This window comes from Pangasianodon hypophthalmus, chromosome 21, assembly GCF_027358585.1.
Source record: "Pangasianodon hypophthalmus isolate fPanHyp1 chromosome 21, fPanHyp1.pri, whole genome shotgun sequence".
In the NCBI taxonomy this organism is placed as follows: Eukaryota; Metazoa; Chordata; class Actinopteri; order Siluriformes; family Pangasiidae; genus Pangasianodon; species Pangasianodon hypophthalmus.
Genome location: NC_069730.1, coordinates 18,795,507 through 18,938,693, shown reverse-complemented (window position 1 = coordinate 18,938,693; position 143,187 = coordinate 18,795,507). Strand labels below are relative to the sequence as shown.

At 38.6% G+C, this 143,187-nt stretch overlaps 9 protein-coding genes and 1 non-coding gene across 15 annotated transcripts in view; 4 read left to right on the top strand and 6 right to left on the bottom strand.

Annotated features, from left to right (window-relative positions):
• Positions 1-3,680, bottom strand: part of penka (proenkephalin a) — a 6,138-nt gene extending 2,458 nt beyond the window's left edge. Inside the window, exons 1-2 of the mRNA XM_026946330.3 lie at positions 3,423-3,680; positions 1,453-1,596 (exon numbers count right to left, since the gene is read on the bottom strand). Of these exons, the coding sequence (XP_026802131.1) occupies positions 1,453-1,593 (141 nt within the window). The 5' untranslated portion in view covers positions 1,594-1,596; positions 3,423-3,680. The remainder of the gene's footprint in view (positions 1-1,452; positions 1,597-3,422) is intronic.
• A 28,014-nt stretch (positions 3,681-31,694) lies between these two features.
• bpnt2 (3'(2'), 5'-bisphosphate nucleotidase 2) lies at positions 31,695-38,284 on the bottom strand. Its single transcript, XM_026946325.3, has 5 exons — positions 37,597-38,284; positions 35,973-36,132; positions 35,503-35,598; positions 35,227-35,388; positions 31,695-34,556 (listed from the first exon to the last, which is right to left on the bottom strand). The coding sequence occupies exons 1-5, from the start codon at positions 37,933-37,935 to the stop codon at positions 34,288-34,290; spliced, it is 1,026 nt and encodes a 341-aa protein (XP_026802126.3). The 5' UTR covers positions 37,936-38,284; the 3' UTR covers positions 31,695-34,287.
• A 1,123-nt stretch (positions 38,285-39,407) lies between these two features.
• On the bottom strand, positions 39,408-47,675 carry mffb (mitochondrial fission factor b). 2 transcript variants are annotated; one of them, XM_026946146.3, is made up of 7 exons: positions 47,159-47,671; positions 45,448-45,669; positions 44,657-44,829; positions 43,602-43,690; positions 42,437-42,601; positions 41,769-41,853; positions 39,408-41,209 (listed from the first exon to the last, which is right to left on the bottom strand). In XM_026946146.3, the coding sequence occupies exons 2-7, from the start codon at positions 45,656-45,658 to the stop codon at positions 41,078-41,080; spliced, it is 855 nt and encodes a 284-aa protein (XP_026801947.1). In that variant the 5' UTR covers positions 45,659-45,669; positions 47,159-47,671; the 3' UTR covers positions 39,408-41,077. The 2 variants fall into 2 exon arrangements, with proteins under 2 accessions (XP_026801947.1, XP_026801948.1); XM_026946147.3 differs by lacking the exon at positions 42,437-42,601 and having other exon boundaries at positions 47,159-47,675.
• Positions 47,676-47,679: 4 nt separating this feature from the next.
• trnav-aac (transfer RNA valine (anticodon AAC)) lies at positions 47,680-47,752 on the top strand. The gene has a single exon. It is a non-coding gene; the product is annotated as a tRNA-Val (tRNA).
• A 5,266-nt stretch (positions 47,753-53,018) lies between these two features.
• nyap2b (neuronal tyrosine-phosphorylated phosphoinositide-3-kinase adaptor 2b) lies at positions 53,019-77,766 on the top strand. Its single transcript, XM_026946252.3, has 7 exons — positions 53,019-53,829; positions 58,483-58,678; positions 65,519-65,778; positions 68,750-69,778; positions 72,952-73,971; positions 74,668-74,765; positions 74,886-77,766. Exons 2-7 carry the CDS (start codon positions 58,497-58,499, stop codon positions 75,102-75,104), a joined length of 2,808 nt encoding a protein of 935 aa, XP_026802053.1. The 5' UTR covers positions 53,019-53,829; positions 58,483-58,496; the 3' UTR covers positions 75,105-77,766.
• Positions 77,767-78,513: 747 nt separating this feature from the next.
• Positions 78,514-102,781, bottom strand: LOC113546386 (collagen alpha-5(IV) chain). Of its 4 annotated transcripts, none has more exons than XM_053227473.1 (47): positions 102,666-102,781; positions 102,354-102,485; positions 101,205-101,247; positions 99,211-99,282; positions 98,001-98,135; positions 97,450-97,494; positions 97,163-97,279; positions 96,993-97,049; positions 96,477-96,512; positions 96,210-96,272; positions 95,555-95,581; positions 94,796-94,828; positions 91,970-92,053; positions 91,843-91,887; positions 91,672-91,734; positions 91,545-91,589; positions 91,323-91,376; positions 91,192-91,249; positions 91,007-91,111; positions 90,735-90,902; positions 89,406-89,492; positions 89,161-89,315; positions 88,698-88,770; positions 88,487-88,593; positions 88,098-88,281; positions 87,931-87,993; positions 87,724-87,828; positions 87,417-87,635; positions 87,165-87,332; positions 86,732-86,890; positions 86,463-86,606; positions 86,261-86,362; positions 85,851-86,032; positions 85,688-85,751; positions 85,006-85,080; positions 84,305-84,412; positions 84,123-84,221; positions 83,925-83,996; positions 83,716-83,844; positions 83,390-83,506; positions 81,893-82,033; positions 81,712-81,819; positions 81,345-81,482; positions 81,131-81,247; positions 80,831-81,019; positions 80,209-80,492; positions 78,514-79,149 (listed from the first exon to the last, which is right to left on the bottom strand). In XM_053227473.1, the coding sequence occupies exons 2-47, from the start codon at positions 102,398-102,400 to the stop codon at positions 78,889-78,891; spliced, it is 4,947 nt and encodes a 1,648-aa protein (XP_053083448.1). In that variant the 5' UTR covers positions 102,401-102,485; positions 102,666-102,781; the 3' UTR covers positions 78,514-78,888. The 4 variants fall into 4 exon arrangements, with proteins under 4 accessions (XP_053083448.1, XP_053083449.1, XP_053083450.1 ...); XM_053227474.1 differs by having other exon boundaries at positions 97,207-97,279; XM_053227476.1 differs by lacking the exons at positions 78,514-79,149; positions 80,209-80,492; positions 80,831-81,019; positions 81,131-81,247 and having other exon boundaries at positions 81,349-81,482; positions 81,712-81,814.
• An 82-nt stretch (positions 102,782-102,863) lies between these two features.
• On the top strand, positions 102,864-123,264 carry LOC113546387 (collagen alpha-5(IV) chain). Its single transcript, XM_026946212.3, has 52 exons — positions 102,864-103,075; positions 104,564-104,620; positions 107,119-107,208; positions 107,390-107,434; positions 107,584-107,628; positions 107,742-107,804; positions 108,151-108,204; positions 108,291-108,317; positions 109,245-109,295; positions 109,411-109,473; positions 110,169-110,204; positions 110,322-110,366; positions 110,556-110,633; positions 110,804-110,848; positions 110,997-111,059; positions 111,603-111,638; positions 111,877-111,933; positions 112,080-112,130; positions 112,309-112,384; positions 112,920-112,955; positions 113,301-113,474; positions 113,625-113,699; positions 114,471-114,551; positions 114,666-114,736; positions 115,034-115,222; positions 115,424-115,595; positions 115,676-115,762; positions 115,838-115,942; positions 116,047-116,141; positions 116,222-116,372; positions 116,461-116,571; positions 116,701-116,865; positions 116,952-117,041; positions 117,137-117,265; positions 117,669-117,767; positions 117,875-117,967; positions 118,063-118,202; positions 118,288-118,414; positions 118,518-118,598; positions 118,866-118,964; positions 119,138-119,185; positions 119,313-119,495; positions 119,590-119,714; positions 119,891-119,963; positions 120,366-120,440; positions 120,557-120,682; positions 120,806-120,901; positions 120,995-121,204; positions 121,810-121,987; positions 122,066-122,180; positions 122,451-122,623; positions 122,711-123,264. Exons 1-52 carry the CDS (start codon positions 103,007-103,009, stop codon positions 122,790-122,792), a joined length of 4,905 nt encoding a protein of 1,634 aa, XP_026802013.3. The 5' UTR covers positions 102,864-103,006; the 3' UTR covers positions 122,793-123,264.
• Positions 123,265-124,293: 1,029 nt separating this feature from the next.
• On the top strand, positions 124,294-125,892 carry sst2 (somatostatin 2). Its single transcript, XM_026946317.3, has 2 exons — positions 124,294-124,511; positions 125,453-125,892. Exons 1-2 carry the CDS (start codon positions 124,374-124,376, stop codon positions 125,630-125,632), a joined length of 318 nt encoding a protein of 105 aa, XP_026802118.1. The 5' UTR covers positions 124,294-124,373; the 3' UTR covers positions 125,633-125,892.
• A 1,192-nt stretch (positions 125,893-127,084) lies between these two features.
• On the bottom strand, positions 127,085-131,758 carry cwc25 (CWC25 spliceosome associated protein homolog). The gene is made up of 10 exons (XM_034314528.2): positions 131,609-131,758; positions 130,490-130,662; positions 129,969-130,205; positions 129,645-129,714; positions 129,432-129,571; positions 128,465-128,528; positions 128,191-128,384; positions 127,619-127,786; positions 127,375-127,519; positions 127,085-127,335 (listed from the first exon to the last, which is right to left on the bottom strand). Exons 1-9 carry the CDS (start codon positions 131,624-131,626, stop codon positions 127,405-127,407), a joined length of 1,179 nt encoding a protein of 392 aa, XP_034170419.2. The 5' UTR covers positions 131,627-131,758; the 3' UTR covers positions 127,085-127,335; positions 127,375-127,404.
• A 2,319-nt stretch (positions 131,759-134,077) lies between these two features.
• Positions 134,078-138,018, bottom strand: LOC128317130 (uncharacterized). 2 transcript variants are annotated; one of them, XM_053227496.1, is made up of 4 exons: positions 137,863-138,018; positions 137,684-137,767; positions 135,575-135,768; positions 134,078-134,639 (listed from the first exon to the last, which is right to left on the bottom strand). In XM_053227496.1, the coding sequence occupies exons 1-4, from the start codon at positions 137,980-137,982 to the stop codon at positions 134,342-134,344; spliced, it is 696 nt and encodes a 231-aa protein (XP_053083471.1). In that variant the 5' UTR covers positions 137,983-138,018; the 3' UTR covers positions 134,078-134,341. The 2 variants fall into 2 exon arrangements, with proteins under 2 accessions (XP_053083471.1, XP_053083470.1); XM_053227495.1 differs by having other exon boundaries at positions 134,078-134,642; positions 137,863-138,017.
• Positions 138,019-143,187: the final 5,169 nt, after the last annotated feature.

The following is a 143,187-nucleotide window of genomic DNA, read 5'->3' as shown; positions in this document are numbered from 1 at the left end:
AATTGTTCAAACATCATCAGATTAAGATGCGCTTCATATCATCTTGCAGTGAGACCCACACACACTGAACACACACCGTCGCTGATGAAAGCCGGAGTCCCCACTAGGTGGCACACGGAGCCTGGAAGCCCAACCTGCTGCTTCACTTTGTTCCATTCATTACTCCTAACTATGAAGCTTTATTATATTAAGGTCAATAAACTTTGCACCATCATGTAGCACATATCTCACCAAAGGCCTATCATAAAGATAATCACCTTCTGCTCCTGACACGGCACTTTAATCCGACAGGAAAACAAACATGGAGAGGTGCATAAAGATAAAACAATACTGCAAGCAAGAGCATCTGTACAAACAGCTGGAATAATCGGGAGAAAGTGCAGGACTCGGAGCCAGTGGCACACCGAGGAGAGAACAGCTGCCTAATCCTCTCCTGTACACAAACCCATCTAACGTTAAAGAGCTTTCACAGCAGTCTGTTTGCTCCAATCAGGCTTCAGTGCTGATGCACTTAAAATCCCCAGCCTGCCATAACGAGGCAAATAGATGCAGAATGTCTTATTAACTCACGTCTAAATTAAAGAGTCAAGTCTTTCATTGGGGTAAAACATTGATTCCTTTATATATTCCTTTCCTGAACAATTCATAGCTGTGAATCTGATTGGTCAGAAGGGCTCGGATTGTCCTTCCACCTACAAGGCAAATCAGGGGTTTATATTAATGCGCTCGCTCTAATATGTTATCATTTCTAGAGTAACAACTAAACAGCTAATTCTCTAAGGAGACTTTTTAACGTTTATGGAAGGAGTCTCCAGTGTCAGAGGTAATGCTGTAACCTTAAGTTTTCTGACATCTTCAGGACAGAGGAGTTTATGTTTTTTTCTTGTTTTACACAGTTTTCAACAAACACAACAAGCTGCATTTTTATTCACTTCAGGAGAGAGAGAAAAAGAGAGGCTGGTGAGGGAATGACTGTGTATAGCTGCTGTAACGTAAGTGAGAACAGGAACTCACTTGGTTCACAGACACGCGACAAAAAATGTAACTATAAATGGAAAAAAGTACATCATACTCTTTTAATCAATAAAAAATGTAATCATTGGCAAATTGCTTTGGTATAAGAGGAGTGAAACACTTCAGGATGTGCACATGTAACTCAGCTGATTATTGATTATTTTCCTATAACAGCATGACACAAGCGTGTTTTATTCTTACGTAATTACTGTAACTGAACAGTAAGAAATGACACTGTTGATGTATTTCGTACAATGATTAACACCTACTGATCATTTTTATATTGTAAGTAATATTAACTGTATAGTGCTGATGTAAATGAAGAGTTAAATCAACAGTGTGGCTCTTTGCTGTATATTGTGTGTATATTTTATCTGCCTTTGCCATTTTTCTCAGATAAAAATGCATCATTGGGAAGTTGTATGATTGAGTTCGTACCCCGGTGCTGCTGTCTGCTTGCTGCGCCGCTAATGAGCCGTACAGACAGAGTGCGCACTCCCTAGTGCACTCCGCTTGCACCTTCAGCACCAAGCACGCACTCAGTGCCAACATCCAGCACACGTTCACCATCACCGCCATGAGCTGCAGGACACACAGGGACGAAAACAGATAGAGGGATAGAGCATATAATTATAACGCTTGCAGAAATGATAATAATAATAATAATAATAATAATAATAACGACATTACATGACAAAAGAAATGGAAAGGAAAAATAGGTATTGAATATATAATGTTACAGAATAAATCAGATTATTAAATAAAACTATATATAATTTTTAAGTTCTGTATGAAATTACATCTGTGACCCAATGAAATATACAAACATGGGATTATTAAAATAATTATATAAACTTTTAAATGAATATATGAATTATATAATTACTAAATTATTAAAATGTTCATAAATGAGGCAGTGAACTGTAAAATAATTGAGCAAATTTCAGCAAACTCATTAGGAAATATTATTTCATCATTCTACTTTTCTCACCATTATTATTTTATTATTATTATAATTTTTATTTTCATATGCAGTTTTTAACATCTCTGATTTCTTACTGTTCTTTATGAGACACAGAGGAGAACCAGATAATGTCTGAGTTTCCCCAAAACATCGCAGAACTGAGATCATCATTAAATGGTAGAGCGAGCATCACACTGAACTCTCTCTCTCTCTCTCGCTCTCTCTCTCTCTTTCTCTTACACACTCTCTCACTCTGTCTGTCTCTCTCTCTCTCCCTCTCTCTCTCTCTCCCTCTCTGTGTGTCTTTCTTAGAGTTTCAGAATATTCCTAAAATCTTACACTGATTTCTGATGTCCAGTCTCTCACAATAAGCCAGCGCTCGGATATTTACTCTGAAATAAATCTGATTTTTTTAAAAAAGGAAATGTCCAAAAAAAAAAAGGTTCTACCTAATAGAAGAATCATTTTCTTTAACCGTAATTATTTCTGCCAAAATGAGCAGAATAATTATTTCAAGACGATAATTCTGGCACATAATGTATAAATTTACAGGACATACATACATACATACATACATACATAAATAAATAAATAAATAAATAAAAAAATAAAATGCATATTCCAAAATGTACAAATTTACAGGCAAACCAAAAAAAAAATTAAATGACTAGATGGATAAAAAATATGTAAAAAAAAAAATACTGAAACCATTTTTTTTTTTTAATTTATAGTGAAACTAACAAAACTGTAGAATAATAATCAGACCAAAGAAATGTAATAAATGGTGAACCATAGGAATTCATAGTTGGACAAAAAATATAGTGGGACTAAAAAATATTAAAAATTAGTAATGGGACTAAAAAAATTAATAGCTCAAACTAAAAAATGTAAAAACAAAAAACCCCAAATAGCTAAAAATGACAAATTAATTAATTAATTGTAATTAGTTACAAATTAATAGTTGGAATAAAAACTTTTATACAGGGACCAAAAAACTATATAAAAGTTATTAGTAGGACATAAAATATTTTTTTACATTTACAGTGGAATAAAATAATATATAAAAAAAATTATAGTGGGACCCAAAAAATGTTAAAAAAAAAAAAAAAGTATTAGTGTGTATTTAAAAAAGAAAGAAAATGGGTAAAGAACTGATATTGATTTACACCCCTGATAATACAGCGAATAAAGGAACCAGAAAAGTTCATATAGAACCAATTTTGGTTCCTTGAAGAACCTTTCGGTCTGTTATTCTTTAGCCATTTTTTATTGATTTAAGCCAAAAATAATGATAGAAAGTGATTCTTCAGGTCCTTCTAGCACCAATAATAACTAGTTAAAGAACCATACATCAAAACTGTTTAGGGAACCAGAAATGGTTCCTCTGTGTCCTCTTTCTAGAGTAAAATTTCGGTGATTTTTTCCTCCTTGTCCTGAAAGTTACCTGTGTTTGTGGTGTCAGTCCTCCGGAGCTCTGAGTCGGGGAAGTGCAGGATGAAGATTTTCTCGGCACAGAAGCCTCAGTGGATGTGGGGTTGACTAAAGTCCCTGTGAGAGGACGCAGATCAGAGACCTGCACACACACACTCACTCACTCACACACACACACACGGCAGCAGCAGCACTGTGATGATGAGCAGCGATGGTGTTCAGGCTTTAACTCCACCACTCTGTGTGTGTGTGTGTGTGTGTGCGCACTCCACTGACAGCACAGGCTTTAAGCACTATCTCCGCCCCCTAATTAACATCACACACACACACACCGTTCCAAGTGGGAACGTGATGCCAATTCTCTGGACGCTAAATCAGTCACACAGTAAAGTGTACACACACACACTCACACACAGTGCCTTAATTTTGTTTTTAATGTTATATGTACACAATGTTCCTTTTCACAAAATGTCGCCGATCCTCTGAGACGTGTTCAGAGTCGGAAGATTTGGACCCACGAAGCGAATGTTGCTCACATGTACTGAAGGCTCATGGCTACCAGTTTAGCACGACTGCATGTGTAAGTCAGGTAACACCCTTTCTAATCAAACATATCAGGATAAGTCTGTATGGAAAAATTTAAACGTGCAAATCAAATTGGAACTATGTTTTTGTTTTTTTGCTTGTTTTTCTTAAAAGGGTTCCTCAAAGGTTCTTGAGGCGGTCAACAGTTCCCGGTTTGATCCTGAGTTCGGATTAGTGTCTGTGTGGAGCGTCACATGTTCTCCTCTGGGTTCTCTGGTTTCTTCCAACCTCCCAAAAACATGCTGATAGGTGGATGGGTGACTCTAAGTTGTTTGTGTGTGTGTGTGTGTGTGTGTGGTGCCCTGTGACGAACTGGCACCTCATCTAGGGTGTATTCCTGGCTCACACACGATATTCCTGGGATAGACTCCAGAACCAGGTGCTTCTATTAAAGTCCATGTACTTGTTATATACATTAGCATAATATACACACATATACAAGTGTATGTATACACACACACACACACACACACACATTCTATTCAAGGGCTACTTAGTACACACAGATGTATATACACACACAATACAATTAAAGCACACCTACTTGCTCTAATTCCAGTTATTTCATTTACAGTGACATGTGGCGTGTGTGTGTGTGTGTGTGTGTGTGTGTAGGTTATAATGCTAATGAAATTTCCAGCACTGCTCTTCCTCTTGATGAAGTGTGTGAATTCCCACGTGTTTATGGAACTTCCTCTTGCTGATGAGCTCAATTGCTCCAGCCACCTTTTTTTTCCATGATGAAGAGTTTATGGCGATTTGGAACGCAGCCCGGTTAGGCAACATGAGAGAGAGCGAGTCGTCTGAATGCACATTTATTTTAATTTATTTATTCATGCAGAACACAGTACGATGCGGTTGGGAAAAGTAAGTATGATGCACTGCTTCTGCTCATCCCATCTGTCCTACTTCATCTTGTATCATCATCATCATCATCATCATTCCTGATTCTGATTCCCCTCGCCATCCTCATTTGCATCCCACATGTCCAGCTGGAGTTACAGTACACAACTTCCACCAATGAAGTGTAGGGCAAATTCAGTAAATCCAATAAAACACTCAGTGTCATGCTGTTGTAGGGAAATAATCAACAACTGAGTGGTGTGATGAAGCGGCGTTACTGTTACCACCACGCACGTCCCAGCAAGTTTTTAATTTTTAATTTATTTTTCATATTTATTTATTTACTTTTTATCTGTTTATAGTTACATTTAATGTTGTAGAACGTACACTACGTTGTGGAACATTATCACTTACATTATAGCTGCTATAAACAGTAGTTTGCCAGCAAATATGCATTTTTTTATTCAATATTTGTAGCATAAGATGTGCTGGAAATCTAAGAATATTCCAAAATATTCCAACATGACAATCTGAAGCGGATGAAAACGAGCCGGCAGCTGCAGTGGAGTTCCCGTGCAATGTCAATTCACAGATCTGTTCACTCTGAGTGTATCTCACCACCACAGCTGCAGGCACACACAACTTCCTCTTTGCTATTATGTGTGTGTGTGTGTGTCTCACACAGCTGCCAGCTGTGGAGGCTCCGTGTTTGTTTTGATGTCGCTGTCTCCTAGGAACAGGAAAGTACATGTTTACAGGTGAATTTGGTGAAATCAGTTCAATAACACGTGATCACGTGTGTCCTTATCATCATCATCATCATCATCATCTCTCTAATCTTTACTGTCCCTATCCTTATTACCATCATCATCATAATCATCATCACCATCTTCGTCTTCTTCTTCTTCTTTCCAATCCTCACCATCTTTATCCTCATCACTCTCATCATCCTCATAATGCTTATCCTCATTACCATCATCCTCCTCATCATCATCTCTCTAATCTTTACTGTCCTTATCCTCATTACCATCATCATCATCATCATCTTTCCAATCTTCACCATCTTTATCCTCATCACCACCATCTTTCAATCCTCAGTGTCATTATCTTCATCATCTTCATCCTCATCATTTTTCTAGTTCTCAATGTCCTTATCTGCATCACCATCACTAATCCTCATCATCTTCTTAATCCTCATCATCACCATCAACTTTATAATCCTCACTGTCCTCATCCTCATCACTATCATCACCAAACCACATCCTCACCATTCTTATCCTTGTCACCATCATCATCTTCTTAATCCTCCTCCTCCTCCTCCTTCTCATCATCATCATCTGCATCAGCTTTCTAATTATCATTATCTTTATTACTTTATACTATCATTATCTTTCTACCATCCTGATCCTCATCACCATCACCTTTCTCATCCTTATCTTCATCCTTATCATCATTCTAATCCTGGCCATCCTTATCATCACCGTCTTCCTCGTTCTTTTCTTCATTATCATCCACCTAATCTCTCTCATTAATGTTATCACTATCATCGTCTTTCTAATCCTCACTGTCACCTTCATGCTCATCCTCAACCTCATCATCTTCTTCATTGCCAGTTGGTCATCTACATCACCATCACCCTCATCAGCACCATTTTACTAATCGTCCTCATCATTATGATCATCATCTTTATCATTATTCTCGTCCAGCTTCCTATCTTTATCCTCCTCCTCGTCATTATCCTCCTCTTTCCCCCGTTATCATCATGCTCATTCTCATCCTCCTCCTCAACATTATCATCATCAACAACCTTAATCACATCCATATGTTATCCATCCTTATGCGTCCTTACCCTGATCATCTTCACAGTCATTGTAACCCTCCTCCATCTCCTCCTCCCCCTCCTCCTCCTCTTCATAATCAACACCAATCGCCTCCATCCTTACTCCTCCTCTTCCTCCTTCTCCTAATCACCAGAGCTCCGTGTGGCTGATTATTTTACACATTTCCTCATTTCAATACAATTTATTATGGTGTATATAACTCGATGTTGTCCATGGTATCATCACTTGATCATTTTCACACCGCATCTCAATCCATTTCCAAACATCTCAGATAACAGATGACATCATTAAACCGAGGCTCACACTATTACAGGAAATTGGAGTTGTGTGTTTTGCACCTGATGGGAACTAAAACACATTATCTCCAACAGGAAGTGAGATGTTGACTCATATCGTAGGAATATGAAACGTAGCAGTGATAACACAGATCATGTTTTAATTTAATAAAGAGTTCACGAGGTGAGGAAAGACATAAAAACAAGTTTTTCAACTAATGAGTGTAGTAGTGTGGCTCAGTATGCTAAGTGGCTAAGTCTCAGAAATATCTGAAAGCATGTTCGGCCTCACTTAGTTATTACTAGCAACTGGAGTTCAGCATTTGTATGGCTAGCTTTTTACTCAGCCATGTTAGCTAAAATGTTTATATAATAATATCCAGGGGGATGTCAGCTTGAGAACTAGCTATCAGGGTAATGAGGAAAAGTTAGCTATTAGTAAATATGAATGATTTTTGTTTTTTACTAAGAGTGACAAACAGCTGTGTGGGGAAAAAAGGTACAAAGTAGCTTAGCTAGCACCTTACTAGGTAGCTAGTAACAGATCTTTTTAAGCAGCTAATGCTAGTAGTTAGGGTTAGAGATGGTTAGCCTGTTCAAGCCAAACTACATACAAAAATTTTGAATTAAATGAGTTGACTGCTGAATTAAAGCAGTTAAATTACAGGACTATGTTAGCTAGCTAGCTAAGTCACACAAAGCTTTGCCTGGGTGTTTGACTATAACCCATAACTCATAAAGAAAACGCCTCCTCAGCCACGTGTTAAAAGCATATGACGTCATGCCAACATGGCCGCTCACACAGTCAACAGTAAATAAAATATCATTTCACTTTTTTTTTAAATGAGTTTATAGTAATATTCCCAGTAGCTGGCTAGATTGTTGCTAACAAAACATGCTTTCATGGAGAGAATCCATGTTTTATTTTCCCAATTTGTAGCCAAATTAAGTCAAATGCAGCATTACACTTGGTACAGAAATGGTACAGCCCATTGTAGGTGTCTTTAAAATTTTAATTTATGTGCTTTTTGATGTATGTATAGCTAAGGAAACATATTTTAGGGTCCACTATTAAAATTAGAGCAGGTGTCATTTTGTAAGATGACAAATCTTTTCTCTTTGCTTTACTTGAAAGGGTTAAAATCTTAATAAGGAATGTAAGACACCCCCCCTACCCAGCTAAACAGGCAACAACTGTATCTTGTATGTTGTTAGCGAGCTAACCCTAAGAGGTTTATCACTTTTATTTAGTTTAGGAGTAAATAAAATTGTTCCTATATGTTCTTCTTTATATCACAGACAGAGCTATGTGAATATTGTATTTTTAAATGTATCAGGTGATGTATAAAAAGATGAACCAATAAAAATACAACAAAAAAGAAGAAATGCTGCTATTCATCCTGCTATTCCATTTTGAAAATTGAACAGCGAATAAATAAAAATTGCAAACCTCTGTGGACTGTTTTTTATATTCCAGACATTTTTTTTATAAAGCTGCTAAACTGGGTAGCAGCGAGTGGGTTTGCGATATGACACTATTTCAAATCTCTATGTCAAATTATTTCTAAATTAAAGAGAAATATGTAAATTACTGTAAATTACTGAGAAATATTTAAAATCTTTCATGTTGTGGGCGACATCACACACCTCAGAGGGTTAATAAACGTCACAATATGTTGTTGTGAGCGTTCTATGCTAGCTTTTGAGCATTAGCAATTGCTAGTTAGCTAGCAAACGCTTTCAGCTACAAGGAGGCTAGGATCAGTCACAGGGTTGCCAGATTATATTCACCGTTTTCAAGTCAAATTATCTTTATAATCAACTTGACCATAAACGTAATTTTATTTTTAAAAGAAATTTTCCCATTTAATGAGATTTAAAAAAAAAAGTTTACAGTGTAGGGAAAAACCTCCCAATCTGGCAACAAAGATGAGTCAACACTAGGCCACATTAAATTTAATCATTAAACACAAAGATAGCAAGGCAAATCTTTTGAATATTTCATTTCTTAAATCTAATTAGCAGCCTTTGTAAATGGAAAGCGTCAATTAATTTTAATTGGAAGAAAAAGCAACAATGTCTGAAAGAGGACGGGTTTGACAGAACTCCGCACGTGGTCAAGCACTTTTGTGCCATGTTGAATTCATTAATTTTTATCACTCAGATTAATTTAAGTACGTATGTCTTTTAATGAATTGGAAAAAAACATCCTGAAGTACAAAAGTCTGCTGGCTTAGGTGTGAATTTGTGCAAAGATATCTGCTCAGACAAATTAAACAGGGCTGGAAGCTGGAACAGTGTGTGTATATTCCACATTCTCATTACCATAATTATTTTATCTATTATTTAACTATTATTTATTCCATTATCACAGTAGATTATCACGCAAATATTATTGGTGGCTCTTTTTCTGCACCAAACACTGTTGCATAAGTCTACACAAGTAATAAAAAAAAAAACGATAAATAACGTGGAAAAAAATAATTTCTGCACAAAAAAACCTGTAAGAGGTTTATAGTATTATTATAAAGAATTATTTTTTTCCCCTTTTCCTGAATTTATTTATTACTATGAATTGTTACAAATCTGCAAATGCGAGTTTTTAAATAAAGGTAATAAACTCAGAAAATGAATTCTGCAAAGCTCTGTCCTCCTGAGACCTCACAGGGGAATATATCATATCATATTTCTCCAATCACTACTTCTTGTTTGAAGACGGTTATTAGTTTCTGTAGATATGAGGTGCTAGTAAATAAAAATGAAAATGCACACGGCATCAAGAGGATATGATTAGATCCACAGGATTGAGTTATTTACATTAAAGGAAATCTATATGTGAGCTGGGAAAAAAAAAAATCTCATTATATTCTGTGTACGTGAATTTTAAAACAATTTGCCTCAAAAGCAACAACAAGCAATTGCCTACATGAAACTTTATGATTCTTTACAAAACATTAAAAAAACTATTTAAAATAATTTTCTTATGAGAAGTGAGGGCTGCTGGTGATATTAGACAGGAGGCTAAAATCTAATATCTGTCTAATAACATTAGCTCAATAATGAAACTATTAGTGTTGAGCAATGCATTAGATCATGAGGTCTTATGGGCTAATAAGAATGATATGGAGCACACTCTTTTACACACACACATACACAAACACACTTAAAGACAGATACACAGCTGCATTTGTGATTTTATTTATTTTTTTTTTGGGTCCTACTACCTTCATGCCGTGTTTCTTCCAAAAAAGTTGTAACATTTTCATTCATTCATTCAAAAAACACTAAACCTATGGTTCTGTATGAAACTTATTACAGCCATGTATCAGAAAATATTGCTTGCAATATATTAACTCACGATTATGAGGAAAAAAAGTTGCAATTGTGTGATAATACCTCACAATTACAAGATAAAAAGTCATAATTGTGCAACATAACCTCACAATTGCAAGGAAAAAAGTTGCAGTTATGTGCAAATAACTCGCAATTACGAGATAAACAATATCATAATATTAAACAAACAAATATAATATTAACTCACTTTTACAAGATAAAGTCGCCGTCGCTTGAAATTAACTTGCAATTACAAGAAAAAAGTCACAAGTGCATAATATAAACTTACAATTCTGAGATAAAAAGTTGCAACTGTGTAATATTAACTCACAATTGTGAGGTAATACATTGCACTTGCTTGAAAAAAAACAATTACAAATTACAAAATAAAAGCAACTACAATTGGTCAGCAATTACAAAATAAAAAGGTCTCAACTGCATAATATTATCACACAAGAAAAACGTCTCAGTTGAGTGAAAATAACTCACAACTACAAAATTACAAATAGTCACAACTGCATAAAATAAAGTGGTAATTGTGAGAAAAAAGTCACAATTCCACGAAAATTTCTTGCAATTATGGGATACAAAAGATGCAGTTGAGTGATATTAACTCATAATTACACGAAAAAGTTGTGTTGGATTGAAAGTAACTCATAGTTACAATATTTAAATAGCTACAATTGAGTGATATAAACTCACAGCTGTGAGGTGATAAGTTGCAGTTGTGTGAAAATGACTGCAAGATAAAAAGTCGTAATTTCGTAACATAAACGCACAATTGCAACATAAATTCATGTTTGCATGAAAGTAACTCACAGTTATGAGATATAAAAATCACAGTTGTATAATACAATCTCACACCTGCAGGAAAACGTCGCACATGAAAAACGTCGTTACATGAAAATAACTCGCAATTACAAAATAAAACAGTCACAACTGAGTGATATTATCTCGCAATTGTAAGATAAATAACTTGCAATTAGGAGATTTAAAAAAGTCGCAAATGAGTGTTATAAACTCGTGAGGTAAATCTGCGTAATATTTTCTTAAACGTGATCGAAACAAGCTTCCATTGTTCTGTTGTCTGCTTTTTGCGTAATGTGTGCTTTGATTGGACATTGTGCGCTTAGTCTATCTACTTTTCTCAGTTTCTCCTCCTCAGGTATTTTGAGAGAAGAGAGTAAATAATCCACCTTGTTCACGATCATTATGACGTGTATTTTACGCCTGTCTTCTTTACGTGCTGATGACGTGTAATGGAAATATCAGCGCAAATGGAGATCAAATCTAGGGGCGTGGTCACTCTGTGTAATCACCTGATTACCACGACTGCCACTGATTGGCTGCATGAATTGACAGTCTGGGCTGGAAAGAAATCAGCCCTAGCCTCGCTTCTCGCTTCTTTATACCACTCCGTGTGTTTTTCTAACGATAACTGGTTGCGCAAAATAAACCGCGTTAAGACATTTCAGGAAGTAATCTGATGTGGACGTCAAAAATGAAACCTCATAGTGATGTCTTTTTCTCTTTGAAAGACAGGAAGAGCTTAGCGCTGCTAGCACGTTTGCACCAGCCGAGCCTGTGTGTTACAGAGATTATAATCAGGACATCAGATTTCCACACAAGTGCCAATACGAGGATCCCGAATCACAGGAAGAGATTTCCGGAATCCATTTCCCATCACCGGGAAGAAGCTAGCATGCAGCCGTACAATTTTTACACAAATGCTAAAGTTAAGACCTAGTGGCTCATCACTCCTGCAGCATTTCAGAGAAGTCACATGAACGTCACATGGCAATAATCATGCGTGGTTCTGAGATGCTTTCTTTTTCCACACAATTTCGCATGCAGGGTTTTACGGCGTGGTTTGATTTTCACATGTTGATTTTTCACGCTTAGGACACGTGGTTTTAATTTTTCACATGATTTTATTTTACTTCCAAATTTTTCATGCGTAGGGCATGAAGTGTCATTTTGACACATTTCTTTTTCCGCAAAATTCATTTATTTTCCTATGTTAATTTTTCACATGTGGGACATGTGGCTTTATTTTTCATGTGTTATTTAATTTTTCCACACAATTCATTTACTTTCACATGTTAATTTTTCACAAAGTGTGCATGTGCAAAGTGTCCATTTATTTCACAAAATTTATATCTTTTTGTGTATTAATTTTTTAAGGTAGGGGGCGTGGTTTTATTTTCATGTCATTTTTTTTTTTAAATGTAAGACATGTATGTTTTTTTATTTTCACACATTTACAGACCGAATTTATTTATTTCCACATTCTAATTTTACCACATGAGGGTCGTATGAAAAAAATATTACACATGGTTTCTTTTTAAGGGTTAATTTTTTTTTTCACATTCTTTTTTCACACGTGAGTTTTATATGTGATTTCTCACAGGTTCATTTTTCACATATAATGCATGTATTTTTATTGTCACGTTATTTCTTTTTCACACAATTAATTTCTTTTCCCATGTTTTTTTTTTAAAAAAAGTAAACTTTCTATTTTTACATACATGGCATGTGTTTTTGTTTTATTTTTAATTAAGATTAATTTATTTTGACATATTCCATTTTCAAATTTAGTGAATGTGTTTTTATTTTCCCCACAATTAATTTACTTTCACATGTGAATTTTTCAAATGTCGTCGACTGTGTTTTTATTTTCAAATGTCCACACGATTCATAAATTTTTTTTTTATATGTTTAATTATTCATGTGTAGGACATGTGTTTATTTTTCAGATGTGATTTTTCACACTGTTAATTTATTTTCGCATATTAATTTTTCGCACGTAGGTTTTATTTTCACATGTGATTTTCTCTCTTGAACAATTTTGAAAAAGTCTCATGAAATTTCAGGACATAAGATGGTGAAATGCACTACACAATCCCATGTGGATAAATGGATGTGATGGTTCCGTAACGGAAGGAGTGTCCCGGTGCTCCCTTCTCGTAAACGCTCCCTTCATCATCAATGTTGATATTTTCAGCTCATGAATATTCTACATCCTCTGTTTGCCCAAAACAAACTCTTCAGTTTATAGCCTGTGGGTTTATGAGTGACAACAACAATGACAACAACAGGAACAAATCAATTTATTAAACCCCCCAAACGGTCTTTTTCCGCATTGAAATTGTAGCTATGACAAGTGATGGCTGTCACTTTCCAATCAGATCAGCGTGGCTAGGTCGAAAGTGCAAGAGATAACGCCCATATGTTTGAACTGCAATAATTGGGACACAATTAAATCTGAGCGGAGTCCGCAGTCTGAGTAAGCAGAGCTTTAATCAGCTCTCAGATGCAATTTCCTGCAGGGACGAGGATCAGCGGCGTAATTACAGTGTCACTGAGGCTGCGGCCCAACAGCACCAACAAAGGAGGGTTAATTAAAATTTTTAAACCGCTCTTGAAAGCCTTATTGCATATTATAATAGTAATATAAAAAAAAATCAGCTTAGAAATTTTGTTTAACATTTACACTCTAGCTGCTGGATATTGTTGCACATGAAAATATTATTTTCAACTGAGCCAGGCTTGACCTTCTCAGCGTACTCTTACGGAGAAAAATCACAAAAATTTCACATGATCATGTGTTTTTTTTTGTTTTTTTTTTAAAAATTTGACTATTAGTAACATGTGATCACATGTGAGGTGCATTTCAACATGAACTCAACTAATAACATGTTTACCTGAAAAAAAAATGAAGGCGTGAAAACAAGTAAAAAGTGTAAATCTTGAAAATAAATCACGGGTGAAATGACGAGATGCGTTGTAAAGGTGTACTTTATGTATTTCAGTACATGTGAAAACAAGTGTCATAAAACATCACGTGAAAATCAATGAATCGTGTGGAAAATCATGTGAAAAAACATGTCGAACATAACATGTGAAGTGTCTATCTTTTCTGCATAGCTGAGAGGTGGTGTGACGTTCAAAACTTGACTGTGGAGCAATGGCCACAGCGAAGTCCAGGTGGGGGGTGGGGGGGTGTTTAGGGACGCGACACTGTCCACAGAGCCAGAGGCTGGGGGGAGTAACATCTGCCTTGAGGCCAGAGGGGGGGAGCAATGTCCTCCGTGAGGCCAGAGGGGGGAGCGAAGTCCTCTACAAACCAAGAAGGGGGACGCAACCTCCTCCGCAAAGCAAGAAAGGGGAAGCAACGTTCTCTGCAAAGCAAGAATAGGGAGCGACATACAGTGCAAAGCAGGGGGAGGAGCGACATCTTCAGCGGAGCAGGGAGGCAGAGTGACATCCTCAGCCAAGTAGGAAGGTGGAGTGACATCATCAGTGGAGTAGAGAGGCAGAGCAATGTCCTCAGCGGAGCAAGAAGGTGGAGGAACGTCCTCAGCCGAGTAGGAAGACAGAGCGACGTCCTCAGTGGAGCAAGGAGACAGAGCGACGTCCTCAGTGGAGCAAGGAGGCAGAGCGACGTCCTCAGTTGGGCAGGTAGACTGATCGACGTCTGGAGTGGGGCAGGGAGGGTGGGAGATGATTTTGGTTGGGGTAGGTGTCCCCCAAAAGATTTTCTGAAGGGGCGCATGGCATCGAACCAGTCCTGAGTGGCCTTGACCCAAGCTCCCTTCCCCTGTTGCTCCCACAGCAGGCGGTTCTTGTCTAGGAGGGCTTCTTGGATGGTGATTTGCAGACTTTTATTCAAAAAAGTTCAAAACAAACAACCAAATCTATGAAAACAAGAATCATAAACAAAAACAATGGACGCTAGGCAAAAACATGCAGACTATGGGTGAGGATGTGGCACACATGACAAAACACGAAGAAGACAACAATAAGATGTAGAAAAACAGGATCTTATATAGTGGTGCTAATTACGGTGAAACAAGACACAGGTCAGGCTGATTGACAGATGTGACGTGCTGGGGCTGCTGGGAAATGTAGTCCGGCGCTGATTTCAGCATAACCACGACAACTTCCATAAATGTAACATAAACATCTCCTTACGAACGACACATCACTAGTTGGAAAAGCAAACTTGTTGTGAAATTGACTCTCAGTTCGATTCCTGATGTTACTACATGATTCCACACTTGTTTTGTGGAAATAAAGAACTGTGTACACTGTGGATTAGCAGAAGATATGGTTTGAAACTTCTAATTTCACAGGACTGTTTTAGAGTGTTATAAAAACCCTACAGCTCTCTAGCACAGAGAAAGCTGTAACGTTTAATCCCCCGTTCCAATCATCACTGACGCAGCTGTAAGCAGCCATGCTGAGATAATTACTATGTGCAACATGGATTATAATTATTATTGATTAATCCTATTAGAGGTCCAAGGGGGGGCTTGATGTGTCTTGTACATTCCCATTGCTTTTCCATCATCTTTAGCTTGTTGGCTTGAGATTTGCCTTTAGGAGTGATCACACTCCATCACTTCCCCAAAGTGGACAGAGGTAAAATGAGAAGCTATTCTTCAGAATTATCTTCACAGACGTGAAATGCCTCTGCTCCTCTTAAAATCGTGGCCTTGCTGCTTCTAAAATCATTTCCTCCCTGTGAATGTCACTGTGATTTAATGAAATTTATTTAACAGAAGTCCAACTTGTGGCTCTTTTGGTTAATTTTGCACTTAGCAGGAACAGCGCTTGTTTTTTTCCAAGTCCCTCTGGGACACATTTAAACCATTTTATGTTCCTCATATGAGCCCAATTAGCATACATAATTAAAATTGTATTCGACTAAAATCTTTCCTGCACTTTAAAGATATTCATTCATATTTACATAAAACACGAAGGCCAAGTGGATCTTCGTGCCACTTAACATGCAGTAATAAACACATGGCGACGTTGTAAAAAGATAAATAATTCAAGCTAAGTTTTGGACAAGAAAAAGTGATGGATGTTCTGTTGTTAAACTATTTTATTATAACTATTTTACTCAGTTTATGTGTAGTTGCACTAAATTTTTAATATTGTTTTCCAAAACAGCACATCTCAAAGTGTTTTATTCCCTTTATACTATACTATACCGACAATTAATAATTTTTATTTATTAAAGAACGACACGCCATACTTTTCATCCATTTATAGTTACATCTAATGTTGTGGAATATACACAAAACAAGTTAGTTCCTGTTCTCACTTATGCTATAGCAGCTATAAATAATAAGACAAAAACAAAAAGAAACGCACCTTGAACGTAAACTCCTATGGTGGAAAACTTTCTGATGGTTACCATAGTTCTGACACTGGAGACTCCTTCCAGAAATGTTAAATAAACACAGAAAACTTTGCCATATCCATGACTATATGTTCTAATGTGTTGTGAAAAAGCAACACATTTTTATTTGTTTATTATGAACCTTAGTTTACGTAGAACGTCAGCCATACAAGCACCTGTGTTACTATAGAAACGATGTATTAGAACGAGCGCATTAATATAAACGTCTGATATGCAGCAGCGCTACTGTCAGAGCTGATGTTACAGAAAATGAATCTTCTGAACCAATCAGAATCCAGAATTCAACAGGTATAAATAAAATTAAATAGCATTTTTCCAACCCCCATCCTGCCAGACTGGCATTAACACGTACCCCAGAGTTGCCAAATTCCTCCTACACCCCCGCTGCCAACTCATCCATTACCGTATCAGCTTCAGACTGCTGCATCAGCTTGAAATCACCCCTGCCACCTTTCCTATCTCGGCGCAAACACTTAATGTGGCCATGGCTTTGATGAACGGATGCTTCATAATTGTAATGCGTTGCTCCAATTTTGCCAAGGACCAGTGAGCAGCGGATGGTGTGGCCCCAACCATACCGTCACGGACCCCAGGGGTCGGAAAATGCATTACCAGCCGTGTTTACACAGGGTGAGTAGACAATTGGGATAATTACTATTATTTTTCATCAAAGCTAGTGGACGCTGATGGAGGTAATTCTTCAAAATAGCCATGTACAGACGGATAGATAGCTGTTGATTTAGACAGGGGACGTAGAACAGGGGCCCTGGTTCTCCACGTATCATCACTAACAAGGACAATACGAGGAACAGAAGCTTTCTCTTCTGTTGTTCAGTGACATGCAATAATAAATGAATAATTAGTACATTAAAATTAAAATTTTGACTATTTCCATATTGACCAGGTTTCACTATTCACTAGGCATGTGCTGATATCAACTTTTCATACTAAACCTTTTCAATCCCATTTTCAAAAAGATCATGATTTCTGTTTTTTTAAACATAATTGACACATTATAATTTGGCAACATTAACTAAGCTAGCTAGCCATGTAAACATGACACTGTGCTAAAATAATCAGTTAACTAGTTAAGTAAGTAAGTAGTTAAGTAAGAAGTTAGCTAATTGTTTACTTCCCAGCAGTAGATATTTGACCTTAGTCTAGCTAGTTAAGATTGCTAGCAAGCTAGCTAATTTTAGTATGATCTCATGTAATCAACAACTACTGACTGGTATCATTACAATTAGTCGTCTCTCTTTCTTACCCAGAATTACCTCCAAGGTCCTAACCAGTTTGGTTTTTAAGCAGTACGGTCAATCACAATACTCTCCTTTTCATCCTCATAAACCTCGGACTTAGTGCCCCAGCATGATGAGGGTTTGCTTCTAACCTGGAGAGATATATATGGTGAGGTAAAGGGGATCCACATCTGCTAATAACTACTGGTAAAACCAGTGGACTAACTACATTCCACAAGGCACAGTGCTGGGTCCTCTTCTGTTCTCCTTCCATACTGGCTCCCTCAGTGCGGTCATATCTTTACATGCTATTGATGATGACACTCAACTCATCCTATCCTTTCCTCCCTCAGACAATCATGATTCTGCTTGGATCTCAGCAGACATCTCATAACAGATGGCAAATGAAACACACAATCACAGCAAGACTGAATGGATGGACATCCCTGAAGAGTCATCTCCACGTCAAGATTTCTACACTGGATCACGCCATCTGGCAATGCACACAACCTTGGGGTAGTCCTGGACAATCAACTATCCTTCTTGCCTCACACTACTAACCTGACACTGTCATGTACACTTCTTACAACATCAGGAGGATCTAGCCATTTCTATCCACAGAGGCCACTCAGGTGCTTGTTCAATCCCTTGTTATCTCAAGACTGGACTACGACAACTAGCTTCTGGCAGGTACCACCCAACCCTTGCAAGTGATCCAGAATGGAGCTGCATGACTTGTTTTCAACCTCCCCAAGTTCTCCCAAGCCACCCCATTGCTACGTTACCTTCACCGGCTTCCTGTACCTGCCTGCATCATATTTCCTACCTATCTGAACGTTTTTATCACATCCAGCTCTTCAGTACGCTCCCTCTGAGCCTCTAGCATAACTTGACTTGACCTACCATCCCTCAAGATATAAGGAAGACAAAGATCACGACTCTTCTCTGGCCTGGCTCCCAGGTGATGGAATGAACTTCCTCTGGCTGTCTGAACAGCTGAGTCACTGGCTGTCTTTAAACTAAGATTAAAGACCTATGTCTTCACCAAGCACTTAAATGAGAACTAATTTAAACTTTTATAAACAATCCTTTGACTTGTGTGCTTTCTTGCTGTACTAATCTCGCTCTAACAGGGATTTTTAGCTTTATGGTATTCTTCGACCCTGCTGGCAAGGATGCGTAAGGGATGCACGTAAACCAGTAAGCAAGATTGCTAGCAAGCAACACTGTTTGGATAATTAGTATATCATGTAATTAATGTAATTAATACAGACTGCTAGAGTGCTACTTATCATGATTATATTATGCAACCCTGTAGCCAAGATTACTAGCAAGTTAGCTACTGCTGAATCCAGTAGCCAAGTAAGTTGACAGCAAGCTAGCTAACATTAGGTTAACCATTATATAGCTAGCTGATGTTTAGCTAAATATTATTATTATATTACAAACCAAGTGCTTTAATTTAACTATCATTATTATTAAAATTAAAACCAAGCACTAGCAAACTTTATTAATCTAACTATCATTGTGTGTAAGCAATAGGCAAGGTGACCATCAATATCATGACATAGCTGATTATCAGCACTTTTACATTTATTATAAAGTGGTTTCAAAGTGATTTATTGTTAACTGCATACAAAATCACTTTGTTTAGATGTTTAAGGTCAAGGTAGGCCAACAAACCTTACAAACTTTACTCTTCGCCGTAGCAATCGAGCCTAGCATGACCTTTTTTCCAGTGAAATGGAATTAAGGAGGACAACCTTTAGCTGAGCGCGAACCTTCTCCACCACCAGTCTGACATTTTGGAAGGTTAACTGTCGGCCTGAATGCTGGTGTGTTTCTGTAAACTAGGGCACGTATTATCAAAGCCCGTAATTAGTGATTAAACCAAATCAAATGCGCATTAGTAGCTGTCATGCTACCCAGTAACAGCCATTTCCCTCTCAGAGTTGGTAACACGTCTCTGTCTTTTCTTTTCTGATATTACGCAACGTCTTTTTATACCAAGCGACGAAAGTTCGAATCTCAAACTGAATTAATCTCATCTCCGAGAAGTGGGTGTGAAGAGAAAATGTCAAATTGAGCCATTTGCATATTCTTCTATTAAATCTGATTGCATTAAAGATCTGCTTGGGAAAAAAAGAACTATTCATGGAGAAAAGTGTAATTCCACGTCGTGCTATTGCATGGCCGGAAATGACTAAACCCTTTCTCATCCATGATGGCTCTGTCTTTTTTTTTTTTTTTTTTTTGTCTAAATGAGAAGTGCTGCGTCTGTTCTCTGTCTCTCTCTCCACTGAAGAAGCACTATTACAGAACTGATGGGAAAATCACAGCCATCAAAGTACCAAAGGGGGAAAAAAAACAATGTGGGTTTTGTTACAGCTTCAGTCTTTAAGATTCCTTTTAAAGTAAATCTTTTTAAAGTTTCAGTTTGCTTCCTGGTGGGGTTTATGAAGGTGGTTAAGATCGTTGTCTAAATTAACATGAAGAATCTGGTTGGACGCTAACCTTGTCGACATTGGAAGAGTTTTAGCAAAACACAGTTGCTTAGAAAACTTAAAGAAATGTCATTTAGGAAGTAGATAATGTGACGCAAAGAGGTTTCTCTCTACCAAAAATAAAGATAAACTATAACAACCTGATTAGTAGCTAGCTAATAGGCTAATTAAAGACTAACCAACTTAATTACTCGTAGCCATTTCTCAGTGTTAAAACCAATAACTGTGTACAGTAGAAAATATGTAACGCTCAAAATGGCGGCTGCATTATTAAGTCCTGTCCCTTAGTAAAAAGACGTAATCATCGTGTTGGTAAAGATGTTAGCGAAAATCCCTGACCTATGAGATGCTTATCAAAAATATATCAATTTGATACGTTATTTCCATGATCATTTTTTCTTGTTATTGGAGCCAATGGCCACATTATTTATGCCATTTTTTTCAGATTTTAACAACATTTTCAATCCATTCCCTGCCTGTGAGTGGTGACAAGATGGTGGCCGAGTGGACAGACTTCATGAGGAGGACTTTGATTGCAGTACCTTATGGGAATAGCTGTCTATCTATCTATCTATGTATTTTTCCACTTTTTAAGGGTGTAAGGTTAAAAACATCCTTAGCTTCGGTTGTAATGAAACCAAAGACACTCGATGGACCTGAGCATCTTAAAGAGTGATTGTCTGAAAGACTTATATAGAGCTATCATTTTCACAAACACATCTCTGGATCATAATTGTTTGTATATTACTGTTAAGCTGACTTCCTTCAAAGGAGCTGCCACTTTCTCTCAGACACTTTGTAGTCCATTAAACCCGCAGCACAACCACTCTCAGGGCTCGAAATGCGCTCTTGATTGGCACCATGTACACCATCCGTCTTTTCAGAAAGCACACGAGTGAGTTTCCGGCTTTAGCACCTAAAGCTCTTAGCGAGCTCCGGGTATGGCATTTGAGAATGACTGTAAGAGTTGACAGAGATTTCTCTGTACAAAAGAAATGACTAAATTGTTAATAAATCTATTACAGGGTGACAAGACAATAAAGACAACTAAATGTCAGCTTTATGCTTTGCACATTTCTCAGACCTACTTGAAAGGTGCAGATTGCTTTCCATCCTGCTTGTCTCTGTCCGGTCGATTGTATTGACTGAACGGTTATCATTTTCCAGATTGCTCTGTCTGAATAACTTCTCCAGCTATCAGCGTGCTCCTGTGAATAGAGTGCATAATACATCAGATTGGAGATCTTCAGAATAATGAGACATGAGTCATGAGACCTGTCGTCTGGCGTCCACCTCCTCAGATCCTCTCTGAGAATCATAGAAATTTCTAGAAGGACCAAATGGAGAGAACTATCAATAGCACCCACATGTCTGAGTTTCGTTTAGAACCGTAATCAGATTATGATTTAACGGTAACTGTATTAAAGTTTCTTCTACTCAGGCATCACCCTTCCTTTTCCTTTTGCACATATTGTTAATTCTAGCACTGGAACAATATGACAGTATAATAATAATAGTTCAGTCCAGTACATCAAGGTACAGTCCCTTGCATAAGTATTTACCCCCCTTTGCACTTTTCCATATTTAGTAGTTTTACAACCTGGACCTGAAATGGAAAAAAATTGAGCTTTTATGTCATGAAACCATACAAAATGACCCATAATACTAAAATGGGAGCGGGGGAAATGGTGGTGGTGATGGTGGTGGGGGGGCAGGTGGAGCGGTTGGGGGGGGAGTGACAGTAGTCAGAGAACCAACCAACAGGCCAAGAGTAACTTGTGACTTGTCATGATGAAATGAGAACTAGTTTAGGTGTTTTTGTTGTTGTTTTTTTTAATTTATAATAATAATAATTTTGTGAATTATATTAATTTTGTGAATTATATTGTTTTCCCCCTATTACAAATTCTGGATTATTTTGTGTATATTTATATCATATGATCCCAATTTAATCCATTTCATTTCCAGGTTGTAAACTACAAAATGTGGAAAAGTTCAAGTGGGTGAATATTTATGCAAGACTGTACATGAGTTATCGTTGGGGAGAATAACACAATTTTGAGACACAAAACTAGACACCAATCTTCAATGCTAATAAAACATTAACACAAATTTTGGTCCTGATGGACCTTCCTAACTTAACCTCATAGCTCAGAAGATATAAAAGGATTATAACATATTTCCCCTTATTACGCAGCATCCATTCTTTTCCTTTTCCACCCACTGATTATAATTCATGCAATTTTACAATGATTAAGATGTCTGTCCTCTTCTGATGAGATCAGGAATTCTTTTTGCATACATTTAGAAGTCACCAGCCTTCGGATTAGAAGTTTCTGTCACCAGAAGTCAGAGTGTATCTTGTGTCCTCTTTGGACTGCGTCACACAGCCTGAGGGCCTGAAAACCAACTGCAGAGCCTCCGTCTTTCTCCTTCTCTTTCTCTCTCATCCATCAATAGTCCATTTTCACATTCAGACACAATCGCCACAAGAATCACTCACACCTGCTAAACCCGCTCGGGCTATTTTCAACAGGTTCGTGATTCATGTTGGGTGTTTAAGTGCACGATAATACAAGAGTTGTTGGAGAGTCACTCCACATTTCAGCCTGTATTTTCATCCAGCAGGAGTCTGTGTGTGTGTGAGTGAGGGTGTGTGCGTGTGTTGGTCCTGAAAGATTGAGAGCGGGAAGAATTATTCATACAGTTAAATAATTACACACATTAATGGCCTATTATAATTTATCAGAGAACAAATGGTCTAATCATATATCAAAAAAAGGTCTTATAATAATGCATTACAGTAGGAATTTGGAGTGTGATGGAGAAGCCCAGCTAGTTTAGCACAGTCAGAAACATTTGCCAAAATTAGTATGTTATTATTAGATATATTTTATCTTTTTAAACAATTACCTGTTAAATTGCACTGGATCCACTTAATGACGCAATACTGCTGCTGTAATGGTGTAAATGTGCTTTATATGGCTTGCTTTAGCCTCACAGTAATTGTTTTGCTAACTGCTTCACTGATGTAATGCTAACAGTGTTTTGGACCATGAAAGGCTCTCAAAAGAGCATGAAAAAGGCACTGATTACAGCAAATGATGGACATTTGAGCAAAATATTTCATTTAAAAATCCAGTTTAGTTAATGGTTTAACACAGCTTTCTGAATGTTAGCATACGGCTAGCAACAGCAGCTGCAACAGGATTCTAAAGATTTCTTTCTTTTGCATTAAGAAATGCACTATTTAAAAATAATAATAATATATATATATATATATATATATATATATATATATATATATATATATATATATAAACTAACAATAAAATAAAACAATAAAATACAATAAAACTAAACAGCATCGGCATATGAAAAAACAAAAAAATGTTTTGCCTGTGTTACTTTTTTTATATATTAATTTTAAGGAAGGGTGCCAATAATTTTGGAGTTGACAAAGGATTCTGTCCAGCAAGACACTTGTTCTGTGCATGACTCTGTGTGACCTTCCACACTTAGTGGTGCTGATTATTGACATTTATACACATTTGTAATCCAGGAGAAACATTTTGTACGCTTAAAGAAAAACATGTATTAGGTTTTCACGTCTTTTGCCTCGTCTTTTCTTCAGGTTTTGTTGCTGACCAAAAATGTATATCGATTCAGAGAGACTTTTTGTCTCATGGGCAAAGCACAGGGGTGTCAAGGTCTCTCCATCTGTATCTGAGTTGCTGGCAGATGGTCTGGATAATTATTTGATGCCTGAGGAAGACAGACATGCCGACTACCACATGACGAGACATTACGATGGAATTAAAAGGCCCTGGAGCTGGCCGCAGGGGTGGGACACGCTATGTAGGAGACGAAAACGTACAGATTAGCACATGACTGTCGTCATGAGAGAAAGGACGAAGCGTTTCTTTGACATTGGGCGAAGTTTTTCTGTGGGTCATGCTCAAATGTTGCTTTCAAACACCTCTCAAATCATACCTCGAAACTGTGCCAGTGAGGTGAAAAAAACTTGATCATGAGATCTTAGAAGCTCTAAACATCCTGGAGCTTGGATTCTGCTTTGCAGAAACCTTCATCAGCCCACAGACATCTGATTCGTGAGTCATTCTCTTTAAATGACTCTCTTAAATGAATCGATTTGACAAAATTTTTAATCACAAAAACAATTATGGGTTCTTCAGTTGTCCATTCGATTATTAAGGGTTCTTAGCTTCAAACACTGGTTATACTTTGAACCCTTTCTGATAGTTTTAGGGTTCTACATAGAACCTTTAAAGGTTTCCACAGAGGAACAACTGAAGAACCTTTAAGGGTTCTAAATTTAAAGAATGTACTGTATTTACTACCTAACTTGTTTTCCATGGTGTACTCTTAGGGGTTCTTTAAGGGTTCATTGCATAATTAAGGATTCTTAGCTTCTAAGTAAGATTTTAGTTGGAACACTTTCTGACAGGAAACCACTTTAATCTAGGGTTCTATATAGAACCATTAAGAGTTTCTGAAGTGGAACAACCAAGGAACCCTCAAGGGTTCTTAATTTACTAAGAGCGTAGTGTATTGACTAGCTAACTTGTTTTCCATGGTGCACAATCAGGGGCTCTCTAAAGGTTCATTGGATAACTAAGGGTTCTTAACTTCCTAAAAGGGTTCTACTTGGAACCTTTTCTGTTAGGGAAACACCTTTATGTTGGGTTTTAAATAGACCCTTTGAGGGATTCCCACTTAAGGCTTCTAAATTTACTAAGAGTGTACTGTATTGACTAGCTTACTTGTTTTCCAAGGGGCATCGTTAAGGTTCTTTAAGGGTTCATTGGATAATTAAAGGTTTTCAGCTGCCAAAAAAAGGGGTTCTACTTAGAACCCTTTCTGATGTGGGTCCTACATGGAACTTTTAAGGATTTCTACAACCAGAGAACTTTTAAAGGTTCTACATTTAGTAAGAGTGGACTAGCTAACTTGTTCTCCATGGTGCACCCTTAGGGGTTCTTTAAGGGCTCAGAAAGAGAGTTCTGGTGGGAAACTTTCTGATAGGGAACCACATCATTGTAGGGTTCTATATAGAACATTTAAGAGTTTCCTCAGAGGGATAACTGAAGAACCTTTAAGCGTTGTGTACTGACTAGTTTTCCATGGTGCACTTTTATGGGTTCTTTAAGGGCTCACTGGATAATTAAGGGTTCTTAGCTTCCTAAGAAGTTTCTATTGGAACCTTTTCTAATTTTCAGGGTTCTACATATAATCTTTAAGTGTTTCCATAGAGGGATAACCAAGGAACTGTTAAGGGTTCTAAATTTAATACAAATGTACTAGTTTGTTTTTTTATGTTATACTTTTAGGGGTTCTTTAAGGGTTCAGTGCTTCTAAAACGGTAATGCTCACTTCTTCCTAGTAATTATAATTTAGTATTAAAAAAATTATCACATTATTAAAAGGTCATGCTCGTGTATTATCAGAAATTATAACTTCTTATCACTTGTTATTAGTCAATTCATTCTTTTGAACTATAAACAAATCATTATAGTGAGTCAATTTTCTTTCCTCAGATTTAATTTCCTAACTGAATATAAAACCGTAGATCAGTGACACAACTGAGAGATCAATGATAATAATGATAAAGCTGATATTTTTAAATTAATTATAACATATTAAATGCTACACAAGTCCCAGCTTGTATGTCAGACTGCACACATTGCAGGGACGTGTCCTGTCCTGTCAGCGAGACAGCTTTTATAATTAATTATAGTGGCCTGAGGGTAATATTAGAGCTCATTACTTACTTGCGCCAGTGCACTGGCCTTATCCTGAGCCATATATTAAACAGTGTAGAGCGACTGTTCAGCATCTGATAAATAAAGCTGGTTAATTAAATCCTTCAGTCGTCTGTCCAGGATTTGCATAGATTCGGCCACTATTTTAATTAGGCTCACTGTATTTCACGTAGGTGGGAACCGTGACAAAGTTGACAAAACAGACATTATCATTTTCCGCATTGCCTGTTTGAAGATAATTACACTGCTGCGAGCCCTCCAGTTTTTTATGGAGCCTGTGACTGCATGACCTCCATGTTGTAATTGCTCCCAAACTCCATCTCTGTTTGCACTTCAAAGGAAGCGTCAGTTAAAAAAAAAAAAAAAAAAAAAGCAGTCACGAACGACAGAAAGACGTCAGATCTTTGATTTTCCATGATGGGACGTGGATATATTTCGGACAGTGAAGCTTTATTAACCCTTTAATGCATCAATTAGTAAAACATAGCAATATTTTTAGACAGTTGTAAAATTGTGATGAATATTGACTCTTTCTAAAAACTTTATTGCTGAAAAATACACGCAATGTGTAAAGATATCCATTAACATTTTAAGTCTAAAACATTTTTTAAAACTTTGATGACCAAAATTATAAAAATTTAAAATTTATATACATTTATTACAAGTGTAACAATATGCAAAATGTAAATGTGACATTATTTGGTGCTTGGATATGACATTTTCAATACAGCAAAAATAAGCATTACTGGAGTATGTGCCTCAGGTTTCTATTCTCAGCTGATTAAAGCATTCAGCATTATAAAAGTACTATAATTGAAGCATTATAGAAAAAACAATAATATAAAAGTGTGTGTGTAAGTTCCATTCAGACTCTTAGCAGCATATAATGAAACAAACGCTGTGCTTATTAATGGAAAAGAGTGAAACATAGCTTTCACTGGTGTAATTCACAAGGGAGCGTGTCTGAAGCGTGGGGTGTTTCTTATATAGCTGTTAGCTTGTTGTGCTTTCAGAGTCACGCAGCTCTCTGTAGCGCTAGATGTGTTTTTGAATCCTGTGTTCTCCACCACCCTGTATGAACATCCCAATCGCGGAAAGATGCCTGGATGCAGCCTATGTGAGTGTGTATGTGTGTATATTAGTGTATTAATGTATTAATTTAAGTATATTTGGCAGATTTAGGACATTGTAATGTTTCAGTTTTCCACTCGCTGGTCATCAGCGTCGCAAATTACCGGGAAGCTGAAGTGCTCCCAAACACCAAACCTTAAAGATTTAAGGGAATCTTCCAGCTCGTGCTTGCTGCTCTATGTATGATCTAGCACGCTAATAAGATTTACATTTATGGCATTTGAAAGATGCCCTTATCCAGAGCGGCTTACAGAAGAGCTTTGAAACCACTTTCCATAAATACATCCTGCTACTGGTTCACTAGGTGACGGAATAAGAGTATTAAGAGTATCAGTCTGAAAAAAAAAATCTGTTGGGGAGGTAGTAAAATATGAACAACACAAGCATTATTATTATTATTATTATTATTATTATTATTATTATTATTAAATAACAAAGTGCTAATTTAAGTGCTCCATGACGAGGGAGATCTTTAGTTATGGTTTGAAGACAGCCAGTGACTCAGCTGTTTGGACATCTAGGGGAAGTTCATTCCACCGCCTAGGTGAAGGACAGAGAAGAGTCTTGATGCACACCTTCCTTGTACCCTGAGAGATGATGGGACCAGTCGAGCAGTGCTAGAGGATGGGAGGGAGCGTGGTGCAGTCCGGGGTGTGATAAGAGCTTTGAGGTAAGTGGGAGCTGGTCTGTTTTTGGCTTTGTAGGTGAGCATCTATGTTTTAAATCTGATGCGGGAAGTTCCAGGAAGCCAGTGGAGGGAGCGTAGCAATGGGGTGGTGTGGGAGAACTTGTGGGGAAGGTTGAAAACAAGTCATGCAGCTGCACTCTAGATCAGTTGCAGTGACAGAGGCAGGAGACGTGCCAGGAGAGAGCTGCAGTAGTCCAGATATGACCTACCAAGGGACTGAACAAGCACCTGAGTGACCTGTGTGGATAGAAATGGAGGAATCCTTCTGATGCTGTAAAGGAGAATTCAGCATGAGCGTGTCACGTATTCACTCATGGAAAGAAAACATGCTTAGTAGAAGCATTTTTTAAAATCCCTGAAGCCTCTCCTGATTAAGAGGTAGTTACTTTTTCAGAGGAAGGAATGAGGGCTTGATCAAGGTTACAACTTTCTTACACCTCACATAACATCAGCAGTATTTTATGACGAATAGTTGACTTTATTATGCAGAGTGTGGAATGTTGAGTGTATTCTTGATATGCTTGACATGTCGAATCAAGAGCCTAGTATCAAACAAAATGGCCCTAACGTTTATATATGACTTTAGGCAGTTCATGTTCAGAGGAAGCAATGAAGTTATAAGTTATAAAATAAGCAATATCATAAGCAATATCACTCTAGCAAGAGTGGTGTTATGATGAATACCAGGACAGGTGTTATAATGATTTAGCTGTAGGTAATGACAGGTAACGTTGATATTTCTGTTGATATTCAGTACAACAGCACGATTGTGAGTGTGATATTGCTTTTATACAACTGTGCTATAAACAAGAAACTGATATTGTGTGACATTTCGGACACGACATGGCTAAATATATATATATATTAATTTATTTTTGCTCTGTGAATGAAAGTATGTGTAATATCAGCTGCTGTAAAATCAGATATACAGTAGTTTGCCCATGTTAGGTGTCAGTTTAATACTCCTGCTCTATACAGAATTTTTCATACAGTAATCGAGATGAACATCACACTTGTAATAAAGTCTGGCTAAATGAAGGGCTATTACACTTTCATGCACTTTTTAACAACTTATCCCCAGTACCTACTGTATTGTACTGTACTGTATATATGCTGATTAGCATAACACACACTCAAGCTGTCATTCAGTACGCTTCAGAAGAAGACGTGTAAGTGCTCCGTTCTGCATTTCTTAGAAAAGAAAGAAGATTCTTTCAGGTTTTTTTTCTCTCACTCTCCTTCTCAGCTATCGAATTCTGAAACTTTCCTGAATAAAACTTTTTTTTGTCTTTTGCTTTTTAAGCTTCTGCAGAGCTAAAATCCATCTCGATGATACTTTATCGCAGAAGCTGTCCATAATGCCGAGCGGGTCTGTTCTTTTTTCCTAGCTTACCTTCCACGAAAAAACAAAAAAACAAAAAACAAACAAAAAAAAAACCACTTTCTGATTATTTTAAGGAACCTTTAAGGATTTCAGCAGAAATGTACAGTGAAACTGCTTTTCAAACAACCTCCATCATGCCAGAGAGCTGCTCTTCACAAACATCTGATTCATGAATCATTCTTTTTAAATGACTCTTAACTGAATTGATTTGAAAACTGTGGACGAATCAAATGTTTTTTTTTCCCACAAAAACTACTGTTCCAAAACTTCCAAAAACTGTTCCACTTGCAATCTTTCTGAGAGAAAACACTGTTTTATGGTTCTACATAGACCCTTTATATTTATATAGACTCTTTATGTTTTATATTTGAAGTGTGTACAGCACTGTATTTGCAAACTCACTTGTTTTCCATGGTGCACTCTTAGGGGTTCTTTAAGGGCTTGTTCGAAAATTAAGGGTTCTTAACTTCCTAAAAGGGTTCTACTTGGGTCCCGTTCAAACATTGAAGCACTTTAGTGTAGGGTTCTACATAGAACCTTTACAGGTTTCTTTACCATAGTTCATGGCTTCCAAAAAAAAAAGGTTCTACTTGCAACCTTTTATGGTAGTTTCAGGGGTCTGCATAGAACTTTTAAAAGTTTCTGCAGAGGGACAGCTGGAGAACCTTTAATGGTTCAGATTTTAATCTTGCTGATATTTTATCATATGAGCTATCAATAATGCTGAAAGTTTATTCAGTGCATTTCCTTTTTCCTTTTAATATCATTACATATTAAAAAAGCAATATTTCTGGATCTGGAGCATGAAATGCATTGAGTTGAGTTTATTTATCAGGGGCATCTAGCTTACAGGTCAGGTGACTGTATCCGTATGTTTCTTTGTTCAAAGTATTAGCCCCCTTTAATCAATCCATTAATGAAAATGGACCAGCATCTGACTGCATAGGAGTGAGTGTCTTTCCATCGATGCAGGGTGTAGAGGGGGTCAATACTTTGTGCAAAGCAACAAAAAGCCTGCAGTCTGTAAATGTACACGTTAAGAGTGACCTATATACATGCTAGGTGGATCTCATAAACTGGCAAGTCTAAAAGTTGTAAATCTAACCCTTGCACTGACATCATCGTGAAATGAAATGGGGTGGAGTATAAATCTGAAAATTTTTGAAAACTAGATTTTCTGGAAAAAAAAAAAAAAAAACTTTTAAAGTCCATTTTTCCATTAAATCCATTAAACATGACTAAATGACTATACTAAAATGTCACCGTGGTGCTAATAGGAGGTGGCAGCTTACTGAGCACAAAGTGCAACACATCGTGTCACCTGCAGAGACCGAATTAATGCAAATGAGATCGTCGAGCTCGGGAGCGAATCTGTTCATTTTCTGCTTCAGCATCATTATTACATGCTCCGTTATGAAAGCAAGCTTGGTTTGTTATAATCAGAGATAAAACGTGCTTGTAAAAAGGGAGCCTAAGTGCTTTTCAGGCATTTATAAGAGTCAGGATTTATTCCCAGTTCAGAAAATTGTTAATACTCCTGGGTTTTACGAAAAGGTTTTCTGAAACTGTAATTTTCCTTCTGCTCCAAAGTCAGGAAAAACTGTGGACAAAAACAAAGCCGTCTTAAACAATGAACCATTTGAATATTGTTCCTGATTAAAGATAATCTGAGTATTTATTATTACACAAGCATTTCAGTTAATTTATTAAGCAATTTAATTTCAATTATACATTTTTATAAACAGGAAAGTCGCATACATCATTTATAAACAGTCAGTGCTGTCATTCTGGATTCTGATTGGTCAGAAGGTGATTAATTTTCTATAACCGCAGCTCTGATAAATCACAGGTTTATATTAATGCGCTTGTTCTAATACGTTATCGTTTCTATAATAACAGCTCATTCACAGAGACTCGTACAGCGAACGCTACCTGTAAACGTGTGTAGTTGTTGATGTGCTGAAGTTTTCTGTAAGCAGATGTTTATTTTAGCATTTAACATCGGAAGGAGTCTCCAGTGTCAGCGCTTTACGACGGTCAGAGGTAAAGCTGTAAGTTTTAGTTTTCCAACATCTTTAGAACAGAGGAGTTTATGCTTTGTGGTTTCTTTGTCTCACAGACGTTCCACAATGTATGTAACCATAAATAAAAAGTATGACATGTCATCCTGGTGTGTGTTGTAGTGCACGCAATATATATTTTCATGCACTCAGGCTCACTGGCAGGAAACTCATTTGACACTTGTGCACCATCTAGTGCACAAGTCTGGTACATCTAGTGCATATCTAGTAGGATACAAACTTTTGCACCCTGTATAAAGATTTCACCACCACAGTTACAGTGTACTGCACTTTATTTCATTACTTCCATCACTTTCTCCAAAAATACTTGTGAGACATAGTTCACTTCTTCCGACAAGGCAATCCACCACCTTGGAAAATTCCTTTCGAGGAAAAACACAACAACAAATAAAAGTTGCTATTTATTACAATCCAAAAAAGAAAATTAAATTAAAGGTAGCACGATGACATCACACAACATGCCTCGGTCATATATAACAGAGCGCATGCAGGATTTTAACAGCAAACAACTCTTTAATACCATGTGCCGTATTTACACTCCGTTTTCATGCATGCCACTTCAGGGAGAGCGAGGAGCAACGGACGATGGGCGGGGCACTCACCTGACCGCTAGTCATCACAGTGAGTGTGTGTTACATGTGCTACATTAAAACCTGCTCGTCCGTCTGCTGTTTAGTTTACTATTAAAAAAATGACACACACCTAAAAATATTACACCCTTTTCTCAAAGCTCTCAAAACGAAAAGAAAAGCTCAGCAATGATCCTATTAGAGTAATCCTAATATCAAAGGGGTTAAAGGAAGAGCTCAGTGAAAGAAAAATACGCCATTTTCTTTCTTATTTAGTAGGAAATTACTGGAAGTAATCGATCAGCCGAGTCATGTTCGGTGTCTGATGTTTTGCACTGGAGTGAAGTAAGGAATAACACACTTAGGGGTTGTGCTGTTATAAGAAAATAATCAGCGTCGGGGTGGTGTGATGAAGCGGAGTCACTGTTACCCCTGACAGAAAGCATACTAACCACTACAAAGCGCTGAAACTGGAGACTCCTTCCATAAATGTTAAATAAACCATCATTTCGTTACACTCAGTTTTTAATCCGTTTACATGGCGCGTCTGCTGTACGAGTCCCTGTGAATGAGCTGTTACTATAGAAACGATAACGTTATCAGTACAAGCGCACTACTGTCAGCGCTGTCAGAGCTGCTGGCCAATCAGAATCGAGAATTCAATAGCACTGTGAAGCCTCTCTCACTCAAATTCTTTTGTATAAATATTTACACCATCTCAAAGCACACCCAGTTCTTCAGTGTGACTTTCTGTTATCTATAAACATGAACTAAACTTCACCTTGTAGCTGAACGCTGGAACATTATGGAGGCAGCCATCTAGGAAAACTGGAATCTTAACCAAAGCAGGAAGTGATGTTAATATAATTCCACTGTAAACATAACTTTGTAAACAGCCTATTTTTGCTGTATGAAATGAGATCACGGAGCTTGACGATGTCATTCTGGAGCATGTATATGAAGATCTGTGCATGTATTTATGGAACGTTTCGTGACACAGACATTAAACTTCCAGCTCCTGTGCAAAACCAAAGAAGTAAACTTCAGACGCTAAACATGTCGGCTGATCCACAAAATTGTGTACTTTTGATTTTTTCGCTGAACTAACCTTTTAACTGACTAATTTTGCTGACTAAACTAAGGAGGAGTGATGACATGCACATGGGTGCGATGCTCAAATTATTAACAGAAGGTGTGAAGTGAAATGTTCAGATGATGATTTCGTGCCCTTGCTTCCCTGTTTGAGAGGAGGCTGCCTAAGCAGGTGGAATTTGTGCTCCTGAGATAAAGGCTTCCTTAATTTTGGACATATTTGAAGGAGTGCTGCTGTCTGAGGATTTCATAGTGCCATAATGTTATATTTTTTAAATTTAATATTTTTACACGTCTAACGCCCTGTTCTTTAGAACGCAGGGATACATTGATACCGAAACTGGTTTCGCATATCAGTCCGATACCATGCTCATTTACTCGTACTTGACAAAATACCAACATCCGATATCACGTGAAAGTACGTGATGAAAAAGAATGTTCCTGATCAAAGCAAATCAGACTGCAAACTGTGCTCTGAGGAAAAGGAACTACAGCGTCTTCTTACAATATGAGTAACCTGATAAAACATCTTACAGTGTTTAAACAGCGTCTTTAATGAGCGCTCAGAGCAGTATCGGTGAAGCTGGTTATTAAAAACGGGCGCTGGGTGCCGTGAACTGCGCACACGCAAAGGTAGGAAGTAAAGCGAGTGTGCAAAGAAACCACTGGATGTGAGAGCAGTTCAGTTAAGCGAGCACTGAGCACTAAGACACGTGCTACACTTTGCTCATGACTCAAGGTACAATTCCTGGCACTTAATTTTAATAATCCCACTGTCCGATACTGCTCTGCACACTCAGGTGGGCCGTCGTCACTCTTTCTGATAAAGATACTGTTTAAATGCTGTAACGTCTCTAAACTATGAGTTCATTGCTAGCAGCACATGGCAGCAACAAACATCACCAGAGCTAAAGAAAATGTTTTACTATGCTCCTGATTGATTAACGCTAAATAGGTTACTCACTTTGGTATTGGTATCGACGATTAACAAAAAACACGTACTCATACGCGTCTTTAAAAACGGTATCGATGCATCCCTACTAGCACTGCACTTATAGACAGAATGTATCCGAGGATCATGAAACTAAAGTTTGTGTCCAATGTGGAGATAAATAATGAACGTGGCCATACTGAGAGCCCGTCCCTTAACTGTGTGGCATCGAATGTTACTCCAGAAGAAGCTAACCGCCGTTAAAAGCTAAGCACGCACCCGTCGACACTCGCAGTCGAGCTGAAGCTCCCGTGTCTGCGTGTTGATCACTGGTTCTGTGTTCCGTCTCCAGTCCCCGAGCGTTCAGTCTGTAGTACCCGACCCGGGTATCAGTTTTTGTTCTCGTCCCAGGGCGGCAGCTTTTTCACCACAGCGTCGTGGTCGATGCTGACGGTGGCGAGCACGCCGCCCGGGTTCTTCTCCGAGCCCGAATAATCGATCTCCTCTCCCTTCAGCGTGGTCATGTGACCACCTAGCGCTTTCAAAATGGCGTTTCCGGCGCAGATGTCCCACTTCTTGATGTAGGTCACGTGGATGTACATGTCTACCTTCTCGTATTCTTCATCAGAGGCATCCAGCAGAGCGAGAACTTTATATCCTGAAGGGAGAGAGAGAGAGAGAAAGAGAGAGATTTTACTGAGATTTACTGCTCGTTAAAGAACGACACGTCATACTTTTTATCTGTTTATAGTTACACTTAATGTTGTGGAATGTCCACGAAACAAGTTAGTTCCTGTTAATAAGACAAAAGCACAACATAGCTTGTCATGTCACCGAGAAAAAAGTAGAAAACTCCTCTGTCCTGAAGATGTTGTACATGTTACAGCTTTACCTCTGACTGTTACAAAGCGCTGACACCGGAGACTCCTTCCCTAAGTGCTCATTAAACGTCTCCTTACAGAAAACTTCATCAGACCAACAATTTTTTCTAATACGATAATGTATTAGAACGAGCGCATTAATATAAACCTGCACTACTGTCAGAGCTGCTGTTATAGAAAATTAATCAACACCTCCTCTTCTGACCAATCACAATCCAGAGTCCTACAGCTCCGTAGAAAGGTAGTTAATGTGTAGATATCATTGTCTCATGGAGGCATCCCTGGTTGCCATGACAACCGCTAAATACTGTGAAGTTTAGTTTTTCAGTATAAGTTTCTCTAATAAAATATTTGCGCGTCTCACCCGTGATGAAACACTCGCACCCTTTGATACGGCTCTATAAAGTGCCTCCATAGAGACAGAAAGAAAATGAAAACGTGCAGCACCTGCGCCCCCTGCTGGTATGATCTCTGTGTTGTTCCCAAACGCCTGCTGAATGAAGCCTTTCACTTTGCCTGCGTGTGAGCGTGACACTATGACCTTGGGGGCGTTGGCGTTGTAGGAGTGTCGCGGTGCCACGTTCGCTCCTCCGTCCACCATCGCCCATGCTGACGGAGACAAGGAACCAAGAGGAACAAGAAGAACGAGTTGTAGCAAGGGTTTAAGTGTGACTGATTACATTACTATTCAAACAGCTTAAACACACACACACACACACACACCTGTGAAGCCAGTGAAAGGTTTGTGGATCACACCTACAACAGGTTCCCCGTTCACAGCCACACACACCATGGTCGTGACATACTTCCGCAGGTTTTCTGTAGGAACAATCATGAACAATTAAAAAAATTCCATGAAGAAGGAATCTTCTTTGGTCTTTATGTAAAAAAAAAAATATGTATTTCATAATTTTTAACAGTGGTCCTTTCAAGCACATCACTCCTAACTACTATTTTTAAGGCTACAAGACTTCTAAAACCAAATAATAAAGACTTATAACAACCCAAGAATTCAAGGGGGCGGGGCTTAAACAAGACATTCTACATAATTTATATTACAAGATTTAAATTCATGAGATCGACTTACAGGTTTGTGATTGACCATTTGCATTCAGATATAATTACAGTTTAAACCCAATCAGGAATCCATGCAAACTGGTAACACATGCACACACACACACACACACACTCACCTGTGTACTCCTGCGTGGCGTCGAGCGGGTCGATCCACACCGTCACGCTCTCAGCAGGCACCAGCTTCCCCTCTGGGATCTTGCTCAGGACCTCATCTGGGATGTTACGTGTCCATACAGTGGCCTCACCGTCTGAGTTATCGTGTTCCTCAGAGTTCACCTGACAAACAGCCAGGAAGCATATTAACAATTCAGGACCCTGACTGGTCAGAAGGTGTTGATTAATTTTCTATAACAGCAGCTCTGGCAGTAGTTCTGGCTGTGAGGCGAATCACAAGTTTATAATAATGTGTGTAATCGCTGATAGGGTGATGTTTTCTGTAAGGAGACGTTTAGTGAACATTTATGGAAGGAGTCTCCAGTGTCGGCGCGTTGTAACAGTCAGAGGTAAAGCTGTAACTGTATGTTCCGACATCTTCAGGACAGAGGAGTTTACATTCTGTGGTTTCTCTGTGACACGACAAGCTGCGTTTGATTAAATTTGATTAAATCATATTTAAATGGTGTTGTGTTTTCAGTCAGACTGCTGAAGCTGTGCCTGAGATATCCTGACCTTTTCCAGAAAATATCTGTTTATGCTTTACTGGTGCCGTCTGTCTGTATGCTGCGAACGTCTTCTACGTCATGTATGAATAAGTACACAGTTCAGAAGCACACACACTGTGAGCTTTGTGCTGTTAAAATACATCTCGAGTTACTGAATAAACAAAGGATGCCATTTTGACAGACTGTTTGTGTAGATGTCTTAGAGTTCAGTGTAAGAATGGGCATATTTATTTAAGCTTTAAGCTTTCTTAAACATCAAGTCTAGTAGCCATGTGACTGTCTGCAAGCTTCCGTTGCCAAGTTATTATATTAATACAAATATGTGAATCATGACAGGAATGATGGAGTGACAATGTATCAGAGGTGTTTCGTGCCACGTATGGCAATATGACAAAAGAGAATTCATATCATAAGTTTACTATATATTTAAAAAAACGTGTTGTGTTCTGTTTTAAAATATATGATTCAGTCATACTGTTGTTTAATGTCTTCATAAAAATACATTTTGAAAATATTCTAAAAAATAATAATTAAAAAAAAAATACTGCGAATGGTGTGATGGGATGTGATGCAGTGGAGTTACTGTTACCACCACAATGTTTATATTTTCCTATAACAGCATGTTCCTGAAGTGTTTTATTCCTCTTATACTGCTGCAATTTAACATGATTTTAAGGATTACAAAGCAACACGTCATATTTTTTATCGTGAAGCACGTTCGCTTATGTTATAGCAGCTATAAACAGTCGTTCCCTCACCAGCCTTTCTTATGTCTCTCTTTAGAAGTTAATAAGACAAAAAAACCTAGTTTGTCATGCCACCCGAGACACCGCAAAGCGTAAACTCGTCTGTCCCGAAGATGTGGGAAAACTTACTGACCGGTTCAAAGCGCTGACACTGGAGACTCCTTCCATATAGGCTCAGTTTAAATCAGGTGATGAGGAGCGTAGGCTTTACAAGTGCCTGTGAAAGAGCTGTTACTGTAGGAATGGTAAAGTGTTAATGTATATGATGTTATGTGATGTTATATGATGATGTGAGGATTGGGCTGCTGGTCAGTATTGCTGCTGAATCTCACCTGTATGTAAGGGTATGTGTTTCTGATCAGATAGTACATTTTCCTGTGGGAGTTTAAATCCCCCATGGTGAGCTTCTCCAAGGCTCCTTCTTTGGTTTTGCCCTTGGACTTTTCCTCCAGTGTGTCCTCCATGCGGATGCGCTTCACCTCCCATCCTCCCTGCACCGCAGCCTCCATGGACAAGGCGAGGAGATCCCTCAGATCCACCGTCTTCCTCTGCCTGAAAGCGGCCAGTCTGCTGGACAGGACCCCGGAGTAGAGGTGGTACAGGAGGCCGAGCCCGAGCAGGCAGAACACCGCCACTCCAAGCGGGGACAGCCGGATCCCCATGGGCGCCATGGCAGCGGCTGGGAGCTGGATCTAACCGCCGAGACGCCTGAAGAAGAGCTAATATCGTCGCGCGAGTCTCTGCGTTAGCTCTTCCCCTTCACTTCCATCCCATCTGCAGTGTATAACCGGGCACACAATTCACACTGCTAACGGCTAAACTAGCTCGGAAAATCTTCTCAGGTCCTCTTCAAACGTCCAATAACTTACTCTGTTATTACATATTACAACAATATATTTAACAAATTTCAAATTACTACATAAATCGACACCTGTGCTGCAGCGACAGCTACAAATCTTCTTCCACGTCTACGGTCGGATTGCTACACAGCACTCACTTCCGGGTCAAACCCGGAAGTGAGGTCATTTTCACAGTCACACAGCGACCCCTAGACGACTTTATTTTAAACATGCATTATTCTACTGCTAAACCATTCTTTACCAGTAGAATAATGCATGTGGGATAATATGCTAATTTAATATTCGATTCTGATCGGCTGGAAGGTTTATATTAAGCTTTTATTAATTTGCTCGTTCTAATACGTTATCGTTTCCATGGTAACAACTTACACAAAATGGCGGATACTGAAGTTTTCTGTAAGGAGACGTTTATTTAACGTAGGTAAAGCTGTAACACGGGAAGGCCTTCAGGACAGAGGAGTTAATGCATTGTGGATTCTCGATAACATGACAAGCTGCGTTTATACACTACACTATATGCCCGACCTCACTAATGCTCTTGTAGCTGAATGAACACAAAACCCCACAGCCACGCTCCAACATCTAGTGGAAAGCTTCCCAGAAGAGTGGAGCTCATTATAACAGCAAAGGGGGAATAAATCTGGAATGAGATGCTCAACAAGCACATGGGTGTGATGGTCAGGGGTGCACATACTTTTGGCCGTAGTATAGTGTAGCTGCTATAAGTGAGAATGGGAACTAACTTGTTTCATGGACGTTCCACAACATTAAAAGTAACTATAAATGGATGAAAAGTATGATGTGTCATTCTTTAATAAATAAAAATGATTAGGATTGGCAGGTCACTGTGCTATAAGAGGAATAAGTATTCACCCCCGCAGAACTTTTTAATTTCATGACCACCAGAACTTATTAAGGGCTTTCACAGTAGCAGGGATAAATACTTACACAAACACTTTTGTTAAATTGTAAATACTTCTGCAAACTACACTGATTTACCGCAATCAGTATTGTGGGCTATATGTAGATAAATTTAAATTGATAACACACAGTATAATCCCAAATAAATTGATTTCACTTCCAGACTTTAAGATTACAAAATGAAGAAAAGCAAAAAAAAAAAAAGTGTTAATACTTATGCAAGCAGCTGAAGTATTTTCCAGCAATTTTTAACAAATGTACTATATTATAAATTGATTATGAAACAATGACATATGATTAGAAGAGATTAAGAATTTTAATTCAGCTGCATTTTAATTTGATTCCATCACCACCAGAAAAGATCGAGTAAAGATCCACAATGTTTATTTAAATAAACAATAAAACATCAGATTACAATTATTCACAACATAGTCATGTTTGTGCTTCAGCACGCATGCCTCTTAACACACTTATACAACACAATCTGTTCATGTGCTATGGTACAACACTTACACACTCCTGTTTCACACTCCTGTTCTACACACTCCTGTTTCACACACTCTTGTTCTACACACACTCCTGTTTCATTACTGCTGTTCTACACACTCCTGTTCTACACACACTCCTGTTTCATTACTCCTGTTCTACACACTCCTGTTTCATTACTGCTGTTTCACACACTCCTGTTCTACACACTCCTGTTTCATTACTGCTGTTTCACACACTCCTGTTTCATTACTGCTGTTTGGAATAAATGTGAAAATACACACTTTCTTTCTTTACTTTCCTTTAGCACTAAATTCTTGCTATCTTTCAATACTCCATTCATTCAGCACTTCAATTCTTTCTTTCATATTTTCATTCTTTCTTTCAGCATTCATTCATTCTTTCTGAAGTAAATTCTTTATTTCTTTCTTTCCTTTCTTCCTTCAGCACTCAATTCTTTTTCTTTCTTTCTTTCTTTCTTTCTTTCAGCATTCAATTCATTCATTCTTTCTTTCCTTTTGCTCTCAATTCTTTCTTTCTTTCTTTCAATTCATAAATTAATTCCTTCAGCATAAAAATTCTTTCTTTCAGCACTCAGTATATCCATTCATTCATTCGGATTCTGATTGGTCATCAGGTGTTGATTAATTTTCCAGAACAGCAGCTCTGACAGTAGTGCAGCTGAAAATGACAGTTTCATATTAATGCGCTCGTTCTAATACGTTATGGTTTCTATAGTAACTGCTCACTCACTGGGACTTGTACGGTGGACGCTCCGCATAAACAGATTAAAAACACGTTTGTAATTGTTGATATGGTGAAGTTTTCTGTAAGGAGATGTTCGTTTCACATTTATGGAAGGAGTCTCCAGTGTCAGTGCTTTGTAACAGTCAGAGGTAAAGCTGTAAAGCTGTAATTTTAAGTTTTCTGAGCGAACGACTGTTTATAGCTGCTATAACGTAAGTGAGAACAGGAGGCAACTTGCTTCACGGACGTTCCACAACATTAAATGTAACTATAAATGGATAAAAACTACAGTGTCATTATTTAATAAATTAAGAAATGTAGTAATTGTTAAATTGCTGTAGTAGAAGAGGAATAAAACACACTGATTATTTTCCTCTAACAGCACGTCCTGAAGTCATTTACTCTTTACTTAATGATGTCGTATTCATGAACATGATGCTATTTAACAACCACTGAACACATTATTGGCACTAATCACCTACAGGAAGTGATTTTTTTTTTTTTATTTTTGTACACGAACACAGTTTATATACAGGTTTGAGAAACTGACAGTCATATCAGTACAGCTCCATTTAGTTTAAACTATTGGCACCCTCTCATTTTTTTTTTGTTGCCCAAACTATATTATCTAGCTTTTTTTTTTTTTTTTTTTAGCTAATTTTTGGTATCTGGTCTGAGTTTAGACATTAGGAAGAATATCTGAGTGATAATGAATGTAGATATATACAAAAGGGAGATCTGAGAGTCTGATTAAATGCAGCCTGAGATGATGAGTGGATCGAGGCGATGGCTCCAGCGCTCAGCGGCGTACCCACATCCACGTGTTCACCAGCCAGAAAGCAACGGTGAGGGAGTACATCACCATCTCCCGCCTCACTCGCTCTTTATTCTCATGCTCCAGCACCTGAAGTCTACGGTTCAACTTCACAATCTGAATCAAAACACAAAAATCCAACATTACAGGATCGTTTCTGATTAACGTAGTTACAGGAGACACTTTTCTACAGACACGGTGTAGCTGCTGGTGCTGGAGGCGGAGCTAACGCTCAAACCAATCAGCGCAGATTCCAGATCTCAGCCAGAAAAAAGGAGGCGGGGTCAGAGTTACTCATCTTAATGCTAACAAGAATTCACCTTAACTTTTTATATAAAAATATATACCGATACACAGACAAGTAGACTTCCCAGGGGTTAAGCTAAGGTTTTGTTTTTACTTTCCAACACTCAATTCTTTCTTTCTTTCTTTTTCTTTCAGTACTCAATTCTTCCTTTCTTTCTCTTTTAACACTCAATTCTTTTTCTTTCTGAACTCAATTCTCCATCTTATTTTAATGTTAAGCTAAATAAAACATTTCTTTATTTTTATTTCTCCAAAGACTGTCTCAAAAAGCGTCATCGATCCTGAACTCCATTCCCGACTCCAGCGCCGACTCCAGCCGTGTCTCTGTGGGAAAAGGCGTAACTCTGGTGTTTACAGAGTGGGTTCGTACCTGTCGTCTTAGTGCTGGGGCGTCGGCTAACGCCAGGTCATCAGGAGCCCCTTCCAAACCAGCATCAAGAGTCACAAGTGCAGTCCTGAGACAGAAACGATGAGAACGGGGTTTGTCTTTTTTTAATCATTTGAGGAGCTTTCAGAAATATGTGCATGAATTACCTCACAACTCATCGAGCCTCCCTACAGACCCGAGTTACTACATTTATACTGTCAGCTGTTCATTAACAGATGTGTTTAACCAGCGCAGCCTACCGAACATAAACTGGCTAACTAGCTTGCAAACTACACATAGTTATGATCAACATCATGGAGTAGTTTGCTACATAAAGCCCAGATTGAAAGTTTGCTCAGGCTTGCATGCTGTCGGAACTGGAAATGAAATGCTGTAACACCGCAATGATTTCTGGGTAAGTTCTGCTCCAACTACTCTCAGCGTATGATTTAGGATTGACTTCACACCCCGACTTAAGATCGGACTTATGTTAAGCTGCTGCAGCAGGCGGCTGGATCTTATCTAGTAGTGTTTAACCTGAGAGCTGTCATTCACATTCACTGATTTACAGACGACTGCACGTAGCGTCCCTGAGCAGGATCCGCGTCGGGATCAACCGGATGTCGTAACGATGCGGTGCCATCACTCCGTTGAAGCGTGTGAGAGCTCACCTGCGGTGCGAGTCGTCCAGCATGGCCAGGACGTGCTCGTAGGCCCGGCGTGTGGTGAGCTGGATGTAGGACAGGACTCCGCCCACAGTGCCCACGCTTGGCCAGTCCTCGGGGGACACAAGCGGGGGACAAACACGGACAGGAGCGCTGGGAGACGGGCTCACGCTGACCGCCACACACAGGGGGAGGAATGAGACGTTAGCACTACACACGCTGACGCGAACAAAGCAGGACTGACGCTCATTACAGTGAACATCCCGCATATGTTTAAACGTCTGACTGGTGAGGTTTTGTGTAGTAATGACACTCCAAAGGCTTCAGAGCTTTATCAACATTTCCATAACAACATAGACTTGTGTTTGTACTATGGCCCCTTTTTCATTCTTTCCTTCTTTTGGTTTTTGACATATTTTCCTAACTTTCCATAGTTGGAAAAACTTGGCATAACTGCTGGAAATGCTGAAACATCATAGCCAAAATCCTGGCTAACGACTTGCTGACTTTTTGTCGAGGACACAAACATGACATGCTACATTAGATACTTTGTTAAAAGAGAACAATAATCACATACGTGTTCTTTTACCATAATCTGTATGAATGCGCTTAACTAGCTCGCCATACATTATTATATTAGCTACCAATGTTTAGCCTAGTTCATTAGATTTCTGCTTTTACTGCCTGGGTGCCTAATAAATTTATCATTCATCCACCCTGTATGTATTAAACTATACAATTGAATTCTAGATATTTCATTATTTTTGTCATTCTTCTAAATACTGTTTAGAATGTATTCTATCCTACAAACTCCATGACATCACTTGGTGCTTGGCCCCCTATGTGATCGCTGATTGGAGGTTTATGTGGTATTTACATGATATTGGTGCTAATTAATGGAACTGATATGGCTGTAAACACACCGCTAGCGCTAAAAGCTAGCTTAAACTATTTATTTGTTAGCATTGGCTTTACGTATTTAAACAGAGTCACAGATATACAGAGATCTGGAACATTCCAACAAACTTTACACTCTGTGAGAACTACAAAAACATGCATGGCTAAAACAATAGATGCTAGTATACACACCTTAACCTTGGGTGAACACACACAGCTCAATGTGAGGACAGAGTGTGTGTGTGTGTGTGCGCGCAAGTGTGTTTGTTCTTACGCATCGTATTTGACAATCTGGCCGTTGTGACACGCTCCCAAAGTCTCGCTGACGCAACGTTCACGCCGGGATCTTGTGTGAGAGCGAATCTTTACAGAGAGAGAGAGAGAGAGAGAGAGAGCAAACATTATAAAACTCTTACAGCTTCCGGATTAGTTTCACGCAAGCAACACGCCTTTACACGCTCACCTCAAAGAACGTCATTTAGCTGAGAAATACCGTTTATAGCAAAGTTTACAAAATAGCAATGGAAGTCTGTAAACAAATGTATCTCCTGGATTATTGACAACATTCAGGGTGGAACTCGGGGTGTGTGTACAGTATATTTTCGGCTGAGTTATAATTAAGACAGGATACAAAGCAGGCATGTGGCTAAACCTGAACAGACCTGATCAGGAGCTGTCTAGTAAGCCACGGTGAATAATGATCTACAGTGTGCTGGTGTTTTGCAGATAAGGTGAAGTGAGTATTGTATTTAATAAAGCCTGGAAAGATCTTTAAAGTCTTTAGAGTCTTCTTCCAATTTTTAATAATGATTAATATTAATTTTTATACAGCGCCACTCCTAAGCTTAAGTTTTTTGACTATGTTTCTGGAAAATGCCTTAAACGTCTGTCTAAACACCCAGTTTAGACCACGTCTGCATTTAATGTCTTTACAATAAAAACAAGCAGTTTATTCACCTTCATGAGTTCTATCTGATAATCTCACTGTCCTTCAGTCTCTACAGGTTCTACCTCATCCAGTCTCTATGAGCTGACCTCTCCTCCAAACTCTATTGGTTCTACTTCGTCCAATCTCTGTAGGTTCTCCTTTATCCAGGCTTTAGGCTTCAGGAATAGGCTTTAGCTCATCCAATTTCTATCAATTCTATCCTCATCCGATCTGTATAGGTTCTACTTCATCCAAACTCTATAGCTTCTTCCTCATCATATCATCAGTAATAAATTTTAGGTGAATACCCCTGTCCTAGATGGTCCCTACAGAGTTAGGCCCAAGAACACAGACGAGATCCCATGTTGAGGATGCTGGGTTTATTTAATACATTTCTTCACCTCCTCTTTCAGCTGAGCGGGTCCTGGTTGCTGCACCGGCTCCAGGAAGTCCAGAGCCTGGTCTTGGAGAGTGAGGACCCGTGGAGGAGTCTTCAGCTCCACGCTCTCCACTGGGATGGACTGGATCAGATCCAGCTCTCGTGGCCTGCTGAAGTGAGGATCGACTTCGTGCCCTGGAGTGAAGAAAAAAAAACAAAAACACAAAAGACAATGACACTAATAGATAAATGAACCTACAGACACATGAGAGTGCAGAATTTAATTATATTAGAGGCATCGAAAATGAGATGTTCATCTGTTGCTCGTTAGTCACACAGCTGACATCACAATATCGTCCATAATTTCTTTAACCGAGTCCTGAATCAACAGAGGTGCTAAAATTTTATCCTATATGCATATATGATTTCTGACCCCTTGCTACAGAGATACAGAAAACACCTGAAAACTACTTTTCTGCTTTTTCAGCTAAAAAGAAAAAGTCAATTCACTGAAGGGGAAAGGACGCAGGACGTGAATGATTACTTTCTTTTTAAACTGACTTTATCTTGACCTGTGAATTCAAAATTCTGTCTCAATGTGCAGTAAGTTAGCAATGCTAGCACCTTGGTACGACTTGCTCAATCCGATTTGGTCGACAGCAGTGTGGGTCTCTGATGTCACAACGATTCACTGGAACATGATTCTTCACTACATGATTCGATTCGTCATAACATTTCACATTTGACCACTGTTCGATTCGATGGACTCAAAATGGACTCACGATTTAAAGCCGTGAGCTGATGGTGGAATACCTGCCACTACGATCCTGTCTGGAACCTGCATCAGGGTGCTGTGGGGCTCCTCGGGGAACAGCGGAGGCTGGACCATCGACGAACCCGGTCCGACTTTCAGCCTGTCGGGGATCCTCATCTGCTGGCTGATGCCCTCGGTGTAGTCCAGCTCGTACTGTATGCGGCTTACTTCAGCCATGTCGGCCATGATGGCGAAGTCGCCCTCGCTCATTTCCTGAACGGCTGTGAGATAAATGTCTAAGATCACCTTTTACGAAATAACACACGAGCTGGAAGACATGTCTAAAACAATCAGCATGTTTACTAACCAAGATCCATAAATTTACTCGGCATTAAATTAACACAAGCTAAGAAATGGCTGAATTTCCCAGTAAGAGGCTGGAGCTATAATTCTAGCGTACTGCATCCCATAATGCACTGCAGTCGTGGTACGCAGTAGGGCTGAGCAATACGACGATATATTTCGACATCACGATAATTCATGTTGCAGTACATGTTTCTGAGATGTCACATCACAGCTATCATCGGGATTTTTATTTAAAAAAAAACACAAACTAACATTTTTTTGTATTAAATAAAGATTTTTGCAGACATTAAGAAAGGAATAACACACTTCAGGATGTGCTGTATTAGGAAAATAATCAACAATGTCGTGGTGTGATGAAGCGGAGTTACTGTCACCACCCCGAAGCTGATTATTTTACAACATTTTACAAAATTTTACAACAGCGACATGCCAATGATTACAGATTTTTATTAATTACAGAAACATATGGTGTACTATTTATCCGTTTACAGTTACATTTAATGTAATGTGTGTGAAACAAGTTCTCACTCATGTTGTAGCACTCACGGTGTAAACACGTTCCCTCACCAGCGTTTCTTATTTTAGTTAATAAAACAAAAACTGAGAAACCGCAAAGAAGCGTAAACTCGGAAAACTTAAAGTTACAGCTTTACCTCTGACTGTTACAAAGCGCTGACACTGGAGACTCCTTCCATAAATGTTAGCTAAACATCTCTACAGAAAATGTCACGTTTTTCAACAGGTTTATGTAGAGCGTCCGCTGTGAATGAGGTGTTACTATAAAAACAATAACATACTAAAATTAAATAAAATTAATCAACACCTTCTGACCAATCAGAACAGAGAATTGAACAGCGCTGTAGTTTATATCGCGTATCGCAGAAGTATCGTATTATGTGATATTTTGGTCAGACATTAATGCTTCTTGTCACTTCGTGTGTCAGTAATGATGTGTTTCTATAAAAATGTAAAAAATAAATAAATAAATAAATAAATAAAAATAATAAAATAGTAATATTGACTATAAATAATTATACATAAATCATTAATAAAAAATTAAATAAACAATAAATAAAATCAATATAAATATAAATAATAAATAAATCATTATAAACATTAAATTTATCTAATTATTAAGACAAATTAAGACTAAATAGGATGTTTAATTTAAAAATAAACAAATAAAAATGAGGAAATCCATTCTGCTGATTTGTGGATTGTTTTAGAGCTAGCATCATCAACCTGTTAGCTCTCATTAGCTATCTGGCTAATCACAAAAGCACGTTTAAATATTTTTTAGACTCTTAGATAACATCAGGTCATAATATAATATTATTTTTATGTTTTAATCAGTGACATGTCATTCGTCGCTTACTGTTAAAGGTTAGCTGGATAGCTAATTACCTGCTAGCTTCCCTGATGCTGGCGTTCGTCTCTTGGTTTCGCTTTTACATGTCTGAAGCTTCACTTATCCGAATTATTTTACAAACTAGATCAACAGGTTGCTCGGAATATTTTAACGAGCTCAGTATTTTGTGTAAATCCTGATGATGTGTTTGACTGCACCCTCCATCCATTCATCCATCCATACAGCCACACAACCTGCTGGGGGCCGCGCTCCAATCCGCGCGCCTGCGTTCTAGTTAGGGCTCCTACATAGTGCGCAGAATCCCGCCGCCATTTTTAGTGCGTTCCAGAGGCAACATAAAGGTCGTTTAGTCAAGTTAGCTTAGCTGGCTAGTTAGTTTATGCTAGCTAAAGAAGCTTGTATTCGCTATTTTGTTAAAAATATAAATGTATATGTATGCACGCATCATCTGTACATGTATAAATATTAGCAGTTACAATATTAAAAGTAATATTTAAGCATGTTTAATTGGTTAAATTGTTTAAAAGATTAACGGGAGACTGGTTAAACTAGCTCAGTTCCCGTAGTGTAGTGGTTATCACGTTCGCCTAACACGCGAAAGGTCCTCGGTTCGAAACCGGGCGGGAACAAGCACCTTTTCCTGTCATACAAACATTTTAAAATTTATTTCTAATGTTTTTTTTGTTTTTTTTTTAATAACTATACGAATTAGCACTTGCTCTCGAGGCGTTTTCCCCCAAACTAACTGACTAACTCATTGTGAACAACAGTCAGAAATCAGAAACCTAAATGTGCTGCTGATGGTTTCATTTTTCTGAATAAATATTGTTAAATCTGCTAATTAATGTGAAATATCGCGATTATAAACGGTATCGACTATCAGTCTCACCACTCATTTTGACATTTGTGTCCTTTACACATTTCCCAGAGTGCAACATTGCTTAATACAAGGTTTAGATATAATCTTTTAAAATCTATTATCATTATGTTTTTTTACATTTCTGAACAGCAGAGTGATGGATGATTTGGTTAGTTGCATGATTATGAACAACTTTTATTATTAATCCACTTTTAGCACTTTTTGTATCTGTGTTTTTATAAAGTGATCATATCTTAAAAAGACAGCAGATGGCGCAAAGTCACAAATTATCATAAGTCATACACTATACAGCCAAAAGTATGTGCACCCCTGACCATCACACCCATATGTGCTTGTTGAACATCTCATTCCAGATTTATTCCCCTTTGCTGTTATAATAAGCTCCATTCTTCTGGGAAGCTTTCCACTAGATGTTGGAGCGTGGCTGTGGGGATTTGTGTTCATTCAGCTACAAGAGCATTAGTGAGGTCAGACACTGATGTTGGGATGTCGAGGAGGTCTGGGGTTCAGTCGGTGTTCCAGTTCATCCCAAAGGTGTTCAGTGGGGTTGAGGTCAGGGCTCTGTGCAGGACACTCAAGTTCTTCCCCTTCAACCGTAACACACCATGTCTTCATGGAGCTCGCTTTGTGCACAGGGGCATTGTCATGCTGGAACAGGTTTGGGTCTCTTGGTTCCAGTGAAAGGAAACTATAATTCTACAGCATACAGAGACGTTCCATACAACTGTGTGCTTCAAACTTTGTGGCAACAGTTTTGGAAGAACCGCAGAGGGGTGTGATGGTCAGAGGTGCGCAAACAAGACAGTTGATCACCTATGTAGGCTTCATCGCTTTAGAGTATCATGGACTCCACCATAATATTGTATTTGTAGATCAGATGTGTACCACACCTACTTATAGATTACTACAGGCTTTCCCAATCAGTGTTGTGCTGTAATAGGAAAATAATCAACAACAACATGGTGTGATGAAGCGGAATTACTGTCACTCCAAAGTTGATTATTGTCCTATAACAGGACATCCCGAAGTGTTTTATTTCTCTTATACCACAGCAAATTGCCAAAATTACAATTTTAAATTTATTACACAATGGATGTCACACTTTTATTTTTTTATCCGTTTGTAGTTACATTTAAAGTTCTCAGATTATAGCAGTCACTCCCTTACTCCCTTACTTTCTCTTGAAATTGATAAGAAAGAAAAACTCAGCTTAGGCAAAACATAAACTCCATTAACTTTACCGCTGATACTGGGGACTCTTTCCATAAATGTTAAATAAATGTCACCAAATCAATGATTACACACGTTTTTTTACACATCTGTTTATGTGGAGCGAACACTGTACAAGTCCCTGTGAATGAGCTGTTACTATAGAAACAAAAAATGTATTAGAACAAGCGCATTAATATAAACCTGGGATAATCAACACCAATCAGAATCCAGAATTCAGCAGCACTGTGGTACACGTGTCAATAGCGACACCCTTACAATTACAGCATCATTATTTATTCAACAAGGTCACATAAGCAGGAGTGATATAGTGACAGAGCGATAGAGTGCTTCTGGAGGGCGTGTTCACATTTACACCCAAATTAGCTTTACAGAATATTAGCCAGGCATTCTAAACATTGTGTATTATAAATTTTAATGTATCCAGCACATATTTACACACACACACACACACACACACACACCCTCACTGGCCAACACTTACGTTCGTCTCCACAGTCATTCCGGATCACATCTATCACACTGTCACCTCTGGGTTTGCTGTCAGAGCTGTGTGTCAGGCCGCGGCAGTGTGTGTGCAGTGACATTCACATCACTCTTGCCACTGAAAACTGGGTTTAAGGGCTTAGGGGTTAAACCATCATTTCAGTCAGCTCTCTTTATAGAAGATTATGGTTCACGCTCTCATACTTGCACCTCCCAAGCCCTGGGCACAGCGTGCATGTGTGAACTCACTGCCGTGAGCTGAGGGTATGTTCACGTCTGTGTGTGAATACGTGTGTGTTATGTTATGTTCACGGGTAATTCTCACTCACTCTGAAAGATGCTATTTTGCACAAGAAATCATTTCTGTCACCTAATTAAGGAAAGCTGGAAACCAGTGTACATGTGTTCCTCAGTGGAAGGTGGAATTTTGGTTTTGGGAATTCTGGGAACACGGATGAATGAAAATGGGAGTGTGGCATGAAGCTGGTGTCCCACTTTGGTCAGCAAGTCATGGATGTGGAATTAAGAGGCTGTGAAAGTTTAATGACATCTGAAATATTCAGTTTAGTCACTGAATCACCAGAGATTTTGCATCCAGGAATCCGATCGTGAAAACGTTTTCCTTTGCTATTCACGCTATTTTGCTCACAATTGCAAAACAACAAACTAGCTAGCTAGCTGGGTAATAATCGCTAATTATCGAGAAACCACAGAAGCATAAACTCCCAAAGGTCTTGGAATAGTTAAAGACTTTTATAAAGTGCTGACACTGGAGACTCCTTCCATCAGTGCGACATGTAAGTTGTTATTATAGAAAAAATAATGCATCTAACTCGGAGTCTGTTAGTGATACCATGTAGAATGGCATCATTTGTCGTAAGGAATTACATTTTCACACAAACCAAATGAAAAAAAAATTAGGCTAATATTAGCTACTCAGCTAGTAATAGATCCTGACCCCTTCTGCTCTCCGGACCTGCCTGATCCATCCTGATGCCCTACTTCTGGTTGGAGTTCTCCTCACTTGGAAGCCACTCACTGCTGCTGAGGATGGCCTCCAACACGGACAGCCTAAAGTTACATGAGATCACTGTGGATGGTACCACTTAGAAACCATGAAGATGGCGCTGGACTTCGACTGATACAAACAGTTTCGATATGAAATGGCTTAGGACTGTAATTGCTATGATAGCTTTAGGACTGCAATTCCCATGAAAGGTTTTCTCAAGCTCCATCAGTGAACAGTGGATAACGTCAACAAAACAGACTTCATGTGAAAACTGTAATGAACTTCCTGGTTACACAATTGCACTATTTGACCATGTAGTACACAGTTATAGAAGGGATTTATTTATAATCGCACTATCTGGTGTCACCCAGATGAGGATGGGTTCCTCTTTGAGTCTGGTTCCTCTCAAGGTTTCTTCCTCATGTCGTCTCAGGGAGTTTTTCCTCACCACCATCACCTCTGGCTCGCTCATTAGATTTAGATCTTGAATTTATATATTTCTGTAAAGCTGCTTTGTGACAGTGTCCATTGTTAAAAGCGCTATACAAATAAAACTGAATTGAATAGTAATGCTTGCTAACATGTCTTCCTTTGATTTTTGGAGAGGTTTTGGTCGTTACAGCCAGCACTGTAGTGAGTTCTGCTGTGTAGTAAAAACCCTTTAAAAAACTCTTTTCTCTTTTTAACCTTTGAGTTGTTTCAACTTACAATTGAATTGAAAACATCCACCCAAAGGTCAAAGGTCAGTGTCAGTGTGACCTCTCATGGGCTTTGTGCTGACCGCAAAACGCAGAGTTTTGAGTCAGCAATACGGATCAGTGCTCTGAGTCAATACCACACAGAGCACTCGTTAGTGAGGAAGTGAACCGCAATTCTGGTGAATTTTTAATAACAGCAGCTCTAACACTACATTACCATTTTTATAGTAACAGCCAATTATCATGTTCCAAAAAAAAGTGTGTAATCATTGATATGGAGAAGTTTTCTGTAAGGAGACATTTATTTAATGTTTATGGAAGGAGTCTCCAGTGTCAGTGCTTTGTCAGTGTCAGACTGCAGTAAAGCTGTAACTTTTTTGATATCTTCAGGACAGAGGAGTTTACACTTTTCCGTGGTTTCTCTGTAATATGGCAAGCTGTGTTTATTTGTCTTATTAACTTCAAAAGAGAGAGGAAAAAAGAGACTGGTAAGGAAACGGCTGTATATAGCTGCTATAACATAAGTGAGAAATTGTTTCACAGACAGTAAATGTAACAATAAATGGATACAAATTATGACGTTCTTTAATAAATTAAAAATGGAATCATTGGCAAATTGTTGTGGTGTAAAAGGAATAAAAGTCTTTAGGATGTGTTGGTATATGAAAATAATCCATTTCCTATCCATAATCTATAACCCTTACATTTAATAGAATAGAGTAGTGTAGAGTAGATGGCCTGGGTCAATATGACAGAACAGGAGGTCAAACTGAGCAAACCCTTGCTTTGTGTGTGTGTGTGTGTGTGTGTGCGCGTGTTGCCTCATTCTTTGTGTGTAAACAGATCATTTTAGCTGTTTTTGCAGATGACATCGTCGTCGTCGTCCTCCTCCTCTCTGCTGGATGCTTGTTCAGAAACAAACCCAGAAATGAAGGAGAGAGAGAGAGAGAGAGAGAGAGGGAGGAGGTGAGAGGGGACATGTGAGAGGAAAAACAACAGATCGCTTCCCCTCTTTATCCCTTTGTGTCGATGGTGTTAATCCACCAGACCACGCTCCTGTCCACTCTTGCCTTGTAAACAAATCTCAAACACACACACACACACACACTCTCGCTAACGTTTGTCTTAATTTTTTGTTGTTTTCCTACTTTTTGTTTCACTTCTATCATTTAAACATTGGAATTAAACTTGGAATTGTTGATACTTAACACAATCTTTTGATATGTAAATGTATAAGGTTATTAAATTATTAATCAGAGCCACAAAAAAGGGAAGAAATGCAAACAAGAGCCTCTATTTTGGTGTGTGTGTGTGTGTGTGTGTGTGTGTTTGTGTGTGCGTGTGGGGTCATATTCTTACTGTATATCTTAGTGAGGACCAGCCAAATGTTCCCACAATGAGATTATTTATTTATTTATTTGTTTGTTTAGTTATTTATTTATTAACAAAAAATTGCCACTTAATTTAAAAAATAAAAATTAATTAATAAATTAATAATTATGTCAATAGACCAACATGTGTGTGTACGTGTGTGTTGTTGTTGTCATGTTTACTGGCTGTGAACCCTGGGAGTGGCTCGTCCCGTTGCCACGGTGAGGGCGCTGAACCAAACGAGGTAATCAGGTCACACCCTGGCGGTCATTGCGGCCATCCTGACCCACCCCTCGCTTTTGATTGACATACACTTGACTCCACCCCTTTACTACAGCCCCCGAATGGCTGTGGAGCTGTCCGTGGTGCTGATCGTGAAAACACTGAGTGAGTGGATGAGAGCGAGAGAGAGAGAGAGTGAGAGAGAGAGAGAGAGAGAGAGAGAGGAGGAGGGATGAGGAGGCGTGTTTTTTTGTGTTTTGGTGCCTGAGTTAATCTGCCGTGGCATCCGCTCTCACTCACACACGCACACACTCTTACATTCACACACACACACATGCACACACACACACATGCACATGGGAGCAGAGCAGTGCTGGAGTGAGATGATGCCAGTGTGATGCCCGTGTAATGCCCGCAAGAGGATATCTGCTGGAGGTCCACAGTCTCGGATAAATCTTTGCCGACTTTTGATTTTTGAGACTCGACTCAGATGAAGAAGCTGGAAGACGCTGTCACCTCGTCACTATGACGAGTTCCCGCTCAGCCTGCTGTACTGACGATTTGTTGGACTTGGATTAAGTGTTTTGCAGGTTTAAGGAGTTTTGGAGAACGTCGACCTCAAACCCCTCCTGTTCCTGCACCTTGAGGTAAATCAGGAGTGCTCTGTGACTTGTACGATGGCCAGCGTGCTTCGTCTGGGACTGGAGTCGGATTCTCAGGCTTGTAGCAAGGCTTCGTCCCAGTTTGCACGGCTGCGCAGGATTCACCTGAACAGGTGTGAAGCACGGCCTGCAGGGACTCAGCTGCTCTGTAAGTACTGCAACTCTCTTCCCTTCTCATGCTGTATTAAACAACTTCACCATGCAGAAGTTTCCAAACTTGCGTCCGGTTCTAGGATAGGATCTGCAGTTAGATTCACAAACCTCTTACTAGCTGTTGTGTTTGTTGATAGTTGTTGCTTTATTTATTGCAATTTATTCACACGTCTTATCTATGTAATTGTTTATTTCATTTAATATATGTGTCAGTAAAAAATTGGTTTTAAAGTCACTTTTATTCAGGCATTTTCTTCAGTGTTATGTCATTTTTGTTGAGTTGTAAAATATTGTGAGACAATTTTAAATATTATTTTTAGAATAATTATATATAATATTTTAATTTTAATCATTTTTATTCTCTTACTATGTTTTATTTTAATTATTAAAAACTAATAATTTTTAATATACATTTTTTGTTATTTATTTATTTATTTATTTTTCAGTTGTTGAAAAAATAAGAAGGTGCATTATGATAAAATGCATTATTATTTTATTTTTTAAGTTTTTATTCTTATTTTTTTTAAAGCAATCATGTTTAGCAATGCATATGACACTAAACCTACTTGCACATCTTTTCTTTAAACTCCCAATTCCACAATGCTCTGATCGTTTTTTTAGAAACACACTTTATTTAGAAATGCAAACCATTTTCACCCTTTAGCCGTGTTTAATTTGGGACTTTTCATTTTGAAAAAAAAAAAAAAAAAAAAAGATATTTGGATAAATTTTTTAAGATGCACAAAAAGCAAAAGATTTGCACTACATTTAACCTAAACAAAAAGAAAAAATATGCTTTCAATTACATTTGATGATATTTTAATTTTAATTTAACTCTCTTGCATCTCTCAACAGTGGCTGTAAAAGTCCATAAACATGTAACTTTATATATTGTTGTCCTCGGAAGAAGAGCGAGTGGTGAGTTTATAGAACAAAACTCTACAGAAGCAAGAAGGAATTAAAGAACCGAGTTGTTTAGTGGTATAGAAGTGCTGACGAGAGTGGCGATTCTTATCGTGACGCAATTTATCGCAATATCGACATCACAACATCAGTCTGATTTGGGATCTTGAGCTTTTTTGTCACCTTCATCACCAGCATCATCCTCAATCCAGCTCCCTGTTGCTTAGCTACACGTTGCTTAGCTGCTGGTGACATTCTCCGATTTTAGAAAGTCGGTTGTTGTGTGAGGAGTGAAGCGAGAGCAGGATGTAGAGACGAGGCAGAAGTTTCACAGGGAGCAGGGCGGCCAGGATTAATGAGAGAGAACATCCACGGGGTGTGAAGTCAAACGGGGATCATATCAGTAATGCTGCTGCGCGCACACACACACACACACACACACAAACAAACAAATCTACCTGCCTCTGGTATGACTCATAAGACTGCACCATGTCAGAGTGTTTGACTTTTGGATCATTCACACTCCATGCTGATCTTAAAGCACACAAACACACACACACACACACCTGTTTCACATCAGGATTATTAGGAAATGTAGAAAACATGTGCAATTGTGTGTCAGAGTTTGGCAGCACGATTCCCATCTGGCTGCCCTCATTAACCCCCTCCTCCCGTCTCTTCCAGCCTCTCTATTTCTCTCTCTCTCTCTCTCTCTCTCTCTCACACACACACACACACACACACACACACAGTAATCAAAAGGAAACATATTGGCTGTTTCGTTTTTCTCTTATAACAAAAGTTGAAAAACAACAAAAAAGTATTCCTCGTGTGGACCCCACAAGGTCAAAACTGTCAGATATTATGATCATTGTGGGACCATTTGGTCAAAACTCAACGATATTCCTATCCTTCTGGGGGCATTTAGTCACCACCAAGATATAAAACTCCCCACCCCACACACATAAACAAGCAAGTCTCTGGGCTGCTCTTAAAAGCCTGACCTACATAAAGTATAAAGGCGAGCTCACGCTCTTTTCTCTCAGATGAGCATGACGTATCGCTTCTCTGCACTGCTGCACGTGCATATTTCTGTGCTTGAGTCAACAGAAATACAAATACGTGCACGTCACAGATGCTGTGCACATCACAGATCCGGTGCACGGCACATATCCAGTGCACATCACAGATCCGGTGCTACAAACAGGTCAATCAGGTCATTCAATCTGGCACATGACTGCAGTACTACAAATCCAAGCTGGCAACTAGCAAACTCCTGGAAATGCCCTGCCATCTGAGAAGAAGGATATAAACAAGGCAGTAAAAAAATTGCATTCTTGTCTACTTGCCTGACGTCATCTAAATAAAAGTATGTGAGTAATGAGAGAGGATAAAATACCACAAAATGCACTTGAATTCTGAGGCCGCATCAGTCTGTAACACACCATCAAGAATTAAATGAAAGAAAAACCCAGAATTCATTACGACAACAAGTAGCAGTGGGTGTGGCCTAATATTCTGATGAGCATGTTTGATTGACAGCCTATTTAAAACTCCCAGCCTGCTACACCACACGATGTTCAAACATGAACACGTAGTTTTGATAAAACACTGGGCAACAATAGCCCTGGGATTGGTGAGTGTTAACGCAAAGTTTATACGAGATTAGCCCCGCCCACTTTATATCTACATTACTAACATTAATATAGTTAGAGAGCAATAACTGGTTTAGTTTCCCTGAGACTTTAAGAAGGCAGATTGTTGCCATGGTTGCAGGTAAAGCAAGTACACAGCAAACTCTTATGTCCTTCTTATAACTTCTTTTAATCTGGTGTTACACTGTACGATTTCAGCAGCCTTTTAAGATTATTACTTGTCACACTGTATGAGATGATTTGAATAAAATCTTGTCTGAGTTCTATAACAGACTGTGAGATAATGTGTGCAGAAAACATTTTTCAGAGTGAGCTTGAGGTATTAAGGAGATTTTTCTGTCCATTAGCATGTTTTTTTTTACATTTTGCCATCACTGTAACTGTACTTGTAGCTGTCCTGTAAGTTTGCCATCGTCCTATTGGTGGATTTTAGACGAGTGTCATAGCAGCACTCAGAGTGAGGAAAAAAAATTTCTCACCCTGCCAGAACATTGTTGTTAATTGTCTTTGGTCTTTGGTATTGGCATTAAATAGACACGAACGCATCCCATTATGCGCTCTAAGACCTCACGGCCAAAGAATTCTTTTACAGTGTGTGATTTTTTGCCTACAACAGCAACATCAAGCTGAAAATCGCAGTGTAAAGTCAGCTTTATAAGGTAACAGAAGCAAGAAAATCTGTCCTGCACATGAGCAACGACTCCAGAGCCCACGAGCTAAACCGAGGCGTGAGAACTGACAGCGTGAGAATCTCACTGACCCAGAATTCTAACGTGCTCACGCAACAAATACGCACAGGGACCGGCTAAAATAAGATGCTTCTGTACAACTGGGTTAGTGCGAGTCACTTCTAGGACGGAGAAAGAACCCACGTCTCTGTGGTATCAAATCTGTGCCTGGTTCTTATTTGTTGACTTTCACTTTGGATGGTTTTCACCCCCCTGTGCTTCTGGAAGAGACTCTGTCTGATGTCTGATGCATCAGTACCATCACTGTGGTTGAACATGACCTCCACCTTAGAAGAAATCATATTTTTCTTCGAAATATGTTAAGAGTGTCTCAAACCGTCATGATGATGAGACAAATGAGGACAAAAAGACTCCATACTGTTGCCCATGCAAGCACCGCATTACTTCTGTGAAACAAAATCTCATGAGAAATGTGAGAATTGACCCTACTAATCCAAAAATGTTCTGTATGTTTGTTCTGTATCTTAGGTAATGTTAGCTGTCTAGCCTTAACTTAGCCAAAATGCTGTTGGTATTTCAATAGCTTGCTAGATTCATTAGCTAACTAGCTAGCTCATGTTAATTCATAAATGCTTCTAGCTACAGGTGTATAGTTAGCTATCTAGCAAAGATTTTCCTTACACATTATCTTGAAACTTGCCTATAGGCTGTAGCAGCACTTAGATATGTTTAACACAACTAGAAATCGCTACCGAACATCAAAGTTAGCCGGTTAGCTAGTCTCATCTAGCTGATGAAAAACCTGTACATGTTTCCTGTACAAGTTGGCAGTGAAATGCTGACATCTCCACGAGTTTTGGCTCGCATAAATTGTCAGGGATGCTCATCAGTCTCCACTGGCTCAGACATTGCTACTGCTGACTGAGCTCTCAGCACCTGAAGTGTAGACACTGAGCAGGCTTTATCTGATTGGGCCTTTAAATTGAATTATTTGAAATGTGCACATACTGGTTTTTAATTGGCTGACAGTCTTCCAGGGTTGAACTGATCAAATATAAATGTAGCAAAGTTTAATATTTTATTTAAAAAAACTCAAGTAAAAGTGAACAAGAGAAAAACGCTGTTACAGTGAACCATGTCCTCAAGTACTGTAATGAGATTACGTGTAGTTCAGTATTTTCCACTCCTCTCTGTGTCAGAAGTCAGCGAAAAAAAAATTGGAATTGGTGGCCAGAGTGTTACCACAATGCCCTAGGGACAGTGATGTAACCTCTAATGGCTGCAATGATGCAACCATAATCACCACATCACGCTACTCATATGACTGATAACACACACGCTACAATAAGACAAGAGCAGATCGATAAACCGGAGAACGTTGTTGTGTGTTGTGTGTTACAGGAAGTGCAGTTGGCATGCCCCTGACCATGATGAGCTCCAGAGAGGAAGAAGCATTGCGGTTTTTCCAGTACGTCGAGGACAGCGGCCTGAGGGCGTACAACGGCGTAGTGACTCGTGACCTGGTGTGGAATGAGAAAAGCCGAAGCGTTCCGGAGAAGAACGACAAGAAGAGAAAGCAGGAGGAGGTTGTTAAAAGGTTAGTGAACATCACTCTGAGGCGCTAAGCTGATCATGTGAAGGTTATGAGTTTAAATCCCTGGAGTCCTTTTACACTGACGAGATCTTGGGGGCGGTGCCTAATCTGAAACTGTTTCACAATTTTCCAGTCGGTGTAATGAGCGAAGCAGGTCCATGTCATCTGTTTAGTAAAACTCTCATCCAAGGTACAATATTTCTCAAGCAAACATGTTGTTGAATGCTCAAATCTGATTGGTCAGAAGGTTGAACATTTACAGAAGGAGTCTCCAGCGTCAGCACATTGTAACAGTCAGTGGTAAAGCTGTAACTTTTAGCAACACACAGATGACAACCTAAGGGAAGTGTGGCCTAATGGACCTCCCTACAGTGTTATTGCTTTGGTGTAGCAATGGCACGGTGCCACGGTGTGGAGATGCTGAGTGGGTGTGTGTCCTCTCGCCTCGGAGTGTGATTAATTTTTCAGCAGTGGACATATTTAGGGCTTGTCCCCGTTTGCAGCTCATTTTGTCCTTGGCAACGGAAACCAAGGTGTTGTGTGAAATAGGAGCGTAAGGACAGTTTCAGATTGTGTATTTGGGCGAAATGCGTGCATGTCAGTTCCAGTAAAGAGGGCGTGGCCTTTTATTTCTCAAAGCACTTTTTCATGTATTTACAAAAAAGATTTTGAGTCAGACAAATGTCCATTGTTCTGCTTCAACGCAAAACCAAAAAAAGCCAATGATAAACTGTCTCTGCAAATTTGCTGCATTTTTGTAACTTTGATTTTTTTTATTGCACAAACAATTCATTTAAAATTTTCCATTGCATAAGTATTCACACCCCTTGAACTTTTCCACATTTTATAGTGTTCTAACCTGGAAATAGTCTTAACTGGGATTATTTGCAAATAAAAAAATGTAACAATTGTGATTACGTAAGTATTCACCCCCTTGATATGGAACCAACATAAATCACACTGTTAGTTGAATGGAGTCGACGTGCATCATGCATAATACACCTGTTCCTAGAGAACGTAAACAAAAAGCATCATGAAGACCAATGAGCTTTCAAAAAAATTCCGGGACAAAGTTCTGCAAAAGTATTAATCAGTGGAAAAGCTTAAGGGGGGTGAATACTTATGCAAGGCACTGTATATGACAATCTTTCTTTGTGCTAATTTTAACGTTTCTCTTCTCAGCTGGCTGTGGTGTAAATATTTCATCCATAGTGGATAGAGGAAAAACAAAAAAAATAGATTTTTCATGAGGCATATAAGTGGGTCAGTGAGACGACCCAGATTTTGCAGGGGGAAAGAGAAACAGAGAGAGAGAAAGAGAGAGAGAGAGGAGGGGTGGAGAGAAAGACAGAAAGAGAGAGAGACAGACAGAAAGAGAGAAAACCTGTCAGTAAGAGCTTAAGTGTGAAGAGCGTGCTAGCAGGCGATGTTGTTCTGCCTGGTGACAGCTGGAGCAGCCACGAGCCAATCAGATTCCTCTGTTCATTTGAGAGGAGGAGGGTCTTGCTGCGTGTTCTGTCATTTTATTGGTTTGCTGTGTCTCTGGGACTGAACAGCTGTGCACCAAAACACTGATACTGTAGAAGAATTGAAGACAAAAAAAAAAAAAAAAACTGGTCTCCTGCATTTTTTTTCTTTGTTATTTTATTTCCATTGTAACCCCTCCACCACCACCTCCTCCCCCCACTCGCATGGAGACGTTTGGTTTTGTTTTTTTTATTTTTGTCTGAGTGTCAGGTGTGACGCAGAACCTGACCTGAGGCTGTAATACGGTTATAACAGATCCCGTGATCTCCATTGCACCTGTTCTGAGGCTTCTTGCTGCCAGCAGAAACGGGCAGACATGTTATAAATAAAACGCTCGGCTGTCTCACACACACATTCACACACACACACACACACACATCTGTGCCAAAATGATGCCGCCTGGCAGTTCACAGCCATCCTGATAGGGTCTGTTACTGTCCTGGTGAAAAAAAAATCATGGATGGTATTTAGGTATTTGATATTACAAAATATCTGATCCTAAATGTGTTTTATGGTTTCCCATATGGAAAACTCACATCCATTCCACATGTGATCATAAATTTGTCATTATCAACATGTCATTATGTGATCACATGAAAAACATACAAAGGTGCAATTTACCATGTTATGTCCTGAAATTACGTGACATTATGTGAACAATAAATGAATTAATCATATGAGAAAATCACATGCAAAAAATGAATCATGAAAAAAATGAGACGTGAAAATCACATGTGAAACATGAATCCTGCGAAAAAACACACGTGGCAATAAATGAATCGTGAAAATAAAATAATCACGTAAAAAAAAAAAAATCATTAAAAATCATGTGAAAACAATCATATGAGAAAATCATATGTCAAATCGATCGAGAAAAGACACATGAAAATAAATAAATCGTGAAAATACATCAATCTTGTGGAAAAAATCAGATATGAAAACAAATGAATCATGTGAAATGAACAAACGAATCACATGTAAAATGTGTGAAAAAACACATGAAAAATGAATCATATGAGAAAATCACATTTGAAATGAATTATGTTAGACAAAAATTCACATATGAAAACAAATTAATTATGTGAAATGAACAAATGATTCACGTGAATTGAATCATATGCGAAAAAACATGTGGAAATACATGAATCATATGATAACATCACGTTAAAAATGAGGCATGTGAAAAGAAACGAATCACGTGGAGAAAAGATCACGTGAAAATAAAAAAAAAACATGCACTACATGTGAACAGTGTGTTCAACATGTGAAGTTCATGTGACTTTTCTGTAAGGGTTACTTAATGACATTTAAGGTCTGGTGCTCTCTGATAGGCTGCTTTAATGGTGCTGTAATGGACTCTGTAATGACCTTATACATGGTTATCTAGATCAATGGTTCTCAAAGTGGTGTCTGGAGACCCCCAGGGGTCTGTGAAGCATACTCGCTTTTTTAAAGATTTAGTTACAATGATGGAAATCACAACCCACTATGATCAAAGTTATATTTATTACTGAGATAAATATAGTTATTAGTTATTCATGTGATTGATCCCTTAAACTGAAAACCTCAAAAACAAGCCTATAAACTAAGACATCTTTAATTTAATGCGTTCTGTCAGTGGAAAGTTCAGGAATGAGACATGAAATGAGTGGACTCTAGAACACAAAATCATTACGTTTTGATGGCATAATGAATGATGATGATGCATAATGATGGCATATTTTTTTTTTCATATTTTTCCATTAGGTTGCTCTTTTTTGACTTAAGAAATCAAAAATATAGACAGAATATGGAAAGAAATTTTACAGCATTCTTTATATCACAGAAATCTATCAGCATTAACAATTTGTTATTTATTAAAGAAAATGACCTTGTACATTTTTATTCTTTTATAGTTACATTTAATGTTGTGGAACATCCGCAAAAACTAATTTGTTTCTATTATCTCGTACATTATAGCAGCTACGCTGAAAAAAAAAGAAACTTTGGATCAAAGTAAAAAAAAAAAAAACTGCATCAATTAAATTTGGCAACTGGAAAATATATATAATATTACAACATATAAAAATTATTTCCTTTTCAGTTGAGAACAACTAAAAGAGCCAAGATTAAAGCTGCATTCGACTACAGGTCATAACATGTAATTCCCAACATCCGACCAGGAAAAAAACTAAGAATACGCCCCCTCAACTTGGAATTCCTACTCGGAAACTTGGAATGGTCTCCTCAACTTCAAGTTCCTCCATGTTCAGCAAGCGACATCAAATCAACATGGCCGCTCACAGCATCAACAGTCAACAAAGCAGCACTTCTTACCTTTAAATGAATTACAGTGTAGATACACGTATTTACTTTAGATCAATCAACATATAACACTGGCTCTACAGTTCACTGTCTTGCGGAGGTAAATATACATCATTCCTCACAATTAGCTAGCTAGTTTGTTGCTAACAAAAGACGAAAATTGAGGTATCCATGGTTTTCCCCCCACTTTGTAGCTCTTTGTCATTTCAAGCTTTTTTTTATAAACAGTTGTTCCCTCACATTCCCTCACATGCAGTTAAAAACCAAAGAGCAGCTTGTTGTAGAAAATACATGTGATGGAATACTGTCTGTTACAAAGTGCTGACACTGGAGACTCCTTCCATAAATGTAAAATTCCTTACAGAAAACTTCACCATATCAACAATTTACGCACATTTTTAAAATCTGCTTAATGTGTAATACCTGTGAATTACCCTGACTATAGAAATAATTAGTGAACACCTTCTGATCTTCATTTGAGAATTCAACACTGCTGTGGTATCAAAAATAACAAATACAAATACATAAATAATTAAATAAATATATTTTTTAAATATGTAGGGAGTACTTTCATAAAAAACCTAACAGCCGTATTGTGTATTGTGAAAAATATCTTCCAGGATCATGATACAATATTTTTTACCCTTACGTATGGGTTGAAAAAAATTTAGTAGACAGTTAGAAAAGCGGATCGCGATGGCTGAAGCGGTTCAGGCCGCGCTGAAGAGGCGGAAGTCTTGACAGGGTGAAACTTTGTCAGCTCTGAGGCCGAGCCGAGCACACAGCTGCTCTAACATCGTGCTCCTCCTCCTAATGAGAGCTTAATGCCTGGTCTGTCACGTGTGTGTGGGGGGCCTCGTCAGTGTGTGTGTGTGTGTGTGTGTGTGTGTGGACTGGTTGTGCCGAGCAGCAGTAGCAGATTTGGTGTCTGCTTGTGCGCAGGGACCTTGTTGCCAGGCAAAGTTAAACCCCTGACCAATGAACTCTTCCCTTCCAACTCCTGCTGTTCACCAGCTGTGGGTTTGTCTGTGTGTGTGTGCGTGTGTGTGTGTGTGTGTATGTACATGTGTGTGTATATACAAACATGCTCAGGTCATACAAGGAAACTCACTTGGTGTTCCTTGTGTTTACATGAGCAGGGCTTGAACTGAGAGACAGCAAACTGATTTGCTTCTTTTGTGACTTTTTTGTGGTTCAAATGTCCTACTACTGCTAAAAAAATGAGAGGAATGGTCTGGTGAAAATCGAATTACCTGGCGCTAAAAGGCTAATGTAGCGAACAAACAACAGAAGTCTCACCTAAAATGTTTTCTATGTCGCAGACATTCCACAACTGTAACTATAAATGGATAAAAAGCATGATGTGTTGTTCATTAATTATTAAACAATTTGCTGTGGTATATGAGGAATAAACATATGCTGTTATAGAAAAAGAATCAGTTTTGGTGTGGCATAGTAACTCTGCTTTGTATTGGAGATTCTCTGCATCATACCACGCTGTTGTTGATTATTTTCCTGTAACAGACACCCCCAAGTTTTTGATTCCTTGCTTATCACTGAACGTTCACTGAACCTGTACACTGATGTGTATTGTACTATGAGTTGTGTAGTCTTGTAGATCCTGTATATTTTGTCCCACTATATATATATATATATATATGTGTGTGTGTGTGTGTGTGTGTGTGTGTGCGTATACGACCCTTCCTGATTCCACTTGTAAGAGAAAACCCCACTGTACTGCATCAGCAAGGCCACAGATTCCCCTCTGTTTCAGCCCAGTCATCCTCGTACAGAAATCAATTCCTGCTGTGTTGTGCTTTTCACCAGGTCTTTCTGTGTGTGAGTGCAGACTGCTAGCCAGCACTACAGCGAAATCAATTCCTCTGACTGAGCCATTTACTCACATGAGTGATTCCAGCATGGGATAAATTAGCAACAGAGGTGCTGATGAAAAAAAAAAAAAAACCACACACAGATGTAAATCCATGCATGGATAAACACAGTACACATCAGCGAGCAATCACAAGGACAGAAGTGCAACACGTGGGTTACTGTACAGGATCTACTGAAATCATAATGCAATTAGTGAACTCCAAGACTGCCAAAGCTAAGAGAGAGAAAAGAGTACAATGCCACAAACATCTGTGTGCAAGAGAGCTGAATTTGCCGTGCTTTCTGGGTGAGAGGGGCATACCCTTTCTTCTCTGCCAATCAGAGTGACACTAGCCAATCAGAGGCTCCTGTGAGCTCATGTATGTGGAACATGGTAGCTCTTCTCTAAATGTGTTGTGTTGAAAAAAAAAAAAGTTTAGCTGTGCTCTGTTACACAATATTTACTCAACACAATCTGATTGGACAGTAATTTTACTCAGTGACACAGGACATGAAAGACACACATTTGTTTCTGCTAGTGGATATTTTTACTTTACTTACCATCTAAAAAAGTAACCAAACTGATTTTTGTGGTAAAATTCAGTTTTCTTTTTGTCTTATCTTTTTTATTAGCAAAGTTGCAAAAGCAACTCTGTCTTGTGGGCGGAGCTAATTTCTGGGCCAGAATAATGAAAATAGAAGTCTGAAACTTAGAAATTAGCAAGGCTCACTGTATGGCAAGATTGTAAATCACAAAGATTCTGGGGTATCTTTAGAAACTTATGTTATTTTTAAAGTTCTAGAAACACTCTTAAATAGTATAAATGGCACCTTTAAAACAATATAGTGATGATCTTGCCCAGGTCACCATGGAAATTAATGTGCTCACATTGTACAGTTTTTCCAGCATAATGGTTGTATTTCAGGATGTTCTCTTTATAGACATGAAGATATAAAACATAAAATAATGCAGTTATGCACTTCATAAAATGTCATATATAAACAAATGAAATATTTGCCACTGTATCAAAGAACGAGGTGAAATATAATGAGTCCATATTTATAGGCAATGACTGTCATGGATACCAACTAAACCCAGACTCAGCACCATATCAGAAATCTCTCTCTCTCTCTCTGCAGGACGAGTGAGGAGGTGGCCGTGGAGGGGAAACACCTGCGTATGGGATCTGCTACCATGTCGGAGCAGCAGCAGTTTTCCGTTCGTTCTCAGTCCCTTAACTCTGTAGGAGGTGTAGAGGAGGAAGAGGGCAGCCCGAACTCCCGCAAACAGCCTCCACCCAAACCACGCCGTGACCCCAACACCAAACTCAGCGCCTCCTCTGAGGCCGTGGACCACAGCGCCACCACCTGCAAGGGAGGACACTCCCACAAGTGGGATGGTAAGTTTACAGTCCAGAGCAACAGACAAGAAAAAGTAAAGTCTGTGGAACCAACATGGACAAATTATATCACTGAGTTAGTCTCTGATGCCTGTTTGTATGTTGATGATTTAGTGCTTTTCATGGACGTTAACTCTATTCGTTCTTTCTTTCTGCAATTTTTTTTCATTTCTTTGTTTATTTACATATTTGTTTGTACATAACATATTTATTTGTGTTTATTTGTTTACTTATTTTATATTTATTCTTATTGGAGCTATTATTTATTTATTTATGTATTTATACATACTTAATTGTTTTTCTTAATTACTTAATTATACTTATTCTATTTATTCATTTATCTATTCATTGAATTTTGTTTGTTTAGTTATATGTAATTTGCCTTCATTTATTTATTTATATAATTTACTTACTTACTTACTTATCTATTAATTTTATTTCATTTTATTTATACCCTTTTTAAAATTAATAAATAGCTATTTCGTGTTGAGCTCATTTATTAATTTATACTCTTTTTATGATTTCATTTTATTTTAACCAGTATTTTCTAAACCAGTAATCAGAAACTTCAAGTCGGTTTTACACAAAAGTTATACGAGATCTTCCTCAAATATTTTTATACAAATAAAACTGAAATGAATTGAACTGCCATAAAATGCTCCACCTGCCCAATGTCCATCAAATTAATGCTACTGTACATTGATAAAGGCTCGAATGGTTATTCTGGTCGCATCAGTATTTAAAAAAAAAAATTAAATCGTTGATTGATCTCTCACAGACCATGACCTTGACATTACAGTAACACTGCGCCTCCTCAGTGATCTCCTGCCAGATGTCAGGCTATGAATGAAGGCATCGATGCCTCAGGCGTGAATTGTGCTCTGGTGCATCGTCTTGTGTCGGGCGGTTAGAAACACAGCCGCGGCTAGGAATAAAGGGTTGTTCAAGTTGTTCAGTTTCTCTTTGTCTTGTAATTACACACTCATTGTTCTGCATGGCTCCATTTTTAATACTAGTGTGTTATTTTTACAGCAGACCTCCACTAATCTGGTTACAAGACTGCACCGAGCGAGTTATTGGATTTCAGAGCAAGTTATTGGGTTATAGTTGTTATTTTTGGGGAGGAAAAACCAGAAAACCAGAAAAGGAAAAAAAAAACAATTAGTTTTTATGTGTAATATCGATGGTGTAGTGCTTTTTAATGTGATTAAAATAACATTAAAAGCATTCATGTACACACAAAAAAGATGTTCATGCAGAGTTTAGTCACAGTAATCAGATAAGATTTAGGCAGAGATTTCTGATCTCAGTGCAAAGGCGTTAAGTGTAGTGAGGAGTGTGTTACTGTAGGGATCACAGCATGCACGCAGATCTTCCTCAATGCCACAGCAACCGACCCACAGAAACAGAGAACCCCCCCTCTCGGTGCTCCACCAATCCTGACGTCAGACATCAGCTTCAGCCAATCATCAATGAGCTGACAAGACGTCAGGGTGAGACAGCAACCAATCTGGATCGAGTTTAGAGTGGCCTAATCCAATAGGGTATTGACAGTGGTGGGATGTGTGTTGTTGATAGCTGTGTGTTGCGAGGACGAGGAAAAGAGGGCGGGACAGATGAAAAGGGGAGGAGTGACCAGGTCAGGCGGAATTCATTCAGAATGAGAGATTGACCTAGATTTAGAGGAGATCTGGGAGAGTGGGCGGAGCTAAACAGAGACAGGGGGAGGGGGATGGGCAGAGGAAAGATGAGCGCATACCAAAATGCAGAAATGCAGAAATACCCCCATGCCCCCCTCATCCCCCGTTACACATCATTAGCACATCTATAGCATGTGTAGGGGCTTGAAAAATGACTTTAATCTGGCTGCAGTGCAGTTACACCCCCCTTCTCACTTTTATCTGCATCCTCCATGCCTTTTTTCCAACATAAGAGAGCATAGTTTATCAACCTGGCAAATCACTGCACTTTACCTGATTTAACTTCAGAAGAGCATGGGATAGAGAATGAGAACGAGCAACATATCACATAGTGCATAGTATTAGATATTAAAATAAATAAAATCTCATACCTTATTAATTAAATCAGGTATTATTTAAATAAATAAAAAGAGAAGTTGATTAAACAAACTTGTTCTTACATATAAACAACAGAATATAGAAGTATCTAAATAAAATAACCAATTTAATTTAGTAGCATATAATTCATAAAGTGTTCTTTATTCATAAATCAGAAAGTAATATATCTTATAAAGTACACCTTAGATATTTCAATGAGCTGAATTTCTGCTAAAAGTGAAGTGTGTCCTCTTAACAGCAATTTGCCAATGATTAATTTGTTTTTTGAAGAATGACACATGGTACTTTTATAGTCCTCAAAACAAGTTAGTGCCTTTTATCACTTACATTATAGCACCTATAAACACCAGCTTGTCTTTTTTCTCTCTCTAGGGAACCTTTAAAGGTACTATGTAAAATTCTGTTACAGTGATTTACTCTTTTTGAAGGTGCTGAAAGTGAAGAATGCTGAGGAACCATTTTTTAAGTGTGTACCCAGATAAAATGTGTATCCTTAGTCACACTTTCTTGGACTCAATTATTATGAAATATCTTATTAGTACTTGAAAGCACTTAAAGTACTCAATTAATGTTTTATTGCAATTGCACTCTGGGACTCTGGGCTTTAGGACTCAAAATTAACTTGGATGTGAGTGAGAATGACTTACACAAGTTGGACTTGAGATATGACTCGGTTTTGAGGATATGTGACTTGAGTACTGTAGACATGGGTGCATGTTCTAAGAATTTCTCACATTTACATTCTCACATGCAGATCATGTAACCAACCATTTTTGTTTCAACCCCTTTCTCATTTTACTTATACAAAACAGGTGCTGAAGGTGACTTTACAGCTGATGCTACAATGCTTATGCTAATATCTGCTCCTTATTTTATCCCCCCTGTTCATCCAGCGACTCAGGGCTGCAGCGAGGAGTGTAGACGAGTTCCACCTCCAAAGCCCAAGAGGAATCCTAACACACAGCTGAGCACTTCCTTTGATGAGTCCTACATCCTGAACTCAAAAGACTCACCCCCAATGGCTCCTTCTCCTATTTCTCCTGTTTCTCCTCCACAACCTCAGAGCCCACAGCAGGACTCAGAGTCAGAGGAACCTGTTTATATTGAGATGTCAGGGAATGCAGTGAGAGATCCGCCCTCTCGTGCCGAGCCTGAGGAGCCGGGCGAGGCCGTCTACGAGGAGATGAAGTACCCCGCTTTTGATGACTTTGATTCACGCTGGGATCTTTTGGGGTACCGCTCTCAGTGCATCACGCCATGTCCATCTGATATGGACATCCATGCTGCCATGAACTACACCTCCACCCCTCGGAGTGCATCACATTGCGACATCCCTGCCCCATTCCCCAACCTGCTAACACACCGTCCACCTTTGCTGGTCTTTCCACCAGTGCCTGCACAGTGTTCGCCCAATTCTGATGAATCCCCACTCACGCCGGTGGACGTGACCAAGCTGGCCATGTTAGAGAATGCTGCCTACTCAAAGTCTCCCTCGTCCTCCTCCTCCTCAATGGAGCCCCTTAGTTCTGCCTCGTCCTCTCACCTCAGACGGGCTGAGAGGGAACTTACGGCGACGCCCACTATCACAGTCTCAGGTCGCTCTTCGGCGCCACCGTTGCCATGCGCTCTCTACAGAGGCTCCACAAGCTCTGCAGGGGCTCAGCGGAGCCACTCGGCATGTCCGTCTCCCGTCAGCATGGGCCGCTGCCTCACGCCGCTCAGCCTCATGAGGGCACCACCTTTCGAAGGGTCCTTCAGTGGAGCTGCCCTGCCACGACACCACAGCTCAACACAGAACGTTGCAGCAGGACGTTCACGGACCCCCACCAGCCCTCTGGATGAGCTCACCAACTTGTTCACCAGTGGCAGAAACATGCTGAAGAAGACCTCCAGCGGCCGGAAGAGCAAAGAGCCCACTGAGAGTGAGTTTCACCAATGCCTGACAATCGATGGGTTAATCAATAGGGACTAAATAGAGCAGTCAATGGGATAAATGATTAATGTTTACAGTCAGAATGAATGGCTGGCGATCAAATGAATGCAATGCAATTTTGTGTTAACCAATTAGGGCAGTTGTAGGGAGGATATAGAGTGGTGAGATAAATTTTATGGCTTTAAAATTTTAATCTTATACTTGCCGAGTAATAGAGCTAGAAAACTTGCCTGCTGCATTTACAAGGACTTATAATGAAACATGAAATGTTCTTTAAAATGTAAATGGCAACAGTTTGCAAAAGGTGTCAGGCACTAGGACAGGTATGTTTGCTACCTCCCTAGGACAGTGCCACATTATAAAATGTAGCTAACATTAAAGTGCAAAACATTCATTCTAATCGGCCTTAATAATGTTACCAAACTTGCTAATTTGTTCATGCTTCGTATCTTTTAAGCATTTCAGTTCCAGGTTCTAAAAAAAAAAGTGGAAAGTTTCAAAGGGGTTGGGTGTGAATACTTATGCAAGGCAATGAATCATGTTAAAACAGTGGAGTACCACCACCCTGCACTTTCTGGTGTTTTCCCTACTCCCAATTCGCCTAATTCAACTCATCATCTAATTAGCAAGCCTGAACTGGGTTAAACTGGGTGAGATAGAGGAGGGAAAAGCAGCAAATTGTACAGTTCGGATGACGGCATCCATTTTTCCATCAGTGCTCGGGGGATTTTTGGCCTGCTTGCTCTGTGAGCTGCTTTAATCCAATAGCTGCAAATAGGCTAGTGCAGATCATATGATTTAATCCGAGGAGATTAAGAGCTGGAGCAGTATGTACAACTCCATGGCCTGTTCTGGAAGCATTATGCTACGGCAGCATATTACTTCTACATCTGTGAACCACAGTGCTGCAGAAAACACTGTTCTACAGAAAGATGGATGTCGTATCAGTCAGATTTGCATTGGGCTTGATAGAGAGCATCATGGTGTTTTACATGACACCTGAAATATTCACTTTTCTGCAGTGGTTAGAACAAAAATGATTGAAAGTGGAAAGGACATGGCACATGAAAGAAGCATGTTACTGCTTATTTTCTCTTTGCACAAATTTACTTAGACCTGTGAATTTGCAAAGGCTCTTTGTTTAAAAAAAATGGTGAGGCTGCTAATGGTTAAGTAGCATGACACTGAAACCTTGTCTGGTTGTTTTTTACTGTTGATTGGTGCACATTTTCTTGTTAGCAGTGTTGCTAGGGAGAAACATTTATATTTCTAAAACAGTCTTTAATTAAAGAGAAAAAAACACAATTTTGAAAGGTTCTTGAAGTTGTAAAAATTTAAATGGTCAAAAAATGGTAAGGTCAAGGCTGAGACTTTTTACATTTTATTACACTGGTGAAGGTATTTGTATACAACTGAAAAATGAATTCAGTGCACTAATGGAATAATGACAAACTGTAAGCTGTCGCTTCTGGTGGACTTCATCTCTCGAGCACTGACCTCACTGAAAGCTTTCCTGAAACAAAGCTCATGTCAAAAAATCCTTTTAAATCACCCCATTCATTCTTCATGAGCATTGGTAAATTTGTATAGAAGCAGCACTGATGTGTGTGTCGTTCAATGTGTGTGTATGTGTATGTGTGTGTGTGTGGATAGAGCCACGTGCATGCGGAGCAGCTCTTGTTGGCAAGCTTTTGCTCCTCATGGTAACAGAGGAAGGGAACTCCCTACTGAGTCACTCTCTGAGGAACAGCAGACCAATCATGATGCAGGTCACAGCCACTACGTTTCAGCAAATACAAAGTTCTCAGAGGAGAAAACAAGCTCTGACTGAGATAGTGCTGCAGTACCTGCACAGACATGCACTCTGCTAAAAAAATACTGCTTTTTTCACTACGAGTGCTTTCAGCTCATGCAATTAGTCCAGTGTTAATTAGGGCCATGGCCTGATTTTTTTCCCGGCTGTTCATCATCATGTAAGCTCAATTTCCTCATACTGCTTTTAAAGCATATACATAATGTAGTTTTATTATATTTTTTTGGTGCTGCCATGTGGCATGTGGTCACTTGATTTGACTCTGTTGTCATTTTCATATGGATTAATGTCAATTTGCATTCATTCTCATGGAGTATTTGGACTTGGTTAGGGACTGTGTTTGATCAGAACATCATCTGTCTTGGTTGTAGGTGGAAAACATCATCACTGACTCATTTATCAGGCCACCGATCAATGATGCTCAAATTAAACTGTACTGGCCATGGGCTAAGAAGCCCTCAGAGAGTGAAGAGAATAATGACAGACATTTATCAGCAATTATTAAAAGCTCATTTGAGGAACATTACATGAGACACTCTTTGGTTCATATTACAGGGTTAAGTGATAACAATGGTTTAATATACATTTAACAGTTTGTTGCAATACAGATGTGTAATATGGCCATAAAATGAATATTCCAGAATTTCTTAACATGTAAACACAGCAAAAACACACAAAAAAAACTACCTACACTGAAAACATCACTGATGAACTGCAAAGCAAACTTACATGGAAAAACAAGCTCAAATCATCTTTAGGAGCAAAGTGACACCAAGTGGCCAAATGAATAAAACAAACAAACAACAACATGATAAAAAAGCCAAACTTTCTGATCTAGAGTTGTGCACCTGCCTGTATTTTTAATCCCGCTTCCATATGGCTTCTGAAAGATTTCTGACCAATCCTACCCCTTCCTGCAGTTATTAGTTTTGTTAGTTCCTGCCACAATGTTTTCTAATGATTTTAGTTGGTTCTTGTAGCCAATCCTCACTTTATAGTACTAATTCCCTAATTGAGCCTGCAAGCCTCAATCAAATCACGCACACAAGTACTCACTCAGTCGCACACACATTCACCTCCGCTGCTTTATTTTCCAAAACTTCCTGTTTCTCAATAGCTCTCTCCCATCCTACATCCTGCTTAGGTGATGTATTCCAATATATGAAAGTTCTATTTCCCAAATTATAAACAAATCTGTAATTTAAACTTTTGACACACAAGACCAACATTAATCCAGTTAGAAAACAGTCAATCACAGATTTAGCTTCTCTGTGGTAATAGGAATAACCTATTATTAAACGTTATAACATGAAGGAAGGTCTGTAAGATGATGTTTTTTCCTCCAAAAGGTGAAGCCAAAGGGAAGGGCCATGGTTCTGAATCCAAACACAAGGAGCACAAGGAGAAGAGCCATCACAACAAGGAGTCCAAAAGGGACAAGGAGCGCAGTGGGAAATCCTCGCATCGACGTGAAAGCAAAGATCGAGAGCCGGGCAGCATCGAGGCCTTACAGAGACGTGACAGTAAAGACAGAACTGGCAGCAATGCAGAGCCAATAGTGAGACGTGATAGCAAGGACAGGGGCATCAATGTGGAGCCAGTACCGAGGCGCAACAGCAAGGACAAGGGCAGCAATGTGGAGTCAGTAGCAAGGCGAAACAGCAAGGACAAGGGCAGCAATGTGGAGTCAGTAGCAAGGCGAAACAGCAAGGACAAGGGCAGCAATGTGGAGCCAGTAGTGAGGCGAAACAGCAAAGAAAAGGGCTGTAGTGGTCCAGAGCTTCTTCCCAAACAGGGCAGCAAAGACCGAGGGTGCAGCACCAGTGAGCCCATTGTGAAGCATGACAGCAAAGACTGGATCAGTAACAATATCGAACCTTTACCTAGACGTGACAGCAGGGACAGGATCTGCAATGGCTCAGAGCTCATGCTCCGACAAGACAGCAGAGACTTTTTGAGGAATGGTCTGGAACGACATGATAGCAGAGACCGAGGTGGTTATGGGCCAGACTTGTTAACAAGACACAGTGGTAAGGATCAGGGAAGAACTGGCCTGGAGGGTCGGTGCAACAGCAAAGAAGGAAGAAAGAACAGTTTGGATTTTCTTCAGGGTAACAGCAACATGGCAGACTCTGGATGGGACTGTAAGGAACGGATGAGTAATGGGACAGATGTTGTAAATAGGAGAGACTACAAAGATAAAGGAATTCACTTGACAGAACCCCATCACAAGAGTAAGGACAAGAGCAGCTACAGTACGGAGTCCCCCAAAGCACATGACTGGGATACAAGGTCTGGACCTCCAACCAGTATGTCCAGCCGGAGTAGACGATCACCTGTTAGTCCTACCACAATGATGGGGAATTCTGGTGAGTAGTATACTGCATATAACAGTTCTATGAACCTACATGTACCTTACTGTTTATGAAGCTTCTTGGTCATCTGGGTAATTTTCAGTTTTTGGTCATCCAGGTAAAATAAAGTATCGTAGGAGTAAATCATGGTATGAGATTTATGGTTAATTTCACAAATCATCTGAGAGGCATAATCAATTCTACTGAAGACAAACTAAGGAAACCCCTTGGCAGGGGTCTTGATCTTGTTTGCAAAGGGCTGGATCCACCACAAGTCAGGGATGGCATTATCTGAGAGGCATGAATCCTTCTGAGGAAGAACTAAGGCAGCCCCTAGATGGGCGTCTCAATCTAAGAATGGGTTTTCATTCCACCCAAATAGGAGCCACACTTAAGAGTCAACTGAGAACCAAGTAGCCAACTGATGGTGCTGATCATCAGGTTTTATTGCAACAGCGTTAGCTAATACAAAACCAGTATTGAGATTAAATAAACAAGTGCCTTATAGTGTGGCTTCTGCATGATTGAAATAAAAACCTGCAGCAGCACTAGCTCTTGATGGATAAGATTAAGAACTCTTGCTCTATGATGTGAGGTAAGATTGAGTCAACTTGACAAAAATTATGTTGTGGGGCACTTTTACATGATAAAAGTGTGTTGTTTAACTGACCAATCTAAATGGTTATAATGGATTTCCATCTCTTCTTTCAGAATTGAAGATGGTCCCAAAGGTAGCCCAGTTCCTGTCCACACCACTTGCACCATCTCCATTAGGCACACCTCAGAGACGACCGTCAGAGGCCCAAGAGGTACCAATAAAGTGTCTGAGTAGTTACAGATTTCTTGTACCTTTGCAGCATGAAATTCAATGGCTCCTGCCACAGAATCACATTGATATTAAAGATCTTATTTCTCTTTGTAAAAATTAGCACATGCCACCCTTCCCCTGGCTATGTGGTGACAGCACCATGATGGAGACGATTGAGAGGAAACAGCGATTGTGCCGTGAGATCAGATCCCGTCAACGGCCCCCTGAACGGAGCCAGATGGAAAGCGTGCCTAGCTGCAAGAAAGCCAATGGGCAAAAGAAATATGGCCCACCCCCATATCCCACTCAGACTACCGTCTTTTGGGACACCGCAATCTGATTGGTCGCTTAGCACTTCAGGATTTAGCTTTGCTCCTCCCACTGGCACCAAACGAGGGGAGCACCTAATCATCCCCAGCACTGTTTCTGCTAAAAGACAGGCAGTGGGATTAATTTAGCAATATTTCTGAGCGTGCCGATCGTCAGGTTTTTGTATTAACCTTTATCTAATATTTTTGTATTGTGATTCCTTGTAAATGGAACCTAGTATTAACAGATATTTTATAAACAAAATGGAATATGTTTGCAAAGAATATGTAGAGTTAGCACAATACAGTTTGTTCTTTTGTATTTTTTTTCGCTTTTTTTTTTTACACTACAATGCAAACTATGAAATGGAACCATTAATTTTCACAGGCCTTTATCTTTCAGACCTCTCAAAATTTCTGTGGTATATTGCCATATTAAAAATGAAGTGTATTTTCACATTGGATGTGAAATTGGACTAGGGCTAGCTTTCTTTTCGCTGGCTTGCCACACTACGGAATTGATAGAAATGTGCAATTAATGGGTACTGGTTTTATTTAAGAGTTGATCAGATTTTTTATTATTAATTATGTTTTTATGTGAGCTTTGGCTTTAGTATGCAAGTCAAAATCGAAGGTTTTGTATGCTATGTAAGCATGAATGAATTCAATGTACAAACATGGCACAGCATAAGGGCAACCAGTATAAGTTTATGAAAGGTTAATGGAAGATAAGACTAGGATGTAGACTAGGATCCCTTTTATCCTAGGGAACCTATTTTTATTGGGTGATTTTTCTGTTTGTAAATGGCAGAAGGTGCTGTAGAAGTTACTTTGGGCCTGTGTTTGCCCAGAGATTAATGACAATCTGTAACCTTGAAATATTCTTTAAATCTTTAAACACTATTTAAAATGTTTTGTGCTTGTTTAAGAAGGTTTTTAGAAGGAGGTAATTTATTGGCATGGTCACGCTTACTGTATTAATAAGTTTGGTTTGATGGATTTGTGATGGACACAATCAGCCCTATTTGGGCATTTGAAACCAATGACCAACGGCTCTCAGCTGGAGCCTTAAAGGACGTAGCAACTGTAGCTACTTCACTCAGTAATTGGGAATAATAGAAGAAAAAAATGCACTCCCATAATCTTCCGCATCAGTTGGTTGGATACTTGTCACCCTCCCTCTACCTCAACCATTCAGATTAGTTCAAGTGGTTATTCATCTTCAAAGTATTTTTGGATCTGGATCTGTTTGGAGTCAGGGGTGGACAAATAATAAGTTCATTAGCTAGCCCACTGGGAACATGAAAGCTCCAATGTGCTGCCCAGTCCTGTGTTTTGGTTGCCTGGAAACCTAACTGACAAGGCTAAAATGTGGCAGCTAACATAATGTAATGTATGGTGAGCTAGTTATCTAGTTAAAGGCATTAATCCAGACAAGGAAGGAAAACATCAAGGAAAATAAATGAGTTTATGAATTGCCACAGAGGGGATGAATGTGTAACCATAGTACTCATTCTCTCCTGATGTAGCCTGTTGATGTAGCACATTGTGTTAAGGTGGATGACAAATGGTCACCAAGTTGCTAAAGTCCTTATTTTCTCTCAATATTTTTAACCACAGTGTGACTCTGCGTCGTGCTAGCAAGCGAATTATATGACCGCTTTGTGCTAGATTTGTTTTTCTGCTTGTGTCAGGCTACTAATTTGTCCACCCCTGGAAGTGAAACCCATCCCCTTTCATTCTTGCCATGAACTTCATGTAGGTAAAGGTAATGCTTGTACACTCACTGTAACTGGGACCAAAGGTATCAAACAGTGTAGCCTAGCTAACACTAGCTAATGCATTGTTCGCAATTGTAAAAGTAAGAAATTGTATTTATGCTAAATAGTATTATTACTAAATAAGTATTAACAAACACACATTTTGTCATTTTGGAAAAGAAAAAATGGTGTTTACGTACATAATCGCAGGCTGATGGTCAGTTAGTGATCCTAAGTAGCCCGTCTCTGACTGAAGCCTGTTTTACACTGTGCGATTTCTTTTAAGGGTATTACTTGTCACACTGTATGAGATGATCCCAATAATATCTTGGCTGAATTCTATAACAGACAGAGCGATAATGTTGTCCATGTCAGGTTTCATGATGAAGATCCCTCAGTATAATAGCAGCAGTGTTAAGCCTAGAGAAAAGGTTGTAAAAGAGTCATTCATGGCTCGGTAAAAGGGGACACCATGGAATGCGTATTCTTCAAAGTGAGCTTGAGGTAATAAGGATTTTTTTTCTGTCCATTAGCATGTTTTGCCACTAAATCGTGTAAATCGTGTACAGTGTAAACCTGGCTTGAAATGAAGCAAAAACACAACATCAGAGTAGCCGTGACTATGTGGCCATACTATGGTATGGTTTTTTTATCCTGTGTGTCTACAATGTATGCAGGTCATTTATTACATGATCTTTTGACATTCACTCCGGAGTTCCCCGAGGGTGCTGGTTAAGGAACGCTGTAACGATGTACAATCTCTCTGTATGTAAAATGTGCACTGTGACTGGTAGAAAGACTACGTCCTTTGTCTTATTGCACTGAGTGTTATCTTATCTGTATAGTAATGTTTGAGGAAACAAAAATGAAGTATACTGGTTGTCATGAGGGTCTTTCAGAGAGAAATAAATATGAATTTCAATCTGCTATTAAACATACAGCGAGTCTTTCTGTTTTTAAAATTGTATATGCTGCTCGAATATAGGTCTATGCTAGAAACTCTCAAAATACATAATGCTAAATGCTAGAATTTCTATCTGAATATCTGCAACATATAGTTTATATCTTTATAAGTGAATGTGTTCATGGAAATGTCTGTGGTAAAACATCTATCTTTTACCACAGATATTTCCACAAACACATCTGCTTTAACATGTGCAGTAGCTGCTGGACAAAGCATTCAGTAGCTCACTAGTTTTGTAGCTAATGTTTGAAAACCATTGTCAAAGAGAGATTAGCATTTAGCATTCATTTTCAAAAAGGTGTTTAGATTATCTGCACCATATATATTCATGTTTTACCACAGACATTTAATCTGAGCTGCATGACAAAGCATTCAGTAGCTTGCTAGTTATTTTGCTAAAGTTTGAAAACCACAGCCAAACTTCCACAATGATAACTTGCTTGCTAGCATATCATGAGTTATGATTCATGAGTTTGTTAGCTTGCTAAAAAAAATCCAAGCTCACCTTATCTAACCACCTCTGGAATACTCTATTTAGATAGCTAGCTACCTAATTATAATAGCTAAAAAACAAACAAACAAACAAACAAAAAAAAACTTCCACTCACCTTTCAAATGCTAAACTTGGCAGCTAGCAGCAACTAGCAATTGCACTAGATGAGTGCATTCAAATGTTTCTGGAATGCTCAAAACCTTAATGATGGCTTATACAAGAGCTAAAAACACACATACCAGTTTATTAATAATAATTATATAAAAAAAATCATAATGCAAGCCTGGGTGGACAAAAACCTTTATATTTTCTCTAATATTTCATATTTGGTCCAAATAAAGAAGTCAAATAATGGAGTATTCAGTAGTACATAAATAAATAATAGAATATAAAAAATAAGTAGCTTTAAGTAAACCTGTAGTAAGATATGAATTTTTGTGAATTCACAATGATTAGAATACTAAAGATGTTTTTCTTAGCAATTACTAATAAAGTCAAACAATTACTATTATAGCTCAGTAACCTTATTGCAGCTCATTAAAAGAAAGCCACTGAAGACATTTGGGAATGAACGCCGCTGATCTGGCCACTTCAGTTCATCACTGCTTCATGCAAACATGGCAGCGGCTGATGCACGCTCGCTGCTGCGAGGTGGTCTTCAGAGTGCGAGTCTGTGGTGCTAAGCCTTGCTCCTCCTTATGGCTCACACTGGTCAGCCAGAAGCTGTAGACATTGGCAAAGAAATGGCACGTTCCACGTGGACCCTGGCACTCCACAAACGGCTGAGTCCTGAAGTCCTTCAGACAGCTTCCAGATGAGGTGAGCGACTGACCACCACCTTCATCACCCGAGCCAGTGTGCTGAGATAGAAAATACACGTTAGCACTTACATTATATACAGTATATATATATATATATATATATATATATATATATATATATATATATATATATATATATATATAAGGTGTCCCAATCTAAATGGTTATAATGGATTTCCATCTCTTCTTTCAGAATTGAAGATGGTCCCAAAGGTAGCCCAGTTCCTGTCCACACCACTTGCACCATCTCCATTAGGCACACCTCAGAGACGACCGTCAGAGGCCCATACATAGGGGAAATTAACACTTTAATTTAGCAAAATGTTTCATACTTAGTTTATATTATATATTTTTTTCAGATAGCCTTTAAGAATGCCTTTGACAAAAGAAGAACATATTGAAATCATTCTCATGGCTGGATCAGGAAACTGTTGCAAGGTTGCGATGGACTTTAACAGGAAACATGGCAAGCACATCACACATGACCCTGTTGCTGGGAGCCAAAGTTGGGAGGGACTCTGTGTGTGTTTACAAAGAAATGGCAATCATGTAGAGGATGTTTTCTAAATAAAGTAACATTTTGCTAGAAAGTGTTTTGTGTGTGTATATATATATATATATATATATATATATATATATATATATATGTATATATATATATACACACACACACACACACACACACACATACAGATAGCAGCATTGCGTTACACCCTACTATACAAAGCTAGAAATGAAACATTCATGGCATACAGTAAATAGCAAGAATAACCTGAAAAACAAAACACTATAATACAAACAAGGGTGGTAATGATGTGAATTTAACTGTATTAACAAATTTGACCCACATATCAACCAGTATATTAAAATTACACCATCAGAATAGGAGAACTTAACCATTTTAAAATAAGTGAAGGGCTTTTAAAGGTGACCTGATTAGACATCACTCCACTTGGACCTCATTAGGGGAAAGTCAACCAATAAGCCTTTGTTTGATTGGCCAAAAAGGTCCCTCCACAAGCACTGGATTACATTCTTTCATTTGGAGCTCACAGATATAGCAATACAAGTACACAGTAATAGCAAGGACACACTCACCATGAGAAATGAGTAGCCAATCCATAGACTGCTCCAGCCGATTGGACAGCTGGGCACACTGGTGTTCTGGCTGTGGACTGCCACGGCTGGAGCCGGAGCTTCACACACCACACAGCGGCTGATGTATTGGTAGATCTCTCCACACGATACGGGCATCATGGGCAAAGGGTTATTGGTGCTCAGCCAGTAGGATTTGTCATTGCGACTGGCGTAATGACAGGCGGCAGAGTTACAGTAGGAGAAGGGCATGGTGCTGAAAACACGCAGACAGGATCCAGCTCGGCCTAAACACAGACAGAGGAAACAAAAATGAATGCTAACTGTAGAATTATATACATCGAATGTTCAGCGTTTACTGAAAACAATTACACGCTTTTACTCAGTTGGCACCCATTATTAAAGAATACATTATTAAAAGAGACAAATATTTGTCAGCTGTTCAAGAAATCTTTGTGATTTGGCAGTCCAGGAACCACATAAAAAGCCGCCATTGTATTGCACTTTTCAGCCAAACAGCTCAGCACAGTTTGGTAACAGATCTAAACCTTTGAATAAATTAATATATAAATATGATGAAGATTTGTTCTGACAATGATACATAAATCCTAGCATGAAATTTTACCCAGGTCTTGTGTGTAAGCTCTCTCCTGGCCCTCCAAATAAAGAAGACTATAACCACTCCAGAGTAAAGGCATGCCTGCTGGACACTCCGGCACCACCTCTGACTGACTGTGGATCACCAGGAGAAACCCGGAGCCCACTGGATCCACTGGCCCTGGAAAACCTGGCTCACCCTGGGACCCTGGTGGGCCTAGAAAAGAAAATGCGGAAAATCAGAGTGATCAAAAAATTCTCACTGATTGAGAAAATGTGGTGATAAAAATTAAAGAAAGTTCATGATGGTTCTCTGCTACTTTTATACCTTGTGGCCCCACAAAACCATCTTGTCCATGATCTCCAGCATCTCCGGGTGGGCCTGGAAATCCTGCAGTTCCTGGTTTCCCAGGTAACCCACGAGGGCCTGTCTGACCCTTGGAACCTAAAGAGGTCACAACAATGAAGAATTACATTTCTTTGTAATGTCACCACTCTCCACTGATCATGTGAAGGGTTTAGGTGAAGACATGTGACCTTACCAGTGGCTCCTGGATTTCCAGGGAGTCCATCTACTCCTGAGAATCCTGTAGGTCCTGGCGCCCCAGGTCGTCCTGGTGGCCCACTCTGAGGGCGGTTCAGAGAGGGAGGTACCACTGTACAATTACGACCTTTGGGACCTGGAAAAATGGCCAGGACATGACATACACAAATATTACAAAAGAGAAAATGCAAACTTTTTAAGAATACTCATGTAAGTTTTTTAATGATGTAAATTAAATTTCATTTCCTTCTTCATTTGGTCCTAAGGGTTTGCAAAACTATAGACTACATAAACTTTTATATAACTGTCAATGAAACATGGAGGCTTCACACACGTTTTACCCTAAGATGGTTGTGAAGACTTACCCCTGGCCCCTGCAGTCCCTTTTTCACCTTTGAACCCTGGTGGTCCATCATGTCCTTTGAAACCTCCTGATCCTGGGAAACCTATTAAACCGGGAAGTCCTTTCTGCCCTTTTGGAAGAATTAAAATTAAAGGAACAATTTGAGCAGATTTGAAAGCATATACAGGGTAATACAGCCTGACCTTTGGATCCTGGTTTTCCAGGAAAGCCGATATCTCCAGGGGATCCAGCTGGACCTCTCGCACCATCTCTCCCTGGTAGTCCTGGTGGTCCTTCATCCCCAGGATCTCCAGAAAAAACTAAACCTGGAGGTCCAGGTGGACCTAAGATAATGAATGGTAAATATGGCAGTTACAAATAAAGGGGTGTATTCAAAGTTGAGTTCCATTCATTTAGTGAGGAAGCAATACCAAACTTGTGCACATTGTTATTCAGACCACAGACCTAGGGACTTAAGTGCTACTCAGGCAGTTCCATGTATGTGGTGGAGTTTGGTGAAAACAGAGGCATGTTTCAGATATGACTGATTCTGATCATGATCATCAATATTAAACACATTATGAAAAATTAAATATTAGTTAATTTGTCACTGTAAAGTCCATGGAAGAGGTTGGAGGAGATATTAATTGGACACATTGGGAATCTTTTCAAATGTTCCACAGGCTCAGAGTTAATTGGCTATGAGATACTGCTTCTTTCATACAGATCAATTTATCAATGTTCACAAAGACTATTTGGACCTACACCTGAAGGGCAAGTGTAACGTGCATGACAATGAGGCAGGATGCAAGTGTGCTCGGTGTGAACTTTGTTGAGAGCAAACCAAGAGTCCATTGCTAGCGGCAAATCACAGTCATGCAGAGTTAACACAGAGCAATCCATGATCAACAACAGGAATCAAAAGCAAAATACACAAGAAACTAATACACAATACAATTGGCAAGACTTCACAAGAAGACATAGGTAAGCTAGAGTAAAAGTGGACAAACTAATCAAGGGCTAACCTCAAACAGGTGAACACAATGGGTAACAGACCAGTGACATGACAGGGGCAGAGACGGGACCAAAAACCAAAACAAACACATGGTACCACAAACAAAAGCACATTGTGATCTTTGCTATACGATCTGTGACATGGAGAATGAAACACATTAAAGCAAGTATTTCCATGTTGTTTCTGTCAGCAAATAGTAAACTATGTAAAGTATATTCATATTCTTAAGTTAGTCTTAGTCATTAAAAAACCCCTAAGTTTTGATATATAGAATATATAGTGCATTTTATATTTTGTTGGCTTGCTCCTGTTTGAAAGGTAGTATGGTGTATGTCCCTGAAAACTGTGCAGCTCTGTAACTTGTGTTTTGAGTTGTGTGTGTTCACAGTATTCGGACAGAAAATCAATGGCAAAACAGTACCAGTAGAATCCTTTTTATCATTTTTTTTTATGATGGTAAGTCAACCTTAACTTTTTTTTTATTTTGCAATGTTTATTGCGATTAGGTGTCACAAAAGTGTTTTTTTTTTTTTTTTTTACATAATCTCCATTTTGTTCAATGCAAGTGTTCCAGTGCTTAATGAGTATCCAGATTCCTCTAGAAAAAAAAATTATTCAATTCTATGTCTCACTTTTAAAGTTTTCATTTGACTCACCCTTGTATCTAGTAAACAAAAATATAAACCTGCAAGTCCTGGATGTCCTGGAAAACCTGTTGGTCCTTGGTCCCCAATGAGTCCTTGAATTAATTCTTCACAGCTTGCACCTCGGGCACCAGGTAGACCTGGAATACCCGGGGGACCTGAAAAGACATCCACATCCTCAAAACATGACGTACCATTGACAAAAAAATAAAAAATAAAATGTAGTACAAAACAATTTGCTGCAAACTCAAAAAGAGCATATTCTACAATGATATAAATATTCTAATATTCTAAAACAACAAAGTGCTGCTTTAAACTGTTATTTCATTCAGTCAACCATATGTGATTTTAACAACTTTTTTATGACCTTGGTCTCCAGGACATCCAACATGTCCTTTGGGCCCGAGCTCAAAGTCTCCTGGGATTCCTGGGTCACCAGATAGGCCTTGGTCTCCTGGATCACCTTGTAACCCAGGAGGGCTGACAATATCATTACCTGTGTTTTAAAGATTATAATATAAGATATACACATCTACACAAATGACCTGGATATGTAACTGTCTACATTCATCTCACCACACCAGCCTTTCTCTCCTTTAGGACCAGGGATTCCATTTAGACCATTGAGACCTGGTGGTCCTTGAAATCCTGGGGGGAGGAGGAATACTGTTAATCTTTTTTCCCACAATAACGCCTCAATAAACTTAGACTTCAAGAGAGGAACATAGCCTGTGGATTTGGAAAAGTTTGAGAGGATTTGTTCTGCATCATTACCTTTCTGACCTGGTAGACCTGGATACCCTTTATGTCCAGGAAACCCTGGAATGCCTGGAGGACCCAAAGGACCAGAAAGACCTGGAGGACCTCTATTTCCTAGAGACACAATGAAACACATCTTGAAGTTTAACCCAAACAAGTTAGACAAATTCATTGCCTCTGATGAGGCAGGAGATTACCTTGAGATCCATAAGGACCTGGTGGTCCGGAAGGACCAGAACGACCAGGCTGTCCCTGTGGACCTTGATGTCCTGGCTTTCCTTGGTCTCCTGGATCTCCAAATTCAGCTGTGACAGGAAGATAGTACTTTATATACAGTATTCTACTAAAACTAAGTTCTGATATTTATTCCTGATGAATTCATTCAGCACGAAATCACTCACCAGGACATTCTAGAAAAGGAAACACAGGAAATATAACGAATCAGATTACACAGCACACATAGCCTATAATTTTAGACTATAAATGTAAAGATGGATGACAAATTCAAGGAAAAATGTTGACACTTGTTATGCCAAGGGGGAAACTTATTTATTTTTGCTGGTATACTTGTCACCTTAGAAGGAAGCATCACAGCAAATCAACACAAATTTCTTCTGACTCTCCTCCTGGATGTCTCCCCCATCCTCAGGGCATGAGGGCACTAGGACGGAAATGATGTAAATCATATGCTACGCCCTTCGCAGTCACCAGATCTCAACCCAATTGGAGATTCTGGAGTGACGTGTTATACAGCACTTTTTTACAGGGGAATTGAAGCTGTTGGAATGGCTCATAGTAGCTCAAAACCTTACAAAGATACTTCATTCCAGTTTTTCCTTTAATTTGTCACCTGTCTCTAATAAAAAAAACAGTAAAAACAACAAAAAAAAAATCTGACCTTGGCATCCACTATCGCCCTTATTCCCCTTTGGTCCAGGGGGACCAGAACATCCAGTAGAGTCTCCTCTGTCACCTGGAAAACATGTTGTCAAGTAATATATTGATAAGAAATTTTTAAAGTTCTAAATCTGAGCAATGTATTATGTTGTATGAATAAAGTTTTCACCATGTGAAATGCATGTTTTTGTTGATGTGGTGTAGCTTTCCATGAAGAGACATTTATTTAACATTTATGGAAAGTGTCTCCAGTGTATAGCTTTACAGTTAGAAGTAAAGCTATAACTTTAAGTTTTCCAATAAAGCTCAAGTTGTTTACACTTTGAGGTGTCGCTGTCACATGACAATCGGTATTATCTTTAAAAGATATCAAAAAAGAGGCTGGTGAGGGAATGACTGTTTATAGCTACTGTTTATAGCTGCTTAAGTGATAACAGGAACTAATTTGTTTCACAAGCCAGAACCTATTCAAGAATGGCAAGGTCTTTGAATCGTTTAACTCTTTGATGTGATAGAGAAGCCGGGCAACAAACAGAAGATGTAGGCTGGAGCATACAACACAAACAAAGAAAACTGGAATATGAGTCAGGGCAGCTAATGTGGACAACATAGAAAAGGAAATGAAGCACAGAAGACTGGCACATAACAAGCGTTTCTCTAATAAACCAGGCTGCATATCCTACCTTTGTTGCCTGGCAGCCCCTGGTAGCCTGGGGGACCATTTAGTCCAGGGAAACCTAAATCACCCTGTATAAATAAAAATCTATCTTACAGTCTATTTTTCATCTGCATATCATATTCCAGATAACTATCCAGCTTATAATCATTTGACAAATAGTGAATCACCTGCTCTCCAGTGTATCCTGGTAATCCCCTGTCACCTGAATATCCTCTGGGCCCTCGTGGGCCTGGTGGTCCTTGAGGGCCACTTCTTCCAGGCAAGCCAGGGAAACCTTTCTGAAATCCAGGGGCACCACCAAATCCATCCAGACCCGGTTTACCAGGCAACCCAGATTGACCTTGATGTCCTGATGGGTGTAAATTTGATACAAGAATATTTTTCTTCACCTTTGCTTTCTTTGATTTATGATTTTGTATGTAGGATATTACTTACACAGATAAATTAAGTGAGGCTGGGTTTCAATTTTTTTTTATTCAAACCACAACAAGGCCATTTTTACCAACACAAATAACCCCTGTAAACTCACAAAACCCAACTGTTGTCCAGACTCATATTCTCCTAAGACCCATTTTACCTCTAGGTCCTGGAAATCCTGATATTCCATTGAGTCCAGGTAATCCCCTCTTGCCTTTCAGCATGGTGAAATTGCCTGGAATCCCTAGATCTCCCTTAATACCTGAGTAAGTTAAGTCCAGCACCAGTCAGGAATTTTTTGTAGAACACAGCTCCAAAATTCAAAGGTACATAATTGCCACCCAAACTGTAAGAGTAAGTACCTTTGGGTCCTTTGGATCCAGTGTATCCAGTCAAACCAGTTGGCCCCTGACCACCCCTCTCTCCTTTCCTGCCTGGAGGCCCTGGTAAACCTGGCTTCCCAGGAAACCCTTTTGCTCCATCTAAACCAGGCTCCCCTTTAGTTCCTTTAAAGCAAATGTTTGTACAGGGATTTAAGTTATCTGAGGGCAGTGACATACTTGATTATAGAAAGCTAAGATTTTGATCACGATCAGATTTGTATGAAAAGGGCATGAAAAGGCAACCTTACCTTTTATCCCAGGAAGCCCGGGTAGTCCTGGTTCACCATGTGCTCCTCTTGAACCATATGGACCAGGGGGACCAGGGGGGCCAGGTAGTCCAGGTGTGCCTGAAGTACCATTTGGTCCATATCCCGGAATACCAATCGGTCCTTTTTCTCCCTTGATGCCTGCATGAAAATATAATGTTTGCCTGAAAAGTGGGTTATAATCTGATGTGGTGTTGTGATATGGAAGGCCGACACATCTGCAGCAATGAATAATGATTCCCAGCTCAACAATCATACCATATAGCCCTGGCATGGGTATAGAAGGAGGAGCTAGAGACAAGAAGTCCCAACCTGCATGGGGCCAACATGCATTCTCCTGCTATACTACAAGATGCATCCTGCAATGATTCATGTAAAGATAAATTCAATCAATTCACAGTATTCAACACCTTACCTGGCAGTCCAGGCGGACCCTTGGGTCCTGTGGGTCCTGGGGGACCTGGTAAACCTGAGAAAGCAGCACAAAAATCAGGTGTAGTCCCTGGTATTCCAGGTGGACCTGGGTCCCCATCATTTCCAGCCTGCCCATTACATCCGTGAGGACCAGGGGGCCCATTTTCTCCTAGACAAGACACAGCACATTAATCAACATGACCAATATTTTAACAAGAAATGTTACAAATGTGATTTAACATGCAAAATGTACCTGTTACGCCAGGAGGACCCAATAGACCACGAAAACCCTTTGGACCAGGGCTTCCAGGTAATCCGACTAGTCCAGGAATTCCAGGACTACCAGAAAGACCATTACCTTGAGACCCCTTAAGCCCTGGTGGTCCTTGTGGCCCAGGTGAGCCTGGTGTGCCAACATAGCTGCTTCCATTGGGACCTGGATCACCTGGATCTCCAGGCAGTCCTGGAAGACCTAAAAAGTAAAGCTTTTAAACTTACAACACTGAAGCAAAGCTTGATGAATACAATCTCTTGTCATACAAATACATAAGGAACTTTACCTTGAGGCCCATACCCTCCAGAGGCATCATCTCCTTGTTCTCCTTTTGGGCCTGGTATTCCATGAGGACCGTCATACCCAGGTAGTCCTGGTGGCCCGGGAGCTCCTGATTATCACAAGAGAAAAGTTGTCATTTGACACCATCATAACATTCTAAAGCAACCCACATTATAGACAATTATATCAATGTGGAAAAACTGAACTCTACCTCGGTTGCCAATGTCACCCTTTGGTCCTGGGGGCCCAGGGTTGTCAGGACAACATGAAGACCCTGAATATGTGAATGCAGACTGCTTCGTTAAGCAATTTGGACACACCACTTTTTAGAGAAAATTACTTCAAATTTGTCTCAGAAAGAAGTGTGTATAATCATACCGGGAAGACCTGGAGGTCCAGAAAATCCAGGCAGGCCATCAGGGCCTTGGTTTCCTGGTTCCCCTGGCAGCCCCTTTTGACCTTGTATGCCTTGGCCTTGAGGACCTCGAGGCCCTGGGTAACCTTTAGGCCCTATGGGTCCTGGGAAACCGTTGTATCCTTTCTGACCTCTATACCCATTTCCCTACCAGAAAGAAATCCTTTGAGAATTAACTGAAGTGACAAAACAAACATTTTCAGGCAACCATTAAGAAATCTGACACAAAGAACAAATAATCTATTAGTGAATCTATAAGTTCATTCTTCTTACAACCTACATTAAAATAGACCATTGCTGACTATCAGATTTTTCGTGTACATGCCAAATAAGTGACTAAGAGTTGACTTACTGGTGGTCCTGGGTCTCCAACCGAACCTTGTGGTCCTGAAACACCTGGGTGGCCATTATCTCCTGGTTGACCAGGGAACCCGGGATCACCCCTATCTCCTTTTATGCCTTTTATGAGGTACATCAAAAATACAAACTAACAACACACCGCTGCAATATAACAAACCTAAAGCAATCAATTGGTATAAAATGTGATCGTAAACAAATCTCACCTTTTACTGCTGAAAAATAAGTGTCTCCTTTCTGACCTTTGTTACCTTGTGGACCACTTGGGCCTCGTCGTCCCTTCATATAATTTATATCATAATCAGCATTGTTGAAATTATAGCAGAACATTACATCATTACATAATGCAATCCTTATTGTTGATCCTGTTTACTTACTAGTTTTGTTTACATTTACATTTATGGCATTTGGCAGATGCCCTTATCCAGAGCGACTTACACAAGTGCTTTGAAGTCTCTATCAATAAATACATCCTGCATGTCTCTATCAATAAATGCATCCTATCAGTAAATACATCCTACTAACTCATTTCACCAGTTGGGCCTCATTTATCAATATTTTATTAAATATTTTCATGGGCAAAGCAAACTTAAAATTACTGCCAGATTTACAAAAAGCTTCAGTATGACTCCATAGTGAGAGCAAATGACACATGTATGATTCACTTACAATAGCACCAGCTAGACCTGGATCTCCTGGGGCTCCTGGATCACCTCGCCCTCCTGCACTTCCAGGAACTCCATCATATCCTGGGGGTCCAGGAGGACCAGCAGGACCAGGTGGCCCTTCCCAATCAGAACTGCAATAATTATCCCCAGGATAACCTGAAGGCATTTATTCATGCAGTAAGCATTTAATTGTGAACTTACTAAGATTATCTTTAATGAGGAGAGATAGAACACAAAGAAATACACCTTTTTGCCCTTTAGCACCTTTTACCCCAGGCAATCCTTTGTCCCCTTTTTCCCCTGGTGATTCCAGATCACAAGGCCAACACTTATCTGTAAAATACAAATTAACACAAAACATCAAGACTTCTCATTATCATCACTGTAGCAATCATAGCTAAACAGTGTATGACATATAAGTACTATATTTACAGAACTTAAGTAGTATTTTTACAGATGCTCAGAACTATATCTGCAGGTGCTAAGCTTTAAAGCAAGTAGGTGGGGAAGCTTCTATACATAATAGTGCCTCCATTTGACTCCCTCTTGGTGGAACAGACCCTTGCTTGTTGTTAAGTTGATTTTGACACTTTAAGTGCATGTAAGTCTCAATATAATGTCTGAAGTACCAGACTCTTTCAAATTTGCCTTGCAAGACTTCCAGTCAAGGTGAGAGGTATGTGATGAGGTATGCAATCTTCAGGAGTGACCATTCTCTATAAAAGTGATCAAACATTGGAGTTGAGGTGTCTGCCATTCTTTTGAGACTTGCTTTAGTCTTAAAAATCAACTTGACTGGCAGGCAAACTGCTCAGGAAAGCAGAAAAACAACAAGCTCATGTGCCTTGCTACCTTTTTCTGTTCTCTAGAAATAAAACATTTGGGGAAATGTGGTTTAGGAAAATCTTACCACCCCAAAGTTGATTATTTTTCTATAGCAGCACTGAAGTTTTATTCCTCTTATACTCCAGTAACTATTATTATTATTTTTATTTATTAAAGAATGACACATTGTACTTTTTTTTTTTTTTGGTCACATTTAATGTTGTGCAACATCTGTGACACAAGTTCCTGTTACCATTTACTTTATAGCAGCTGTAACCAGTGATTCACTCAACTCCTCAAAATGTTGGAAAACCTAACACTACAGCTTTTCCTCTGCCTGGTACAAAGAGATGACACTGGAGACTCCTTCCATACATGTCCAATAAATGTCTCTTTGCAGAAAACTTCACCATAAACTTGTAAACTTGGAGCATTAGTTTCAGGGTCAGAAAGATATAAGCTGAGCAGAAGAAACTTCTTGGGAAGTTTTCTGTATAATTCTACACATGTTGCAAGGCTAGCATGTCCAATTTCAGGGAGTCAGAACAGAAATCATCAGATCTAGCAATCTGAAGTTGACGTCACCATAATTTCCTGGGGTCTCACCCATAAACCCTCTTATATATGGTCTATATGGTTTAATTCCTTAAAAGTAATAAAGAACAAACCTAGTAAGAGCATGCAAAAACTCTTAAAGATAAACTACTTACTAGTCATTTATAATAATGTGAATGCTCAGAGCTGTGTTACCTAATCTAACAGGTGAACCAGGTGGACCTTGGACTCCTTTGATTCCAGGAAGCCCAGGTGGCCCAGGTGGCCCAGGAGGTCCTGGTTCTAATTCAGTAAGTGGACCCGAGTCTCCTTTGAACCCTTTGGGTCCCTCAGAGCCTGGCAGTCCAGGATCGCCAGCTGGTCCTTTAGGAAAGAAAAGAAGTTATATAATAAGGAAAAATTAAGACAAATGAGACAGAGGAACAGTAGATGATTTTGTTAAGATGATGTGGAGAAATGATGCTTACCTGGGAAAGATTCTCCTGGATGGCCAGGGAATCCTGGTTTCCCCATTAATCCATAATCTCCAGGTGGCCCAGGTGGTCCACAGGGCCCTGGATCACCAGGTGGCCCTAAGAGACAAAAATGATGAAATCCTTTTTCAAGGGTCTGTGTGTTCATACAGTTGAGTCAAGTGATGACTTGTCCTCACCTCGCTCTATTTTCAGAACAGTTAGAGGACCTTTCAAACCTGGATCCCCCATTTCACCCTGCAGGGAGGTTCAATGAAACATTCATATCTGACATCATGTGTGGGTCTTAGTATTAATGTTGATGGTTTACCTTCAGACCAGGGTGACCTCGGTGACCAGGTGGACCTGGGTCTCCACTGTGTCCCTGAGCAGGAGAGAAATTAGCTAGCTGACGCTTAATACTTTATATGTGAGATGTTGAAATATTAATAGTACTTTGATTATAGGTGATTAATGTTCTCCATCAGAAAACCTACATAATATAAATTGTGTGCTTGATTTGACTATAGTATAAAATAATGTCATTTATAACCTGTAGACCTGGAGGTCCTGCTGGTCCATCTTTACCTTGGAGACCCTTAAGAAAAAGAAAAAATTAATTAGGTTATTATTATTATTATTATTATTATTATTATTATTATTATTATTGAAAATCTTACTTGTAAACCAGGAAATCCAAGAATTCCTTTTTCCCCTTTCACACCAGGGCCTGTTGTGGGTCCCTAAAGATCGGACAAGAACTTGTCATTGTTGTCATTCAGTCTGCCATACACACCTAATGAATACACACACACACACACACACACACACTTATACATTAATATACTAACATCTGGTCCATCTGGCCCACAGCGTCCCTTTTCTCCCTTTTCTCCCTGTAATAAAAAAACATCCATTGAACAATTCTAATTACTTGTGCTAGGTCATTTTGGGCTGATGACATCAGGACCTTCTTACCTTTTCTCCTTTGGGAAGATCATCAGGTCCGGGTGTAACTGGAGGACCTGGTGGACCGGGTGTGCCAGGTTTTCCAGGGTCTCCCTGCAGGTTAGAACAGAGAATGTGAAGCTCAATATCCATTCATAGTGCTTAATACTGAAGGCAAAGACTTTGCCATTTTTACTGCATTAATAAGAAAGATTAGTTTAAAGATTTCTGCTAATTATCCCTCATTCTGACCTTCTTTTCTGCAATAATGCCTCAACTCTGCCTTTTTACTTAACAACACAACTCGGGCGTCCTTTGTATCATTTTGTGCTTTTTATCAACTATATTGTCTCTGCCATGTCTAATGCCATGTCATGTCAAATCATTATTTATATAGCACCTGTCACAATTAAAATTGTCTCTGGCAGTTTCACTATTAAGAAAAAACATGTATAAATAAAAGACGCTGGCAAGAAAAGGTTTAAGATAAAGTTCCCTAAGAAATAAGATAAGTAATTGTTGACTGACTATGTTGTTGTTCCTCTTTTGGCTACTCCTGTTAGGGGTCGCCACAGTGGATCATTGGTCTGCAGATTTGATTTGGCACAGTTTTTATGCTGGATGCCCTTCCTGACACAACCCTCCCCAGTGTTATCTGGGCTTGGGACTGGCACTGAGAGCACACTGTTGCATGCAACTCCAGTGGCTGGGGTTGGTTTCCTGGCCAGGAATCAAAACCAGGCCGCAGCAGTGAAAGCGCTGTGGCCTAACCACTAGTCCTCCAGGGACTCAACTGTTGACTAACTATAAAACTATAAAAAGAAAATTGAACAATTATTAAAATGTTTTAACAATGATAAAACCATGAATACAAAAATATAAACTTTTAGAAAAATTAAAAATAGAATTAAATGAAATTAAAAATAATAAGAAGAAAGAAAGAAAGAAAGAAAGAAAGGACTGGACCAGGAGACAAAATCACTTTTCAGATTTAACATTCACATTAAAAATGTTGCCAAGCTGTCATTATTCACTTAGCACAAGCTAACAGTATGATTTAGTAAGATAGCTAAGGCTTTAATCTTTTCTCACTTAGACAATTATAATGTTTATTTCCAGGAACAGATGAAAGTGGTTCAGTATCGTGTTCAGGACTTTGCAGTCAGAGCTAGTGAGTGTATCAGAGAATCACTTTAAACCTCTCTGTTATATCTGTTTAAGCATCTCTACACTCTCTGACTGTTTCAATTAGAATTGATTTCAGAATCAGTTTATTGGCTTTTAAAGCTCTTAAAGTTTTTCAGCACCTTCATACATCTCGGAAAGCGAGACACACTGTGCTCCAAATCGAGTTTGAGGATAATTGAGTGCTTATTGAACATCCCGAGAGCATGAGAAAAGCAGAAGACGCCTCTTAGCTATATGCTCCAAAGATCCTCCTCGTAGCCCCAGTGCAAACCTAAAGTAGTAAACGCTGGACACCAAACCTGTCCTGTCTCACTGATTACATTTGGGCTAAGTGGATTTTTCACCAAACTATTCCATTAAGTTTTATTCCAAAGAACTGCAACTCATTCCTCTTCTGTATTTATAAGACTTCCTCTATGCAAGCTGTAGAAAAAACTGTTTATTTTTATTCAGATTTTGAATAATGAATGAATTTTTATTCATAATGTTTTTGATAGTGATGATGATAATGTTATTTTTTGTATTTATATTTTGTAGTCTTATTGTTTTTTTTTTGTATTACATATATGAATATATATATAATAAGCAAATAATCAATTCACACACATTTATTATTATTATTATTATTATTATTATTATTATTAACATTATTATTATTGTTGTTGTTATTTTAATACTTATGATTAATATTTATATTTGTATTATTATTTGCTAGTATTAAAAATGAGCACATTGATTCTTTAATAAAAAAATTTTAAAAAATCAAGAACTTTAAGGCAACAGCGCATTCCTTTTTAATAATTTCACGTCAATTTTATGTTTTGCTGTTGTTTGTTTGTCCTGATTTCAAGCAGTGTATAATGATGATAGTGATTGTTTCCTGAGCTCCACGTGGTGGATTACTCTTAGTTAAGTTTTCTATTATGGGATGTATTAGACCCTAACGCAGGGGTCCTCAATTTTCTGCAGGCTTTCACTCCAGCCGAATAGGAAGTACACTTAATTGCTGATTGCAGACTAAGATGAACCAATTAAACAATCAAGTGTGGCTCCTGTTTGGCTGGAACGAATACCTGCAGTCACACTGGACCTTTGTGGAGAAGATTGAAGACCCCTGTCCTAGAGCGCTTCTCTTTTTTTCCCTGTAGTGCCACCTAGTGGTCACAGTGTGTCTGTACAATTACAGTAGAAATGAGCTGAGCCTGAGAAATGTACTATATAATTATATAGTACTTAAAAGTAATCTCCAAGTTTGTTTTTCTCACTTAACACCAGTCAGTGACCTGATTGGTCAGGAGGTAAAATAAAAAAGAAGCACTTAACACACAGCACATTTCTGGAAAAAGAAGACCCTGTCAGCAGCAGCACTTTATAGAAATGCCCTCGCAGTGATTTTGTCAGAAGTGAAGATTGCACTTTTCAAACTCAAAATTCAAACAAATACTTCAGAGTTCTTTGGAGGCCTTAACGGTTCCCTGAATGAGAAAGGGTTTCACACTAAGCACACTAAGCAAACTTTGACAAATATAACAAAAAATTTTCCTAATTATAATCGCTGAACGCATGAGGTTGGTTTGGAGATGTGATGAAACAGGAAAATCACACAGCTGTGTTTACAGGTATAAAAAAACTAAACAGTTCTGCTCACAAAAAACCAAAAAAACTTACGTCATCTCCTCTCGGACCCGGAAGTGACTTGCCCTGCAAACAAAGAAACACTTCAATATTATTATTTATCCATATTATCTGCAATATACCCAATAATGTATGGTATGTATTCCACACTGCTGTTGATTTATGGATTGGTCAGGTGTTGATTAATTTTCTATAACAGAAGCTCTGACAGTAGTGCAGTTTGTATATTAATGCACTCATTCTAATACATTATCCTTTCTATAGTAACAACTCTTTCGATCCACAGAAACAGATTAAAAAATGTGTTTAATTGTTAATACGGTATAGTTTTCTGTAAGGAGATGTTTATTCAACATTTATGGAAGGAATCTCCAGTGTCAGTTGCGTAGTAACAGTCAGAGATAAAGCTGTAACTTTTCTGACATTTTCAGGACAGAGGAGTTTACACTTTCTATATTTTGACCTTTAAGAGAGAGAATAAAGAGAGGCTGGTGAGGGACTGTTTATAGCTGCTATAAGATAAATGATAACATTAAATGTAACTATGAATGAATAAAAAGTATGATGTGTTGTTCTTTAATTAATATAGAAGTTGTAACCATTGGCAAAGAGGAACAAAACACCTCAGGAAGTGCTATTATTGGAAAATAATCAATTTCGCTGGGGACGGTGTGTGTGTGTGTGTGTGTGTGTGTGTGTGTGTGTGTGGTTGTTTGCTGGATGCTTCAGCAGTATAATGTTTACAGGGTAAAGAATGTAAATACACGTATATATGTTTATATGCAGACATACTGGTAGTCCTCGTATCCCTGGGGGACCCTAATGGAGAAGAGCAGAGAGAATGTCACTGTCCAATAATAACAGAAAAAAACTTCTACAGGTTCGATGGCAAATAAAAAGTAAGAACCTAAAGGAAAAGTTTGTCAAAAAAAATCAAAATTACACAATGTTGTTTAACCCCAAATGAAGTCAGTCAGACAAGACAATTTTGGTGTCACTTTGTACTCGAGCTACACCACCTATTCTGCGCCTTCCAAATAAAGTCCAAATACCTAGCACATGTTAATATATACTGTGAATGTGTGTGATTGTTAGCTACATCAGCCTCGTAGCTCCTGCACAAAATTAAAGAAGCAAACTTCAAACATTTGGCATAAGGAGAATACTGTGTACATTTGAATTTTTTAAAAATATTTAATTTTGATTACCAAAACTATAGACATTTACTAAATTTACATCATTTACAACATTGCAAAATCAGGGGTAAAAAAAATCTTTCTTTAGTGAAAAACTCAGCCAGAGAGTGCAAAAATCTGGTGCAAAAATAATTATTTACTTGAATTGCCCTTTTTTGTGGAGTATGTTTGTAAAGATGGAAGATACTACAGATTTGCTGCATGAAAGAGTTGAATATAAGAATATAAGAAATGTGAAAAATTGATCTTACTCTTAAGCCTTCTGGGCCATATGAGCCTGGAATTCCTGGTACCCCAAGGATGCCAGGGAATCCCTAAAGAATTCCACAATACAAAATAAATACACCATAAAGTGATATAGTAATGAACAATATGTACATATGTGTATATATTGTAATGCATTCCATGTCATTATAATTCTTAAACCATTACACATATCACACATTTTTTTTTTTTTATTTTAGATTTTTGTAAAATGATGACATAACCATCCTAAGACAGGATGAAAATCAACTTACAGGAAGGCCAGGATGGCCAGTTGGACCTGGAGCTCCCTGGTGGAACATTAGCAATGATAAATATTAGCTGCAGTTAACTGATACACAGTATATTGAGCCATATTTTTCATATGACACTGAATAAAACCCGTATCTCAGTGGAATTTGATGAGAATCTGGTCGAAATTAGCCATCATTGCTTTCTAGGTTGACTCACAACAGTGGTGAATTTACAGCACAAAGTATCAAATGAGGAATTACCGAGTGTTAAATGCATGTAGACAACACACAATCCATTCTAAAGTCTTCACTGCAAGGTGTAATACTGCAAGTTAAATGTCGGGTAAAAACGAATAAACTTTAGTCCCATTAGTTAGTTTTCACTTCTTTTGCCTGAAATCAAGATGCGTATAGCAAAATAAAACCACAATACAAAATTTCCAATGCATTTTACTTCCACAATGTGATGTATTTTCAAAAGAAACTGGATACTTGGGCAGGTGGGACTTGATGTAAAATTGTTTGAAGCAAACAAACCAGATATATATTGGCTAATATCGGCTCTCCCTTCACGCCTTTCTGTCCTTTAGGACCCTGAGAACAGAAAAGACAAAGCATCTCATACTTCATCAATTTTCTAATTAAATATTTAATTATTTATTAATTATCCCTATATAGTAAAGAAAATACTAATGTAAAAGACGTACTCGGTGTCCAGGTATTCCATCAAACCCACGTGTCCCAGGGATACCTTTTTCCCCTTGAGTCCCTTGAGTGCCACATGATCCCGGTGGACCCGGAAGTCCTCCATCACCAACATGTCCCTGATATGCACACAAAACACAGGACACTGAGCATGATGCACTAAAATCAGTGATGTAATGAGGTTATACTTAATACAACAAACACCAGAAGGAGCCAGTTAGACACTGATTATTGTAATGATATTTAATTCCATTTCATGAGTATAGTTGAGTACTTTTTGAGTACTTACATCCACACCATTTGCTCCTGGAAAACCTGGAACACCAGTGATCCCCTTGTAAGGAAAAAAAAATCAACAGTTAAAGGAGCCATTTGTAACTTTTATTTCCCTCTCCTGTTTCCTTTGCAATGAAAATACTGACAAGCCTCAGCTGACCAGACTTTGCATTTTGAATTTGATTTTGTGCAAAAGGAGAGATAAGAGAGATGAGCAGACGTGCTTTGTTTGGGGGCAGGGCTTTTTTCTGGGCCGGAAAAACTTAAACAGAAGCCAGAAACTTAGACACTCATTAAATCCATCACAGGGCAACAGTGCATAGCACAGTTTTCTATGGTTGCTTATTAATAATAAAATTAATCATTATTACATGTCTAGAAACATTTAAAACTTATAAGCATCACACATTCATTCCAATCCTTTGTTCCATCATCATGATTTTACAGAAACAAGCATCATCAATCTTACATCTGTATCTTGCAAATGATCAGTCTGCAGTAAAAATATACGAGTTTCAAAGTATAAATGTTTGTTTTATCCTAACAGTTGTCTTTCTGTCTCACCCTGTCCCCTGGAGGTCCATCAGGCCCTTCTTCCCCCTCCGCCCCTCTTCTGCCCTTCTCACCTTGTGGTCCTGGTGGGCCGTGTGGACCGTACTCACCCTGAATCCCCTGTTCACCCAGTCGCCCTGGTGCCCCCTGTACAAAGCAGAGGAGAAATCAGTGTGCTTGTAACTTATGTAGAGCCAGACAAAAATCTACTTATTTCTATCAGGAGAGCTGATCTAGGAACAGACTACAGTCAGATCATAACACTTTTGCTCTACTAGTTCATTTTATGTATAGCAAATTAGTACAGCACATCTGTACTACTACTGCTAGTAGTACTTATACTACTACTATTACGATTAGTTCTACTACTACTACTACTAGTGCTTCTACTAATATTACCATTACTACTACTAGTGCTACTACTAGTAATACTACTAGTGCTGCTACGACTAGTACTACACTACTACTAATAGTAGTACTTCTATTACTACTATTAATACAAGTAGTACCTAATACTAGTACTTCTGCAACTATTACTGTTGCTGCTACATTTAATTTTACCACTACTACTAGTGCTATTAGTAATAGTATTACTACTACTACTGCTACTTCTTCTATTCCTGCCACAATTACTACTACTACTACTACTACAACTACCAACATTACTTACTTACTAGTACCATGACTATTACTACTGCAACTAGTACTACTACCGTGATTACCACTATGACAAAAACTACAAATACTAGTATTACTGGTGCTGCTGCTATTAATTTTCACAGTTTATTACTGTTACTACTACTACTACTACTACTACTGCCATTACTTCTACCATTACTACTACTACTAGTACTAGTACTAGTACTACTACCATTACTTCTACCATTACTACTACTACTACTACTTCAAAGAGGCTGTTCTAGGCATCTTTGCTTTCTTTTCAGTGACTTACACTATTGTTTCAAACATTTTAATATTACTGTTATTTATCACAATAAAACACATTGGTTTGAAACTGTATGATGTTCAATATGACAAGTTGTGGAATTCAGAGATAATTACATGCATGTAGCAATGTGTTATAATTATAATTAATTCTATATTAACTACATTGTAACTACTGTTTAGTTACAAGTTAGTAACATTGTAGTTACACTGTTTCTTACACAGTAATAAGGGCGCTATAAGATAAACAACGTTTATATCCTAAGAAGATTCGTACCCGGGCACCTTTGGCAGGTTGGCACCTGCACGTGGAGCAGTCCCTGCCATTACATGGCTCCATGACTTCTCCCTGAACAAATATACAGGAAGTGAGGTGAGAAACACAAAACACATGACAAAACTCACACAGGTGTGAAATTTAACCAGCTTCATGCCACTAAATCTAATCACTTTTCAATGCAGAAATGGAAATGAATTATTATTGTGAACCTGGTGTAGTTCGTAAATTCTACCATTCTAAGTATAAATGTGTTTTAGCCCTTCCTCTGGTTGTAAAAGTACTTGTGATGGCAAAGATGGTGGGAAAATGCCAAATGGCCTCCCAGCTGTGGTGGAAAAATCTCAGAGAGATAACATGGAGACCCGTACTATCAGTCCTGACTCTTTCCTGAGTCTGGTTTTATAAACATCAGTAGCATTTTCTACACTGTTTCACAAATATTTGCAATTTTGTTCTGAGCACGGAGAAACCTGTGGCACACAGCTGCTGATAAGACCAAAGAGCTTTCGCTTTCAGTAGGTTGCACTCAGTGTTCAAGGCATGCATAACACACATGCTTAATTATTAAATGATTAAAATAAACAAATGCAAAGGAGTTTTATTGATAAAGTAGTTTATGGTAAAAAGGACATGCTTGCTTTTGACACTAATAAACTGAGATACTGAGTGTTTTTTATGATAAATCAGAGGCATTGTGTAAATATTTTTTTCTTTATGTGTTCCGCTAATTCTTCATGGCGATGTCTGCTGCTTGTAGTTTGTCAGAATGTACATTCAAGTCGAAGCGCACTGCTACAAACTTACTATGATGATCTCAGCTCACAGCCATGATGTTATTGTCTGTGAAGCACGATGTGTATGTTTTATGAGACATTATTCATAGAAGTAAATACTATTTCAGCTGTTCAGTTTAGGTGAGTCTATGCCCACTGTAGGCTTAGATTCCTGTTCTTGGCTGACAGGCGTGGAAACCCGATGTGGTCTTCTGCTGTTGAAGGTCATGCACCTCAAGGTTCAATGAGCTGTGCATTCTGAGATGCTTTTCTGCTCACTATGGTTGTAAAGAGTGGTCTTACCGTAGCCTCCCTGTCAGCTCGAACCGGTCTGGCCATTCTCTTCTGAGGAGTCAAGGAGTTTCCGCCCAGAGAACTGACACTCACTGGATGTTTTTTCACCATTCTGTGTAAACTCTACAGACCATTGTGTGTGAAATTACCAGGAGATCAGCAGGTTCTGAAATACTCACACCAGCCCATCTGGCACCAACAACCATGTCACTGAATTCACTGAGGTTATTATTCTCCCTATTCTGATGTTTGATGTGAACTGATGTTGTTGCCCTGTATCTGCATGATTTTATGCACTACATGGCTGCCAGATGATTGGCTGACTGGATATTTGCATAAATGAGCAGGTGTACTAGTGTTCCTAGTAAAGTTGATAAAAGACTTAGAGGTTGCTCTAGAATTAATAAAATGTTCCAATAAAATAAAGTATATGCTAACATTTTTCAATTTACCTATATGTATTTTTTAGGGTTTAGATTTTAGAAATTTAGATTTTTTAATTTTAAACTATTTAAATTGAGGTAATTTAAACAAAAATGCTAAGCTATTGAGCATTCAAAAACTGACAAGAACCCTATGGTAACTCTAATAACCACTCTTTACAACCACGGTGCGCGGAAAAGCATCTCAGAATGCACAACTCATTGAACCTTGAGGTGCATGAGCTACAACAGCAGAAGACCATATCAGGTTCGAATCCTGTCAGCAAAGAACAGGAATCTGAGGCTATAGCGGGCACAGACTCACCCAAACCGAACAGATGAAGATTGGCAAAATGTCACCTGGTCTTTTTCCAATATATATTTTATTTTAGAATGAAATTCTAATTGCATGAATGTTCCTAATAAAGTGGCCAGTGACCTTCAGAGGCCACATTTATTTGGTGGGTTAAATACAGTTATAAATCTACTTATTATCACTTACCGCATCAATATGCTGTTCGGAAAGGTACACCAGTGCGATCCACCTGCAGCAGCAAATAAAACACTCATTTATTTTCCCTTTCTGCTGTCTGACACAAGCTCAGTCCCATTCACTACGCTATTTGCGTTCTCCTTCATCTTAAACGTCAGCTCACGTCATCAGTGCTCATGCAGAAATAAGCAGAGCAGTGATCTGTGATCTGTGATTTAACAATCCTCAAGTAAAAACTTTAACATATTAGCAGTCAGGATCAGGACATTCATGAAACTATGTATGTAGCCACACTTCCACTTCCATCTTAAAGGAGCTTAAAGAAAAAATCAACCCTGAACGATTCATGTATTAATCTTTACAACTATCATAAGATCTTCAGTGAGCGGTGTCCAAGATTTATTTTGTAAAGAAATTCTGAGTATATTTTCTGTAATTTACACTTCTTTCATGGACATGTTGTTCGATTGTCCTACATTACCCACAGTGCCATTCTACATGCAGATAGTGGTGCAGTGGGATTTAGCCCTCGCATCATCTCTACCAAAGAGAGAGCGATGCAGCAGGGCTTTAGTCTTTTAGACTGTCCAGCTCTCTCACCTCCTTATCTGTACACTCTGCTCAAACCAGTCAGCTTCCAAAGCTTCATGATAGATCACTAACTAGCCAAGCAGAGTCTTTGCTGCATTCAGGGACTCCAGCATTTGCACCAATATCTCCACTACTTCTATGCTGGATTTCTCATTAATATGATGTTGATAAAACAGCTGAAAAATGTAAATTGGGAAAAAAGACTTGCTGTTTTGTTTTTAGGAGCTAACAGCAATGCCTGACTGTTATCACAGTGCTAGCAATAACAATATCCACCTGTAACATCAGAGCGACAAACAACTGCCAAACTCTCACGGGAATAACAAAAATACAACACCAACCAACAAATTAGCACCACACTCACTAAACACATGAGAAGTCTTTCTATATAAACATCTTTAATGTGTTTTATTGCGGAGTTTTCCTATAAAGGCTGTTTGTCTGTATAGTACCTTATTTCCTGACACTTCACTTCAGTATTCTTTTCTGTGTTACTTAAGCGTGCTGTTTTTTTTTGGTTTTTTTTTTGTATATTGAAGAAGTCATAAATTAGCGTGTCACACTTACCAGATAATGAGAAGATGCCATGCAGTGCTGCAGATCAATGACCTCATTGCTTTGGCTAAAAGAACAACGTCCTTTTACTCCTGATGCCTTCCTTCACTGCTAATCCAGCTTCTGTTCACGTCAGACATGAATCTGAACAACATGCTTAATGTTTAATCAAGTGTTTAATGATTATAACTGCAATACGCCACTGAATGTCATTTAATAATCACATCAACAATGCACAACTTCTTGTAGAGTCTCCTATCAAGGAGTCAATTGACAATTTTTTTTTTTTTATTTTGGGTTAAAGAAAAATCTTCCCTTACATACCTCAGTGTCTTGTTTCTCCCTCCTGAGCTCCAGTTTATGATCTAATCAAGCCAGACATGAGCCAATAATCATCACAGGTGCCGAAATTCCTCTCTAGTTGATCCTGCATTGCTCTGATCACTCGGTGCACCAGTCCTAGATAATGTGGACTTGTTTTTTAAGAGTGGGTTGTCCCAAAGCACTTTTATTATCTGCAGCAGCCTCAAATCCATGCTGCCAGTATCTCCAGGGAAATGCTAAATGGAGACCTAAATCTGTAAAGAGAAACTAATGTCATGTAAGAAAAAAGCAAGAAAAATACTGTGCATCAGAGACAGATGCACTGTGGCAGGACGTGAAGGATGAGAGCAACATGGACACTGTCTCTCCTCCTCAGCTGGCTTGTGTTCTGGCACGGAAGGGCAAAAGGAGTAAGAATTTTGAAGTTATTTATTGTTTAGGCTCATCATATATCGTTAACTGTAAATTAAATGATCTGTGGTTGCTTTATTGCTTTATCATGTGAAAAATTTGCAATTGGCAGAGTATTATGGGATTTTCAGGAATGAAAATTAACTACACATTGGCTTTTATGTACGTAAAATCACTATTACAATAGCTGTAATTTTAGAATGAGTGTATAAATTTGTAAGTTGATGCTAAATTGTGTCATAATTGTATTTGGCACAATACCGCATTATGAATAAATGTATAAATTTCTCAGTTCGTATGAAACTGTCAAAGATAATTTTCATGCACTATATTTTAAATATAACTGATTATCGTAACATGTCTCTCATACTCTCATTTATCTTATAGATATCTTTTATTAACCAGCATACTCTGCTTCCGTTCATGCATTTCCATTGGGGGAGCCAAAACTTTTGAAATCGATTGCTAGAGGAAAATCTAATTGAACGATTGGACACAGGAAGCACAGAAACTCCACATAAATAGCAACCAGGGGGTAACATTTTAAAATTCCAGCATCTGTAAATAAGGACATGATCTCTTGCAGTTTCTTGAGGTCTCCTGAGGTTAAGTTAAACTACACATAATGTTACAGCAGAGGAGTTTATTATACTGTATCAGTGCTTTTCTGTAAAGCCAAGAAAGAGACAAGTGTTTGTGCACAGTCGTGAATATTTTTTAGACATTGCTCAGCATGTGTACAGTGGGGTTGCTGCAGTCCTGGTGGCCTTTTCTCTGTGTTTGTACACACATGTAAACACTTAAAGAGAGTCGAATAAGGCAAATAGCAGATAGTGTTCTTTCTGGCTGTGCCGGTTTGTGTAGAATTTTAGTCTTTTACAAGTGTACTTATTCAATAGGACCGTATTATATGGCTTCAGTATTTTATAATGGATGTTTGTCTATAAACATTGAACACAGATTCGTCAAAGTCTATATCCTATGGAGATGCAATTTCAGCAACAGACGATGTTTAAATTGAGATTTTCTCAATTCTGTGCAAATTAGGTTTAATAAATAATGTGACAAATCCAAATGACTGGATCCCTCAGAACAAATACGGCAGTAGCCATGGCGAAAAGTAACTAAAACATGCTAAGGAACAGAAAAAAAAATTTTTATTACTTCAAGCTGACTTCAAGTGGATTTCCTTGATTTGCAAATCTGTCGTTAGAAGATCTTCATCGTATAATCTGACATGGAGAACACCACAGTCTGCTATAGGTTAGGGCGAGATTTTATTGGGATCATCTCATACAATAATCTTAAAAACACACAGTCTAAAACAGAGAAGTAAGTAAGTAGCCGTTAAATGTGTCTTAAGACATGTTATGATATTTTTGAAAGTGGGAAAACTATGTAAATTAAATATCGGATGGTGTTAATGAGGTGAACAATTACTTGTTACACATATCACATGTTTTGACTTTAAAATTTTTGTGTTTCAGAAATGTGCATGTAACGGGAAATCCACCTGTCCATGCAGAGGAGTGAAGGGTGAAAAGGTATCTATCGATCTATCTATTTTCTGTAGCCCAAGGATAACACTGTGAAGAAAAAAGGGTCAAAAGACAAATAGGAAAAAAATATCTTTTAATCTATTCATCTTAATGTCTATAAAAATGTGCCAAATACTTTTTTTTAGTTATTTCATAAAATTCATATAATTAAAAAAAAAAACTAATTAACACCACACAGTTCAAGCAGCAAGTCATATTACTCTATACTGTGTACAGTTATGAATCTTAAAAGTACTTCAGAAGTCTTTATCATATAGATAATGTAAAATCACAGTATTTATAATTGCAGGGGATGTAAATTCAGTAAGGTGTGATCTAAAACCTCTGTCTGATTTTGCGTGATGCTTCAAAGAAGCACAGACTGTTAAAGATGTGTGATATTTCACTCTTCCTGGTGTAAACCGTTGCTCAAATTTGGCCTTGAATGTGTCGTTTTGACTTTGTACAGTCTGGGAACATGGAGGCTTGAAATCTACAAACATGTCTGTTTTGGCTGCACAGCATTGTTAAGTAAACCATTGCAAAGAATAAAATATTCAACCTCAGATACCCTGTTGGCTGAGAGGTTACTGTGACAGAGGAGAGAAACATCTTGTTTTTGTAGACATTTGTGTTTTCTGGAGTTTTCTTATTTATTTATTTATTTATTCAGTAGCCATTTGTATTTTCTGTACTCTGGAATGTTTTCTGGCACAATGGAACAGTAAAACTGTAAAAAATTGTCACAAAGTACTGCATTTTTCTTTATTTTTGCCACTAAAATACAGCTATGCTGCTATAAGACATATTTAAGCTCTTCTTTCAGTACAAAAATCCACATATGGTCTAAAAATAAGCAGAAAAGGGCAACGTCATTAAGCAAAAGTCACAAAAACAGGTAGTTTCTGGTGGTGTATTAAAGCTGTTCAAAGTTCACAGTTTGTTCATGTTAACTAATGTATTACATAATGTCACTTAACGGAATGTTAATGTTGAAATGTTACTGATTTATGGATGAGAGTAAAATGGAAACCACTTCTGCCCTTTTTTGGTCCATCAAGGAATTTAAAAATGGTCTTCAAAACAGTTTTGGGTGGAGACATGTTTTGAATATATACCTTTTAACTGATCCTGAATTTGGAGTAGATTCATGGACTTTTATGGATTTTTACAGTATAAATGAGCTCAGTCTGTGTGCATGTTATAGTGCTATAGTGCTTGTAGTGCACTGAAATATATGTAATATAGAGGCGCCATGCTGTGGTTCTTCATGTCCTGAGACCAACACAGGTGATTTTCCTGCTCGTACCACAAATGAGTCACCCTGGCATGTTTTTAATCCTTACCTGGAACCTTAACCTTCTTCCCTTGCTACAATGAAATGTCCCCCCTTCTGGAGTTGATTATTTCAAATGGGAATGGTATGAAATGGTGACATCTAGTGGTCATTTGGCTCTAAATTACAGTACTGATAAATATTTAATGTGTCCAGGAAAATGGTCTCAACAATTTGGAAATTTCATGCCAAACAAAAATTACAGACAGGTGACAGTTTAAAGGAAAAAACAACATAAAGTGTATTAGTAAAGTGTTGGGCCAAACTGAGCTACCAGAACAGCTTCAGTTTTCCTTTTCATAGACTCTACTGGTGCAAAGAACACCATTTTTCCAAAAGATCTTCCCTCAGTTGGTGTTTTAATAAAACATGCTGTCACTATGGCGTATGATTTACGTCATTTCATCTTCAGCAAACTATTCAGTGAGCCCTAAGCGCTCTGTGGATGGGAGCAGAGTCATCCTGAAAGAGAGCATGCCCCACATCAGGATAGAAAAGTTTTATCACAGGATAAAGGTGATCAGTCAGAAGAACATTGTATTGGTTTGCAGTGACCAAGAGTACAAATGGAGCCAAACCATAGCAGAAAAATAAATAAATGCCCCATGGCATAATAGAGCCACATTTTATTTGTCACCTGTATGTTAGGCAGGAGGGAAGTGGGTACTGTAAGAAACTGAGCTAAATAGAAAAATAAACAAGCAGTAGGTAAGTATGTAGGTGAGTAAGTAAGTCAGTTAATTTTATTTATCTATCATTTAGGTACATTTATCCTTCAGTATTGAACCAAAGCTGAGGAAAAAGATTAATTCAACTATTTAGCTTCTGTACATTGAGGTTTTTATATGCTAGCACTAACTGAAGATACGTTTAGAGGTTTGACTTAAGAAAGTAAAGAAAGGTTACACACAGAAAAGGCTGATGAGCAAACCTGAAGTGTCTCATCCGTAGGCTTGGCCGGATTAGTAAAGTACAAGGTATCATGTCCAAAAATGAGAACATTTATGATCACATTTCAAGAAATATTGAAGCTCTCCTGTAGATGAAAATGAATCTGGATTTCCGACTATACAAAAGTACACAACAGTTTCATCAGCTGCAGTTCTCTATACAGCACATTTTAGAAACATATTGTCATTCTCTTTTCTCAGTATGTAATTTCCCACAGGGTGTAAAAGGATATCCGGGCCAACCTGGGCCTCCTGGTTTACCCGGTTATGTAGGAGCCGAGGGTCATCGAGGGCCGCAGGGTGAGAAGGTAACATTACAGCAAAGGATCTGTGTGGTCTTCTTTTCTGGGTATTTTATACCACGACCTATACCTTAACTTTACAGGTGAAAAAGCTCTAGCTACCTTTACCTTGGTAAAGCTACCTTGAAATGTGAGAAATAATGTTGTTCTATGTTGATGATCAGAATGATATTATTTTCTTTTTAAGGGAAACACTGGTCCTATCGGTCTCCAAGGATCGAAAGGAGACAGGGTGAAAGGAGACTTTTATATTTTTATTATTATTATATTATTTTATATTATATTATATCTGTTTATCTGTTTGTGTGGGATTGAAAGTTAAAATATGATTTGTTTAAGTCAGCGCAGTGTGTGTGTGTGTGTGTGTGTGTGTATTTACAGGGAGCTGTTGGAAGCCCGGGTTTCCTTGGAGCTCCAGGTTTGCCGGTAATTTTACTCCAGTCCAACTTTCCTGACATATTCCATGACATGCAACCTGTGTGTATATTTCTTTCTTTCTTTCTTTCTTTTTTTTTTTTTTTTTTTTTACATTTTTTTAGGGTACACCAGGAAAGCAAGGTCCCATTGGTCCACCTGGTGCTCCTGGCTGTGATGGTACAAAGGTATTAAAGCAGTTTTAGTTCGTTAGATTTAACAATGCATTAAATAGGATACATGAAATACATTTCAAGATGTACACTGCAACAATAATATAAAAACTAAATAATATAGATTGAATATAATACATACAATACATTTAAAGATGTATACTGCAGACATTTTAGTAATTTCAGCCTTGAAATGTTCTTGTTTCATTGGTAGATAATTTTATTTCAAACATTTATTTCTAGAAAGAAGCACATTTATTTGACAATTAGAAATAGGCTCAATAATCTTATATTTGTTTTACTGTAATCTCATAATTGAAAATACTGGATACATTTGTCTATATCCATGGTGTTTTCACAGGGAGAAGAAGGCTCCCCTGGTCCACGCGGTGTGCCAGGCTCACAAGGACACGAAGTAAGAACACAGTTTGATTATTAAATAATCTTAACCTGTGGTTTGTAAATGTTAGAGTCAGAAAATGACTTCTCTGTTTTTTTCAGGGGCCACCTGGCTGGCCGGGGCCAAAGGTAGGTTTTTGTTTTTACAAGATTTTTATCAGGGTCGGCTGGTATCACTGTACTAGCAAGGCTAAGCCTCCTCTTCTATCAAAGATAAAAACACACCAATATAAGAAGTGAGGCTGGGGCTGATTTCCTTCAAGCCCAGATTTGTTGATTCATGCAGCCTATCAGTGACAGTAACTAAAATAGACAGACTAAGCACACATTATCCAATGAAAGTATAAATGAAAGTACAAAGAACCAGATGATAGAACCTTCGGTTCGGAGGCATTCAGATGAAACATCTCTTGAAGCCAGGAGAGCATCACAGACTTGAAACACTTGAAAAAATTTAAATCATATATACAGATGCCAGTGTCAGTGAACTAAATGTAATAATTTACACAATTTTCCATTTCATTAGTAAGCTAAGACACGTTGTGTGTTCAAAGTTTTCTGGTTAAGGTTTAAACTGGCTCTACGAAGATAAAATTTCTAACAAGTAATAGAATTTTTTTTCCTCACCCAAAATCTTCAGTGTAAATATCTGCCTCAAATAACATTCATTTGGACTGTAGTCTATAAATGTGCAAAAGAAAAAAGAACAAAACTTCACCACGTAACTGAACACCGAAGCGTCATGGAGCTGACCATCTTGGATAGTCGGAATGACCTCCGATTCCTAAGTAGGGAAAGCAGGTTTTTATCAAAACGTTGGTTATATTGAGTTAAATTTGTGAGTACAGACTCTCAGTGCTATTTTACAAAATCATCTGATTAATAATTTAATTAAAGAGTGATGAACATTTGGGCATGTGCAGCTACATTAGCTTTGCCCATTTTGTCCATTGCAAAAGTAAACTACAAACAGCAAAAGTGTATTTGGGCTAAGTGGGAACCAACATTTCTTTAACTCTTGCTGCTTTCCCACTTCCTCTGTGTGTTTTGTGACAGGGGGACTCTGTATCACCAGGGCTGATTACAGGAGAAAGGCTTGGACCTCCGGTATATCATTCACGTCACTTTCCCAAGACTTTTATTAGAAATCAAGTACAAAAACTTGTTTCCTGAGAGGTGAGCAGTGTTCCTGCTTGCACTTCCAGTGTTTTCCTTCTTACAGGGACCACCTGGACTGCCAGGTCTGGAGGGATTTCCAGGGCCAATGGGTTTAAGAGGCACTGACGTGAGTTTGAAATATTAATATTAGGCTTTTTTCCTTATTTTAAGCAGTTCAGCTTCCCTAAGACTAAACACAAATAAGTCAGAAAAGCCAATTCATGAGTCTCAGTCTTGGGAGCTTATTTCCTTATGCCATTTTCTTAAAGTTCATTGACACATTTGGGGAAAAAATTAAAAATAATAATAAAAAAATAAAATTAGCCATCTTGTCCACTGATATATGCTCGAGGGTTATTATGTTTAATCCTGTTTTGTTTTTTTTTCTCTGCCTGCTAGGATGTTCTTGTAGCAATGTTATAATGAAATATATGGAATATATTGACATATTCCATTTTTAAATCAGCATGAAAAGTATTTTTCTACATATGATGCTCAGTGTTAATTTCAAATTCAAATTCAAATTTTATTGGACACATACAACCATACACAGTACGACGTGCAGTGAAATAAAAAAAGAAAGAAAAAAAGACTGTCCAGTGACATAAAAAACATAAAACAGAATTTATTTGCATAGAAGTAGAAAAAGAAAAATATAAAAATATAAAGGATATAAAAGATAGATGGCAGAAAAATTATGGACTATGTGGAATAAAGTGCATATATGTGCGGTAATATTAAACCTGCTGATTTTTTAAAAATGTTTTATTCATATTTGTGTAGAAATGTGGATACACCTTGTTGATGTGTCTCTTTTTATAGGGACCTTCCGGGCCTTCTGGACCTCCAGGAGTAAAGGTATTTACTATTTAGTTTCTTAGACTAATTTTGAAAAGGTGTCACTATGCCATATGGCCTGTGTGTGTGTTTGTGTGTGTGTGTGTGTGTGTGTGTGTGTGTGTGTGTGTCTTTTAGGGTACCCATGGACGATCTGGTTTTCCAGGGCTTCCAGGTCCGAAGGTATACATTACACATTACTTATCTATTTAATATTAAAACTTTTCATATTAATATTTTTCTTCACAGACAATAACTACACAATTTACCATTATGTTTTTAGTATAATACGATTTGTTACCATATGGACCATTCAGATTGCTGTCGATGTACAATGCAATGATATATCACGGTATACTATAATATGTTCAGGGAAATCAGGGTCCTCCTGGAACGCCTGGTTCACAAGGAAGAGGAATATTCTTTGTGAATAGTGGAAGTGGGATAAAGGTAATGTGTATTTAGATTCAGTTCTGCACCAATTTTTTAAAAATTCAGTTTTTCTGTAAAACTGTAAAAACTCCTTGAGCTTTGAAAAGGTGTTATTGTTTTTTTTATTTATAGCATATCTACCTCAGAAGATGACAAAACTGATCATTTGCTCAAATGTCTCTCCTCAGGGTGAACCTGGAGACGTGGGAGAAAGAGGCTGTGACGGTAGACCTGTGAGTATTTCTACATAAATTTTTCAAACAGAAAATTATGGCTAATTGTTTTTTTCGTGATCAGTTTCCCTGTTGAAATAGGCGTTCATGGGATCCTGGACTTTTCTTTACAGACTATAGAGCTTGTACTCATTTTTCCTCCTTATAGGGACGCCCAGGCGCTTCCTTTCAGAAAGGTGAAAAGGGAGACAAAGGTGACGAAGGGCAGGAGGTAGATTTTAAGGCTGTTTTTTTTTCCCAGACATCACTTTCAATACATCATTCCAAGATTGTTACATGACAGATAGCATTTGCAATGTTCACAGCTGTGGGTTAGATGCAATTAAATTAAATTTAATTATTATGTAGTCCTTACTATAAATGGACAAAAACTATAACATGTTATTTGTTAATAAATAAAAATGGAATCGTAATCGTTGATGAATTAGTGTGGTGTAAGAGAAATAAAATACTGGAATAGAAAAATAATCATCCTAACAGTAACTTCGTTTCCTCACACCACCCTGTTGTTGATTTCCCATAACAAGATGACACCAAGTGGTTTATTCCTTTCAGGGCTACTTTAAAGTAACTTAATGTAGCTCTAGTGCTAGATAAGTTAACTCATTTAGCTGTAGTATCATTCCTGCTACACTATAATTTTACTTATTTCTTTACACATCTGGATGCTTTATTCAGCTAATAATATTACATATTTATAATGTCGTAAAGGTGGTGAATTCACTAAAGTATTGATATCTTGTTTTACATTTAGGGAGAGCCAGGAGCACCTGGATTAAGAGGATTGACAGTAATTTATATATATACATATATATATATATATATATATATATACATTTTTCAATATTTTATGTAAACACTGTGTATTTCTGTTATGCCTCCATTTTTACACTGGCCGATAAAGCCTGTCTTCATATACTGTAGCTATCCTTAAATATGCTTACATTTATTTAGAAGTACATAAATAGCTGTCCTAAAGTATCTTTGTTAGTGTTTGAGCATGGACATGTGTATTTAATCATTTTAAGGGTAAAAAGGGAGCTCGTGGTCCTCCAGGATACTTACCTGGCCCACCAGGACTCAAGGTGAGTGTATGTTTTTGTAAAATTCACTCCGACCTGCTTTCTGTAATTTTAACTAATATGCCAGTCAAGTTTCCTTAAGAAATGTGTATTAAATCTCAGAAAATGCTACAGCTCTGGTGTGAATGTTGTCTTTTCATCTTTACCAGGGAGAGAAAGGTGATCATGGTCCAACAGGTCCCCCCGGAGACATACAAGAAGTAAATTTATTATTTTATTATCAAAATATGGCATAATAAATTAATATGCAGATGTTAATATTTATCATTTTTGTTACAATTCGGATCATTGAGCATATGTATGTTGAATCTCAAATCTCTGAGAATAAAATTCTACAAAAAGGTAACTTCTCCAAGTTTCTTTCCTGTGTATCTGCAGGTTGCTAGATGTCCACTGAAGGGATATGAGGGAGATGCCGGTTGTGAAGGACAGCCCGGGCCACCTGGTATGAAAGGTTAGTACATTTAATGGATTATCCTCTGAATATATGCTAGAATTATATTTACAAATATTTAGTTTTAGGCTTCAAATCTTTGCATCCGAAATTCTATTGCTACTTTTCACTGTTACAATGCTGAAGCTGATTCTTCTCCTAAGTGTTTTATTACCCTTATACCACAGCAATTTGCCAACACTTGTTATTTTTATTTAGTAATAAACAATACATACTTTTTATCTGTTTATAGTTGCATTCAATGTAACTACAAATCTGTTACTCAATGTGGAACTTCCATGAAACAAGTTAGTTCCTGTTATCACTCACATTATAGCAGCAATGAACAGTTTTAACGAGAAAGCACAAATGCCTCTGTCCTGAAAGCTCTCCCATGGCAAAAAATGTTAAATTACCGCTGTATATCTTTTGTATGTTACAACATACTGACACTGAAGACTCATTAGAAAAATGATAAACTCTGTGGTATAAAGTGACATATGACAGAAAATGAAAGATATACATTTTTATTGTTCATATCTTTTATGATTTCTAGGTGTTTCAGGATTTCCAGGACAACCAGGACTTCCAGGTGACTATAAAAATGTGAAGGATATAATTAATTAAACATATTAAACAAAACTACAGAAGATGTAGATAAAATAATATAATAATATGCATTCAAAACCTTCATCTACTGTAGTACTTGCAAAAATGCAAACGAGAATGCTTTAACTGAAAAACTAAATTCTTTTGAAAGACAGACAGATAAAAAGATAATGTTCCTAGCTTCCATTTTTTCAAATATGCCAAATCTAAAAAAAAAAAAAGAAAGAAACTATAACATTTATTTTTAGATTCTTTTTAGAACTTAATAGAAAGATAATCTTCCCTGTGCTGTATGTACCTCGTGTAATTAGCTTGCATATGTTTGTAGGTTCACATGGTCTTGGACCTACAGGTCCACAGGGTCCGCCAGGCCAAATAGGACCCAAAGGGGATAAGGGTGAGGCAGCACCAGATCAGATAGGACCTCCAGGTAGAGATGGTCCTCCAGGAGTACAGGGGCCGCATGGAGACCCAGGACCTCCAGGCCCAGTGTTGCCTCCAGGTAACAAATATTTCTACATAACACTAATAAATAGAATATTTTACTTCAATATTAAATAGAATTAAATATTTTTTTGCATGTCTTTTTTAATCTCCAGTCATCTTTTCTTCTTTTCTATAACATTTATTAATATATTATCTCCATGTGTAGAATATCCTCCACGTATTAAAGAATTCAAGGGTCTTCCCGGTATTCCTGGTAATGATGGCCGTCCAGGACCAAAAGGTACACAAACTGTCATGATGAAATTGTATTATAGGTTGTACATAAAGTAACAGAAGAGTATTGACCTTAACATCATTTTATGAGGTAAAATTCTTAGAAAGTTTTCATACAGTCAGGTCCATAAGTATTTGGACAATGACACAATTTTCATAATTTTGCCTCTGTTCACTGAGGGCCTGGTGGCTTAGCAGTTGGGGGTTCGATTCCTGCCACTACCATGTGTGTGTGAGTGTGTGTGTGTGTGTGTGTGTGTGTGTGTGCGCGTACACAGAGTTTGCATGTTCTCCCCGTGCTTTGGGGGTTCTGGAACTGGAATATTGTGCTGGGTACTCCAGTTTCCTCCCCTAGTCCAAAGACATGCGCTGTAGGCTGATTGGCATTTCCAAATTATGTGTGTGCACGATTGTGCCCTGTGATGGGTTGGCATCCTGCCCTGGGTGTCTCCTACCGTGTTCCCTGGGATAGGCTCCAGGTTGGATAAACAGTACAGAGAATGGATGGATGGGCCTCTGTACACCATCACAATGGATTTGAAATGAAGCAATCAAGATGTGGTTGAAGGGTAGACTTTCCTAAATGGTTAATGCAATATTTTGTTAAACCCCTTTAATTAAAGCTGAAAACCTACACTTCAATTATATCTTGATTGCTTCATTTCAAATCCATTGTGGTGGTGTAGAGAGACAAAATTACAAAAATTATTTCACTGTCCAAATTCTAATGGACCTGACCGTATGTATGTAACTGGTGATTTCTTGTTTTTTATTACAGGTGATAAAGGGGAGCCCTGTTATGAATGTTGCTATGGACTATCAGGTCCTCAAGGCCCACCAGGCCAACGAGGCCTTCCAGGTATATAATATCATCCAGACCACAGTTATAAATGCTTACAATTAGCTAGATTATATTTATTGTGACATTAACTTAAAGCCACTTGAAAATTTGTATACTATTTTATACTTGTAGGTATAAATGTTCCACCTGGCCCAAAGGGAGATACGGGTTTTAAAGGCGTTGCCGGTTCACCAGGTTATGAGGTATAATAATGATGATGATATAATTATTTTTTAATTACATTACAATGCCATCAAGAACTCATTAATTACCCTCACTAACATGAAATACCAATAAACAATTTTGTATCTAGTGCGATGGTGCAGCTCAAACACACAGAGATTTAATTTAAATTAAACTAAATATCATACACATGAAAGCATCCTAACTTGAACCTTTATGCAGATATTTGGCACGAGGTATAGTTACATTAAAAAATAAACATGACGAAACTTTGTCCAAATGTGGTTGATTGTAATAAGCTTCTTAATTGGCTGAAGGGACCTCCAGGGCCACCTGGACTTCAGGGGGTACCAGGAGAGAAGGGAAGTGGAGGAAACTCTTATCACCTAGGAATGAAGGGAGATAAAGGGTTTCCAGGGTTGCCAGGCCTCCCTGGTCTAGATGGTCTCCAAGGTTCACCAGGACACCCTGGATCTAAGGGACCACCTGGGGCCAAGGGTGATTCAGTAAGTGGTACTGCTTCTCAAAGGGAATTATCTTTTGGAATTATTGGATATAGCACTCTTATGCCTAACTACAGAATGATGTTTTGCTTGGTCCATATAATTTGAAGGAAGTGTTCACTCCCCTAGAAACCTAAACTACAAAGCAGGCCTACAACTAAGCACTTCATCAGCAGACAAATATATTGATCATTTTGTGATTAGAATGTGACATTAGGCCCCATGGGAGATGCAGGACCTGCTGGGTTACCAGGGATTCAAGGAAACCCTGGACCAAGTGGGCCACCAGGTCCTTCAGGATTTGGAGTACCTGGATTTTCTGGACAGAAAGGCAACCATGGAGTTCAAGGCATCAGAGGCCCACCTGGACCTCCAGGCAAGCAAGAAAAACATGTGCTATGCTGTAAATACTCACCCTATTGGTGGTAATTTAAAACTTTGATACTTGTTTGGTAGGTGAGAAAGGAGAGTGTAGTAGAAGTGGCACAGGATATCCAGGTTCAAAAGGCCAGAAGGGGCTTCCAGGGCCAGATGGACCACCAGGTAAGTCCTAGGACAGCCATGGGCATTATTGCTGCAACTTATCCTGCTTTACTTACTGGGCCTATGTGTTCATAGGCAGTCCTGGACCCCCAGGTCATCCAGGCATTCCAGGCTTCCGTGGTCCAAAGGGAGACAGAGGCTCTTTAGTGCATACAAATGTTGGACCCCCAGGGATCAAAGGTGTCCATACAATCAATTTATGCATTCATATATTCAATTCAAAAAGCAGCCCTGACAATTACACCTTGAATTTGTTAAACCATGAGTATACAATGTGTATGTAGGTAATAAAGGCCAGCCAGGGCCACCAGGAGTTCCGGGAATTGGCTTAAATGGACTACCTGGACCAATGGGACCACCGGGAATACCAGGGTCAAAGGTACAACAGCACAAATAACACTTATGTACTGTGTAAATATTTTGGATATCAGGTTCACTACTATAATGAACTATCTGTAGGGTGAACCTGGATATGGCCCAGCAGGGCTAGAAGGATTGGCAGGAATTCCAGGTGCTCCAGGTGTTAAAGGTCTTCCAGGAGACCCAGGTGTTCCTGGTTTCCCTGGACCATTTGGAATCACAGGAATTCCAGGGGAGTCAGGCCCAAAAGGTACACACCTCACAAGAAAACAGGCTAACATAGTCTTAGTTATTCACACATTTCTTATAAATCATATGACTGTGTGTTTTCAATACAGGAAATAAAGGTGCAGTGGGTGTTCAGGGACTACCAGGTGAACCAGGTGACTGTCACCTAGCAACTGGTCCACCAGGAATTCCGGGAAGTAGAGGTCAAGTAGGCTCCAGAGGTTAGTCAGCACATGCTCATCACAAATATGGTCATGGAGTTATGTAAACATGAAATACTTAGGAAGGTATACCATGAAAATTTTGGTTGTTTAAAAATATCTGTCTTACAAATACAAATGCATTTTCAGGACCAAGTGGACAGAAGGGCATTAGGGGGAGTCCCGGTGTGCCAGGCTTCGGCACATCTGGTCCGGCTGGACCCCGGGGACCACCTGGGTCGTCGACGCAGGGAGCGCCAGGGCCTCCTGGAATACCAGGTCTCACAGGGGCAAGTGGACTTCCTGGTGTACAAGGTAAAACCTGTGTGAAAAAAAGACCCCTTCATATTTTGAAAAATGTGAAAATGTAATTTTTTGTTGATTCTCTGATGGGTAACCAGGACCCAAAGGTGAATGGGGGCCACCAGGACCATCAGGTGTTGAAGGACCAGATGGCACCTTTGGACCCACTGGATCACCTGGACCCAAAGGTCAGTCACGAAAACAAGCTGCAACACACACTATTGCCATTGATGTTTCAAAGTAAGATCTACAAATAAAGAGTTAAATTTGATTCTGCTGACAGGATCTCAGGGCTTGTCTGGAGAAAGAGGTCAGAAAGGGCTTCCTGGTGTTCATGGAGATCCTGGAGTACCTGGGCCTCAAGGTCTTTCCATGGTGGAGCATGGGGCTCTAGGAGACCCAGGTCCACCAGGTAAGTGTCATCCAACAATGATACACTTTTTATGAAAATGTCATATTTGAATTTTTTATGTTAGTCCACTGTTGTGAATAGCTTCCATATCTTATCATTTTATAATATTTCATAACTTTTACAGCAATCTTAGTTTGTAATTTAGTTTGGAGCCTACCCTGGCAGCGCTGGGTGCGAGGCAAAAATAAACCCATGATGGGATCCAAGTCCATTGAAGGGTACCCTGCACACATACATTCTCAGAATATTTCACACCGAGGGCCAATTTTGAGTCACCAATTCACCTACATACATTTTTCTGGAAGGTGGAAGGAAACAAGAGAACTTGGAAGAGCAACAAGACCCACTCCACGGCAATTCTACCCCACTCAATAAATGTCTATTTTGTATTACACCTTAACAGGCCCACCAGGTTTACCTGGTATAAGGGGAGATCCAGGACTCGCAGGAACTAGAGGAATTAATGGGAACAATGGGCTACCAGGAAGGCCAGGACCACCAGGTGCATGTTTAGGCATATTGTACAAACATTTGTGAGGGAATTATGTTCTTGTATTGAAATCCGTCTTGGTAGTTATGGGGTTATTATTTTGAGTGATTGTTTTCTAGGCCCTGTTGGTGATAGAGGTGTTGACAGCTATGTGCTTGGTGAACCAGGCAACGTTGGGCCTAGAGGTCATCCAGGATTTACAGGTTTTCCTGGTGAGTGCCACAATTTATGGAGCTGTGCAGTTTTTATCCTGTTTTCAGAGTTTCTGTTCTTGCATTTAATTGGTGGCATATACTTGTTTCATAAGGTTCTCGAGGTATGAAAGGAGAGCCAGGTGAACCTGGAACCACAGGGCATAGAGGGGAAGATGGTCCTATTGGACGAAAAGGACACAAGGGCGACCAGGGTATGGGCATCCAGGGGCAACCTGGGCCAAAAGGGCAAAAGGTAGAAAGTGTTCTCCCTACTTTGCGTTCCCTAATACTTCATAACATTAGCTGTGAGTACATACGTATGTGCTGTCATATGACAGGGAGAGCCTGGATTTGGATGTTATGCTGTATGTAAAGGAGAGAAGGGGAATGTTGGATTTCCTGGTCCACCAGGTAACCCCGGGTCAACAGGACCTCCAGGAGACATTGGAGCCCCTGGATTTCCAGGTGAACATTAATTTAGTGAGCACAGTTATTGCTAGTGCTCTTAGAATGATATTTGTTCATGTAGTTCTTTTTTCTTTCTTTTTTTTCTATGTGCCTGTTTCAGGTCCCCCAGGTTCACCTGGTCAACCAGGCTTACATGGTGCCCCTGGACCTCCTGGACCTACAGGTCCAAATGGAGATCGAGGTACATGTATATTTATACTGTAGAATATTCACTTCTTGCCATCAGTTTTGACATGCTTTTTATCTACTTAAAAAGATTTTTTTTTTTTGTAATTTTATACTTTTTTCCCTTAAGGTCCTGATGAACCATAAGCTTTACATAATGTTCTGTCAATGTATATCAAACAATTATTGGTAGAGCATAACTATTTTACCCTGGTGGTATGGATAGGTCAATTTTGTTTTGGTTAGAATGTGTAATAGACATGAACTTTATGTCTGGTTGCAGGGACTGCTGGTCTTTCTGGTCCTCCTGGACTTGTTGGCCAAAAAGGCAACCAGGGTCGGGATGGCTTTCCAGGACCACCAGGTCTAAGGGGCAATAACGGTAGAAGCCTACTTTCATTGCAGTTCATTCAGTGTGATTTAACCTTACAGCGACTAGATATGGTGTTTGCTTTCATTAATGTTATCACAGAAAATCTAAAATTCCACAAGTCCTAGATCATTTGGAATGTAGTGTATAGCATGTAAGCTGCAAGTGTGTTGCATGTTTTACAGATTGTACAAAGAGTATTCCGGGCACAAAGGGACAGAAAGGGCAAGCAGGCAAGTATTTAAATAAACACTGTACCTGCATTCTAACCATAACTTTTTGCATAATTCTAATGTATTTTTGTTCACCAGTTTGTAATAAAAGAATATCAGGTTTAAGTGTAATCGGCCACACTTTCAGGTCCAAAGGGAAACAGGGGACTTAAGGGTAAACCAGGTAATGGGCTTCCTGGTCCTGTGGGAAAAAAGGGACCCCCAGGGCCACCAGGACCTCGTGGTTCTCCTGGACATCCTGGAGCTCCAGGAGAATGTTTATCTGGGGGAAAAGGAGAACTTGGTCTTCCTGGAAGACCTGGAAGTCCTGGTGAGGAGTCATTCTTATGTTCTAGCATCTTTTTCACTATGGGTATAACCCAGTCACCCTCCTAATCTAAATTTGTCAAATGTCTGATTCACAGGGCCCCAAGGCCCCAGAGGCCCATCAGGACATTCCCTACTGAAAGGGGACAAGGGAGACAGGGGACTGCCGGGCAGGCCAGGTCTTGCTGGAGAGAGGGGAACCCAAGGGTACCCTGGTCTTCGGGTGAATTACTCCTCTAAACTCCTGTTGTTGTGTTTTTTTTTACATCCCTGTTCATTAAATTTTATATAGACTATAAGTATGAATGCTGCATGGCTTCTGAACGAGGGTCTGTTTTTTGGACTCTTCATCAATACCTTATAATAACATGTCTAATTTTGATTTATCATTGCTGGCAGGGACCTGCTGGTGCTCCTGGTGCTCATGGGACAAAAGGGGACCCAGGGCTTCCTGGGCTTCCTGGCTCTCCTGGTGAGATGACAGTAATTTGTAAAATGCAGTCAAGTGTATGAGACTACATGAATATGTTTAAATGGATGATTCATTTGGCTGCTAACTTATTAAGTTAAATCTACTATAAATAAGATTTTTTTTTGTTGCAAAAAAAGATTGAAAATTGAAACTGAAAACAACTCTAAAGCATAAAGCTTGTTTGAATCACCCTAGCAGGCCGGTGAAAATCAGGTTTGGCAAAAGTTTTTGGACTTATAAATCATACAATATAATTTACTCACTTTTAATTTTTTGCCTCTGATTGTAAACTTTGCACTTTGTGACAGTTCAATAATTTAGAAAATACAGAAATTAGGGTATGTTGTATGTAATAAAGGAAGAACTTGTTTGTTTCTAACCAGTTATGTATTTCGCATTCAGGTGAACCTGGAGATCAAAACTACAATCATGGACGGAAAGGTGAACCTGGATTTCCAGGAGCTCCTGGACCACCAGGTTTGTCCATTCTGGAGTCAGCTATCTTAGTAGTCACAAGGATCTTTGTAGTCTTTGCATTAGATTATGTGAAAATGCACAGTACCCATCCTTCATGTGTTTGTGGTCTATCTTAGGTTCAGATGGACCTAGTTCTTGTACACCAGTAATTACTGTGCCAGGGGATCCGGGGCCAGGGGGAAACCCTGGAGATCGTGGGCCTTCTGGATTTGCTGGGTCACCTGGAATACCAGGGCCAACAGGTACAGTGTTAAGTTTGCTTATTAGGATTGGTGGTGTCCATATTAATGAAACTGTTGAGTGGTTTGTGTTATGGAAACTCTTATGTTATGGAAACTCTTTTGTACAAATCTCTTTTTGCACAGGCTTACAAGGCCCCAGGGGACCTCCAGGCCAGGCTGTTCCAGGACACCCTGGCTTCCCTGGACAAAAAGGAGATAAAGGAGCACCTGGACAACCAGGTTGTTGCCAAATTGATAAATGTTGTGCATGTCAATGCATAAATGAATGAATGAATGCATGAATGAATGTAAATGCAAATGGTGTCTCTTTAGGGCCAGATGGCTATGTGGGGCAGCCAGGAAGGAAGGGTGCTCAAGGACCTCCAGGAAAGGCAGCCCGAGGAGCTCTTGATAGCTTCCTTCTGACCAGACACAGCCAGAGCATCCAAATTCCCAGCTGCCCACAAGGAACTACCTTCATTTATTCAGGATACTCACTGCTGTTCATCCATGGGAATGAGAGGGCACATGGACAAGACCTGGGTAACATACATGCTCACACAGGATTGGTGTGTTGATATAGGTGACGTAGCTATAGAACCCTACAACAGAGTGTTTCCCTATCAGAAAGGGTTCCAACCCTGTTACAAAGCTTATTTATAAAAAAAAAAACACAGAGAAGCATTGAAGAACCCTTTTTTCCAAGACTGTATCAAGTATCAAGACAATTTGAGTAAATCTGAAATGCCTGACAGATTCTATATATTAAGAAAAAAATTATTACCATTAATTTGTAGTTTGTAGTACGCAAGTAGCCAGTTACAGCCCCTATTGAAAGAGAGCTGCATAAGAAAAATCTAACAGTGTCTGAGGTCTGAACCACATATAAAAGTGAATTTTAATAATCTGATTGGGCCATCTAGAAATTCAACTTAAACATCCTCATAAACCCACTCTGAATTGAGAGAACTTTTATTGCATAAATATTGACGTGTCTGACTCTGAATATGGCTGTCAATGGAGGGAAGGCGTAAAGAAAGATTTTACAGTCGTGTAATGAAAAAGGTCATACAACTGTTCTTTTATTTTTATACTACCTGTATATTCCCTTTTTCGTGCTTTGAAAATATCTCGTCTTTTTTCCTCAGGCACATCAGGTAGCTGCCTGACGCGTTTCTCCACCATGCCTTTTCTCTTCTGCGATACGGAGCACACCTGCCGGTATGCCTCGCGTAATGACTACTCCTATTGGTTGTCCACGGACGAGCCCATGCCTACCAAAATGGAACCAATCATGGGGGATGTTCTGGCAAGATACATCAGCAGGTTAGGAACCAGTAACTTATGGATTAGACATATTACTGGAGACATAGATTCCATGTTGGATTTGCATCTTTTTACCAGATGTTCGGTGTGTGAGAGCACAGCCAATACCATCGCCATACACAGCCAGACCACACAGACTCCCGAGTGCCCCCAAGGCTGGTTTTCACTCTGGACTGGCTACTCCTTTGCCATGGTAGGACTGTTTTTGTTGTGCAATGTGCTTCTTTTATTTTGCATTAGCTACGAGATTAATGTAGCTAATAAGTAATGGAAGTCTTCTTTTTTTGGTAAATGCATACCTCAAATCAGTAATATCAGAAAGTGGAAGTACACATGAAACTGGAAATTATGTGGATGATAATAAACAATCAGCTACGGGAATTATTTGCACGCTTGGTAAAAATCTTCCCCTTGCTGAATAATTAATGACCATTCAATTCTCTTGCTCTTTTTTCTCTTGCAGCAAACCGGTGTGGGTGCTGAGGGCTCAGGACAGTCGCTTACATCTCCTGGTTCCTGCCTAAAGCATTTCAGACAAGTCCCCTTCATCGAGTGTCATGGCCGTGGCACATGTAACTATTACCCTGACTCCTACAGTTACTGGCTGGCTTCCCTTGATGTAGAACAGATGTTTAGGTGAGGTTGAAACCCTTGTTACTGTTTTATTTATTTTTTTTTTTTCATTTAAATCCAGTTTACAGCAGTGTCTGTGTTCTCTTACAGTAAGCCCAAGCCCAAAACAGTGAAAGGACTAGCCATGACAAGTGTCATCAGTCGCTGCCGTGTCTGTATGAAAATCAACTAAAAGCAACTTACTATAATATATTAAATGAGGTTTGTTTCATTGTAGTATACTAGCAGAGTACTTACATTTTATTGTAAATTCTGTGGATGGCTGTTTTCACACCTTGTGTGATGTGCCAGTTGGACCTCAGGCCAGTAAACCCTTCTTTTTCTGATTTTTCAACTCCTTAATTTCTGAATCCTGTATCACACAAAATTAATGGAGTGTTAAATGTACATATACAGTATGTCCTTAATATACTAATTAGTATGAAGTACTGAAGTAATAAAATAAGTGTTTTATTAATTCCTGAATCATTTTAATCTTTTTTCACCTCTCTCAGCTAAAAATGTGATCTTGTGATCTCGGTCTGGGTTTTTGCAGTCATATTTTTTCCAGTGTGAATATTTTCAAGCACTTTTTTTCATTGTATATATGATGCCTGTTTTCTGTAAAACAAATTGGAAGCAAAAAAATAAAATAAAGAAATACAGTTTGTTGAAGTGATGATTACATCATTTCTGCATTTAAGATCAAAACATAACTCATTATGTAAAGAATAAAACACTCGCTGTCATTCTATTATAAGGAAATAATCAATGATGGGGTGGTGTGATGAAGCTGAGTTACTGTTCCTGACCAGAAGTTTATTATTTTCCTATAACAACAAATCCCAAAGTGTTTTAATGCTCTTATAAAACAGCAATTTGTTAACAATTATGACAACTATAATAATATAAAGTTTTTATACATTTAAAGTTACATTTAATGTTGTGAGACATCTGTGAAACAAGTTAATTAATGTTATCACATACACTATAGCAGCTATTCTCTTTCTTCAAGATGGACAAAAAAATCCGATGGACTGTTACGAAGCACTGACACTGGAGACTCCTTCTATAACTGTCCAATAAAACTCTTCCTATAGAACATTTCACCATATGAACAGTTTTATTTTCATATCTTTCATATCTTTTATTTGATAAATAACATTTTAATCCATTTTAATTTTACATTATGTGTGTAAGTTGTTAGTTCAGAAACGATAAAGTAATGTAATTCTGACTCGATATTTCCATGCTCCTGATGGTCCATTCCTGTTTATTTCCAAAGGAAAGCATAAAATTCTCATGGAATTGACAGGTCACACAGTAACATTACCAGAGAGATGAGTAAATTAAATCGGGATGCTTTTGAATGGGAGGAACCTGCCACAGTCGACCACCTGTTTCCAGGTTACATGGCCCTGATGAGGACATGGGGTCATTGAGAAATTGGTCACTGTAGAAACGCTGTAATGCAGTGGACACTCATTTGCAGTTTATTAACATGAGCCACTTGATGAGACGACACTCTTTGTTTGGGCAGCAGGGAAAGACCTATTAGCTGATGGAAAAATAACATAAAGTTGATTGGTAACCCAGTCGAATTCTGGGCTCTGAGTCATAAAACTTTTCCAAGTGAAAATGATTTAATTTAGAGGTGAAGAAGGGAGGAGTATAAATAACAGACTCACAAACCAGAGACAGACGAGAAACGGAGCAAGCAACAGAAACTGCTGAGCTCAAAATCATCACCAGGTACTTGAAACAGACCACGAAGATGTCGTCTTCTCCACTCCGTCTCGCTCTTGCCCTCATGTGCCTGGTCTCAGCCGTCGGTGTCATATCATGTGGCCGGCCTCATGTGGTTTTGAATTCGGCTCTGGAAGAGGCTCGCAACGTCCTGCTTGGAGAAGAGGTATGACTCAAGAATGCCTTTGTAAAATGGAATAGATAGTGATAACTAAACTATGTAATATAGTTTAAATGTTGTATACTAACTAGAAATTGCAATACTCAGGATTGGTGGGGACTGAAAGGAGCAAAAAACAGTGCATCAGATATCAGAGAAAAACAACGAATCTGATCTTGTATCAAATATAGCCTGAAATATCAGAGAACTTCTTGTAGAGCAACAATGTAAAGTAGGATTTTGTGTGGAAAGAATTTAACTGAATTTAAAAAGCTAAAGGTTTAGAGTATGTTTTTAGTTATTTATTTTTCCAAAGTGCTTCATTTAATATTTTAAAGCTTAGTATTATATAGTATAAGCTTAATATCTGCTGTTATTCAAGGTTTCAGTATCAGTATCATGACATCTCTTGACAAAATGGCATGATGCAATTTTCACTTGCCTGAAAAAATAGGCAAAATGTAGCTGGCTAGCTTGTTGCTAGTTTATTTAGCATTTGGTGTTCAGAGCAAACAAATGACAAGATTTCACCGAGCTGTTCATTGTTTTCCCACTTTTCGGTAAGTTAAAATCTTTGCAATTCCAAACTTCCAAAGTGCTTCCAAAGTTCGCACTTCCAATTTGCCGAGAGAAACATTGTGTTTCCGACACTATATTTTCATTTTACTCTCAAACTACATGGCTGAAATAGCTAACGAGTAATCAAAGTCCGCCTCATAGGCCACCTCAAACTGCATCCAGCTCTTTCTTTTCTAGTCGTTAACCAGTGCTGTATTTTACACAGTATTATTTGTTACTTATTTGTTAATTATTACCTTATTATCTTATTATCTATTATATTATCTTATATTTTATTTAAATTTTAGCATTTGCGCATTTAATTTTTTTGAGCAAGTTCTCTTGAAGTGCTGATTTTTCTCTCAGTCAGTGCTGTGTTTTCTGTTCAGGTACCAGAGAGACTCACTCTTCCTGAGCTCCAGTGGATGCTCAGTAACAACGAGCTCGCACCTGTTCAGGTGGAAGAAGCCCCTCGCAGCAGGATGGAGCTCGTCAGGAGAGACAGCACTGTGACGACCAAACCACTCAACTGCATGAACTACTTCTGGAAGTCCAGGACAGCATGCTGAGCTCATTTAGACCCACAAGCCGGAGGCACCATTTAGACCATTAATATGCTGCGAATCACTCACTGTTTCCCTCCCCTTCAGCATACACCTCTGAGGCAGGCTGACTTGCTCGGTCTCTGGCTTCGAGCACAGCAGAGCCTCTGTTAATTATTTTAATTTTAGCAGCTGTAGGAATTGTAGAACATGTTCCAATATTGGGTGCCAATTTTATCCTTCTCTGAAGCATAAACTGCTTGAAATAAACAATACAGCATCAACAATTAGTGGTATGTGTGTGTATCAGTTTGTCTGTGCTAAATTACAAATTTAGGGCTAGGTTCTGGGAAATCTGCCAAATCAGCCAAGACGACTCGTGATCTGGTGTTTTGCAGATTTATATTTTCACTGAAGCTTTTTCCACATAAAATCTACACAAAACTTCAAAAACTACATTATGTAAAATTATAAGAACATTTACAGCTACTCTAGCTTGCAAGAAATTACTGTAAACACCATCTTAGCCTATCCACAGAGCTTCCAAAACTTATATTAGCTTAGCATGTAGTTAGCAATATGGACTCCATTACTGATGTTACCTATAAACAGAGAGAGTTTGAGCAGAGATGGGCCATTGCTTAAATTATAACTGAGGCAGCGTGTAACACTTAAAATGGTTGCTTGTCCTTAGGGAAAAAATGCTAATCAGCTTTGTTGTCTACAATTACAGCATTTGGCAGACACCCTTATCCAGAGCAACTTACATTTATCTCATTTATACAACTGAGCAGTTAAGGGCCTTGCTCAAGGACCCAACAGTGGCAGCTTAGCAGTGCTGGAGTTTGAACTCATGATCTTCTAATCAGTACTCCAACATCTTAACCACTGAGCTACCACTACCAAGATGCCTGCTAAGTAAACAGACTTTACTTGAAGGATTTTACACTAGCTTACCATCTCTGTTAAAATCAAGGGTCTTACATATATATAGCCTATGAGGCTGATTTATCCAAAATACATGCATTATCCACTTTGATAAGCAAATGAAAAACAGATTCCTTATGTAAATCCAGCCAGTTTACCAGTTTCACATTACTCATGTCCACAAGAGGAATAAAACACATCCAACTGCATTGTCTTGATGCTCAGGTTTTGCCATTGTGTAAAAGGAATTTTATTTACTGATTGGTAACTGTCCATGCCGGGCACATCGTCCTGGATTCAACCACGAATGATTTACAAGCACTAAAAATGGTGGTTGAGTGAACGGGTCTTGGGAGGGGGTGTGTCTTTAACAAGACTAACATACGTTATGATTATTTTATATCAATCTTACGCTATATTTAAAATAGTAAGACTTGACTACATTTCATGTAAACAAGATTAAATATTTCACCATATGAATATGGTGTAGTGTATTTGCAACATGAGGATTCTGTACAGTGAATTACATACGAAATCAACACAGAGATGAACTCTAGTCCATGTTTTTTTTTTAATCTCTTAAAATACAAAAATTCACTGAAATTAATGAATTAAAATTCAAAATAAAACTGGTCAAAATACAAACCATGACAAAGACAAGCCTATTTTTTCCTGTACAAATGGACCACTAGGCACATTATACACATGGTTTAAGCAACTTTTATGCAATAAAATTATCTGTACAAGTTTCAGATTTGAGCGCTGTGGGAACGTCACTGCTGGTGAACGTGGCCGAGCACCTGAATTTAAAAAAAAAAAAAAAAAAAAAAAAAAAGAAACCGTAATGACAGCATGCCTTCTTCTGCCACTTTTTATCTTCTCATGAAGTTCTTCTCCAGAGAGGCAGAGGTCCTCTGAATGGAGTGGATGTTCCTCTTCACCCGATCCTCCACGGACGAGGTGGCAGCACTCTCCAGCTTCATGTTACTGTAGAGAGCGCGCATGACATTAGGAGTGAAGCGCGCATGACATTAGGAGTGAAGCATACATGACATCACGACATTACATGTCCCAGCACACACTTACTGTATGAACGTGGCCTGGCCGCTTTGTTTGGTCTTGCTGTCTCTTTCTTTCTCCTGCTCCTCTTGTCGTTTGTACCTGTGCACGTTGCTCTCTCTCTCCTCCTCTCTCTCACGGGCGAAGCCCATCATTTCTTTCCTCCTCTTCTCCAGCTCTTCAGCCGAGAGACGCCTGAGAGAGGAATTTATAGCTACTGAATCAGATGTTCCCAAATGTTTAAGGCAAATGACTGCAAATGGACATAATGAATTTTCTGCGAACCCAAGCCTTGCCCACCCAACAATTTTTTAATTCCAGATTTATAATATAGGACTACTGTAACAGTTTAACGGTTTATTATGTCAGTAACATACGTATGTTTACCATAGTATATATATATATATATATATATATATATATATATATATATATATATACTGACATTATCCAGTGAGTAAAAACCAAAGGAATAATCCTTGCACTGATTTACCAGTCTAGTGGGAAAGTGTTGTGTTGTTACAGGGGTGGTGAGATATGACCGGACGCCAAGCAGCCTGGTTTATACTTGATGCATGACTTTGTGTTTAGAGACGTACTTGCTGTGGTTGGTGCTCTGTGGTCTGTGATAGCGCTCTCTTGGTCTCGAAGGGCTCGGAGCTTTAGATTTGTGTTGCCTGTCGGGATTGTGAGGTGAACGATTCCTCTTTTCCTCTCTGGAACCCAGCGGAGAGCGACTCCGGTCCCTCCTGTGGGTCGACTCTGATGACTGAGATGACCTGCCTGCTGGTAACTACAATAAAACGGAAAACAAATTAGCTCCTGGCTAATTCCATCACCTGAAATGAGGTGTGAGTGAAAGTAGCTACACACCTGCAGTCCGTAGCCAGATTTGTGATGTGAATGAGAGTTTGTGACTCCATTTTCTTCCCTTGACCTGATGGTGCAAACAGAATATTCTCTCAATAAAATGAGATTCTCAGACTTTACGGTAATACTATGTCAAATCAAAGCATCTATTGATTATTCCAGGCTTTCCTGAGACTCTGTGCATCTACGAAGTTTACAAAGGCAGCTAGTTTGCTAACTCTAGATTGCTAGCTAAAATAAAGGGTGGGGAACCAAATACTAACACCTGGTCATTTCAAATCTGTTTTCTCTGATAGTGTTAGCGTGCTAGCTACAAACCACACTAGAGGTTAGACAGACATAGATCAGCTGAGCAGAGGGCTCATTCTCATTCTTGCCTGACATTTTTGAGTTTAAAATACAAAAATACGATCACTATAGACGATCATGAGTTCTCAAGCGCAACAACTTCGCAAATGGGTAATGATACAAATACTACAAAGATAAATCATCTGACTCTCATGTATCATTCGCTAGCTTCCCACCAAATAAATGCCTTTTCACTCTTGCAGTATAGTATCAGACACTTTCACTCGTTCACTCATGTGTGCTTTGTTTACAGTCTCTCTCTCCTGATTGGCTGCAACTCCTGACAGTCACTGTGTAGCTGAACTTCTTTTGTGCCTAAAGCAGGGCCGTGATGTTTGACGTATCTAAGATGATGTATGACAAAATTCTCCAAGAGACATGAAGCAACTTAGGAACATAAGATAAGAGTATTTATTTCTCCCATGACTCAATTAACATAATCACATTTGTTCCCCATTTTTAAGAAAAACTTCCTAGACGCTGTAGCTTTGCCTATTATATTAAAAATCTCTAAAACACTAGAACATTTTCCAGCATGTATGTTGGGCCAATAACTGTCCTTATGCATGAAATGACGTACGTTAAAGCAAACAGGAAATAAACAAACAAAATTCATCTCTACCTGTGCTTCCTGTCTTCCTCATCAGAGCTGGAACTCCTCCGTTTGTGTTTCTTATCCTTCCTCCTTTCCTTTTCATCTCGCTTTTCCTTCTTGTCCTTCTTCCTCTTCTTCTTTTTCTCCTTATCTAAATTCTCACGTAACTACAAAAGAAAAAAGATCTTTGTAATTGCTGAACACTTTGGTGTGTTGTGTTGTGTCTTTCAGACGACTCACCATTTTGCGTATCTCTTTCATTTTAACAGGATTGGTGAGAATGCTTCTCTTTTTTTCCTCCTCACGCTTACTAGAAATGGACAGAAGAGATGTTATTCCACACACGACCTTTGTTACATTAATGAAGCATTTTCACAGACTGGTAGCAGATACGTAGCTCTGGCATATAAAAAGGAAATTACAGATTAGAGGTTAAGGTTATGGAGTGCTGAGTAACGAGGACATGCGAGTTCACATCTTTACATTAAAAAAAGGTTGATCTCTTGAATAAACACGTCTACAAAATGAATAAATATAAATAATAAACAGCAAAGGACTCCTCACCGGATATCAAACAGTGGATCTTCTCTTATCTTAGAGGCCATGTCCATGCTGGACATAGAGGTGGTGGAGTTGAAGATGGAGCCGGGCAGGAGGCCGGTTTCAGCAGAAGGCCCGCTCTCGGGTTCTTCGTACTGCTGTGTGATCTGCTTATCAATGGGACGACCCAGGAGGTACTCCTCACGGGAGATCTGTCCCCCTGGGCCCTGATACATCCAGTCCAGACGCTCATCCTTCTTCCTGAAACACACAAGTACAAAGTGGCATCTCTAAACAAGACACTCAGAAGCCACAAGGTCCGATATAACATATGGTGGAAATCGCCAACTACAATCAAAGCTGCTAATATTTAGTTCCTTCATATTTAATTAGTTGGGTCATTTGTAAAATAAACTTGTCCTTTGATCATGAAGGGACTGGTATAAGGTTTTTATACAAAGAAAAGTGTTTCCACTCTATAAAATAACAACACTGGTTAATTTAATTTCAACATATTAATTTCAAGACGTGATGAGAGCACACACTTGACTGCACCGGTTTCCTGCGCATATCTCGTGATCTCCTCTCGAGCTCGCTCCTCTTTCAGCTCCTTCTGCAACTCTTCGATCTTCTTCCTTTCAGCTTCGTGTTTCTGCTCGGCTTTCCACACACGCTCGATGTTCTTCAGCGTCTGTGGATGCCAGCTTTTCTTCAAGTTCTGAGGAAACAAAAAAAAATAAATATATTTCTGAAACTAGGAACCAGGGATTATATGTTCGGGGATTACGTGCTCATTATAAACTGAACATATTTTCTGATTAACATCAAATCCACCTTGAATGACCTACATGAAAACATTAAAATCTTCATAACGACGAAGGTAATCTTCATAACGACGAAGGTAAACTTCAACGGCATCCAAGATTTATTTTGTAATGAAATTTATTACTTCATTGACATGTTATTCTATTTTCACCCGGTTTAACGGTTTCCTACATTACCCACAATGCCATTCAACTACCTGCTGATAGGTGGGCAGTGGGATTTTAAAGAGAGCGATGCAGCGGCACTTTAGTCCTTTAGTCAATTCAGAGCTCTCACCTTCGTCATCTGTACATTCTGCTCAAACTGATCTTAACCCCATCATACTCCGCATCTCATATTTAAATACAAACAAATATATAAATATAAAAAATATATACATATAAACATATTTAATGTGTTTCAGGGTAAAATTTGCCTTAAACTCTCAGATGTAGTATTAAGTTACATGGTTCAAAGCATAGCTAAAGGCTAAATATTTATCATTTATCATGTACTGCACATTTTAATGTTTTCTAGCACAAATGTTATTCCTAGGAGTTTATGTTAATAAAGAGCTGATGACGTCATTAAATCAAGAAAACACACACGCGCACACACACACTACAATATTCACTAGCTAAACCTAAATGTTTAGCTACTGTTTTTACCTAATTTCCACATATTAATCCTTAAAATCTAAACTAACTACACCTAATTTACATTATACATTACATTATACACCTCATATTACATTAGCTGCTAGCTAGCTTGAGTCGAAGGGCAGGCTAGGCTAAATAGCTTTAGCCAGAAGAAAAAAAACACAATAAAAATATTTAGTTAACTTAGCAACAAATACGTACAAGATCGCCGCCTCCCATGTTGATGAAGAGAGTTCAAGGAAATATGATTTAATATGTGGGAAATTACTCAAACGTTGATGTTTGTCTCCTTCACACGGCTGCCATGTCTGTTTTGGAAGTGAGAACGGAGCTACTTCCGGTCGTAATGCGCATGCTCTAAACAGTGAAGCTCCGAAACATGATCCAGAGTCGGCTCATTTGATTCAGCTCACCAATAAGAGTCGACTCACCGGTTCTTCGGCTGCAATTAACAATCAGCCTACTTCTGGTAGCAGTGCGCGCGCTCGATCAGTGATTCAAACGCTTCGATACATTTTCCTGACTCGCGGATTCGAAACTTCTTAGTGATGGGAATTCCGGCTCTTCTCAGTGAGTCGGTTCATTTGGATTAGTTCACCAAAGAGAGTCGATTCTTTCGGCTACCAAACGGCTCACTGCCATTTTTCTAGGACAGGGCCAAGTTTGTGATATTATGAGCGGTGATTGTTCTTCTTTGTGAAAATATAGCTGAAATTCTTTAACGATATCTTACTCTTGTTATTGTGCTGCTGTGTCTGTGCAAAGAAAGGGAAAAAGAATGAAAGAAAGAAAAGCTGCCTTTTACCAACAACCTTGATTAATTTACACAACAAGAAAAACAACATTGCTTAGCAAAAAAGAAAGAAAGAAAGAAAGAAAGACTAGACAAAAGAAAAGAACCTAAACGCCTCAATGAACCAACTAGTTTACGCGAAAGACATCACATTTGTTTCAAGTAAACGAATTTATGATGTCATTATGTCATAACATTTTGAAACTTTTTGTTATAACCTTGTGGAGTTTTGATGATCCTGAACTTCTGCTTGTTTGTAATTATTAAGCTGATAAGTTAGAATCAGTTTTGTATCACATTTTCACACGCCTCATATTTTATTTGAAACAAAGACATACAAAAATGTATTTCTTAAAAATTGATTTTTATGTAAATATATCTCTGGTATGTCAATTTAGAGAGTAGATGTAAAGAATTCAATCAAATTCGATCAGCTGTGGTAAGATCTCTAGATACTTTATTAGTTATTTTTTATTTTTAATATCTTTCTTTGTGAAAAAGTTCGTAGATGTCAAAGAATAACACATTGATAAATGTATTTGGTTTCTTTCAAAAAAGTACAAACCAACAAAATCTTGTCAAATCTTATTTTCACATGACACGCATCACTTCATGTACTGTAGCAAAGAAGCTAGTCTTGAGAATTATAACTGCATTTCTACTGAAAAGATCCACGCTTCTAAAAAAAAAAACTAATTTGCAAATTCATTACAATTCTCACGAATTCTTGCATTTATACCTTTTCTTATGACTTAATTAGAGTGAAATCCAACAATACCCACCCACACCATTTTGCTTGTTTGAACTTATTTGAGTTTTGCATGAGTCCAGGTTGCTATGTGATGAATTGGTGTCTCATCCAGGGTGTGTTCACACCTCGCCTCGGGATCCTCCGTGACCCTGACCAGGATGAAGTGTTTTATTGAAGATACATGCATTAGGTTGCTAAAGACGTCGTTGCTGTGTGGAGCTCTCCAAGGTCCTTAACACACCAGAACACTTTTTGCCGTTTGGCTCTGCATATTTTAAACCTTGATTTAATTCTTATTAAGTGCTCGTTGAACATTTTATAGAGAAATCTATGCTCTTGTAGAAACATCACTGCAGCTTATTGCTTTTAACCTCCTGTAGAGATTAGCAGTGTAGTAGCTAGTGTTTTTTTCTTGTCAGTTAGACAAGATGTGTAAATACAGTTTAGGACCTAGATGTTTTCCGTCTGCTCTTTTCTTTGGTGCCGTCTGGTTCTCTACCTAGAGCTGCATAGGTTCCAGTTAGCTTCATCCTCCACTCTGTTAAACCTGCTGTCAACTACAAGGTGCACTTTATACCAGGCTTTCAGTGTGCTGCATAATTAAACTGTAACTGTATAACTCTTCTTTCTTCACGTACTCAGCTGGAATGTAACAGTTGCCTAGAGATGGTAATTATTAACTATATATGCACTAAACTCCTCTCACTGCTTCTTCAGAAGTGTACAATATAGAGAATTTTACATATAGTGAATATGAGATAAGAGGTGAGCGATATCACTTATTTTCTTTTTGATATTGGATCCAATGTACAAAGTAATACCTAATTACAGGCTACTTTTAAAAAAGAGTACTATTTTGTGATCGGTAAATGTATATATAGTTAATTGTGGATTGTGGAAATACTGGCAGCTTAATGAGCTCTTGGTATACAGCTAAATAAATACTACAATTGAAAAATGTTATGTAATGTCATTGAATTAATGCTACACTGTTTACACTTTTTTATTGGTACCTGGTCAGAGTACACTTACAATTCCAGCCTCTAATTCGTCTTTTCTGATGAATTTGCCCTCTCAGTTTTCCCTTCAGGTTTTTTTAAAAAATGACATTCAGTGCACTTTTTTTTTTTTTTTTGAAAAATAGTTCTTTACTGCATCAAATAAATCACAAAATTCAACCAAAGATCTACTCATGCCATTTTTTTTGCATGAAAACAAATACTTCCTGTACTGGATACCCAGTGCAACACAATATTACAGTGATTTATCAGACAATCAATAGATTTTCCACTGCAAACAATCTGAAATCTGAATCTCCTAAAAGTTTAGCATTTAAACATAAACTAAACAATGTACTATTCAAGAAATAATCAGCAAAAATTTTGATTTCCTAGCGCCTTCCACTTGGTAGACGTCCAAGCCCGATGCGATCGACTGGAAGACCGAAGCCGGTCCTGGCACCCTGTTTGGAAGTTCTAGTTCTGCCAGATGGCTTTTTCTCCGTGTCAGTGATGTGAGCAGTGGCTCCGGATATCTCCACACGCTGCTGGTTGGTGTTGTTGCTCTTTTCAGTTGGATCTACAGAGCTGCTCTCCCCAGATCTGAACTCGGTGAATGAACCGTTTTGCCCAGTCGTGATCTGAAGTGAACCAGCTCCTGTTCGGCTTTTCTGAGAGCCCTTGATCCTCCTGCTGGGGAAATAATGGTTTTAGCTGTGCATTGTGGATTAGCAGAGCGATTATATATCGAGACACAGATATACTGCTAAATATCGTCATAATTAATAGTTCTATCAGAAATAGTTCAACAGTTGATGTTATGTTACCTCAGTATAGATTTGTTTTTGAACTGGCTTGGCTACACTGGCTTTAAGAATCAAAAATCATGGAAAAACTGTATTTCTACTTTGTTTGGATGTTGAAATCTAAGATCAATCCTTTGATTGCTGAAGAAGAAATCACTAGTCCATCCATTAAATTTTAATAAAGTTTAAAAAAAAAAGTCTCTTTACAGAAAACATCATCATATCAGCGATTACACACGTCCACCATACGAGTCCCTGTGAATTGGACTTAAATCCCGATACATATATATGTATATATATATAATGACGTCCAGCTGTCTAAGTGGGATTTAGGCCCTTTAGATTCGTTCTGTAAACTTGTGTGTGTGTGTGTGTGTGTGTGTGTGTGGGCCAGTGTAGATTGTTTCCACTACTAGGGTCCACAGGACCTCTGGTTTATCCGTTCAGATCTCTAATCATATTCCTTTAATCCATTGTTTAACCCACAGCCTGTAGTGTTTGCTCTCTAGAGAACCCTCGCTGTTAGATCTATTCATGGTGGATGACAAACTTCTGGGAAACATTTCCTCTCGAGCGGACTGTTCTGACGGATCAGCTGCGGCCGGCTCAGTCTGTTATCATAACACACCGTCTGGTAACATAGCACCTTAATTAGATGCTGTGTGATCTCAGCATCACTGGCTATATGACTTCAGGCTTCTCCGAAGTCTACAATGGCGTGATGGATATTTACAGAGAAATCACGTAAGCGCATGCAATGACCTTTCGCAAAAAAAAACCCAAACCAAAACAAAACAAAACAAAAAATGTTGGCAGTACCTCTGCCTCTCTTTCTGGTTTCTTTTTGGCTTCACTGGACTAATAGAGAGAGGGTCCAGAGGGCTTTTTCCTTCAGGAAAGCCCCTCGTTTTCTTTTGATCCTGCTGGACTTTGCTGTTGGTCTTGGCTTGGCCGCACGGCTGTACGGTAACATCAGCCAAACGGATCACACTAGCTGGAAGAGGTGTTTGATTCTGAGGACGGAATCAGAAAAACACATTAGGAAAGTGTTATTTTCTGGTGAAATAAAGTGCATTTTTAGCATATCAAGCTTCAGGATCGTAAATGCATTGCTTTGTACTTCTATGTTCCATGTATTGTATTGTTCCTTGTATGTTCATGTCTAAGGGGTGCCATTTTTTCAGACAAAGTACACTTAGGCACTCGTTGATACTGATACTGATAATGAAATGAGTAACCTATTTAGAGTTAATTAATAACAGGACATGTTATTTAGTTCTGTTATGTTTAAATAGTGGTCATGAAAAGCACATGTGCATGTCCATGCTAATAAGCTTGTCCTTTATAACATTAGCTAGCTCATTTTAAATGTTTTGGAAAAACACTTCTGTAAAGTTGTAACTAATGTGAGTTTTATTGTCTTCATTTTGTCAGAATGCTTCTTTATCAAAGGCCAATAGTGGCTGATCATCAGGAACAACATACAGGGTATATACATACACTAGCCAGTGTTTGCTGCTAGCAGTGAACTGCTCGTGCTGGGTTTTACATTTAAAGTGATTTATCAGGTTACTTTTATTGTAGGAAGATGCAGTAGCTTATCATGATATTTTCACAGAGCACCGTTCGCTGTTCATCGTCTGTTCATTAGCGCAATGACGTACACTAGGCTTACATCACACAATATCAGGTGATAGCAGGTTTTAGTAGCATTTTTTATCAGAATTATTTAAAAGTTTAAAACTAAATTATATATGATTGACATACTTGATAGCAATTGAGTGATGACTTATCACACTAACCACTTTTATCTGATCCATATACTTCACCCTGATCAGACCTTATCTCAGGTATTATCTGGACCAGAACTTACAGTTGGGTCACTTTCAGTCCAAATTTACATAATTCTATTGATTGCATTAGGGTCCATCAAGCCCATTTAGTTGTTGCGTATGATCCCTAAACCATTTCAGCCCAGCTTTGTTGCCTGGAGTTAACTGCTACTTGAGATGACTTGCAGCTTTTCCAGAAAACGTACTAGCCTCACGCTAACCATAAAAAACACTGAATGCTTTGGATTAATCACCAAATATGACTCACGCTCAAACATCTCATAATAATGAGCCAGTGCTAGGGTGGAAGGCTATTAAACATACAGTATAACCTCATTTTTCAATTCACTAGCAGTTGATATTTACAATCTTAAAAATAAAATTAACATAAAGCATTTCCATTGCTTCAGAAAAATGAACAGCCTGAGATCATCTACAGTCCCATCAACTTAATTTATAATATGCTTTCATGAAATACACATAACGTCATTAAATCGTTCAAGGATTTTTAAAAATTTTACAGTGACCTTGAGTTTTGGAAAAGCACTGTATAAATGTATTATTATTATTATTATTATTATTATTATTATTATTCAAATATTATTATGAATCTGTATGGCACAGCAAAGGCCTTGTATTATTACATTTTAATAGGCAGGTTTGTGGTAAATGTGGACAAATCTAGTTAATGATGTCTTTGAGGGTTTGACATCCAAGGGTATTTCTTTATATTTTCCAGAAGAATTCATCTTCTAATGGAGACATAATTCAATCCAAACACAGAGCTGAGCAGCTGTTAAGTTTCTCCTCAATGGTGAAATTAACCTTGGATCAAAGTAAAAAATGATTTTTTTTTCCTCATCTGAAAAGAAGTGATTTTATATGTTAAAATAAACAACAAATAAAAAGTTGACACTTTTTTTTAACTTTGATCCAAGGTTAATTTTTTTTTTTTCAGTGAAAAATGGATGTCTGGATTCACAGGATTTCCGAATTGGACCTCTTTCTTGTCACTAAAGCAAAACCTTAAATGCTGTCACTCCTGACCCTGTTATTCATTAGAAAGAAATATCATGATAAACTTTTGTCCTGTTACCTGCTGCTGGATGGTGGACGTGCTGCTGTGTGGTGGGCTGATCATGAAGATACAGAACAGGGTTACACACTCCCAAATCCGCATCTGAATAACACACACAGAGAGAGAGAGAGAGATCTGAGTTTGTCATGTTTTATTAAAGTTATGAGGACATTTCGTACAGAAATGCTTATACACACCAGTGAGAGCGTCACAGTGGAAATGAACACACGTCCCCACATGCTGCGTGAGGCCCTGTGAGACCTTTTTTTGATGGAATGCGAGTCTGGATTAGTCCTGCCCTTCTCAGGCAGCGACATGTGTCCAAGCCCTGGCGTCTCATCTTCATTAAAAAGGTCAAAGTGATGGAAATAATTCGGCTATTTCTGAACAGAGGGGCACCGCGTCCCCCTGGAGAAATCCCCCCCTTTCCCCACGTGAGCAGCCAGATCAACCCGAGCATCAGACTGACAACGTCGAATCTGTCAAAACGCCGACGCTGGCAGAGGATGCAGCGCTAATCGGCTCAACTCGGACTGACCCTCACCAGAAATAGTTTACGGGAAAATGCTGCTTTAAAAAAAGCCTGTGGAAATTCAATTAGGCACAGACTGAGACATGCAGCATCTCGCTTTGACATTGAACACACTGGAATGCGTACGAGTGAACACACGGAGAAAGAAGAAGAAGTTATTATGCAAGGATTGCATGATACGTCATTGGTTCTTGCATAAAATGACTGGATATTTTTATGTGTTAATCTGATACTTGATTGAGAATTGACCACAATGACATGAATAAAAATGAAATGCATAGGGTAGGCAAGCAGGTTGTCATGTCAGTCATTTTAAGTTGACATTTTTAGTAATCATCACAATCATCATGATTAATTTATGTCCGAGTTCATTATCCAATCCAAATATTTTATCAACAGGACCATAAGAATGCACTTATTATCATATAACATACATATTACCATGCATTAACATGCATATTTATTGAATATTACACTAATAATAATTGAATATTATTGAATATTACAATCATTTCCAATTAAAACTACTTTATCCTACAAAAATTGTCCATAATTTAAATTCCTTAAAAATTTCATCATTTTGTTCTCTCACCTTTTTCCAGACTCGGATATCACTAACAATATGATTCAACTGATCTTCTCTTCTTTTTCCTCTTCTCTTGATGCACACTTGTTTCTCATCTGCCCCTCACTAATAACTTGTTTATAGATTTTCTCGGGTTCCCGTCTGTCCAATCAGGGTTCTCGTTTCCAGTGACGTCATCATCGCCCTTCCCTAGAAGCCCATTGTAACCTGTAGCTTCGAGAAACCTTTGTGCCAGGACCTCTGGTCACTTTCTTCTCACCCTGCGATTTATTGGATGTATAATTAACAGTTTAATGTGATTCTCGCACCTGATTGGTGTTCGTCATGGTGTGCTTGCAGTCGAGTTTAATTTTAAGGCCATCACTGGGCCTTGGTGCTTTTATTAGCCTTGGTGATCACTGCCAGGGTCTGTCTGAATGAGGATGACCTTTTAATGCCCCCGTGCACGCACGCTAATAAAATCACACCCGGGCCAGTGACGGCTGGCCGCCCCGGCTGAATTACACTCAGCGATACCATCAGAGGCAGAGCCATGAGTATCACAGACACAGGCATTTCAAACACATGCACGGCATAATCGACATGAATTCGACATCCTGTTTTGTCTGGGTGCATGGGAACAGCAGATGGATCACTAACAGGGTCGAAGGCATTCGTTACATGATGAAGCTCAGTGGCCTGGATGTTGCACAGTGAAGAATGTCTAATGAGAGACACCGAAGTGCTGCATGAGAAACGTCTCATTCTTGCCAGCAGGAGGAGTGAATGCTTCAAAGATCCCTCTGAAAGAACTTCAGTGGAATAACTGGTGCATTCCAATACACAACCCAAAGTGTGTTAGATGATCTCTTGTGGTCTGAGGGATCTAGTCTTTGTCAGAGAAATAGAAACATTACAAGGGGAGGATATACGTAGTTCCAACTGAGATAAAAAACTAAATAAAGCAGCTGTATTACAGTATTACCCAAGACCTGTCCTTTAAAAAAAAAAGAGAGAACACTGTAAACAGGAAACAGTCTGATCTATATGATTCTTATCTTGACTCGTTCCTGACTAACGTTAAGTCATCATACCTTCAGTTTCTCTGAACATGATGAGGCTAATACAGAGGATATACAGGTTATTTTGGATTATACACAGCTTTATTTATTCATGCACTTGCTCAATATGTTATTATTTCTATAGAAAAAGCTCATTCACAGGCACTTACATGGTGAAGACTCCAAATAAACGAATAAAACACATTGATATGGTGATGTTTTCTGTAAGGAGACATTTATTTAATATTTATGGAAGGAGTCTCCAGTGTCAGCGCTCTGTAACAGTCAGAGGTAAACCTGTAACTTTTAGGACTTTACACTTTGTGGTTTCTTAATAACATGAGAATGTGTGTTTTTTTCATCTTATTAATGTCAAGACTGAGAAAAAGAGAGGCTGGTGAGGGAATTCTGTTTGCAGCTGCTATAACACAAGTGAGAAGAGGAACCTGATTTGCGGACATTCCACAACATAAAATGTAACTATAAATGGATAAAAAATATGATATGTCATTCTTTAATAAATAAAACATTGTAACCCTTTGCGAATTGCTGTGATATAAGAGAAATAAAACACTTTGTCTTGGTAACAGCTCCTCTTTGCATCAGGCCATATCACACAACCCTGTCAACGATACGAAAACATTTGTGAATACATATCCATTAACATGTCATAGAGGAGTAGTTATAAATTGTGATGTACAGTACTGTGTACTGTCTTAGGCACCCTCTTTTTTTTTTTTACTACAAACTTTGTTATAGATTTGTATTTTCTGACTTCTACATTACTGATTCAGTACAAAAACTTTTTAGATTTCCAAACATTAGTTTTCCAGCACAAAATTAAATGTTACAGAAAAATGTTTGTATGTCAGTAAAGAAAGCAGCAGATTCCATAAAAGACCAAAAAACAGAATGAAGGCTGCTGGGTTTCGCTGCAGAAATAAGAAGCGAGTCGACAGTCAAAGTCTCCAGAAGAACTGTGGCTGCTTCTGCAAGATGCTCAGTAACACTTCCAGCTCATTTCCTTATAAAACTCCACACACTGCACCTTTTTTTTTAAAGCGAAGGATTACCAAGTCACACCAGATATTGACTTTGTTTCATTTATTACTGTTTACTGCTCTTTATAGTATTCTTTTTAATGCAGAAACATTTAACTTCATTATTTTTGAAGGCATCTTTGCTCTACAGCATTCCTTTGCATGTGCCTAAGACTTTTGCACAGTGCTGTATATAAAAGCTAAAATAGCTCAATTTCAGGAGAATCTAACTACAGGCCAAGTCTCAAATGTCAAACAGTTACATAATATAGGCATTAAGTTATATATTATGTATTGCATGTACTGTATGTAAAGAGTAGGATCCCATTTTGGCTTTGGCCTACCTTAGCTAGAATGTCATTCATTTCTTGTCCGATGATAACTGCTTACATAAACATCTGTATGTTTTAGCCAGAACAACTGAAAAATATGTTTGTGTTTTTTATTTCAGCCAAAGACCACAAATTTATTTATTTATGCCATTTTGACCAATTTTATTACATTTATGAAACTTTTTGGAAAATTTTATTACATTCTCAGCTTCTAGTTTATAGTCCTCTCTCAGTTAAATTAGTTAGAAGCCTTGTCTTGCCTGGAAATAACTACCTTGAAACTTTGCCAAGATGGCGGCCATGCGGACAAATTTGCCAATAAGGACTTTGGGAGAATTGAGTAGACAGTGCGATGTCATGCAGAAAAATGGCAGCATAAGCTGTTAAGTGGTTAACAAATATAAACATGAACAATAATACAGTATAACTCAATATCATTCACAAACTTATTTTTATATCTCCAATTACTTTATCTGTTGAAACACATGGCAGCTGGTGCAACTCCTTTTTCCAACAAATAGCAAGCGCATGGCTGAGCATGTTCTTCTTCTTATCAGTTAATCTATCTACCTCTTGGCAGTACATATGAGGAAGAGGAAGAGAAATGGAAAGCAGTTTATCAAACATTCTGGAAAAGCTATTAACCCAAGTGTATGTCCTTGGTGAAAACTTAATTGGGTTTTTTTTCTTGACACTCCAGCTTGCTTGTCTCAAGTGAGTTAGCTGGATAATGGTCTAGACTTTATTATAATGAAAAAAATATTCGTACATTTACAGATCAGTGTGTTCAAGTCAGAATATGTAGATATTCAGAGAATTGAAAAAATGCATCTGTAGGTCCTAATTAGCAAAGTTTTGGGGGTTTTGCATATTGAATCGTGGCCCAGCTTAGAAAAAGAGTCAGGCGTCATTGTGGTGATTTCAGATGAGTTTTCACTACAATACTTTGACACCCTAAGTTTAAGAAATCCTAAAAATATTTAAACAAAATGTTTTTATAAAACAAAGTTCTTGTATACTATTTATTGTCACTAATGCTACTTTCCTGCAAAGATCATGTTGTGTAAGGAGCCAGTAAGAAATCTGCAGTTTGCTCTCTTTTCACTTTTGAGAGTAACCAGATTTTAAAAGTTACTTTAGTTTGAGATGCATGCAACAGCTCAGGAATAGCTATAGTTTTCAGAACTATACAGTATATAGTTTCAAAATTGCATCATGTTAAGGGTTTTTACAGGCTGCTACATGAATTTGTTTTGTAACAGTGGTCATAATGTGGATATTTTGTAGGATAGACCACTGCTTCTAATAAACCTGATATATGTATATTAGCAATTCCTCATGGTCTCATTTCTTGTTAGGGATTGGCCTATATTGTTTCTTTTAAGCATTTACCGATATATCTATTATATTTTTTTCCCATTAGGTTTAATTCAGTCTTAATTGTATAGTCCTACTAACAATGAACACCATCACAAAGCAGCTTTAAGGTGGACACAGTGGAGAGGAAAAAAACTCCCTCATGTCCCTCACGACGTGAAGAAGGAACCTAGAGACACACCAAATGGGAACGTGTCCTCTTCTGGGTTTTAGTAGAAAACTTTCCAAAAAAACTGAGGGAAAATCTTTAACGTATCCATGTCAGATCAGAAAGCACATCAAAATGAATCAGTTTATTGCAGTTCTTAAATTTTATTTCCTAATGGTGCCCATAAAACACAGTCTATAATTTTAATGCTAATGTTGGCCATCGTTTCTATTTAATAATTACCCATTATGGAAATTATCTATGTGTTTTCTTGATATCTTAGGGGAAATAATGTTTCTATTATATTTCCTAATGATAATTCTAATAGCATCTGTTTTGATATGCCAGGTTTGGACATGATATTAAAGCAAAACAAAGCACATTATCATTAAAGGTTATGAAACTTTTAAATAGATAAAAGCATTGCTTTTGGCAAAGGTGTAAAAAAAAAAAAAAAAAAGCAGAGG

What these genes read in the sequence shown, in the direction of transcription:
- bpnt2 (XM_026946325.3), bottom strand. Translation starts at nt 37,935, where the DNA reads ATGGCGCCCATGGGGATCCGGCTGTCCCCGCTTGGAGTGGCGGTGTTC. An exon ending in ACACATACCCTTACATACAG is followed by an intron (nt 36,133 to 37,596) that starts GTGAGATTCAGC and finishes GCTGTTTGTCAG; the next exon opens with GTGAACTCTGAGGAACACGA. An exon ending in CATACCAGCAGGGGGCGCAG is followed by an intron (nt 34,557 to 35,226) that starts GTGCTGCACGTT and finishes CTCTCCCTTCAG; the next exon opens with GATATAAAGTTCTCGCTCTG.
- cwc25 (XM_034314528.2), bottom strand. An exon ending in GAGGAAGACAGGAAGCACAG is followed by an intron (nt 128,529 to 129,431) that starts GTAGAGATGAAT and finishes TTGCACCATCAG; the next exon opens with GTCAAGGGAAGAAAATGGAG. An exon ending in AATCTGGCTACGGACTGCAG is followed by an intron (nt 128,385 to 128,464) that starts GTGTGTAGCTAC and finishes GTTTTATTGTAG; the next exon opens with TTACCAGCAGGCAGGTCATC.
- nyap2b (XM_026946252.3), top strand. Translation starts at nt 58,497, where the DNA reads ATGCCCCTGACCATGATGAGCTCCAGAGAGGAAGAAGCATTGCGGTTT. An exon ending in GAGCAAAGAGCCCACTGAGA is followed by an intron (nt 69,779 to 72,951) that starts GTGAGTTTCACC and finishes TTCCTCCAAAAG; the next exon opens with GTGAAGCCAAAGGGAAGGGC. An exon ending in CACAATGATGGGGAATTCTG is followed by an intron (nt 73,972 to 74,667) that starts GTGAGTAGTATA and finishes CTCTTCTTTCAG; the next exon opens with AATTGAAGATGGTCCCAAAG.
- sst2 (XM_026946317.3), top strand. Translation starts at nt 124,374, where the DNA reads ATGTCGTCTTCTCCACTCCGTCTCGCTCTTGCCCTCATGTGCCTGGTC. An exon ending in ACGTCCTGCTTGGAGAAGAG is followed by an intron (nt 124,512 to 125,452) that starts GTATGACTCAAG and finishes TTTTCTGTTCAG; the next exon opens with GTACCAGAGAGACTCACTCT.
- LOC128317130 (XM_053227495.1), bottom strand. Translation starts at nt 137,982, where the DNA reads ATGTCGCTGCCTGAGAAGGGCAGGACTAATCCAGACTCGCATTCCATC. An exon ending in CCACTGTGACGCTCTCACTG is followed by an intron (nt 137,768 to 137,862) that starts GTGTGTATAAGC and finishes TGTGTTATTCAG; the next exon opens with ATGCGGATTTGGGAGTGTGT. An exon ending in AACCAGAAAGAGAGGCAGAG is followed by an intron (nt 134,643 to 135,574) that starts GTACTGCCAACA and finishes TTATTTCCCCAG; the next exon opens with CAGGAGGATCAAGGGCTCTC.
- LOC113546387 (XM_026946212.3), top strand. Translation starts at nt 103,007, where the DNA reads ATGAGAGCAACATGGACACTGTCTCTCCTCCTCAGCTGGCTTGTGTTC. An exon ending in AGGTCCAAATGGAGATCGAG is followed by an intron (nt 118,599 to 118,865) that starts GTACATGTATAT and finishes GTCTGGTTGCAG; the next exon opens with GGACTGCTGGTCTTTCTGGT. An exon ending in GGCACATGGACAAGACCTGG is followed by an intron (nt 121,205 to 121,809) that starts GTAACATACATG and finishes TTTTTTCCTCAG; the next exon opens with GCACATCAGGTAGCTGCCTG.
- LOC113546386 (XM_053227473.1), bottom strand. Translation starts at nt 102,400, where the DNA reads ATGAGGTCATTGATCTGCAGCACTGCATGGCATCTTCTCATTATCTG. An exon ending in CGGGCTTCCTGGGATAAAAG is followed by an intron (nt 86,607 to 86,731) that starts GTAAGGTTGCCT and finishes TTTGCTTTAAAG; the next exon opens with GAACTAAAGGGGAGCCTGGT. An exon ending in TTGGCTACTCATTTCTCATG is followed by an intron (nt 79,150 to 80,208) that starts GTGAGTGTGTCC and finishes TTTCTATCTCAG; the next exon opens with CACACTGGCTCGGGTGATGA.
- mffb (XM_026946146.3), bottom strand. Translation starts at nt 45,658, where the DNA reads ATGAGCGAGGGCGACTTCGCCATCATGGCCGACATGGCTGAAGTAAGC. An exon ending in CAGATTGTCAAATACGATGC is followed by an intron (nt 42,602 to 43,601) that starts GTAAGAACAAAC and finishes TGTGGCGGTCAG; the next exon opens with CGTGAGCCCGTCTCCCAGCG. An exon ending in CCCCAGCACTAAGACGACAG is followed by an intron (nt 41,210 to 41,768) that starts GTACGAACCCAC and finishes GTTTTGATTCAG; the next exon opens with ATTGTGAAGTTGAACCGTAG.